Raw genomic sequence first — 122,438 nt, 5'->3', positions numbered from 1 at the left:
ACTTAAATATTGTGTATCTTCAACATAATCACATTATGTCAGTAAATGCTATATTAAAATCACTGCCAAATATCCTTCCACTGACTGTGCCTGGAAATTCACCTCTCATTATAAAGCTCGAAAGCCGATTGTACACTGATGGTCTCGCCTACCATTGACACGTTGAAGTCCCGATCCGCCATCCAAAACAAAGGGCAATCAAAGAAACTTTACACACCGTCAAAAGCAGCTGAACATTTCATTTCACATACTTGAAAATAAAATGTTACTAGTGTTTGTATGTTTGTGCACAGGGTTGTTCAAAGAATATGCCTTAAGTGACATTTCATATGGTCACTGCTCAAGTCGCTAATTTTTTTTTTTCCTTGACCAATGAGAATGAAGAAACCATTTAACTGTGAGGGGGAAAAATGTTTGTCTGAGTGAAGAAAAATGAAATAATTGGATTTTGGACTACTGTACTGTTTAAAGTTTTGTTTACATTGTTAATATATTATATAATCCCCTTAACCTCTGAGGGTTACTGATGTTTTTTAGTCTTGTCTAACTTTTGCCAGTATGTTTTGGTCATAATGTCTTTCTGCATTTTATGTTATGTAGCAAAGGCAAGAAGAATCTACCTAGATGTCTGTAGCCCTTCCTGTTCTTGTGTTGGATTTTTATTGAAAATGAAAATCAGGTCCATGAGGGATTCTTATTTATTTGACAAGCATTTTGGACCGATAATCATATTGAAGTGTAATATTTGATTGCATGCTAAGCTCGCTTAAACCAAGGGACTCTGTCCTCTTCAAAACCATCCATGAAGGCTTTGCACAAGACCCAAACGAATGATTCTTAGATCTACTGAATGTCAAGGGGGGTAGGAAATGTGAACTTGCACTATACAAGTTGCCAGCATAAAAAAATTATTTCCCATTATTAAATGAACCCCAAAATTAGTCCAAATATAAGACTGGTGATCAAAATTTTAACTTAAACTCCAATGGTCCATAGAATGTGTCTTTCAGTTTTAATAATTTAACACTTAATATGCAACTTGCTCCCACAATCTTTACTGAAATGTGTTTGATAACCATGTGCGGCCCGGTGGTAGCCTTGGTGTCTGGGTGATCTACCTCATGTTAACCATTGTGGTTGCAGGCTGTGAACATATGATATTAGAGCCATGCTATTGTTGTTGAAAATTTATGAATGTAATAAAATGACTTCTAAAATCATTCGCTTTTTTTCGTTTGTTTTCTTTTTTTTATATGCTTACATTTTGGTTTCTTTTTTTCCCCTGGAAATCTGGAAACGGAACATGTGATAGTAGCACAAATATAGTTTAACTTTGAGGACAAACAGCCCTGTCTTCAGACGGTGATTAATAATCCTCTCACTCTCCTCCACATCCACTCAGTCCCAGATCTTTTTATTCTGCTGAAGAGTAGGCCTAAATCCCAGGACACTGATCATGTCCCAGTCACCTCCTGATATTTGTCTCACCTCAACACCTCGGCACAATGCACAATGACCCTCTCATTATCAAGACCAGAAACGTGTTTTTAATGGAACGCCTATAGGATCTTCTCTAGCTTCACTGTGAGGGCACAGGGACATTGTTGGTCCAGGGACAGTACTATTTCAGCTCCCTCAACAGTAATATTAGAGCACATTTTCCATCAACCTACAACCCCTGAGTGATATAACACAGGACTATTTTCAGCCAGCTGCAGTCACGAAAGGATAGGGAAGAGAGGGCAAGAACGAGCAGCTGGCATGCTGATTCTTGCACCTCATAATTGCTCTGTAGAGAAAAGCATTAAAGTGTTGTGCACAAAGCCCAAGACAGTTTTGTCCCTAAAGATTTTAGATGTCCCAAAGTGATTCATTTGTGACAAGCTGGAGAATTCCAGTGCTGAAAAAGAAGGCAAAGGGTAATTGACTGTTTTAATTGCAACCCTACAATATGTAAAGTTTGGCTTCTCTACATCATGCTGTAATTTTACAGGTTCCTAAATCAGTTTGATGTGTTCTTTTAACTCTTATTTCAACAAGTTATTTGAAATAGAAAGAGAAAATGTCTCCTGATGATTCACTCTGACATATTTCTTTCAGTTATTCAGCCCTCTGGCAAAGCAGTGCTTAATATTAAACTACTTTCAAACACTGGCATGATTAAAAGTATGACTGTAGCATTCTACTGTGGGATATCTTTTATTTCAACTCAAGAAAAATTGCTTGATTAAAGAACTATAACTACATAATAATGTAGAGTACATTCTCAAATGACATATCAACAACATTTATAACAGAGGGATTTCTGTCACATAATGTTACATTTCATAGATTGTGAGTAACAGTCATCCCTCTTGGCAGTCTACTCTAATTACTCTCAGACTTCCATAAACCATCTAGCTAAAACCAAAGCTCATCTGTCTGTGGGCTTACTGGGGGGGTTGGGGTGAAGGTAAGTGGAGTGCCAGGGGATTACAGTTTGCCTTTGGTGGCTCACATCCACTACTGCAGCAATGCATATCCTATCAGCTTTTAAGCCTGTGAGTGTGGAGTGAGTCGATTCCAGGGACCAAAACCCAGCAGTGTGATGCAGAAGGAGAGAGAGAGTGTGACCCTGCAGAGACACACGAGCCACACAGGGGCAGGACTGTTGATTGTCTTCACTTCAGGGGACAAGTGTGGATGAAGTCCTGTGTTAGTGTCGTGGGACTGACCCAGCAGTCTGGGTCTTATCAGTATTTATCCACAGATGTAAAACCCATATGTCATAAGCAAAGAAAGAAAGAATGAATGAATTGCTGACAAAGGTGCAGTCAATTACTTACCCTGCAGTCCACAGTCAGTTGAACAATCCTATACACTCATTACACACAGAAGCACAAGTCACAGCCCACAAACTGACGTAGACTCTGTTTAATAATTTATTAAATACAGCATATTACACTCATGTTGATAATGTGCATATACTGGTACTTACTATACTATTGATATATTTTTTAAATTTAAAATCTTATTGCTGCACATGTTAAATGAATGTACTTTTTCTTTTTTATGTAGTGTACAAAATGAAATGCAGCATCCTATGAAAAAAAACAACAACAAAAAAAAACAAACAAACCTGTACTTTGTGCTACAGATTACAAGGTGATGTTAAGCTTCAGGACATGATGACGTTGATGAGACACATGCTACTCGATGGACACTTGGCAGAACAAACAGACACCAAATTTCCACAGGAACAGGAAGTCAAAATCCCTCATGCAGTGCATTACTGAGTCTGGCAGCCAGTCAGATCTGCCCGTTTCATCGATGCCAACTCATACACGGTAGCCAGCCCCTTGATCATTGTTGGCGAAACAAAAACAAACCGCGACTGACAACCAGCTTCCATTAATGATACTATGCACCTTGTAAAGCAACATTCACCACTTCAAACAGCCACTATGTACACTCTCTGTCTTCCTATGTGCATTACTTCATTCACATCACTGTATCTAGCACCCTCAGACTTACTTGCTATAAAAACCATCAACATTTTCACAAAGAAAACCTCATTGAATCCTTACACTGCTTTCCTCAGCCTTCGGGATCTACTTTCATATATCGAATGAAATGAAGTGTCTTGCATTAAGGAATTAGAGTCGTGATAGCATCAACTAAAACAGTGCAATTTCACATTCCTTGTCATTAATGAAATATTCCCCAATATTATACATTTGTAAAACTATTTGGTATGTGTAAAGCTAGAATGTGTGAAAGTAAAAGTGCATGCAAATGGTTAAGGAAGATTTGGTAAATATGCTAATTTGCTCTCTTGCCAAGAGTTAGATGACAAGATTAATACCACTCTCGCATTCAAAAATATGAAGAATCGGTTAGCTTAGCTTAGCATGAAGACTGGAGGTAGTGGGAAAAAACTGGCTTGGCTCTGTGTGAACCAAATCCCCAGTGCCAAACTATCTGTTTTCTCCTGCTTCCAGTCTTTATGCTAAGCTAAGCTAAGCTAAGCTAAGCTAACTGACTGCTGGCTGTAATTTCACATTTAATGAACTGACATGAGAGTGGTGTCAATTTTTTTTTCTCTAATCCTCCACAAGAAAGGAAATTAGCGTATTTCCCATAATACTGAACTATTACTTTAAAGAAAAGAAATATGTCAAATAGAAAATAACATACACCTTTAAAGGAGGAAAATAAATGCTAAAGGAGAACAAATTACACAGGAAGGAAAAGTTTTATGAGTAAATGAAGACAATCCCTGAGGGCTAAAATCCTACAGATATGAGTATGGAAGGACGCTTCATGAACAAAGACTGGATTTTCATGTACAGTACTTGTGTTAACTTAAAAAATAAAATAAAATAATAATTGCACAAGGTAATCGCAGAATTTCTTTTAGCTAGCTAATGCAACTAAACATGATGAGCATGGATTCAGCTTTTCAACAGTGACATGAACAGCTATGCTTGTTTTTAATAAGCATATTTTTGAGAGTATGATTACATACAATGACTCGTTAACTGTATGGAATAAATAAATGAATGTTGAATGCAACAAATGCTGCATTCAACACGATGTGCCTTTGAAATGAGAAAGAATACTGTTTTTTGCTAGTGGCAGGAAGAAGAATGGGACGGAAGGATTGAGGGTAACGATAAAAGCCATTGAAGGGAAGGATATGGGCAGAATAGGATTAGGTAGAGAAAGAAGGAATAAAGGATGGATGGAATGCAGGAGGGATGAAAGAGGAAAAAAGGTTAAAGGAATGAAAGAAGGAAGGAAGAAAAAAAACAGGGAAGAATGGAATTAGAAATGGAAGGACTAAAGTATGGAATGCAAGGAGGAAAAATGGATGGCAAAAATGAACAAAAAGATCAAAGAAGAAAGAAAGAGAGAGAGAGAGAGAAAGAGAGAGAGAAAGTAAGGAAGTAAAACTAGAGGAACACTTTGTTAAGTTCTCTTATCAGGAGAGGTCTTTGAGTCGGCTTCCTTGCTCGATGACCGCCTTAGCAAACTGCTTGAAGACTCGGTCCATGTATGTGCTCTGCCGAGGCCACAGGCCCTCGAGGAAACCAATATGGCCGCCATGACAGGTGATGAGCAGGGCCAGGTTGGGATTCTGCTTCACTGTCTCCACTGGAATGGCTGTAAGGGAAAAAAAGACACTGAGGTTTTCTTCTCTGTGGACTAGATCCTCACTCTTTGTGCCACCACATTAACAGTGCGCGTAAACCCACCATGTAAAATCAGACTGTGAGGAAAATCTGATGAGATTGCTCACCATGAGACGGGGAAAAGACGTCATCAGCCGCATTCAGACACAGCATTGGCACCTGTACAGATTTCAGCCTGTGGACAGGACTGGCATCGTGGTAATAGTCATCATTGGTAGGATAGCCAAACATTATGGAGGTGAACCTCTCGTCAAACTCTCGAATGGTCCTCGCCTTTAGGGACAGAGCAAATTGATGAAATGTCAGCTGCTTTGTTTAATTAGATTAGCGTTTATGGCAAAGTGTCATTGAGAATAATCCTGACCTTCATGACATGATCGATGTCGTAACACTTTTCGAGCACTGGTCTGTGTCTGCAGGGGAGATTGAAAATAAAAATGTCACAGACTTCGGTTGGATGAAATAATTTGCAACTGAAAATGTCCCTCAGAAATGCTGACAAAGTTGTAACAGCATAGTGAAACAACCATCAAGCTCAACTTTCAGAGCAGAAATATAAAGGAATTACTGTGGTTTTACATCATGCCCACATTAATTAATAGATTGGAACACACAGTTGGTATTACAATTTCTAAATCTTACCAAGGTTTTGTTCATCAGCTAACAAATAAAAAATACAGCAGCAGTCAAGTATTTTGCCTGAAACTGTAATAACAAAAGTTTTATTAACATTTAAAAAATTAAAGCATCGTTATTCAAGCCCCTGAAACGTTCAGCCCCTATCACTAGCAGAGCCGCCGTGTTAATCCCGCTCTGACCTGTGCACAGACGCTTGTAGGCAGCTGGTGAGGTAGGAGTTGAAGAGGAAACGGTCCAGGGGTTTTTCCAGTGAAGCAGTGCACTCAAACACATCCCAGCCCGCCGAAAAGACCACGACCCCTTTCAGACAGGTTTCCCGGCCCTTGCGTCCCAAGTAGTTGGCCAGCATCATCCTGAATTATGCAAATGGTAAAAAAAAAAAAAAGGGATTGGACCATGTTCCATTTCTGACCTTCTTCTCATGGGATTAGCGCTACGCAGGAAAGAACACCTTCTCTGACATGCTGCCCCGAGTACCTGGGACCATATTAAAGCACCAACTATAGACCAATCAGTGCTGGGAGATTTTGAGAGTTTAAAAAAAAAACTGGGAATAACAACTATATTGGCCAGCCATTTTTCACAAATATGAAACATAAACATCCATGCAGATTCTAATTCCTTTGACGTTTTTTATTTAAGAACTGTGACCAAGAAACATGATGAGTTTAGATTTTTGTTTTTTAATATAAAATCCTGTTATCAGGGATTTTCACTACTTAAAACCCATAAGAATTGTGAGAGTTGAATATTTAAAGCAGAACACAAATTGTCTGCGGCACAGAGAGAAAGTTTGACTCACAAGCAGGAAATCTTTTGCCTCTCTTTGTCATTCTGGTAAAATCTGGCATAAACCAATCAAATACCAGCAGAGTCAGTGAATGCAAGTAAGTTCTGTGTACTTTAATAATAATACGTCAGATTATGTTGTGTCAGGTTAGTATTTTACAGTTTCATGTTTACCTACCACTGAGTCACTGACAAAGGTGAGAAGCTGTCTTGTACAACTTTAAGTCACATACTCACTTAGCAGTGTAGCAATAGTGGTGAGTAGCTTCATTACCCGCCCATTGATACTCCAGCAGCCATGAGTGGAGCAGCTTCATTAGTCCTCTGGATGTGCTCAATTACAGTCTCCAGATCCTCTGTGTTGGCTGCACAGTAGGTCCTCGGGGTCTTTGTGGGACAGGAAGACAATAAAGTCACGTGTAAATTCTTTTAAACTGAAACTAAAGTGCTAAATTGTTCCTTTTGTCAAATTTTGACCAAACTCAATATTCTGTAGAGCAGTAGTGCATCTTCTCATTAACTGAAACCTACTGGGTCAATATTAAGAAAAAATGTGGGGTTTTTTTTGGCAAACACAACACAGTATCCAATGGACAGGTGTCGGACACACAAACATGGCACATTATAGTAGCCAATGCAAACGTGGACACAAAGAGCTTACAGCTCATTATGTAACAGATACAACCTTCCTGGGCTACATCAGGACCTTTGTTATTTACAGGGAGAGATAGCAGCGAAGGAGGTGCACCCATCACTGTGGGCTGCACACGTGCCTTTCTCAGCTCGTGCACATGAGCCGAGAAAGCTGAGTTGTCTGCTGAGTTGCCTGCTGCTGACATTGATGACAGCACTTAAAGGCGCTCTGACCGGAAAATCAATCAACATGATATACAAAGCAAATAGAACCACAGCACAAATGATTAGCTGATTAATCAGTGAATTTGGGTTTTAGACATTTGAAGTTGACACCCTAAGCTTTGGGGACAATGGACAACACCAGGCAGGGACTGAACTTTCACGATTTTACTTCACGCAAAGGATGCCATCCCTGTTCATAGAAAAGGAAGTTAGAAAGGATTACATTGTCAGTGTTGGTACAACTGAACGCCGCCTTGCACACTCTGGCTCTTCTGCCGCAGCCCCAGTGGCCTGAGTACTGGATCAGGCACTGGGCTCCTAGACCTAAATATGAGAGCCAAATATTGCCTGGACAAGGCAAGACGTTTGAAGGCATCATCTTGAGGGCTTTTTTCACCTTTTTGTGATATTTTATGTTAATTGGCAAAATAAATGTCACATTATTTGATAATGGAAGTCACGTTTCGTTGCAAAGTCAAACATTTAAAACTTGAGATAAGTATGTCCGAAAACAGGTATGAAACGGTCAACACAATTCAGAAGGCCACCTTTAAAAAATTAAACTTCAATTATATGTTAGCTACTGTGTAGGGAATTATAGATGTCACAGAGATAAACGCATTTTAATATCTTTATTGCATATTTATTTCTTTAATTCCTATTATGCTATCAAGTTTGATTATTCTGATTCCTGTAAATGTAACCTACTTGACTCCATCAAACTTTCCTGCTTTATAAGGCACCATAAATCTAAGAGGGGATCATAACATTTCGATAAGTCATAAACACTAGAAACAAATGTGCTTCTGAGAGAAACTATTCAGAGAATGAGCTGAGCATGTGAGAATATTACCAAAGGTTGCTAATTGGCAGCAGTCAGAAAGGTGAGGACAGACAGTGACGCAGTGAGACAGCTCTGGTTAGAGAAAGTATCAACAGAGGGACGAGATAAGACCACTCCAAGGTAAAAAAGGAATGAACAGCTTCGCTCAATGACTGTGACTACGCTGCAAGTATTTTGCACTGTCATAGGTGAGAATCATCTCTCTCAGCATTCACTGGACTGCAAAAGTGAGTCCACACTTTATAAATGTATAAGGGTGTGAACAAAAAAATGTATTTTTAACTCTCTTTGCCAGCCAATAAAGGGTGAAATGTTTCTAATGTTGCAAAGGCATGACTTCATAGCTCATCTTGAAAAATACTATGTTATTAGGGTTATTTATTCAGGTATTGCTGGCTATAATGCAGACGAATACTGAACACGGTCGGAACAGTTTGTCAAACACATCGGATTACTTAACATTATTAAACAAACCAGCTCTAACTTGAAGGAGGCTATTTAACAAGTCCAAATTCTCAGGATGCTCTTGACTCTTCAGCTCTTCAAGGCCCGTCATTAAGATTCAACTCAGGCGAAGTAAATTCCTATTTTTCTACTCTCTCATGGCTCCTCTAATCGGGCTGTGAAGTTCTGGACTTTGCAGGGAAACAGAAAAACGTACAAACTGAATTATAACCAGAAATTACCGTCAGCCACCAGTCGAATGTTGATAAAATAGGAAAGTGGCTGTTAGCTGTCACACACAAATGGATTTATAATTGAGTGGCTGGCATTTCTCTGTCAGCGACTGGACAAATGTTCACATTTTAAATAGTTAATGTGTTAACATATAAAAAGGAAAAGGAAAATGAACAGACTTGAACTCCTGAACACTGCAAAGCGACTCCACAGGAAAGTGTCATGTAATAGGCTTTGCACAAGGTTTAGAAATAGGGCACTAGCACTCATGACGGTCTTTGAGGCAGGGGGCATCTTTCGCACAGCGGGTCTTTCTAAAGCGCTGCCCTATTTAAACAATGGACGATATTCACACCAACTGGACATGGAGAAAACACTCACAGGAGCGTACAAATGCTAAATCATTTGCATTGAATATAGCACAATTCTCAACTGAAATGAGGGAGAAAAATTCCCTTCTTGCCACCAACACTTGATACGGTGCCAAGGTTACTGAGTTTAAACATTGTCTGAAGGCAGCTGAGCCAGCCAAATTCAGGATATGACCTAGAATACATGTTTAAATCAGACAGAGAGACACTTTTACACTTTCACCCCATTCTTGTTAAATTTGCAGCTGAGGCAGACTACGGCAAAAACAACACCAGGACACAAATCAACCACTGATTCATATTTACAGTCACTAAAGCAAACATTAGAACGATTGTGGGGGAAACCACTGCCTGTAATGAGACACCATTTGTGTACTCTGGATGAGATCTTTGTAGTGACTGTATGATTCGATCAGGGTGATACAGTCGTCCATAAAGAATGTGCCTCTGTTCTAAAGCAGAGATGTACAGACTGTGTGTGTGTGTGTGAGTCGGGGGGTGTAAACCACAGTGGGCACGCCAGGCGATATCAGCGCTCGGGACCATTTCATTGGCTAAATATACCCGAGTGTATGAGGACAGATTAAGCCAGGTGTCAGAACAACACGTGCTCGGCGAGGTCATATTTCTGTGGGTCGGCATTAAAATACAGTATCTGCCTGCAACTTAATCCCTGCTGTGCAACAACATTGTCTGTGCAGCGTCCACTTAGGCTCCCCGTGGACTCTTTGTGACACGTGTGGAACACACACACACGCTCTGTGCTGGCTGAACCAACGAAAAGGACAATCCTGCTGGGGAAAAGGGGAAAGACAACCGTCCCAAACAGCTTTCCTGTGTGCACGTCTGTCTTTCTGAATACACACAAGACAAATGAAGAAATGAAGTGACAGAGCATGAGAGGCTGAAACACATGAGATTCTTACCAGCAGCATTTCACCAGACACGCCTCTGTTGTTGAACACCACGCATCTGAAATAAAAGACACAGTCTTATCAGTGTTGTTTAAATGATTCTTTTAATCGCTTCTTCTATTGATTTTAGCTGAAACAAATTTAAGAAGTCATCATTTTGTTTTTTGGTGACAAGTTGCAACCCTAACCCCCCGATTGTTACCAGGCAAAATTCAAATAGAGATAACACAATTCAGTCAGTGAATCAACTGGTCAATCACAGAAAAATAATCAGCAATTACTCTGATGCCCAGTGAACTTACTCATATTCAAATAAAAATGTAGATGTTGGTCTATAAACTTGTAACCTGTATAGCTCTGGGTTTTCAACTGTTGGTCAGAAAAAACGACTGCCCTGAATATGTCACCTTGTGCTTCTTGTGATGGCTGTTTTTTTTCCTTCATTGATCATGAAAAAACTGAGAGCTTAATAAACGTTGGAAATATCTGTTAACTGCAGCCTTAAACTCAAAAGTTTGCTTTTTAAACAAAAACGTATGTACGAGTTCCTGAATTTGCATGTTCAAAAGAACGCGGTGGCCCAAATTTAAGAAGAAATTGAACTGGGAATATGATGAGGTGTGAACAGATGAACAGCTGTGTGAAGAGTTTGTGCTGTAGAGCAAAGGCATCGGTGTACCTCCTGCTCCCGCATCTCCCGTCCAGTCATCTATTATCTGGTGGAGTCAGACCTGCTGTTTCTATCGGTGTAGCCCAGCAGCAGGGCGGGGCTGGATGGGGTGTTGGGCAGGACGACGGGGAGGTGTGTGTGTGGGGGGAGGGGGTGCTTAAACACATACTGCGACATACACTCGGAAGCTGGTCTGGGATAAGCTGCAAAGCTTGTACCAGGATAAGCTGTAATTCATTAAGCTACACAGACAGGGGTGAGGGGTGGAAGATGCTGAGTTTGCCGGCTCTCTTCCCATGCCTTCCCAAATCTGGATGAAAGAATGAGTGCAGAGAACAACAGTGAAAGGGCCTATTGCAGAGAAAGAAAGGAGGGGAAAAAAAACTGCCTCCCTCTGCAACTCTTCAAGCTTGTGCCACATTTGGCTATTTACAAAAGCAGGTCTTGACAAAAAGCTTAGCTGCCCACTTTATTTGTGCACTTCACCTGAAATAACCTCAAACCTCTGTCACTCATGCAACTATTACATAAGTTAGAAAACTGCTACGGAAGTGTTTTTGTTCTTTTTTTACCTTTTAAACAATGTTGTTATGACCGCTGAGGTATTCCGGCTTTGATTGGATAAAATATCTGTATGCTGGTTGAATGGCAAATTGGCAAAGTGTCACTTGTGTGATTTAGTGCCCCGAGTGTGTGCTCAGCGCTGGACCTCAGCCAGACTCTCCGGCCAAGACCACCCACCTATAGCCCAGATCCCTGCTCTGTTGGACCATGTGCAGGATGTAGGACTCTCGGCTGGTGCCGGTCAGGCCGGGGAGAAGGAGGACTGTGGGCCTGGTGGCAGGGTCGGGATGAGAGAAGCTGTCGTCGTTGTCAAACCAATCCAAAGAGATCTGTCCTCCATCTGCTGCCTTAATAAGCTCACTGCAGAAACGAAGGGCACACGTAACTCAGTGACAAAGATATCTCTGAACATTATCCTGTATCTCTGTATATTTCATTGTCTGTCTCATTCAAACACATGCAAACTCCTAAGCGCACACACAGGACAATATTGACAAGAAAAAGTACTAAAATTAGCATTAGATTTGGTTTGAAATGAATACCTCCTTGCTGAATGGTCATTAAAACCTGCATGAATACGCCACACAATTAATAATTTCTGTTTAGTTGCAGGTAACATAATTACTTCATTGCATCCATGACGAGCTCTGCCAAAGGGGATTGGATACGTGAGTGCAACGATCACTGACAGCTGCCTCATTTCCCTTGCGATCATCTTGTCAGTGTGCTTTGCAAAACAGAGGAAGTTAAGTTAAGGGGGAGGGCATTGCAGCAGTGGGCTCTTATGATCAATCAGTTTCTGAGCTATACAACCCTAGCCTGGCAGATGAGATCATTTGGTTCCAGCACTAGTGCGTTTTAAAGCCTGCACTGCACACAGCAGACAGTGAGCCAACTTGGCCGGCTGGTGGCAAAGACATCGGCATGAAATTACAGAACCTCCATGAAATATACACCTGAGGCTAGACTAAAAAGCCAGGGAGGGCCAATGCAGAGTGACCAGCGCATGAGGTGGGAGGGAACCTGGTGCTAATCCTCCTCTTGTACAACAAGATGAGTGAAATTTCACCCAGACAACCACGGACGAATAGAACAGTTTTCGCCATGTCTGTCCTTGGGTCAACCTTGGGTAACCTCATTATTGTCAGGGGAAGTGTGTGTGTGTGTGTGTGTGTGTGTGTGTGTGTATGGGGGTGTCCTCCAGTTGTCGTCGGAGGAAATGTGATAATAACTACAGTGAATGTGACATCAATCTTACAATGTTGCATTAGCAGACAGCTGGACTAGGACGAATGCAGGCCCTGTGAATTATGGGAATATCTGTCCCCCTGACTAAGGAGACAACAAAAGCAAAGGCAGTGTGAATGTCCTTGGGACGGACAAATGATGAGACTAATAATTCAACCAAAGAATTATATATCAACCAAAGAAAATTAAATCAATAATCCAGATCAAATGTGCCAACTTTTAACCAAGTGCCTAAACTTGAGTGAAATATACTAAAACAGTTGGAATTAAGCTTTGATTTGTTTGTGAACAAAGCAAAAGCACAATTACAGCAATTGATTTTTTTTTTTTAATATATATATATTTTTCTCCCCTGGCTGACAAATGGGCCATCACCCCATCACATAACACATGTACAATTTATTCTGCAAAGACACAGCAACAGTAAGCCATGAAAATGAGGGTATGTCAGACTACAGGAAACAAATTAGATAAGAATGAATAACTGGTATGAATAAGTAAGAAATAAATACCATTAATGAAAAATAAGCCTCTCTTAATTAAGTTTTAATCCCTTTTATGTGTGCAGAGGGGCAAGGAATGCCAGCTCCTTTTGCACAGGGGGCACAGATTGGCATTCCTTGCCCCCCTGTGCAACAGGAGTGCCAATTAATCTCCAACAGAATGTACATTACCAAGAAGCCGACAGGGCAGGCTGAGCCAGCGTCGTGGCACAAAAGATCTCTTTCTCCTCTGAGCTTTTGAATCTTGGCTAAGAGCAAGACTAGAATTTGTTTCCAGTTGTGAAACTGCCTAGGAAGAAATCAAGAAACACGCAATGGCACTTTCACAGCGACAGAGCCGATTTCAAAGTTTCATAATGAAGCTTTATCACTGTGGGCATGGAAAATTCTGTCGAGTCAGTTAATTACTCTGGAAAGCTTGAACAACAAAGCTGTCATATTAACCGTTCATTTACCGTGACTGTGTTGAAGGTGAACTTTCTAGCTTGCACGCCTCGCACGCCAAGTCAAAGAGGTCACATCCAATAAGAGATAACTCCCAAAGGAGATAACTCTTACTCGGTTATAATCTCTTCGTCTGCTTGCAAGGAGAAATAAATTCTCACTTTGGGGGAAAAACAACTTGTGAGATGGATAATTAGTATGTCAGTCATGGCGAGGACTTACTTTCTGTAGACAACCCCTGGTTTGGCTGTGACAAAGGGCCTCAACAGAGTCTGGATGCGGCTCTCCCAGCACCAAAAGGTGGGGTAGTAGGTCTCTGACACTACTGGACATTGCTCCTTCAGAAACTGGTAGAACTTTTTACCCCCTGAGATGAGCTGTGGCTTCTGTAAAGTACAGGTGAATGAATTGTGGCACAGGTTTGAGTCAAAAAAAAAAAAAAGTTAATTCCCTTAGGGGTTAATTAATGTGACATTATTTAATATGATAGTAGATCATCACCACCACTGGAATAAAAAGAAAAATAAGCTTCAAAATCATTTTCTTAAATAGCATCAACTGATGTATTTTCAGATTTCAAACAATAAAATGAACTGTAGGGTTGATTTGGGAGGAAAAAAAAAAGAACAACAACATGTACGTGATACATCTGTTATTTATTTTCCTAAATCACGTTTTTTTGTGTTCACCCCAGAGAGCATCAGTCGAACTGGTGTTGGTTTATTCATTTTTTTGTTTTTTTAATGCAAATGATGCGCTTTAACCGAAAGCAATCGGTCATTACTGAGAACCTTAAAGTAACGTCTAAGTGTACGAGATGAACACATCCGCACCAGGCTGCGTTTAAGGTCCTTATTACACTTGAACATACTGCTAATAAATGTTAAGCCCTGCACAATGGAAATGATGTGCCTGCAAACACGCCGTAGCATAAGCATGGTGGTCTCTTTACATTATAATTTAGATTTGTTGCATAATTTGGTCAATTTAACCAAATCTTTTCCTATTTTAAGTCAAGAAAGAAAGTGTGGGTCTGATCAGAAATCAGCGTGTGATTCATTATTTACACAAAACCAACATTGAATTTCTTAGAATGCATTACATAAATGCTTCATACCGGCATTTCTAGCTAACATACAGTAATGTTAGCCTAGCTTAGGCGATACCGAAATCTCACGCTAACCGCTGCCTTGCTGCTATGGATTGGTTTAATTTAGTTACATAAGTGCATGGTGTAGGAAGATAATATTAATTTCAGGTAAGTATGCCGATTAAAATGTACGTCTTGCTGCCTGAAATCCACCCCACATGTACAGGCAGGCGGTGGTGGAGCCCACCGGTTGGACAGATGAAACCTAATCGAAACCCCCATCAGCAAATGCACCGGTCGACTGTCGTTACTGGCGGTGATGATGCTCCTCCATGAAAAGCACACGCACGAACGTACACGCTACAAGGCAAAAAAATAGTCCTATCATACAGCCACGACCCATAAGTTAACGGTTCTTACCTTCGCTACAGAAATCAAATAGTAGCAGGTGTACGCTGCGCTAAAGCCCAGAACCAGAGACAATCCTACACCCGAACCGAACAGCCCAACTTTCACTTGATTTTCCAGATAATGCGACAGGTCCCTTGTCAAGATGTTGAAATTGAAGTCCAGCGAGATCATTGCAAGGTCCCTTTTTTCACCCGTACTGTAAGGACACCGGCCAGCTCGGTTGAAAGTCAGCTGTGTCTGCCTGCAAGCCCACTCTGAAGGAGACAGTCAAGGGGACCTAATGTGGGGAAATATATAGTACAAGCGAGCGGTGGCGCTCTTTGACCGGCTATCAATGGAGCTGCTTACGGTCTTTCAGTCAGTCGCCCCCTGCAGTCAGCAGAGGTGATGTGCACCATGCGGAGCTGGAGTTCTATGCATGAGCCTGGAGACCTCGCTTCAGTGCCTTCAGTGTGATATAAACCAGTTGTAGGTATTTGCAAAGACTGCATGAGCATCACTGAATGCCTTCAGCTTCTGAAAAGTGATCATCACGGATAACCTGCATTGGTTGTCCACAGTAAACTGGATTACCAACCTGGTAGAGCAGGCAACTGTCCAGGGACTATAGACCCACAGGGGGCCAAAGACTACAGGCTCACAGTGTGGCAATTAGTCTGTGGTAATTTAATTAGCTGAAAATGCTGTTGTTGACACTGTATGCATTGCTAAATATGATAGGGGGCTTAGGGCGACATCATTACCCAATCTTGGGGACCTCACCTTGTAAAGAGAGGTCCAGAATTTAATTATATGTTTATAGGCCATTTTTTCTTTTAGTTCATATTTTGCTTACATGGTATATTATACTGGGTTTGCTTTATACATACACATTGAACAGAGTGTTTGAAAAACATGAGGTCAGCGGGGTCCCAAAGGACACTTTTACAGTGGATTATTCTAATCCATGCCCACCAGAGGTTTACGTGGACTGATTTTAAAAATTTGGTTTCAAAAGCACACTTTACACGTGTTTAGGTGTTACTGGGTTATTATAAAAGTATGCATTGTATCTTATGAGTTTAGTATGACTCGTATAATCCTCATCTTCTGTACTGGAGCCACTGGCTATAAACGTCCTTCTGTAATGTATGTATGAAACTTGGATTTGCCACTAATTATAATCAATTACTAAATAGTTGTTAAAGCAAATAATTCAATGTGCCAATTCATAGCTACGTTCTGTAGAAATAATTAAATTAAATCTTTAAAAGAGAGATAGATATTTAATTTAATAATACCACCTGCTGGCCTTTGACACATCCGTGCTGCTGCTGCTGTTTCTTTTCTGTTGGTAGGATCTCATTTGATTATGAGTAGTTTGTTTGAATCAGCGTCAGTTGCCATCAGCTCAGTCAGGTGTAATGATACCACTATATGTCCACTGTGTATTACACACTGCAGGCAATATATTTAGTACTGCAAATTCGTTTTTGTTGAGATTAAAATACGACAAACGATTCATCTTTCACAAAAGTAACGGTAATGTACATTAGCCTCAAATGCTGATTGTTTAATGACGCGCCATTAACTGATGAAGAGGTGGATTCATTTAAATTATTTTATTGATTCATTGGTAAAGAAAGATCTTTTGCAAGAACATTCACACATATATAATAAAATAAAAAAAATACAGAATTTTCTGTGCCTACACCATTAGAATACTTCTTCCCTCCATACACGAAGCTTTAGATGCGCACGCGCGGCGTGCGCCAGACTCGTGCTTGTTTTCCAAGACTCGAGTCTTCGGGCATTATCGTTTAGCTCCGTAGCTAGTTGTTGCTCGTCTGGGATCTGAACGATGATTGACAATAATGGCGACGCGTTTATTCTGAGTTGACTCCAGGGGACCATCTCTGGCTGATAAAGGGAGCATCTTGGATGGATTTTCAGAATCACAGACAGCAGCTATATAGTCAAACAAATCCAAACGGACTAACCCTACATTTATCCCACCGAAAAGGACTTGCTAGCATCGCTATAGCTAGCAACTCGGCTCACTAGCCTGCTAAGTTGAAGAGGTGGCATTCTTGTATGTGGAGTGGAGGAGAGAGCCAGCTTACTTAGCCCTGAAATTTGGCTAAGCTAGCAACGTGGTTCCTTAACCGGTATCCACGACAATTAATCTCTTTTTATCAGAAGCAACAGTCAGGAGGCAGTAGCTTGCAGTTAGCGTTAGCTTGTCGGGGTAGTTTTGTAAGGGGGTCTAACAGCCTCCTTAGATAGCAAACTGAGCTAGCAGCCTAGCATTGTGGATTGTTCCAGTTTCTTTCCTGTTGCGACTTGCTTGCACTCAAATTGGAAAACTGTTCACCAGCGCATCAATAGCTGGCTAGCCGGGATTGCTAGCTTGCTGAGTTACTGATTTCTGAGGCATTGCGAGATCTCTTCGTAAATGACCACCGGCAGGAATAACCGAGCCATGATGGAAGGAGTAGGAGCCAGAGTGGTCCGCGGACCTGACTGGAAGTGGGGCAAGCAGGATGGTGGAGAGGGACATGTTGGCACCGTCAGGAGTTTTGAAAGTCCAGAGGAGGTGGTGGTTGTCTGGGATAATGGGACGGCTGCTAACTACCGTTGTTCTGGAGCTTACGACGTGAGGATATTAGACAGTGCTCCAACAGGTAACTGTTCATCAATTGATTATGTTCTCCCGCACTTTGACTCATTTAAGACAAATGTCTTGCCATGTAACCGAGTTGTGCAGAGCATAAACGATTTTGTTGGTCTTATGTTTTTAGGCTTTGGTGGGTGCAGTTATTTGTTGTTGAAAAGATTAGCTTAAGATAGTAACACAAAGTCTCTGTACTTAGTTGTTAATCATTTAGGTTGTTGCAGGAACTTTAAATCTCGGAACTGTCTCTAGCTGTTGTAGCATAACTGAGTTTATTTTATATCGTTGTTGAACGAGGACAATGTCTGCTTAACTACTTGATGAGCATTTAAATACATCCTGTCTGAACAGATGTACGCCAGACTGCTCTGTGTGAAAGATATGCAAATAACCAGCTATATCTAGCACATCTTCATAACACTACCGTGCCAGCTATGATATAGAATAATAACCACATTCAGAGACAATTTCAACATAGCTTGTGACTCTTTATTGCTCATTGAGAGCAAAAGCATTATTCATGCTCATGTTATAAATGTGTATCAATGGGATCTACATTTCACTGTTAAGCTTTGCCTCTCTGTACTTGTCACAGCATTATACAACAATGTAGTTATACCTTTCAATACAGATCATGTTGACACAATTCTTTATATCTCAACCTGATTGTTTAGTTTTCTGTTATTCTTTTAGTGAAGTGTCAGCTGCATCTTGAAAAGACAGTGATGAGAGGCCTTAAACCAAAATTATTCTTACAGTTGTAGGATTACATGCAAATGAACAAGTCCCTCCTAAAAGTTATGGAAAATGCCTCATGTGAACTTTATAGTATAAAGAGTTATGTCAGACTATGTCAAACACATAGAGACCATATAGCATGTAAAACAAGACTGTTATTTTGCCTAGGTGTACATGTTATTGATGTCACAAAGTTGAAAAGTTACTCCAGCTGTTTTACAATTTACACACACAGTACAATCACACAATACAGCCCTAATTTATTGACTTTGACTTATACTGCCACCCTCAGGCATCAAGCATGATGGAACCATGTGTGACACCTGCCGTCAACAGCCCATCATTGGTATTCGCTGGAAATGTGCTGAGTGCACCAATTATGACCTCTGCACCACCTGTTACCATGGAGACAAGCATCACCTGAGACACCGGTTTTACAGAATCACCACCCCAGGCAGTGAGAGGTTAGTTAACCCAGCAACATTTACCATTCTTGTGCCTCACCCCAGACCCACCAATGATAAAATAAGACACTGGATGTCCAGGAAATCCTTACACTTTACTGTGATTGGTTGATCTACCCTTTTACTCCCTTAGTTGGGCTTTAGGTTGCTTCATGTGCATTTGACATTTGAGAAGTCTTTTGTACACCCTGCCTGGGAGGCAAACAGAATCTATCTGTGTGCTCCCAGCCCTCAGTTGCCAGGCAACACTTCAGCCTCATTTTAAGATTCAGTCAGACCAAAATTATATTAATGCAGTGTTTAACATTTATAGAATTTATTTAGGCAGATTTGTTTTGTTTTTCTGTTTATGTCCTCAGAAGGCTGAATGATCATGAATCGTTAAGTGCAGACTGATTCAATGGTCTGTTTTGTAAAAAACATTGTAATTGCATATGATCAACAGAGATAATGAAAACTTTTCACTTCATTTCTGTGCAAGACCGCTTCCTGTTGAATACAACTGACTTCGAAGTGTGTGATAACTGTCCCAGAAGTTACTATTCACATAATAATGATAATAGTAACAACACAGAGCAACACAAGACTTGTGCACACCAGTGTTTTCGTTTTGAGTTGCAACAGAGTGCTACAGCAGTCTCCTGTGCTTATTGCCTTATTTCTCACTATTTGCCTGCAGTCATTCTGTCACTCAAGTGGCATTATCACAGTGGGAGTCTCTTTGTTTTGTCTTTGCTCTTTATTTGCTGCTGGAAGCTCACATTGGAGTGGAAAACTACTATCCGTATGAACTCAACACTTCCTGTATTTACCTCTCAATAAACATATTTTAGCATCAGCAAAATTGGCTGACATCATTATCAAAAGTTGACAAACTTAAATTTTATAGATAAACTAGAATTATTTTTAGTTTTCAGTCAGGACCTTGGAGGTCAGTAGAGAAGCTTTTGCATTTTATGGCAAACTTCAGACTAGCACGTGCTTAGTTGGAATCTAATAAAGGGGAGGTATCTGTGCACAATGCCATTAATTGTGTGTGTGTGTGTGTGTGTGTGTGTTTTAAACCTATGAGACTACATGTATGTGATCTACCCTCTGGGCGAAGGGTAAAAATTATATTTTAGGTGTAATGTGTAGAAACATATTTTCTAATTATTTCACGTACAGACATGATCAAGTCAAATTGCAGAAGACAGATTTACTCTGTGCATTCAGAGATGCTCTACATGGAAATTAAGGTAGCTCGTGTTGTAGGAAAAACAAGCATTCAGATTAATCACTGATTTGATTTAAAGACTTTAAATGCATTATTTGTACCCATTAGGGAGTATGCACACTCACTCAGTTCCACAAGTTGCATTTGATTGTGTTATTCCTTGGGCTGTCTGTGCTGTGATGACACTTCATCCATTTCAGACCCATTTCTGCCAAACACCATAGTTTAGTAAATGAACACATGGCCCAACAGCTGGCAGTCTTTTCAACTGAGTACGACTTCTTTTCCCCTGAGACAGACATTGCATAATGCACCATGGGTGCTGGAGGTCTCCCATCTCACACTGCTCCAACATTGTGGTGGGGTGTTTTGTTACACCACATTAGACTCTGTCACTAACTGCCGGAGAGGGAGTGGTTAGAGGTCCATGCTGTTTGCATTGGTTAGACCTGCACTGTCCAGCTGCCGTGTCTACCATGAAGATTCACTTTATTGTGTGATGGTTAGAGCTCTGCTGGATGTTTTTACTCACTATTTCCTATTCACTGTGTATGGTTGTAGTTATGCTGGTTATGCAATTGAGACTCCAGTATAATGTCAAACTGTAAAAGACAAATTGCATATGACTATCTAACAACTTGCATTTTCCATGATTGTATGGATGGAAAAGGGAAGTCATTATCAGTAAGGTGTGAATGGCGTGCTGTTAAAAACGTCATTGTTATTTGTGATGCTACAACATGATGCCTACAAATCAGTGACATACATTGTGTACCTTGAATTTAACAGCTTAAAAATGGCATTCTTAAAGGAAGTGGAAGGTCGTAATTTCTTTTGACCTACAGAAACCTTGTGTCTATATTCCAGCCAGTGTGAAATGGTGTGTTTATGACTTCAAAGAACTGGAAAGATTATTAAACTGCACCATGTCATCAACATCAGGTTTTGCATACCGGGACAGCTACAGTGATTGTCACTGACTGCATGGTTGTCATAGCAGATTAGATGCTGTTGAGGCCCAGTGCTCACAGGAGGATTTTTCATCTGCAGCCATGTCCCATTTGCTGAAAGTAATTTCCACCAAGACTCCAGAACAGTAGGCACATGGAAAAGGGCATTTAAGGACACTTGGAAGCACAAGGCAGGCACTGGCATCTCCTCTGCAATGCATATTTGCTAGTAGCTGAAAAAACAGTGAATTAATTCATGTAAATAGAGCCCTTGTAAACACCTGCTGTTGAATACTCTGACAGTGTCATGCAAATTAATTAAGATTAAAGCTTTGCCAAAATAAAAATTATTATTTCTCTTGGTTTTTTTGTTTTGTTTTGTTTTGTTTTGTTTTGTTTTTTTTAATCTGAGCAGAGTACTTTTGGAGTCACGTCGCAAGTCAAAGAAAATCACCGCTCGAGGGATCTTCACTGGTGGCCGGGTGGTGAGAGGAGTGGACTGGCAGTGGGAAGACCAAGATGGAGGCAATGGAAGGAGAGGAAAGGTAGGATATCAGCTAGATGTTGGCTATCCGGCCCAGAAACAAATGCTGCAATGTTTTATATTACAGTGTATATATGTAATTCCTGTCACAATCCACTATCTTAACTGTGACCTTTTTTCTCAATTTTGAAATGCTCTGTCAGTGTAACTGTGGCTGGGGTGTATTTGAAGGAACACACTACCTTATTAGGTAGTGTGTTAGGCTATTTCTTACTTTATCCCTTTAATTTTACTTAATACTCTGCTTCATTTTAGCAGTTTTACTCACAAACTACTTTAATTGCACACCTTGCACCTTTCTTCGTCAGCAGTCTGTTTTATAAAGTCACCTAGAAAGCACAACTCACGTTTTGGATTTTTTTCACCTGCGTTGGTGTTTTTGTAATAGCAGGCGAGTCACATGTGGAGGAGGCCTTTTGTTGATGACGTTAGCCTATCGCCCCCAGCCAGGTGCACTTACAAGGTTTAAACAGCTGCACAAGTAGGCCTAATTTAAACTGGCCAGGTTGCTCCACAATCAGTGCATTTACAGGATGTAATACCAGACATTTTTGTCTCTGTGTTTTTCTGGAGAATGTACAATTAAAATAAAAAATAAAACTAAGAGCTGCTAAAATAAAGTCACCAGATGACAGCTGGCAATCAGCCAAGGCACTGGGCAAGGTTCTGAATGAAGGTTCTTGCTTCTCTCATGTTTTCGAAAGAAAATGACCTGTACCACTGAAGAAAAGAGGGCAAAGAAAAAGAATTCTCTACAGTAAATCTTTTTCACAAGTGTGGCTTAAGTGTTCAGATACTTTTCAGTTTTTTTCTGAAAAACATAACTAATAAATGATACAGTTCCCATGCGTTTATGTCCATTACAACCACATGCACGCCACTGAGGGGAGCACAACCACGCTCAAGGACTGTGTATAAGGGAAAATCATGGGTCCCTAAACAGTAAACAGTATTAAGGGAGGAAAAAACAAACTTACATCCCATGATAATTTGTTTGGAAATGTGCAGGATCAAAACAGGAAGGTCACTGGGTGTTTATAGCATCAACATATGGCAGGCAAAGGAGAACACAAACAGTCCAATCCTATGTTGTTGAGCTTAGTGTGCAGCACTTGAAGTCACCGCAGCAATTAAAGATAACTATGACTGCTATGCAGTCTCCTTTTTAACTTAAGGAAAATTTAGTGATGTGTTGAATCCCTTCTAAACTCTTGTTGAGAAGAGGCTGACTTAAAGATTTTCAAAAAGAAATGTGCATATTTTGTTAGAAAATTGTCAAAATCTAAGTAGTAAATTTGTACAGGAGTGATAATAGGAACTCTGAAAAGCCTTCATTCTTTGGCCTCATTCTGATTCTTGTATATCTTTACTGAGGCTATAAACAGGCTCCTTTGCTGCAGGTTATTCCAGGCTTAAATACATCATTAGAAAGTAATACAGTGTCTGATGAGATTGTGTTTGTTTAGCAGAGTCTTTTTAGATTTATGCTGTAAATGTGCTGTAAAGTGTTTGTATTTTGACTCTGGTCCAGACTCCAGAGTATTCAATTTAAGAGTCCCCCCAGGCAATTTAAGACTTCATTTTGCTGTGTTATTTAATGCCATATCTCATTACTGTTTTATGATGCTGTAAGCAATATGCTCTCCAGAAAACTGCTATTGCATGTCCTGCAGCTTAGATGTTCCATTAGTTTAGCATGAATATTACCTCTGAAGGCCCATTAATCAATTACCTCTGTTAGGGGCCTGAAAATAATTTAACGATTTGGTTTCAGTATTTACTTAAGGCATAGCTTTTAATTAAAGAATTCATTCACTCCACTACAGTTCTTCTCTTGACACGTTTTCAATGTGATGAAAGCGTTGCACTACATGTGATGGAGGGATCTCATGTGACAATCCCAGCCTTATCTACTAAATTTGAATTGATTTTTGCAGCCCCCATCCATGCCTCATTGCATATTTATGTTTGTAACAGATAATTTTTAAATTCTTTGACTGCCTTTCAAAAAAAAATTTTTGCCAAAAACTGTGGTACGATTCTCATTACAAATTGGTTGATATAGATTTGGTCATAAGGCAACTAACTAAATACTAACTGAGAAAAGTCAGTGTAAAAATGTTGTTGTCTTTTTGGTGTGCAGTTGGTGGTTTTAATAAAGTGTTTGTACTGGATCAGTGGGTGAGGTAGACAAAAGAGAGAGTGTCTGGTTCACAGACTCTTAATGTTGTTAACATGCATACAGGAGTACAATAAAGCAAAGGTGAGAACCACAGATTTATTAAAACATTAATTGTCCAGCCCAGCTTGTTATTTATTTATAAGTAAAGCTTTTGTTTTTTATCTTTGTAGCAAGAAGGTCAGTGATGTTATTAAATCACTCTGGGTTTCTGTAACAATAATGTTTTCTAAAGTATCTTCTAAAAGTGCCAAAAGTTTTTAGTTAAGAGCATTTCATACATCCATGCATCTAATTTCAGTAAGAACTGTGGGAGCTTGGTGTTGTAGCCAGAAAAATTGACAATGAAGGAAGGAAATGCTTTTGGGGCTGACCTAAGCATACTGTAAATATGGATCACGGTTTGGATCCCTGCAGTATGTCCTCATAAAGCTAATGATGGAAACATACACAGATATTGATGTTTGGGACCTACCTGTGAATTCATCAACAATTATGCAGCTAACCTTTTGCGGATACCCTAACTCAGATTTTCGTTAATTATTAGCAGAGTAACAATTGCATGTAATTCCCTTTCACTAGTGAAAAAGAGTCTTCTGAAACCTCTAGTACCATTTTTGGATTGAAGCTCTTGTGTCAAAAGTTCCTTGCTCAGATGTGTAATGTTTCCCACAGGCTCAGTCTGTGGTCTGGCTGCACTAAGCTTGCCTTTGTTTTAGGCCTTGTTTGTCTTTGCAGACAACCGCAGTAGTTCAATTAAAACATTCATTGAAATTTCACAACTATTTCCAACTGGTGAAATTAAATAAAACAATGAAAGGTTTAGTATTGACCCTAAAATTGTATTCCAGGCAGAATTAAAACAAAATCTAATTGCTATCCCAAGACCCAAAGCTGAATCAAAGCCTAATCCAATTTGTTGTTGATGAGTCCCACTCCTAATATTTCTCAGTAGTTGGCAAATTACATTTTGCTTCAAGTCAAAACACAGTGAAGGTGCGACATACAGAGTGTCTGACACTGCTGGGTATGGATTTTCTGCAGCTTTTCGACAGCTACATTGCTATCCTCTATCACGTGCACAATATATCACAATGTTGGAAAAAAATAGTGGTACATAAAACCAAAACTGTAAGCCTCGGAGTACAAATAGATACCCTATACAGCATCAAAAAATTTTGGGCCTTTAAACGAGAGGAGCCCAAGTTCAGTTTCTTCAGGGTTTATCGCTCTGTCATTCAATCTTCACTCTGACCTTCAAATAGACAAGCTAACTTTCCTACGGGGATCAATAAACTATTATGCTTTTCACTTTCAAGGTTTTTAACATTTTTAATATGAAAAACACATGCTTAAAACCTCCCAGTAAGAAAATAATCCCCCTTCTGTTCAGTATTATATTTTCATACAGTATGCCAGATTTTTATATTCATAAGTGCTTGTCAAATCCTTTTTCGCACTAAAAATTGTCATGAAATTCTGATTAGAACTCAAAGCATTCTGCTTACAGTGTGTCCTTTTCTGTCTTTCTCATCTCATTCCTCCTCCTCCACCTCCTCCACAGGTGACGGAGATTCAGGACTGGAGCGCAGCCAGCCCTCACAGCGCTGCCTACGTACTGTGGGACAATGGGGCCAAGAACCTGTACAGAGTTGGCTTTGAGGGAATGGTGAGCAAACTTCCAGCCTGACCCTCATGCACGGTCGCACACACAAATATACACACACAGACACACAGAGTCTCACAAAAGATCAGCTGTCAGGTGGCTTTTGTGTTTGACCGCAGGGCTCAGGCTCTTTCTTTTGCTGCCAGGCCTTTGTGAGAGCCACGCAGCCAGCATGAGTAAGGTGCCATTGTATTAGCAGCTGGAAGGGGAAGATATCTGCATGATAAAGGCAAGCTGTTCTTTCTGCTTTTTAGGGAGAGTGTGAACATGGAGGTCAACTTTAGAGGAGGGGGACATTCTCTTGGTGTCGTTGCAGAAGCAGCTACACACGCGTCTCTAGTGAAAAGCAGCTTCCTCATTGGTTGAGACTGCACTTTTGAAAGAGGCCAATCGGGGTTCTCAGTTTCGAAACAGCTTTGTCCTTTGTTATTCTAATAGGCTAATCGGAAGGTGGATGGCATCTGCTGCTGTCTATCATGGATTAGACCCCACCCCATTTTGACAGATTTATTTGGCGTTTAATAAGCCAGCGATCAAATCCTGCAGATGTACACAGGGCCTGAAGGTTGGAGTCTGTTTTCAAATGCAGCATTTGAGTCCAACCCTTTTTGTTGTTTTGTAATGACTGTTTTGTGCACACAGCATCATGAGATCAAAAGTGTTCTGCTGCCTGCATACAGTAGGAAAGGCTTGAGTTATTAATTTGTTGGGACTTGTACTCAGGAGTTAAGTGTTCCTTCAGTTCAGAGGAATGTTTGCTCTGCCTCACAATCATCTCTGCCCTCTAACTCTGCCTCAGTGGCTGCGCATCTGAGTCATCACAAATGATATGATGCTTTCTTTCCATTTCAATGTAGTGTTTCATCGTCCTACCTTACCCTTAGGGCTCCAACATTGTTTGGTTTCTAGGTAAACTACGCTGATGCTACAGACTGAAGTGTATAAATTCACACTGTCATTATTCATTATCATCATGCCCTTCCACTAATGGAATTACCTGGGGCAATTATCTAAACCCTTCCCTTTTTTCTCTCTTAGTCGGATTTGAAATGTGTCCAGGATGCCAAAGGAGGCTCTTTTTACAGAGACCACTGTCCAGTTTTAGGTAAGTAAGCCACTGATGTATGTACACCGTCATTATTGCACCAATTCTCTCACCTATCATTCTGGTGCAGTGAATTCAAGGGCATTAGGGTAGTTTTACAAGGAGTTTATCCTGTGTGACCACTAGATGGCAGCACCGCATAGTATCCTGGCTGCCAAACCCTTGTACAGCCTCAGGTCTTGCAGTCACAGGTTTCCAAGACTTCTTGGAATGAATTGTCTCTCTGTATTTAACACTGCAGCAGAAGTTCTTCGTTTTGTTTGATAGTGTCATTATTCATCGGCAGCAGCACTTTTGATGTGCAGTCCACATAGTGATACTTGGTATTTGGTTGCTACGTAATTGCTACCATAAAAGTACTTGAAAGGTTTTAAGTTCTGATTTTTCCACAGATTTATGAGAATTAACTTGTTGTGTTTTTTCTTATTGGTCTCTCTGTACCTTTTTTAAAATCACATGCAAATTTAACACTAATACCACTATACAATTTTAACAATACAGTTTTACTATTAATAAACCTAACTTTACCTCCCAGGTGAGCAGAATGGCAATAGGAATCCTGGCGGTCTCCAAATTGGAGACCTGGTCAACATCGACTTAGACCTAGAGATAGTTCAATCCCTCCAACATGGCCACGGCGGGTGGACCGACGGCATGTTTGAGACGCTCACCACCACCGGCACAGTTTGTGGCATCGATGAAGATCACGACATTGTCGTTCAGTACCCCAGTGGCAACAGGTGAGTCTCTAGATGAACTTGCTCAGATTTATCGTCTGCCAGTAAGTGGTGCTAATGAAACTGCATAGTCTCGTCAGCATAGTTTCCCTTCGATTGAACCTTTTAAAACTTGTTCTCTGCTCAGTTAAAACCTGGCAAACAAATCTCAGTGAGTCTTCTGTGTAAGATGAAATTATGGTTGATTTTATACACATGAAAGAAGAGATTCTCTAATAGTTTGGTCAGTTTCTAGTGAAATGCAGAATATAGTGTGGATTTTTGCTCATTTTTACTCTGCTTTTAATATTCATAAAAACATTATCTCAAAACTCTGTGTGACATTGATCATAGATTAACTTTTTAAACAATGTTTTGTTTCTTAAATGTTTTTGTAATCAGTTGTGACTTGCAAATCCTCAAATATGTCAGCTGATTGCGCAGATTAGATACTTGGTCAGGTATCGTATTTTACAAATTATGAGTGAATGGGAGTGAGTTGTATGAATGCAGTAATTTTTGTATCCACAGATGGACATTTAACCCAGCAGTGCTGACAAAGGCCAATGTTGTGCGCAGTGGTGAAGTAGCAGCTGGGGCCGAGGGAGGCAGTTCCCAGTTCCTAGTGGGAGACCTGGTCCAGATTTGCTATGACATCGACCGCATCAAGCTGCTACAAAGAGGCCATGGAGAGTGGGCTGAGGCCATGTTACCTGTAAGCGTCCAAAAGATGGTCATACTCATTAAACCACCGTTTATACCTTAGCTGCCAATTCTAAATTTATTCTAACAGATACATATGTATAAAATTCCGTAACACAATGAGTTTTGTGTGCGTGCATGTGTATGGATTGTTTTTGTTGTTGTTGTTGTTGTTGTTGTTGTTGTTGTTTGTTTTTTTGTAATTTTCTGCCGTAGCTCTTATTTTCATATTGAAATCTCAACTACAGCTCAATGGAAAGGTTTACTGAAAATCTGAGAAAATCAGTCCTGTTGACTCCAAAGACTTTTGTATTTTTTTTAAATCAGAATTTTGCATTGGACCTCTTCATAGACATGCAATTTATGTGCAAAAACCTTTTGTAAATTAGTCTCAGTTCATCTAACTGTACAGTTTTTTTAGCTGTTCCCCGTGCACCTATCAGTGTCAGTCCCTCATTTTCTTTAAAGAAATGTTGTAGCATTTCTAAAGTGCAGCGATATGATTCCTCCTCTCACATCAGCCTATGGCTGGGTTGTTGACTTTTTAAAAAAATTGGTCTTTTTTTGCTCTCAACACGACTTTATTCTTCGCTTATTATGAAGTTTATTCATTGCAGCCCAGCATGCCCTAGGTTATGTAACGCCAGTCTACTCCAATATGCCACTTGTCCCTGCCAAACTGGCCCCCCTCAGCAGCTAATGAGCCTTAAAACCCTGAGATGGGTTGTAGCTTTGATCACTAACCACGGCTGTTTGCCGCCCGCTGCTGCTTCTGCTGCAGCCGTCCCCATTATTGATGGCATCCTCCAGGACAGCCCCAGACCCGGCTTGACAGACTCAAAGTGCCTCTTTCTCATACAGCCAGGGCTGAGATGATATGATTCAAAATTGGAAAGCATTTTGCTCTGTCCTCTCTGTATTGCCTCTGTAGATGAAGAATAGCTTAACCAGTATAAGGATCTTTTTCTTTTATGTTCATATTCTTTCCCATACATGTTCTCTGAGTAATGAGAGCTGAAACTAAATTTGTAACACAGTTTTTTTTTTGCCACAAGCTTTGTTTCTGCTCCATTTAAGACAGTTGCTTTGTTGAGCCGGTATTGGTGTCCTCCTTATCCTGTCCTGTACCCTCTCAATTTTTGCTTTTTCTAGCAGTCTCTCTATCTGCATCTTTCCTCTGCCACTTACAGACTCTATTACACAGCACATATCCCAACATATACTAATGTGCTTGTCACAACATTTATCAACAGACCCTAGGCAAGGTGGGCCGTGTGCAACAGATATACTCTGACAGTGACCTGAAGGTCGAGGTTTGTGGAACTTCTTGGACATACAATCCTGCCGCTGTCACCAAGATTGCCCCGTCTGGCTCAGCTGTCAGCAACGCCTCTGGAGGTATGTATGAACATGCACTACTGGCAAAAAGAGAGTGCATTTTGGTTCTTTGTCCTGTGCTGCCTGCTGTCAGTTTCTGATGTGTTTCCTCTGTTTGGCAAGAACGTCTGTCTCAGTTGCTGAAGAAACTATTTGAGACACAAGAGTCCGGAGACATCAACGAGGAGCTGGTCAAGGCAGCAGCCAATGGAGACTTGGCCAAGGTAGAGGACATCCTGAAGAGACCAGATGTGGACGTAAGTGCTCAGCATACCTTTTTCTGTTATCCGCAGCTGCTGGATTTCTAGATGGGGTTTCAATGAACACAAAGTAATATTGACATCAAATAGGTACAAAAGATCTGAGTACATTGATAATTGGAGCTGGAATACCCCTGGCTGTGCTCTGCTCTGCTCTGAGTATATTGAGGAGGCTGACAGTCTCATAGGAAAGGGCTCAGAGTTCCTCCCACTCCTGCACCTCTCTCAATCTGAAAAGCATTAAGGCTGGGCCCAGAGGAGGCACCAAAAAGCATTGGTGTGCACTGCAGCACAGACCCGATTCACTCTTAGAATTGAGCTTAGATGTACAAACCCCATATGGCTGCGTATTGTGCTCTGACACAGGCTACAGACTGGGGAAAACACCAGTTTGCCACAGGACAGAAGTCTGTGTCCTGTATAGGTTATGAGAACTGGGTACTTCAAGTCTGCAATACTGTCTTCACTTAAAGAGAATGAATGAGTGGGCATGTGTATGTCGGTGGTAAAAGCTGGCCAGATGCCCCACTGCCTTTCAGTGGAATTATTTGCTTAAAGCTGAGCACACTGAGCTTGGCCAAGTGATCTGCCTGCCAGGACAAGAGACGTCTCGAGACTCCCAAAGGAGCCCACATTAATATTTATGCGCTGAGTTTTTGCAGTGCTGCAGTTGGTGATGAAACATGCACACCCAGTCGTTCATGCACACACAAACTCTTAAACACACTTTGACCAACGTCTCAGCCCCTCAGGTGAACAGCTAATTCATTAGATGCACATCGAACATGAAACATGACATTGACACACACCCATGTTCTCACGTTGATCCTTTATTGGTTACAGGTGAATGGACAGTGTGCTGGACACACTGCTATGCAGGCAGCCAGTCAGAACGGTCATGTGGATGTCCTGAAGCTGCTGCTTAAACACAACGTGGACCTGGAAGCTGAGGTTCGGATAATAAAATACATTTTTCCTCTCTCATCCTCATTCTTCCTCATCATAAATGCATCATGTAAGTAAAACATCCACTCACAGTCATAACACTGAGTCATTATGCGGGTGTCGTTGTACTCAGGACAAAGATGGAGACCGGGCAGTGCACCACGCAGCTTTTGGTGATGAGGGCTCTGTCATTGAGGTGCTGCAGAGGGGCGGTGCTGACTTGAATGCCAGGAACAAGAGAAGGCAGACTCCATTACACATAGCTGTCAACAAGGGCCACTTGCAGGTGGTCAAAACCCTACTGGACTTTGGCTGCCACCCCAGTCTACAGGTATCTATCACTTTGACTTATTTACTTATTGAGAAATGATTTGCGACACGTCGTGAGGTTTCAGAGAGGTATTACGGAAACAAGTAGCACTGGTTGTTGTACACTACATGGTTAGATACATATTTGTTGCAATTCAGTAGAATCACAGATTAGTAAGAGCGTATTAAGTAATGCAGGGTTTCCCTTTTAGGATTCAGAAGGGGACACGCCTCTGCATGATGCCATAAGCAAGAAGAGAGATGACATGTTGTCAGTGCTGCTGGAGTCTGGTGCTGATGTCACCATCACCAACAATAACGGGTTCAATGCCTTGCATCATGCTGCCCTGAGAGGAAATCCCAGGTATGAGACACTGGCTTGCTCCCAATAACTGTCACACCTCTTCAGTGTCTGTGAAGGATCAGGGCAAGTTTAAGTGGAATCTGTGGAAACCAAATCCTCAGGATCTCAATAAATGTCTGCCTGATGCTTTCAGTAAAGCTTTGTTTAAGATGCACACATGCACAATCCTTAAACTCACTGTAAAAGCCTTGTGTATTTCTGATGTTGACACAATGCATTGACAGATTGTAAGAATGGTGGAGGAAAATCTTGTTTTATGCATTGTTGCACAAGACTACATAATTGGAATTCAGAGGGTTTACAATTTAATCTTACAGTAACACAAAGCATAGAAATCAGAGTAGAGCTGTACTGATTATCCTGGCATCCTGAAATCAAATTCGTGCTTTTAGCCTTATGAATGAATTGACACCGGACTAGCTGTATTGGATTGTATGTCATAGCACACACATTTTCAGTGATAACACTTTGGTACTGTATGTTTACCTCAGCACAACTAAAATAGCTTCTATCAAACCATAGAAAATAAGAGCAAAAACTACCACCACTACACTGTATGTTTTGCTTTTGGCAGAGAGAGGACAGAGACCATGGCAGACTTATCTGTTACAACTAATCCGTTGCTTAATCATCCTCCATTGGAATGAAAGATTTGGGCTCATCACCTAAAGGTTTAAAATAGGAGACAATCAAGGTCCAGTCGCCGACATAAACAAATCCGGAATTTTGATTAACTTGCAGAGGATCCTGTGTTTGTTTGGACTGTTTTTGCAAAGTTTAATGAGTGGAAATATGCAAAACCAACAGATCAAAGTCACAGCTAAATCATGTTTTTTGACACTCCTGCAGTATTGTGTCATGTTTCCCCAAATAATGAAAATAAATTCACCACTTTATGTGGATATTTGAAATTCTTCCACAACTTCCACTTAAACTTTAAAGTAGTTCAGAGCCACTCAAACCAAAAGAAGTTTAATTCCACAGCTCACTGATCACATTTGATCCTTCTATAAAATTTACTCTGGTATCTCAATTTAGTTTGACATTGATTGAAGTTTAAAGCAGCCCTATAGGCTTTATCCATTTCCCCAACAGATGGTATGGTCTCAAACTGACATAAGACTACCTTTGAGGCCTTGAAAGCATCTGTCTTGCATTGCCTTTTTTGTTAGTGTAGATAACTCCCTTGGAGTTCATTTGTTGTTTTTGTTGTCTTTTTACTGTTATGCTGGTTCATCACCGTGTGTTGTGAGGAGAGACTGGCCTGAAGCGGCTGGTCCGTGCAGCAGCAGCAGTAGTTTGTCTCGTCTTTGGCCATAGCTATTTCCGGCTCTAGCACTCTTGAGCTGTTTTATTCTTGTCTCTCAATCATGAGCGTGTTAAAGATGGTTCAGTGAGAAGGCTGTCTGTATCAGGTTGATCATCCAGGGAAACGTATGGTTATGAACATTGATGTTACAGGGTCAGCGTTTTTAGACTGAAGAGATTTCTAGAGAAGTTAACAGCTTCTTCCCGTTTTGGGTGCTTTGGGTGTGTATTTGTTTGTTTTACACGAGTGTTGTTATCCCAGGCTAAATGTCATTCCCCTTCACTAGCATTTATTCCTTTGTCATGAGGGCAAATGGAATTGAGGTCATAGGTCTGTGGAACACCTGCCACCTGCCATAAGCCTGGCAAGACTCAGCTCTCCACCTCTGGCTCACTGCAGAATAGATTGTCTAAAACCAGCACCTGCTTCCTGTGTGGTACGCTGACCGGTTGATTTGCTGATTGACTTAGACATAAAGAATAAATGTATAAAAACAAAAAACATTGCTTTCCTTTGAAAGATATTGACAAATAGATTTAAGCAACATACAAATTGTGAGTCAAGGATTTATATGTATCTTTAACAAGAAAATGATCACAATGAGAGTAACAACAATAATTTCCTTTCTAAAGCAAATGAAATGGCACTTAAACAAATACAGCTCTTTACAAAAAACAAAATCAAAAAGACATTGACCAGATGGAAATGAAAGATAAAATGAACAAATAAAGACTAAGTATGAACAGGATAATAGCGAAGAAAGATGCAGAATGGAAAATAATTTCAGTAAAATTAAACTTACAATAATGTGATTTTCTTTTTTCTGTTTTTTTTCCAGAGCATACAAAATTAGCTTTCCACATCTTTTGGCAGGTTGTTCCAGATTTGATTATCCCTGAAATTCCGTAATTAGATTTATATAGCTGTGATTTATATATATGATTAAATTTGATTTTATTTATTTACGTTAAACCTGCCCATTAGATGACAGAAATGGAAATCATACAGAGAACACACACAATAGTCTGTAGGGTCAGCGGCCCCAGCCTGACTTTGTTGTCCGAGAGGGGGAAAAATATTACAAGGCTGCCGTGCTGTCTTTTATTACTCAGCTTTTAAACTGAAATGAATAATAGTAAACTTATTTAGGAGAGCTTACAGACTGGCAGAAAATCACTTGTATTATAAATATTAAAATGCAAAGCGTGTAATGTGCATATGTAAACCAGGATTGAGAATATAAAGGAGCAGAAAGCTGCGCTGCTGTAGGACTCACTGATTAAGTGGCAAAAAAAAGTGCTGGAGTACAGAATTTTCTGTATCAGAGCTGCAGTTGTGGCGTGTGTGTGCGTGTTGCTTGCTGCGGTCCACACTCTGTCCCCCCCTTCAGAGAAACGAAGATATATGTCGCCTTCTCCAGTCTTCCCATTTACTTTTATTTCACACTCGAGCTCCTGCAATATCAGGGAGACAGTCCAGAAGTCCTAAAGCCCTCGAAAATCTCTCCCTTGGTTGAAGTGAAAGTAGCTTGTTTGGTGTGTTTTTACTGGAGAGGTAGTTGTTTCGATTGAGTGCTTAGAGGATTTTTTAGCATGGAATCGTATTTCTTAAACATAGTTCCTGTGACTGTCTGAAGAATGGCTTGAAGTTGATCGGAAGCCCCCTCGATGAAGGATCATATTAAACCCCTCTTGTTAATTACTGAAGTGGTTTTTGCTACCTGATAGTGGGTCAGCTTTCCCTCCCAGTGTTTGGATTGAGCATTGCTGCAGTATCTTCTGATATGCATGGTTAGGACAAGTCTAATATATAATCTCTCATCAAAAGTGATGCAGTACAACTGGTGAAAATATGGAAAAAACACTTCTTTCCACCTTTTCTCTTTGTAAATGATGTAAGTTTTTCATCATTAAATGGTAGCTGTTGGATCCAAATGGAGAGAATGTCAGAGTCCCTGGTGTGTGTGTTTAATGTGTGCTCTAAGAGTGCTGGTGGGTCTTACAGCCGTGGAAAGAAGATTGAGGAAGACGCATAGGAAGAACCCTGTGGGTGACAGATGAATCTTTCAACCTGGAGTCCCAAATACAGAGACAAATCAACCTTACCAACAGGGTTGCAGGAGGAACTGGGGCTTTACTATATTTCACCTTGTTCATTACTCACTACAGAGTCTAAAGGCATTTCCTCATAAATTAGATGTAGTTGTTAAGTTTTACAATTGCCAGTAAATTGAAAGTGCTGTTACAACTGGTAATAACATGTTCGGGAAAGGATTTTCTCGGACATCCACGTTGTGTGTTCTCCCCCTGTGTTTACCGCAGCCCCAGCCTGCAAGGAGAGCCTGCTTCGTCTCTGTGCCTTTCCCTTGGGCTCCTAGAAGCCAGTAGCTGCTACAGTACTGTAAACAATACGATTAATAGCCCATGACTCATAAACGGGCTCCAAACAAGCCCTGCAGCGGCGGTCTGTACCCTTTTACGTGTCACCTTCTTGTAATATTTGCCCTCCTCCTTCTCTCATATAGTGTTCAGTTTTCTTTTAATATGGCAATGTACAGGAAAACCCCATATGGTAATCGCCTCACCTGAGCACACAGAAGACACTGCAGTCATACACACTGTGCTCCAAAATGCAGACAAATATGATGTCAGCACTAGTAGGCAGCACAGTGATGGTACTGTTGTAACAGGGTTCACAATTACAGCAGATAGTGATTAGCAGATAGTGTTTTGGGGGGCCCATAGAGACAAATCTGCAAAATAGGTCAGATGCTTGCATTTCTATTGGCTTGCCCCTGTATTCACACATTCTTCATGGCTGCCATTGATTGAATTAGAGTCATCGTGCCCCCCCCCCCCCCCCCCCCCTTCATTTCAGACTAGGTTGATCAAGTCAGACTACTGTGATTGAGTAAACTAAGCGCCTCTTAGATTCCCCAAATAGATTTCATGGTTATTGGCCCAATGGAAAGCACTTTAAATCCAACAGAAATGAGGGAGAATACAGTGCTATTTCTAACAAATGTAATTGATTTCTATGTGTTATACACACATTCTCAAATCAGTTTGAATGATTAGACAACTTAGATCGAGTTTGAAACAAATCTTCCAGAATTGTTTCTGTGATCGTGTTGTCTGTTTCCTGAGTTTAAGAACGGGTCAGTTTGACATCGTGTCAAGCACCAAATTAGGAATGCAAAAATAAATAGAGAGAACAGAAAAGGAGGGTGGGCTGGAGACACAGTGTGAAGGGAGTTTTGATCTGCCTGCCCATTCTGCAGCAACAGTGAGTGAATGTGTGAAACTATAACTGTTAGCAAGTGGTCCTCTCCTGTGATTTTTTTTTTGTCGTCAGCTTCTGTCCTCTAGCGCATCTGGCTCTCATCTAGCCCAGCCTGTCCAACATCATGGCAGGAGGCTTCAAGAGAGGGAGTCCAAAGAGTATGTGTTGGTGTGTATTGTATAGCCACTAAGCATCTATATTTGGCCCCTTTTTATTTCTTACTCTCTTGTTTGTATGTCTTCGTTAGATCTCATTACAATGTTAGTCTGCAATATCTCTCTTTATATTTTCTTTTGCCCATTTCTACCCATGTTTTAATTCACTGTTAGCACCCAGTGACGGTCGGTTTAGGAGGTGCTTTCACAAGACAGCCACACATTCTCACACAGACATGTGACTGCTGTGCATGTCTAGCCCCCCGCTATTTTTGAAACAACCATTGATGGTGTGGTCAGAATATCAATCCTGTTGTAGGCAGAGAGATAACACTCACTCAGGAAAGTGGACCACACCAAAGTTCTGAAGCTGGGATTGCTTTCTTTATTAGTCAAAAATGAGACATTTTGCATTAAACATGACAATCAGTGAACACTCCAGATGTTGTTGATAGAAGAAGGCCATAAGCCAGTCATCGTCAAGAAGTGGCCCGTTGCAGTGATTGTGTTGAAGGCATCACAGAAAGGAGCTCTTGTAGTCATCAAAGCATAGCTACAGCTGGTTGAAGGGGACCAAATCCATTTAAGAGGTGATTTGGTTCCATTTTACCAGCTTTAGCAAAGCATTGTGGAATCGCTGTTTCAGAGACGAACGTGGGAAGTTTTATCTAAAAAAGTACCAGAGCGTCAGTGAGCAGCGAAGGGCCAAGTTGCATTCAAACATCTTATTAAAACCTGAGACGTGGCTTATCACACCATGTCCACCCACTGGTCAAAATCAACAATGCAGTGTCTTTTTCTCTCCTGCTTTTTATCTTGCGCATTCACCTTCACCCACTCTGTGTGACACACAGGTACATCTAGCACCCTACACCCCATTTACCGCCTCACCAATAACACATAGGCACAGTTGATCAACCTTACCTAACTTTCTCCTTTGCTGCCTCGCAGGCAGCCTATTTATCCTCCTCACTATCTTTATAAGTTTTATGCTTGCCCCCTCCCAGAGAGCGAGAAAAATTGTTCCCTGAGAAAAGGATAATAATAATCTGTGGCAGTGCACTTGAGTCAAATGTCCTAGAGTCATGAAGCAATTACAGGGTCTGACAGATGGGCCCTGCTGCAAGCTCGCTGCCGCTGCGGTCACCGAGACGGCCAACAGACAAATGCAGAGGCATAACCACACACACACAAGCTCTCTCACTCATGTTCGTACAGCAGCACTCTGGGGTGTCAAGTCACAACATTAATTTAAACCAGATATTTAAGTCCTAGAGACTGATTTGTAGTGTAGAGGGTACTGTTTGAACAGTGACTGAGGGCAGATTATTTTATGTCCCTCTCAGTTCTCTACAGTAGTACAGCGCTGAAACATTTCTGACTAAAACCCACCCCTCTGCCAGTACAAAAATTATCACAGTAAAGTCCACATCAAGAAATCACAAGTCAATCATAAGATGAATAAACCTTTGCTGCTGTTAGAGTGATATCAAACAGCATTTGCAATATTTTAGCCATACACAGTTTATTTGCATGCACAGTATGTGTTTTCTTTTTAATCTCTCTCTTGCAGTATTTTTACATGTGCTGCAAAACAAGCACTTAAGTTGCCTCCCAAAGAGGTGAGTGTGGCTTGATCTTTGCATTAAGATATAGTTAATTGATGTTTATTTGGTCTTTTTTCATCCTTCATTTCTTTAGTCAGCTATTGCAATTATTGGCTTTTTCTGCTAAGGCACCAGTGAGGTTCTCAGAGTGGCCAGCGACAGCTGAGTGATATATGGCGCTGCTTGTAGACAGCATGGAGGTCAACATAGGGCCAGCTTGATATGGCACACCAGAGGCAGGTCTATTTGTAACACACACATGCACATTCATGCTTAGTCTCTCTCTCTCTGTCTCTCTCTCTCCCTCTCACACACACACACACACACACAAAGTTTCTCAGTCGCTCAGAGTCAGGTGGCCAGGCTGCTCACCTCGTCTGAGGGCCATAACAGGGCAAAAGCAAGGGGGACGACAGCCACTGAGCATTTGATAATGTCAGCATCTGCTGTGTTTGTCACTCAGACAGCAGGTCAATGCTATTGAGGGCCTGGGAGAAACATGCAGTCCAAGTCATGCAATCCTACACGCCTCTGATGCCGTGACAGAAATGAGCGCTAGAGCTTGTTACAGATCAGCAATTGCATCAATTTAACGTCATCCAACTTCTTACAAATTTAATTCAAGTCCTCCCTTCAAGTTAAGTCTGTACCTTCAAAAAGTGTGAACAGAGCTTTTGTTTTATTCTTTATACATCACATCTGACTGCATTAGGGACAGAAAATTAAACGGTACATTATAAAGTTATTTAAAGGCTAGAACCTTATTTTCTTTTTTAAAGTTTATTTGGTGTTTTTAGCCATTGTCAGTAAATGAGGTAAAAATGATGGAGATTTTTAGTGTTGGTACTTGACTTGGACTTGTGTCACTCAGGTTTAGATATTTCTTTCATTCAAAGGGAATAGAGCTAATCAGCCTTACACTTAGCATATTAATCAGTTCAGAACAAAGTGTCTTGTGTTTCATTACAATAGAGCGGTCGTGCCATGGTGGCATACATACACCTACATTTTTACCTGCCCCACTGCGGAAGAAATTTTGTGGGCATGGATACATCCCAGCCTGCCACCTTCAACAGCATTTTGATTGAGGAAAATAAATCTAATTTGTTGAAGAAGTATTTTTTATACAAGCGGGCACTGCGTGCGTTTTTAGTTTCACAATTTGTAGATCGTCACAGATCTGAAGTTGTGGTCTCATGTATATTTATATGAGGTATTGCTGAGCCACCAATTATCTGATTTATTGATTAGACCTCAAACAGTTACAGCAGGTTTGATTTGTGTTTTTTGTTCCATCTTTATGTAATATCCATTTCATGTGCTTTTTAACAGCCAAAAAGCAATCAAAAAATACCTTTAATAGAGTAGTGCATCTACATAAAAAGGGGTTTAAAGAGAGGTAGACTCGTGTTAAAGCTGGTACAGGCATTGTCTATGATCCAAGCACAGGCCAGAGAGGGGGTCGAATAGGTGAAAGTGCTAGATATGAATAGCTCACCATGCAAACGACTCCCCACCTCCCCCCCTCGCTTCATTTCCCTGTCCATATTCTGTTGCCTTTTTTTTGTTTGAAGCAGTCAACAATTGGAATCAGCTGACGGGCCATAGTTGACTCTGATCCTGCATTGTCACTTTTTGATGGTCTAATCTGACTGCCATGCAGCACGGCAAAGCATTTGGCAAGCATAGCAAACATGAACAATGAGAGCAGGAATCAGGGGAAGGGAGGGGAGCACGGGGCAGCCGGGTTGATGTGGGGTGGGGGTGCGGATAAGGGCAGCGGCATAAAGGGAGGGCAGTCATAGTTAAACACACAAGATTGTTAACACGGAAGCCATATGATACAGCTGTAAGATAGAGCCAGCTTGTGGCAGCAACACCAGCAACCACAGTGCCTGTTCATTTTGCCTCCTCAGCAACTATCTCCTGCTCTTTCAGTTGCATGTTTTTTAAAAAAAAAAAAAAAAAGCCAGCAACAATGGCAGAGTTTTGGTCCAGTTCACCTTGCTTTCTTTTCCCCTTGAGCCATGTGGGAGCACTGGAAAAGATTATGGTATTAAGGGTCAGGAGCAGCTCCAGCATACCACTCACTGCCTGCTGAAATTGGTGCTAAGTTGCAGCTGGCTGAATTTCAAGTGCCGTAATGCAGTAAAATCACCCAATAATGAAAGGAGGCCCTGTTCATATGGCAATGTCACAAGACTACTGTTTGCCTGTCATTGGTGTAGGTGTCTTTAGTAGTGCGCTAAACTTACACTGCTGACAGGGCAGGCTCAAAACATGATAGCTATCATTTTATGCTAACTTACATAATTGTCTAATGAATTGTTGGCATGTCTTGGATGAGAGATTTTTATTGGCCAAGTCAGTCAGTTTGAAAAAGCAGTAAGTTCCCTACAGCGATCATTGCTGCAGTGAGACTGCCCAGAGACAGTATAGCTAATGTATGAGCCTTACCACTCACATTCATCCTCTTTTCCTCTCTCGCTCACTCCTTCTCCCCCCTTTCTGTCTTTCTCTGTACTTTGCCTGCTATTTTCCCTCACAGCAAGATCACAGTCATATTAACAATCTGCAAAGCACAAACACATCCTCACACACTGCTATCCAATATAATTTTCCCAGAACGAGGACTCGCACCTCACCAAGAATACATACTTCTTTACATTCCATAGCTATCATATGTTCATATGGGTACATAAAGAAGTATGTACACTAAGGAGGTAATCTTAGGTATGAAGTGTTCTCACCTTTTGCCAAGGTCAGGAAGTTAAGAGCAGAATATTTTTCCTCACCGTTCTCTCTCCCAAGTATGGTAGTCTGCACTGTAAGGTGACTTTGAGTGTAAATTCAGTTCAACACTCAAGGCTTTCGTTCGGTTGCCATGTAAGGCTGAACAGCTAGTCCCCCCGCCCCTGAACATAACAGAAGTTTCGCAGTCCATACCATAGTCGACTGTCCCAGTGACCCCCGCTGTCCTCCAAACAACTGGGAGAAACCAGGGTGATAAGGGGGAAGTTATTCAGCTCCCTTTTTTAAATGGCAGCTATACGGTGGTCTTTTTCTCTTTCCAAAAAAAAAATGTTGAGGAGGTAGATTAAGGGGCTGGATAAAACCGGCAGCGAAGAAAGGAAGAGTTTTCTCCTTGATACAGAGTCCGTAGTATAAGGTGCCTCTGTGTGCACCTTGTCTTGTATGATGATCATGTGTTGTGTCCTGGGAGCAGGGGTGCACCTATAAGCGGAATTGCCCTGCTGACATACTACACATTTTCACTTCTCTCCTCCCACTTCTCTTTCAGCCTATCTCCTTCGCCACCATCTCGTTCTCGTATTTCACCCCCACTTTCTATATCCTTTCTCCTCTCCTACCTCTCACTTGCAGCAGTCTGTACCCCTCTCTTGCCTGTCCCTCGTCTCTCTTGTGTCAGCAACGTCCCCAGTGGCTAGCTGGGTCGCTTGCTGATGTTTGAAAACGAGGGTGATCCAAGTGGAACAGGAAGCTATTGTGAGCAGGATTTGGGCTTTAGGCACAGAGGCAGGCCATAGGTCACATGAAGGCGCTAATGCCCACTCAGCACTTGTGGATTGGTCCTGGCTACACCCCCCACCCATCACCACTCCCTCCTCTCTCTCTGTACCTTGTTCTCTCTCTTCCCACACACTGTTTTTATGGCCATCTTTCCCCACTTCCTTTTTCCTCTGATCAAACCTCACCTGTCTACAGTGAAACCAGCTGTTCTGTTGCAGAGTGGGAGGAACCGATCAATAACCATTTGCGTGATGGCGAGAATTGTCCAGCAAGTGTCTAATGAATCTTTGCCCTAGACCAACAAATTCCACAAGTCAGCACTGTCTCCAGCTTTGCTAAGCTAAGTTTGGGACCAATGGGTGAAAAACGAAACGCGGATTAGGGGAGACCAGCTAAGGTTTGATTTTTTTTTTTTTTTTTTTTTTTTTTTTTTTTTTTTTAGGCTTGGAGACTTGGGGGCAGAGAACAGAATAAATGTTTGGCAGTGCAAATGTTTGGAATAATAATGAGGGGAGGTTGAACTGGATGAGCCTGGTACTAAAGGTGTGACGTCCCGTTTAGGAAATGTCACAGCCACCCGAGAGGGTGAGCAAATAGGAGGCCGGGGGTGAAATTCCTTCCTACATGGAGGTTGGGGAACGTGAACCAGCAAATTAGCCTGGTGGTTGTTGAGTCTGTTGTGGTTTGTGCGATAGCACTGCGGTACTATGTGCCCCGCATGCCCTGTCTAGCCTATAGCAATCCGTTACAGAGGGAGAGTGAGAAGAAACTGGGTTACTACCCTAAGTGCTGTGGGTTCAGCTGGTGACACACATCTACTCAGCCAACCATTGCTGCCTAATATCCCCTCCCGCCCATCCTCACCTCCACCCCCCACATCTGTGTTAATACACTTCTCACAGCTGTGTGCCGTCAATCCGCTTTTCCCCCTGTTCAGAACTCCCGACCTGCACACTGTTCATTATTCTGATGCTTCGTCATCCCTCTGGTCACCACATTTCATCCTTCCGCCCCAATCAACCACCCTTGGGCTTTAAAATGTGACGTGTTCTCAAACTTACCTCCCATCAATTAAGAATGGCAGTGACCTCCCCTGCCCCTCAGTTAAATTGAAAAGTGGTCCAGTAAGACCACCGAGAAACAACCGAAAAGATAAAAAAAAAAAAAGACAAAAATAACATGGTAAAAGTCCCAGTAGTTAGAGTATCCTTAGTCATGGTGACAAAAATGTCTTGGAAGGTGTCGGACGCAGAGGGCGAGATGTGCATAAGGGAATGTCTCTCCACACCAGTGCAGGTCTGAGTTAACGAGTCCATCATTAGATAGCGGCAGGGCTGCAGCCATGAAGCCTAATGAGCCAAAGAGCTCTGCTGCTGCAGCATGTCCGGCCAGTGCCAGGAACACGGGAGAGAGAGAGAGAGAGAGAGAGAGAGCGCAAGACGAGGGAGGGAGGGAGAAAGAACAAGATGAGAAAGATAGAGTGGAGAGTGCAAAAAAACAGGGCTAAAATCCATGTGGGCCATAGCAACTCCCCAGCCTCCCTTTACCCTGTTCCACCTCCTCCTGCATCCTCTTCCTCTCCTTACTTTATTCTTTTATAAAGCCTTTATTTGTTCCCTTCTTTTCAGACAAGAGGAACAAGAGAAGGAAAAGCCCAAAGGTGTTCTCTGGTTAAGTTCTGTCCCAGTGCTCCTGCTGTTGCTGCTGCTGCTGCTGCTGCTGCTGCTGCTGCAGAACAGTACATTCCACTCCCCCTTTCGAGTACGCGACTCACAGGCAAACCAAGCGGTTAATAACAGATCGCATCCGAAGAAGAGAGAGGGAAGAGACAGGACAGGAGACATCAAGGCCCATCAGGGTTAAGCTCCGTCCGAGAGCGAAGGAAGAGCATATATTACCTGTCAGATCAGTTTCTTATCTGAGCTGCTCCTCCTCTCTTCCCCTCCTCTCCTCTTCCCGTAGTGAGGAGAGCCATAATGACCTAGAGAGCGCTCCAGCTGCTGCAGCCATCGTGTGTGCCGGGTGCACGCCTGACTCGCTGAATCAGCTTCTATGATTGGGGGGGAGGAGGGGTGGTGGTGGTGGGCGGGTTGAGTGCCAGAGTCAGTCAGGAGGAGGAGGAGGAGGAGGAGGAGGAGGGGGAAGAGGGGGGGAAAGGCGAGAAAACGGGCGCGCACACGCACGGACACACGAACATATGGACACACATTCCCATACAAACACAAGTCATACCTTTAGAAAGGGAAGACATAGAGCTAATGTAAAGAGCTGCTGCTCTCCTCTCCATCATGTGCGTTCTGAGGGAGAGAGCTGGGAGGATGCCCTGGTTGAGAGGAGGCAGAAAGTGTACCAACCGTCCTCCCACCCAGCCTTTCTCTTATTCCATCACCACACATGCAGCCCGAGCTTTATCCTGCTCCTGAAATGCGCTTTTATTATTCAGTGGAACTTTTTATACAGCAGCTTAGAAAAGGAAGTTTACTGAATGTTTGAGAGCAGAATTGTGATGGAGATATTTAAAAAAAAAAAAAGAGGTGGCTGTGCCTCTGCGGTAGACGACAGCTGCACTTTTAATAGTCCGTTGTGATCCGTACAAATTTGATTACCATTATCAGAGACTTGAGATGGAGGATATTGCAATGTCTTTTTGGTATTTAGATTTTTCTGTTCACATTTGTCATATTAAATACACAGTTTATGCATTTTTGACAGTGCATCGCAACGGCCACATTTTGACTAGGAAAAGATCAAGTAGAGATGCAGCTGCAGTTTGGAGGACAGAGAAGCAGAAGAACACACAGGCAGCAAATTAGGAACTAGAGGTCAAGCAGCCAGCAGCTTCCTACCCCACAGTGTGGAGAGTTAAGGTAAACGGTTAGCACATTGTGGGAAGCCAAGCATTTGAAACATGCCTCAGCCCCTGTTGCCGGGCTGCTCATGTGTCTTGTCTCACCACCTCCCTGACCATATTTAGTCAAGCAGTGCAAAAAATAGTTCCAGCTCCGCTCCACTCCACTCGGCTCCTCTCTTTGCACCCCCCCACCACCTCCACCCCAGCCCAGCCCCGGCAACTGTTGGCTACAGGCTCCGGGAAGCCTCCCCTACAGCTCCCTGCCTATCGATTGCACTGGCCTGGAAGGAGAGACGAGCGTTAGGCCAGCTAGCCCCTGCTACCATTTGCCGCTCTATTTTTAGTAGCTCCAAATAAAGTGGTCTCTCGTGCTTCCACTTGTATATTCTTGAATCCTACCCCCACCCCCACTTTACATCCTTCACCACCAACTCCTCTGATACCACCCCCTCACTCTGTGTGTCCTTTCCCCCTTCCAAGTCTCTGTCATTCTTCTTTTTAAATAGAGCTGCAGCACACTGGTTATGGTACAGCTTCCGTCTGCTGCTCACCTCTATACTTAAAATAACTGCATATTTGAGAAATGGAGGAGAGCGTAAGGGTGAATGTGTAGTGCAGAGAAGCGTGGAGGGTGTTAGACAGCAAGAAATATTATTGTGTTTTCCTATTTATTTATTTATTTATTTATACTGCTTTTGGCAATGCAGGGAGACAAGTGGCAGCCTCACCTCTAAGGCACTGAAAAGTTTGGTCCGCTTTCCTCTCCTTTTTGAGCTCTCATTAATTTTCAAGTGTCTTTTTCAAGCTTTCCCGAGGCGCGGCCGCTGAAGAATCTGTTTAATTAGTTGGTCTCATCACGGGGCACATCTATACTGTACAGAAGAAATGTCCTCTGTGCCCTCCTCTCTTTTTCACTCTTTCCACTTCTCTCCTCTTATATCTCATTGGTTACACACAAGTCGTTGTACTTACCTCACCTGCATTTTAACTGCAGAATGCCCCAGGATGTGTAAGGCAATATATTTGCTCTTTAGTGGCGATCATATTGAAACCATAGTGAGGCATTTTAGTTGTGATGAATGAAACTGTGAAAACGCACAATACAGCACGGAAATTTGTCAAAGTGTATTTTCGTGAGCCAGAAAAATGTCATGCAATTCTCTGGCCATTGATTTGATAAGCCTTTTAACAAGCTCCCAGTCATTCTGCCCTCACTCTCAGTTATATCTCAGGCCTTTTTCACGGTGGAGATAATTCTGCATAGATTTAAGTGTGCAATTTAATTAATGTATTGTCACTGCAATTTATAGCTTTTCGATTACATTATCTTTACGGCTGTTACAAGAATTGACCATTTGCTAGGTAAAATGGATTCCAAGCTAATGTGTCTGCTCAGAACTTGACCTTACATGGCCAATCAAAGTGCAGAATTGCAGCTACATAAATGGCAACAGTGAATGTCCACCTGTTATTGCCCTGCAGTCTCTACGTTTGTTCACCACTTAAAATTGAACCAGCAGTAATTCCCCAGCCAGCCGTAATTCCCTCATCAACTTTTCATGTACTATGTGTAAATTTGCACACATTACTTGCACTTGTTGTATGTGTGTATTTTAACAAGACGGCGTGCATTATTTCTCCACTGAGTTGGTTCAGGTTTTTGTGGTCTATAGTTACCTCCAGTGATGATGCCCTTGTGCGTTTTGTGAATCCCCTCAGTGGGTCTCCACCCTGCCTGTTCCAACCACCCAACCCACCAGTTTAATCTCAATTACATCCCGACATCCCATCTGCCCCTGAAACTCAGCAGCATGGCTTACATCTTGTCTCCATGATGAATAGCGCAGGGCCCAATGTTTAGCTGAGCAGTTAATCGATCAATAAGAAAAGGGTCGACTAATGGATGTGCTTCCCTTCGTTGGATGAAGGGGCGGGACGGGTTTGTCTGCCTACGAGTGCTGCTTGAAACACATCTACATTCAAATAAAAACAAAAAATAGATCTAGATATCAGATATGATGTAATACATATTTGCTTCATAATGTTAAGAAGATACATCGTGGGCAGAACATTAATGAGTTGATTACAAGTTTCCCATAGAAGTTTTAATTTTCAAATCTATTTGTTTCCTGTTGTATGTAAGAATTAAGAATGCATGTCATTCGGATTTTTGACATTGAAGTAACGCAAAGGGGGCAAACAAAATAAATCTTTACAAATTGAACCAAGATTAGTACAGATGTAAATTAGATAATTCTTAATTGCAGGAATATTCACCCACCACATAGCACTAACTTTTAATCAACATTTGACAGATGATCTTAAGTTAACCATAAGTCTACCCCTGGGTATTCACCAAGTGGATGCCATATTTGGTGAAAATCAGATACTGTACACTGGAGGAAACACCGTGTGGCCCCACCATGAAGTGTGGTGGCACCATCACACTGTGAAGATGATTCTCTGCTGCAGTCCCTGGAAGCTTTGTGTTCAACAACAAATTTGTGGCACTTTGAAATGGCTTGTCTCTCATGGATCTCATGCAACATCACATATCTTGGCAGTTTAGCCAAGAAAAGAGAGGGTAAGAAAGCACACAAGCCTTTTCACAGAGAGTTAAGGTTCCAGTTGTTGACAGATGTGCTTCTCGTATGACTTGAGGGGCGAATACAGTGAGGTTTTTTTTTTGTTTGTTTGTTTTTGTTTGTACTTTATTAAGATAAATAGTAGATTTTTTTTCACTGTGACATTCAATAGTCCTTTTGATCAGTTTCAGTAAACTTATTTTCTTCCGCTGTGATTTAGAGTTATAAACCTGTAAAAGATGCAGGGGTGGGCGTGACTGTCCTTTAAAAAGGATTCTACAGTTTGAAGTTTGGTACAGGGAATTCTGGTTAGCTTCACACGGTGATGAATCATCCTCAAGCTTCAATCTTGTTGGTCAAGTCTTGGTTGGTCTTTCGGCTCATCTTAATTCCTCCTTTCTGTGAGCCTGCCCACCAGTCGACATCATAGAGGGATTAGAGCTTTTTTCTAATGAGTCCAGTTTGTGCTTTTTGCGTAAATCTTCATGCTCCTCTTCCATCAGCCTGGCTCTTCCTCGTGCTTACTTTATCTTTCTCGTCAGTTCCTCTCCTATGCCTCCCCCCTCCTCTGTCCTCCATCCTACTCCTCCCTCCTCATCCCTTTACACAGTGCATCATTTGAAGAGGTGAGGCTGTTGAGCGCTTGAAGGAATAAAAGTGATTTATGAATGGGCCAGCCTACCTGGGTGCTGGAGGGGGAAGCCAGTGGCAGTCAGGCTCTCTGATCCAGCAGCCCATTGTTCCCTCCAGCCTCACTGCAGGGGAAGCTCCTCTGCCTCTCTTGCCTCTGATCTTTTACCGTGCCTTACTGGTGCCGCATGTTTCTGTTAAGTGACTCACAAACTGCACAAATACCTGTGCACTGCAGGAGTGCGTATGTGTGCCAGACCATTTTCTCAGAGGCACACACACATACACACCCACAGTAACACTGTTTGTGATCTATATTTATTTACGTGTCCTCTCAAGTAAATGCATGCATGCATGTGCTCAGGTTGCATTGCTTTGCATAACCTAACTTAGGCTTTCGTGATTGTAACTGTGCATTCTTTTGCATTTTAAAAGTTGATACAGGTGAGGACTGCCAGATGCACCAGCCAACAACTCTATCAATAAAATAAAGGGAGGTCACAGGAAAGGTGTTGTAGCTGCTGAGGACAGTCTATGAGTTCCTTCCTTGTCGTCATATGCTCATAAGCTCATTCACTTCATTCAGGATGGTCGAATATTAGCGTTTTGCATGTTAAAATTGAGGACGGAGGTCAGTTTGGCATAGTGATGTGGCTGTTTGTGTTAGTGATTTTATCTGCTGTGTGTGTAAGCTTGTAATGTTTACAGAGTAATATATGATAATTCCTGATTGCAGGATGGTGGAGGCAATAAACTTGGTCAGGGGAATGGGTAGACGCAGTGCCCAGCTCTAATTCACTAAAAGATAACTGATCAGAGATATGCCAAAGTAACCTTTGGAAATCAAGTGAACTACACTTACTGAGTTCTCCGAACACACAAGGGGAGGTAATATCTTTATGGTGAACAATTATCATAACAAGCTCCTTGGAGCCTAAAGAGACTGATCCTGCTGATTTATTATTTGTAATTACAAATGTCTCCCTGGTATAATCTGTTATTATTTTCAGTTTTTCAATTAGACTCCACATTTTGTTGTTGCAGATTACTCTAGTAAAATTACTAGCCAAAGAACGTAACTTTAAATGCTGTAGCGCAGTGACTGGTCCAGTCAGTGAGCCTGCGTACCAGTTTGCTGCAGCCTGCAGTCTGACTTAATTGAAAAGTCACGCAATCCTAGAAGCCCCCCCAGTGTCCATCTCTGTATGAGCTGGGACCAGTCCAACAGATCAGCCAGAGGACAAGCTGATACAAGCCCCAATCCCCTTGTGACCAATCAGAACGCCTGCACTTCCTCTTAGGGCAGGGCCAACATTGGCTCTGAGCCAATAGATAAGCTCAGCCACGCTGTAATTCTCTGTCTGTCCTGTGGCATGCTGAAACATTGAGTTCTGGCTGCTATGTTGCTATAGCACATGTTGGGAAAGGGAGGGGTGGGGGTAGCAGGGAGAGGGAAGGATGGATGAGAGGAAAGAGAAAAACGAGGGATCAAGGGATGGATAGTGAGGGAGAGAGAGGGAGGGCTGCATCCCATACTGAAGGGACTCAAGGACATAAAGAGCTTTTGGGAAAGTGACTATAGCATGCAAAGAGAAAAGCTTGAATTGTAAAGCCACTATAAGCACTGATGGTATGTTTTTTTTCCCTACTTGCCAAACCTCGAAAGAGCAGGATTTATTTGTGGCACTTTAAATGGCTCAGCAATGCAGGTAATAAATATGACAGAGCAAGGTGATATACTTCTGCAGCACAGCTGTCAGGCATCTTTAATATTTTCTCCCTCCATTTAAAAACAAATGTACTTTATCTGTTTACTTGATTTATTTGAATAAGTAATAGAATTTATTTTTGTGTTTGATGGTTCTTTAACCTCAGTGATATCACTCCGGTTTGAGTTTTTATTGAAACACTGAGCAATGTCTTAGCTGAATGAACACATGTAAAACATCAATATAAATCTCTCAGTGCAGTAAATATGGTTTCACACAACACAAAACTCAAGAAAACATATCATCGAGTACATTTCAACTAGCTGGTCACACAGCACGATCGAATAGCGTGATTGAATATTGATATTTATTTTTATTTATTCCCATTTTGTTCTAGAGATAGACTTTTGAATAAAATTATTGCTAGCACCCTGGATTTTAAGATTTGGGTGGACCAGTTGCTCATGTCTTTTGATGTTGAGTATTGATACAGAGCCTAATATTTTTATTTTTTTTTTCTTTCTTATTTTTAAGGGTCTGAAATAGATCAGGCTATGAAATTTTTTGGTTTTATGTAAAAACAAATACAGTTTTTGTCAACACCGTGGGTATTGGTAACCCTAATGTACTTTGAGGGACACATTTAGGACAGTGTTCACATCTAAACCAAGCTTAGCTGTTGAATAATGCAGACAATGTTACCTTGGTAACCCGTACGGACACTGAAGTCGGTGGCTCCCATGTAAATGCAGTCTGACAGGTCAAGGGGATAAGGATTTGTGTTTGTTTGTGTTGTTTGCTGTGCTTTTGTGTGTGATTGTGTGTGTGTGTGTGTGAATTCTTGCATACGTTCATGCAAAGAATACTGAGGAAAATTGACAACGGCGCAGCACTTTCTTTGCAAAAAAGAATGACATGATTGAGATTATGAAGAACAGCTTACCTAGAGAGAAAACCCATTGAATTGTCGATCTGCGTGGAATATGTTTAAGTATCTGTGGAGCCGTATTGCTGTAATGTATAGTACATTCGAATAAGCTTCATTTCCCAGCCATGAACAAGTTTGCGGTTAGACATTTTGTGTGCTGCTCTGGGGCATATGGCCTGTTGTCTCAGTGCTTAGGGGAGGCAGTAGCTGATACAAGGCCCTTTGATCCCTGTTATTTCCCACTGCAAACAATAGGTATTAATTATCAAGCTGCTCTTTCAGCCATAATTTCTTCCTGTGCATGTGTGCTCAGAAGTGCTGAAAAAGTGAGTATGGCAGCTTGCTTGTGTCATACTGGATCTGTTCTGCCAGTTACTGTGGAAGTGAACTTGATGGCACCTTATTTCCGTTTTTCCGTTGTTTTGTGTAAGGGGCTTGCTATTTGTTAATGGACCTTCACAGGTTACAGCGTACAGAGATGAGCATTTTAGGGCAGCGTGAGGTTGAGTGTAATGTGTTTGTTGGGGCATGCCAGGGAGTGAGGGGTGATTTAAAGTGGTAGATTTGCAGTGAGACTGTAGATCATGGAGTCCTCTCAGACTGTCTGCACATGTGGTGACAGTGTGGCACGCTGCTGAGTGCCCGTCGATCGAAGGACCTTCAGCACGCCTGATTTCTCCACCGCTCTGTAAAACCTGGAGTCAATCCCATGCTTCTATTTACCGCTTTGTACCTCAGTGTGGAAGCACTTGCAGTTAATTTCACCAGACAGGAGTAAGTCTGATTTTGTTGCATAGAAGCTGAAATGAACTTTCTAATCACAAAATGCTCATTATCTCCTTCACAATGAAAGAGTCATTGTTGGTCAAAAATGAAGAATTGGCTTCACAGATAAGAGGTAATTCAGATGCTCCTTGGTATGTGAGCTTATGCCTAAAAACTGATAATGATGGCATGGTGGCTCAAAACAAAGACAGCTGATGACCTAGCAAGTTAGAACGGTGAAATTAAGGGTGCTTAACCTACAGACCAAGATGATGCCTTACAAAGTGGACAATGGGGCAGCTAAGGTTTGCTTAAGTTAGGTTTTGTCAAAATTTGACAGCTTGTAGCTCTGGTCAGAATCTAGTCAATAAGCCAAGCTGTGTATCAGTTCTCTATGGTGTGAGGCTTTAGCTGTGAAATAGCTGCACAGTTAATAATGATAATAATCATAATATGTTTCCACCTTGAACTTAAAAAAATAAACATTTTGGGTACATGAAGCCCTGGTTTGGGTTTTGGGTTCTCCCCCCATCAGCGTAACAGATACAAGGACCATTTGCTTTTAGTATAGTGTATTAATGAGCTCTGTTTATCAAACGGACGCACTGATGTGTCAAAATGTGTAGGTGTACATATTGGCGGGCAGATTTTGTTGTCATGAATTTAATTTTTGTGTTACAGTCAGAGAAAATCTGTTTTTGCAGCAGTTGTGTGAGTGGGCAGTGCTCTGTAGCATGATCCAGCAGGCAGCTTGTAGAAAAAGCGAGTGAGCCAGGTGAAGGGGTCAGAGATGATTTTCTTTGCTCTGTTAGCACCTTGTTTGAGGTGCAGTGACTGTAATGATAAGAAAGAAAGGCCAGCGTGTGTCAATGGTCTGGTGACAGCATGCTCAAGTCTGTTTGTATTGTGATTTGAGTTCAGTGATTTGAGCCTCATTTTTTTTTTCTGGCTCATTTTGTATGCTTAAGGTTTTTTGTTTGTTTGTTTGGATTTTTTTTTTTTGCAAATTGTAAATGCGTGTTCATTCCCTTTTGTCAGTCATAGGTAAATTAATTAATTGACTTAATGTTTATAAAGCACATTCATTTCAGTTCAATTTTACTACCATTTATTCAGCTGTCCTTCAGACTAAAATAAATGCACACCCTATTGCATTATGATCCGGGCCTATCCAAATCTGTGCGAAAGGTCATGTTCAATAATACCATGGTTGTTTTATAAGCTATGATGCTACTGCATTTGTCCTATATAGTACGCATGATTTAGGTGTGGCTTTATTCTAACTTAAGCTGCATCTCCTTGATTTATTTTTATGTCGTTCTTTTTTGGGTAAAAGGATGTGTATTATGACTGTTATGGCCAGTGCAGAAATGAGAATGAGGTACTAAGGAGAATAAAGTGCAAAGGAAGAGTAGCACGGGAAAATAATTGGGTCATCCCGAACCAATGGGACATTAACCCGCCATTGGGCTTCTCTGACTGTCTTGCTGCCTCCTTCTTCATAAATTGCTATGAATCAGGACACCCCATAATACCGGGTGATTTAAGGCTAATTAAGGCTAAGCCTTTATAGGCCCCCCATCCTCTTCCCAAATGGACAGACAGCTGTACCTGAGATGTTTGAAAATACACCTAGCGTCTCCTAAACAACCTTCAAGGCACTGGCAATAGCTATGGTGATAACCAAAACATCATAGATATTCACCCCTTTCCTGTCTTCCCCCTTCCCAGTTTATGCAAATAGTCCTTAATAAAAGCATGCTCACTCAGGGGCCTCAGGTACAGCCAGGCAGGGGAAGGTCACATTGTAGGGGAAATTATTCTCTTCACGGCATGGTAATGAAAGCCTTTTTTTATCGAGCGGAGCCAGTTAGGTTCTTGTCCTCAGCTTTCTGCTGCTCTGCTGACTTGGACGCTGCCTGTGTTTATTTACTCTGTCCACAGCAGGATGGCTGGTAGCTGTGGGACGGCCCTGACAAAGTGAACTGGTAACTAATTGCATCTAGGCGTGGAGCAGTGGCCATGATGAACTTTGAGGACTGCAGAGTTCAACCAGTTATATTTGGATGAGCGCTTCTAGGCTACCTAAATTATTTGTCACGCACAATATCTGTAGTTTCTTTGTTTTAAGGGGCTGCAGTCGAATTGATTGTTAAGTTTAGCCATTTTCATGTTTAAATAATGCCTGTTTCAGTCTTACAAACCATTTTTTAAAAAAAGCAAAAGGTAAAGTGACATTCTCATTGTTTTAAAGAAACAGTCCTATGACTCCAACCCCAGTAGTTGCCACTGTACCTCCCTGCACAGAGTGGAGGGGGGCCTCCATTTGGAGGTGCAGTGTGTTGCGTTTGTGAAAGATTTGTTGGTAACCGCATTCACTATTTCAGAGGACTTGAAAGTATTGATCCAGTCCTCGATAAGCTGACACGTCGTGTATCGTCTGAAGTCGTCTCATCTCGAAAGGCTATTCCATTTAGGACTCTTCCTCAGGGGAGAAAAAGTCCTTCCGGTACTGGAGAGGGAATGTACAGACAAACCTCATGTGACCAGTTCCATGAATTAGTAGTATGGTTAGGCAACAAAAAAGATCATTTCAAATAACGTCGCACCAACCTGGTGCACTTGCAAGCTCAATATAAGTAGGCCTCAATTAAATGTAGGCTAGACAGGAGGGGTAAAGCGAGGTTAGATTGTCCAGTAATTGATCCTAATTGGCGTTCTCTTTTACAGATAAAACAAAATAAATCTTTTAAAAAAAACAACAAAAAACGTGTTAAAATGGTCTACCCAAGTATACAAATATTATTAGAGGAAATGCATGAGGTGTGAGGGAGAGGGGAGATTTTAAAAACATTTTGATTAAGGTACAGGGGTATATATGATGTATTTGTATCTGCTGCTATATCTGTTCTCTCTGTTTGACCACATTAATACTTTCACAGTTCCAATACTGATCATTTTTAATATCGGTTTTATGAAGCAATTTATTTTCCTAAGGCATGTGGCACCTTTTGATGACAAGCTTCCAGTGCAGAATCTGGTTCTCCTTTCTTCAGCTTGAAGCCTTAGTTAATGGATGTGATGGTATGCCAAACACGTCTCCTGCATCAGAGTAACCATATGTTTGTGCGCAGCCATTAATCTCAGGCTGGATGTTGACTGTTCCCGTTTTGCCCTGTCCTACCCAAGTTATTGTCCTCCGACTCTCACTTCCTGTTGTAATAACGGCTACTGACCACCACGCAGATGGCTGTCAGCCAGGCGAGGGCAGCAGAAGGGCCCTGTCGACCCCTACACTCAAACACTCTCTCGCGAATACACACACACACAGGCAATTCCACTGTCTTACACGTAATGACAGACGCCAACACAAACAGGGCTGAGGGCATCAGAGAGCTTCCTGGTCAATGACGAATTGCAGCCCAAGACAACAGGGTCCTTGTGTGGTTCTCCTGAGGGACTCTTGAGAGCTCTCACAGGGTGACCCAGTTCCATCACATCTCCCCTTCTACATCTCTCCTCAGCTGCACATCCCTCTGCATTCACACAGACCATAGCAATGTTTTTAAAGTTCGGTTGCCATAAGGAAATCCGCCCTTCACTCTAAATGTCGGTCTCCTCCTGAGTTAGCTAAATGTTAACTCCCAGGTCAAGTCATTGTCTTCTGCTCAGTAGAGGGTCTGCAGCCAGAGCTGGGTAGACTCTCTTCTTCTGTCTCTCCCTCGACCATCAAGGGTCAACACACACTTTCTCTTATTCTTTCCTCAGTCATTGCTAACATCACTTACCCAAGAGATTAAAAAAAAATAGAATTTATTTCTTGGTTCACTCTCTTTTTTTCCCGCCTTTACAGCAAATGTCTTAACTGCAATGCAGCAGTGCCAGTATGGGGCATTAATATTAATGTCCGCCCATTTTGCCCAGCGTGGCAGGGAGCCTGTCAATCTAGGCTTCTAGTGGAGGCTCCCTATACCAGCAAACACCTGCCCAGCACTCATGTGATTGGTTCTGACAGTAGACGGTGCCATTCTGCCCCTATAGTGTAGCAGGCATGCTTTTACTGACCAGCTGATCTACACATAGTATATATTTGTAGGCAATCTAGATCACACAGATGTTCTGTATTGCACCAACAGGAGGAAGAAATAGGCACAAAAGAACAAAGGCTTTGTGTGGGACAGTTGCCCTTGATTCTAGCGGAAACTGATGTAGTTGAGGGGGAAAAAAACTGCATTCCTGTATTGTCTTACTTGAAAGTGCTATGTTTAACCACTGGGAATAAGTTTTACGTTATAGCTTCAGGCAAGAATCTGATGTGGCAAGGTTTTTTCTTGAATAATTTGCTTGTTTAAGTCTCAGCTCCTACCCAGTGGGAGCACCATGGATGAAATTACTCAAAAGTCCCCCTTGAGATGGTAAATCTACAGTATGCAAGCAAATAATTCTTTGTAACAAAGGCGACACATTGTGAATGTGAGATTAGTCAGAATGGGTGCGGTTGCTATCACATTTAAGCAGTGCTCTCTGCATTAAGTGGTTGAAGATAGCTGCAAGCAATGCAGGTGTGTGTGTGTGTGTGTGTAAGGCTCTGTGCAATGAGAGGTGGAGAGAGAGAGAGCGAGGGAGCCTGGGATCAGTGTGCTGCGCTGTTCATCACTGCAGCAGTACACCAGCTCCGGATCTCTGTCCGCACAGAGGTGCTGACTGCCTAACCCCCCCCCATCTCTGCCCCTCTTTCCCTGCTTCCTCGAGAGGGTGTGCTGATGATGCTCTCTTTCATAACTCCAGAAGGATGGAGACAAGCTTTAGGTTTAGCAAAAACCCACAGGGAACCAGCCATCCTGATTGCTTTCAGTGTGCAAGGCTGTCAGCATGTTGGCTTGCATTTCTTTCTTTTCTCTGTCTTAATAGTTAACAGTTTTCATTGATTGTGAGGGCTATGGCCTTCCTGTTCTGTGCTAGAGCCCATTTCCTCCCTGTACTGCTTCCAACCCTATTTACCTTACTGTAAACAGTGCTCTGTTCAGCCATATCAAAGTCAGAGTAAAATCAGCTGCCTGCTTTTGTCGCAGTTCAAAGATATTCATGATTATTCAGGGTTAATCAAGGTCAGAAGTGTTCCTTCCAGCGTTCCTGCTTTAGTGCTTATTGAAGGTACGTTGTGTACCTTACTACAGACAAGATAGAAGGACAATCCAGGGATATGGCTTTTAAATGTCTTACGTTATATTCCATAGTATTTGCACAAATTGAAAAGTTGTGTTTGAAGCCTTTGTTTCTTATCACATTTAACTGATTCACTGGTCATACGTTAAATTAGGGATGAGTCTCATTTCAGTAGTCTCATATACCGTATGCCTGGATGTATGCCCAGGGGCTAAAGCAAAAAGAGCAGGAAGAGAGGTGGGGGCATAGTGTTCAAACGCTAAACTAAAGCTGTATTGCTATGAAACTTAGCTAACAGTAGGAAGAAGGGTGTTTAAACCCATGTATTTGTGATTGCACCTATATTACCTATATTAAATTGCTCTCTCATGGAGCTTTTTGTGTATTTCGGATTTGATTTGGAATGGAAACGTGTGTGTGGCTTTTCTTTCTTAAAACTAAAATAGACTAGTCTATTTTTTTTTCTGTTATGCTGTAGGAAGTCACAGTCAGTCTCCTAGTTTAGCCCCAGTGTGACACTGTGACTTCTTCTCAGCCTTCCTCTTGTACAGTCGTCTTTGCAGCCACATCTCTTTATGGCACACATCCTCTAAATGACCTTCAGTGGCACAGAAATGACTGGCTCTTTTCACCACATCGAGCCACCTCTGTTTAACAGCACTGTTTAAACAATGGAATTTCTTCCCCCCGTTCTCACCCTGTCTGTCTCTTCCCCAGGAGGAGACCTGAGTGAATGCAGTTAAATCTTGTGTAATTACCATTTTGCCTCCCAATGATAGGCACTTTTGCACATCATCAAGGGAAAAGTGGCTTCCCTATTTAACAGCAGAGATGGTAGAGGGACGGGCACTCTAAAATAAGACCCGGCACTTATATCGCTCAAAGCTTGATGTAAATAACACTCTGCTTTGGAAAGCAACTCCTCCGTAAGTTGATTTAGCATTCTTGTCCCCATGTGTGAAAATGGGATATGCTCTGCTGTTTAAAAAAAAACGTTTAGGAATATACTGTGTATCAGCAGTGCAGGCGCTCTGATGTGTTTGCTTACAACAGCTTGTGTTTGGCCGTAAGCTGTCATACAGTGTATGAGACATTCCGCCAGAGATTGATTAATTTTAATAGTTTACAGAACAAACCATCAAATTAACTGTACTGTGTGTACCTTCTCTGGCTTTTTCAGTGATCCTTCCCAGATCAGTCCATTTAAGCACTCACCTTTCCCTTCTCTCTCCCTTTCTTCTCTCTGTGCAGTGCCATGCGTGTGCTGCTATCCAAACTGCCGAGGCCTTGGATTGTAGACGAGAAGAAGGATGACGGTTACACCGCACTGCACCTGGCTGCCCTCAACAACCATGTGGAGGTGGCTGAGCTGCTGGTTCACCAGGTAGCAACACACCAGCACTCACACACATGCTGTATAAATAGCTCATTTTAATGCAGGCTTAATCACTTAAACTGACAACAGATGCAATTACTCATACTGTATAAGAGATACAAAGCTGCCCAAAGCATAGCTGCATCAGCTCAGCCTTCACTTTTGCCTTTCCCTGACTATAGACCATTAAGAGCTGCTTCCACTGCACTCCCTGCAGCCAGCAAGCTGTAGACCACTTGAAGCTGCTATAACTCCCGTTTTTTTATTGAATCCATACGGTTCCCAGGGCCTCCAGGGGTATTCTTTAGTGCTGTTGGGCCCTCATATCCTCCTCCTCCTGCAATCATAGCTTCATACTCTTTTCCCTTCTGAGATTGCAGGTTTAACTCCCTGAAGTCTAAAACATACAGGAGTTTATAGCAAATGGCACCTGAACAAGTAGGAACTGGGTTAATTAGGATATGGTGAAAGGCAGCAATGTTGCTGCAACATTCCAACGCATGAATGCTCTCGGTGCAAGCTACATTTCAGCAAGGATGGCCTTTTTCCCAAGTCCCTGCAATGGGCTGGTTTGCAGTGATGGCTCAGCTTTCTATTCAGAAATTGCACCACACAACAAGGTGCACTGCAGATTCCCTGCCAGCCAGCCAGCCAGCCAGCTAGTCAGTCTGTCTTATTACTCGGAGTTTCACACACTGCCTGATCACAATGCTTATCTTCCTTTCACATCTTCTCAGCTGAGGTACTCGCAATTGGAAATGACAATCACATGCAGCATTATTGTCGGATGCGTTTCCCCCCCCCCCCAACACCCTAGGTGATACTTTGTTGGTTGGCGGGGTTGAAAGGAGGAAGGTTCAGTCGTGGCACATAAAGCCAGAATAGTTGTCACTATCTTTTATGTGGTAAACAGTTTACTTTTCAGCTGATTTTTTTTTCCTCATTTATCTGTCATGTCTATGTGCACATATGTATGTCTGATGCTTATATGTTTATTGTATGTGTTTGCTCCTCTCCCTTTCCCTCCTCTCAGGGCAATGCCAGCTTAGACATCCAGAATGTCAACCAGCAGACAGCATTACATCTGGCAGTGGAGCGTCAACACACCCAGATAGTCCGGGTTAGTGGGCTCTTTCTTTTCTTATCCTCCTTTCACATGCCTTCTATCATTTTTTTCTCCTCCTTGCCTCTTTCACTTCCACTGCAAACTAAAGACCATGTCTCTAGTTATCTCTCTGTCAGTCCCTCATTCTGTACTGTACCCAAAAGGGAGTAGAACAACATCAGTGCAGCCTCACATTTAATTTACACTAGTGGATGTCCTGCAGTCGAATGAGGTCCTGCTTCAGATTGATGCTGTGTAGGGAAAAATGCTCTCCGAGGCAGTGTCTTGGTTATAGTCATTTGGCGTAGTGTTGCATTGAGATAGCCACGTTGCCACCTTGTGGACTCAAGAAAAACTGCACTCCTTAATTGGCGAGCACAGCACCGACAAGCAGCAGCCTTGTAGATCAGCACCGTGGCATTTACAGTGTAGCATAAAATTAAAGTTGTTTTATGGTTGTTGCCGTTTGAGTTTCTGCCTGTTTGTGTGACTGTTTATGTGTTTTACTTCACAGCTGCTTGTGCGGGCTGAGGCCAAGCTTGATGTCCAGGACAAGGACGGGGACACACCGCTTCACGAGGCACTGCGTCACCACACACTGTCCCAATTGCGACAACTCCAAGATATGCAGGATGTCAGCAAAGTGGAGCCCTGGGAACCTTCCAAGAACACAGTACATATACCTCTATTTTTAACATCACTGTTCCTCCTAGATTACAGTAATTTAAGTCATGGTTCCTTAAGGTATCTTAAGACATCACAGCATTTATCAACAAGATAAGAGGTTAATATTAGAAATCAGGAAATCTGTTTGGCTGGAAAAGACACACAATGACTACTGCGTGTTGTAAAAACTTTAAACTACCTGGTGTTGCTCTGCTGTCACTCATGGTTCTTTAAAATGCTCAGTTCAAAGTTTAAAGCCTCGTTTTATTCATATTCTGTACCTGCTTCTTCCTGCTGACAAACTCTTGGGTCTTCCCCTGCATAAGTTGGACAAGTCCCCAGTGCATTGCAGGACTACAAAAATATTCACACCTAGGGACAGTTCATGCCACTTTTGCACACCAGCTTTGTGTGCGAAACAGAATAATGCACCCACTGCAACTTGCTTCAACTTTTACCCTGGACATTTTGTAATTTATCTGAGGTTGAAGAAAATTATTGATGCTTGAGAGTGCAGGAAGTCATTAACAACCTATAATAACTCAAATAAGTAATAACCAATTAGCAATAAGAGCCCATGGTCATATTTTCATACCAAAGCTGAACAGTTTCCGATCTGTACTGACCTACCCGGATTAACAGCAAACTGGGGTTATTATTATCAGGTCACTGAACAGATATGTCTAATCAGACTTATTAGATATCTTGGCATCATTCTGCAGTACCTGTATACACTCCTGTGTAAAATCAGCATGTGAACCACTTGCCGGTTGCGTGAAAAATGACTGCAGATCACATTCAGACTAGAAGCTGCTTCAAGCTTCACTTGACAGCGCAGTCTGCACCAACCCATCATTCAGACCGCAACCAGACAGTAGCACAGAGCAGTCAACCAGCTCACTGCCGCCTCTTGACCAGCCTGAATGAGCTTGTTCCTCTGTAGAGGCCAAGAGGGGCATGTCAGACCCCCCAACCCTCTTCATGTTAACACTACATCACTAATCCCTACAGGGGATGAGTTTCAGGCTACAGTGCCTAGACTTACCTTACCTGTCACCTTCTGTCTCACGCCTACTTCTTTTTCATCTCCTACTCCTCTTCCTCTCCTCTATCCCCATTGATACCCTCTCTGGTTCCTCAGAAGAGGAGCGGAACAGACAGACAGCAGACCTAATTGAGATATGTGCAGTTGGGTCACTCTCCCGTCACCCACCCCCCTTCACGATGAGAATTGAATTAGCCGGCCCGATGGCTCCATCAGCAGAGATGTAAAAGCTAGTGGTTGAAGACACTCAGACATGGAAGGCCCAAATTGCTAGTGTGTGAGAGAGAGGGGCTTTGGATTGGGGTAGACTGAGTGAGGTGATGAGCTGGAGGAGGGAGCAAGAGGCAGGGCAGGTAATGGGATTCTGGGTGGTGTGTGTTTATGTGTGTGTGTTTGTGTGTTTGCTTTGATTGACTAATTAGTTGCAGGTGGACAGTACTTTGACAGTACTTTGGTTCATATGAATCAACATGTTAAATTCAGCACTCCTTACTCTTAAACTGTGCATTAATGATTTGAGTACCCGCTGGATTCAGTCTCTTGTGCCAAAAGTCGGAAGCTTGATGTGTCTCTGATTTTTCTCTGTTTTTGCGTGTCTGTCTGTGTGTCTGCAGTTAATCATGGGCTTGGGCACCCAGGGGGCGGAAAAGAAGAGCGCAGCATCCATCGCCTGCTTCCTGGCAGCTAACGGAGCAGACTTGACCATTCGTAACAAAAAGGGCCAGTCCCCTCTAGACCTGTGTCCTGACCCCAGCCTCTGCAAAGCTCTGGCCAAATGCCACAAAGAGAAGAGCAGGTAAACATCCATTAAAGGAACAGTTTGACATTTTACAAAATGTATCTATTGGCTTTCTTGCCAAGAGTCAAATAGGAAAGTCAATACCACTCTCATGTCTGTCTGTTAAATATGAAGCTGGAGCCAGGTGATGGATAGCTTATATTAAAGTGAAGACTGGAAACGGGGAAACAACTAGTGTACTCTTTTGTTCCAAGTCACTTTGGACAAAAATGAACGTAATGTAATGCCTGGAACCATCCACAATAACAGCAAATTGTCCTTTTTACTACATCTTTGTCATGCTATGTCTGCTCATGTCAAAACAGTCAAGCACACCCAGACATTTCATCTATTTAGTCTACTTTTCACATTTATGTGGCCAAGAAGCACTTAACCGTTCATCAAACTGACATTACGATGCTTCTGAAAAGTCTTTCATCAAGCCAAAAGCTCTTGCTTACTCAAAGGAATAATAGGGATGAACTTTTAATGTGTTTGGTACTTTGGTGTTCAAGCACCCATAGTGGTTGTAATAACACCTGAAAGAGGAAAAAGGAAGAAAACACCATCTCAGGAAAATCAGTGATTTTCTGTCTTTGCTAAAAATGTTTCATGAGAGGAAACATGTTTCTTGGCTCTTCTTCCTCATTTTCCTTTTTTTTTTTTTTTTTTTAAATCTCTCCTTCTCTCATTTTTTGTTCTCTGTCAGCTTCTCTTTCTTGTAATCTTCTGCTCTCTCTCACACACACACTGTGGTTTTATTCCAGTGGCCAGGTGGGCACTCGCAGCCCATCTCTGAACAGCAACATTGAGTCACTGGAGGAGTGTATGGTGTGTTCAGACATGAAGAGAGACACTCTGTTCGGGCCCTGTGGACACATCGCCACCTGCTCCCTTTGCTCGCCTCGTGTCAAGAAGTGTCTCATTTGCAAAGATCAGGTCCAGTCAAGAACCAAGGTATCAGAAGCACTTCTGCCATCTGTCCCGCCCAGAAACAGACACATACAACAAGAGGGTGGATAAACACTTTGGTTCCCCCTTTCCGTTATTCACTTTGTCTCTCCACAGATTGAGGAGTGCGTCGTCTGCTCTGACAAAAAGGCAGCCGTGTTGTTCCAGCCCTGTGGTCACATGTGCGCTTGTGAGAGTAAGTTACACATACACAACATCATAACATTCACTTTTGCACCCACTGTTCAATTTTGGCTTTGTCTTTTTGACCAGTTATTGATTTGAAGAAGAAGAAGAAAAATAAAAAAAACAATGTACACAAAACAAACATGTGCATCCAGGTCTGAACAGGATGTGTTCTGTTGTCACCAGACTGTGCCAGCCTCATGAAGAAGTGCGTACAGTGCCGGGCTGTGGTGGAACGCCGCACCCCCTTTGTTCTGTGCTGTGGAGGGAAAGGTATGGAGGATGATGCCGATGATGATGATGATGGTGATGATGATGATGATGATGATGATGATGATGACCTTAGTGAGTGAATCTTCCACACATTCCCTTTTAATCCCCCTCTCTTTTTCCTTCGTACTTCTTCTTTTTTAGTTTCCACTTGCCCTTTCTGTCTTTTCCTTTGTTACTGCCTTGTTTATGTCTTTTATTCCTTTGTTTGCATTGTTGTTGTTTTTTTTTCATCATAGCAATTTACAAATTAAGTCACACATTTGAATCAATTCATTTTAGTTTCCAAACTTTTTTCTTTTTTCTTCTTTTTTTTAGATCTGTATGTTTTAATCACTGCATCCATTTTGATCATGTCATGTGACCCGGCTTGTTTAGAGATTGGCTGAAATGAAAAGTGGCTTCACAATTGCTTGGCTGCCTTTTTCTGAAATTTGTGACACAGATCTTCCAAAGGAGCATGATTTTGTCTTTCAAATCATAACTTTTTGTAAGTAGGATCCCTGTGCCATTTCTAGATTGAGTTTGACCTCGTTGACCTGCTCTGAATAATACAATATAGTCAGAGCTTATAGCTAACCTGGTTACTTTGGCCTCTAATAGTCTGACTAATCACATTCGCATAAAATAGATGGACTTATTTGTAAGCATATGGTAAACATCCTGTAATCAAAATGATATATGCATATATATATCAAAATGATATATGCGCAGTACATCTTCTTGTGTCTCCAAGTTGAACACCGTGTTTTGTTGCACCCACCCTTGTTTGGGTGGTGTATCCCAGCAGTGGTTATTCCCTATCGTGTTTTCCACATTTCATTTGGACTTAAAAGGGAAACGATTGTACATTCACCAACCTCATGTTTACCCATGTTAATGATTTAATTTTCCTCCATGTATCGGCTTGTTGGCATGCAGATCTTACTTGCTGTTGTTATCAGACAGACCAAAGTTGATGCAGACCCAAACACACATACACTCATGCAAGGGGCAGCATTGATTGTTTACCTCCTTTCCCTTCATCCTGGTGAACATCGACTGTTGATGTCTGTTACCAAAGCAAATCTAGTGCACGAAAATTCATCAGTCACTTTGATTGTTTTGGCTCCCTCTTTCTCTAGTTTAGTGCTTGGTTTTCCTAGTGTACTTGTAACAGAGTGAGCACAGGCCTTAGAGCATTGAATGACAGACAAAATGAGAAAGAGTCACGTGCCGATTTCACATAGAAGCGACTCTATCTCCCTTTCTTTCCCTGATCACTGTTTCCAACTTGCTAGTTGCTACTTTCTCTTCAAATTCTTTCTCTGAACCTCCCTCAGAGGCTGTAGTGAGTAGTTTTGGTTCTCTGGCCAACTGTTGAGCTGGTGAGGACGGCTCCTGCTATAACAATGTGACTGGTTATTCCCAGCAGGGAGCTCTAACACTATGGCAGGAGGATCGCAGGATCTTCTCCAGCCCAACAATCTGGCACTAAGTTGGTGTAAGTATACCTCTATAATCCCCTCCCTTATCAGACCCTTTTTTCAAGGCTCCCCACAGTGCTGCCCTGGCCCCTATCCCCTCCCCTGAAACCACCTCCCTCTCTCTTCCAGCGATAAACACACACACACACACACACACAAAATACACACTTCACAGGATATGCTGATGCCGTATATGTGTGATGCACCCACCAAGAACCTCACTGGTGCTCACTGTTTGTGGCCCCCAACAGGGCCCCGATGTAGACAAACCTTGTTGAGCGCTCAGATAATGTATTCATGCAGTTCCTCTCGGGTATCATCACACACATGCATCAGGTGGCTTTCTTACAATGACCATAGCCCTGTGTGAAGCCAGTTTCACATATTTCACATAATTGCAAAGTATTTATGTGTGAATTCACATCATTTAAAGGTGAATGCATTGCCAACACAGACTGCTAGAGTTTTGAGCTTCCATGCATAATAAAAATCAGATTGCATGTGTTTCTTATCCATGCTTGTTTCACAGCAGCAATGTCGGTGTGGCTATATTTCTGTTTAATTGGCTATATAGTTCATCTTTATGAGGAGGTGAGGTTTGATGTGACCGCCTGTGCAAACTGATTTTTTTTTTTAATTCTCTAAGCTGGTAACTGAATTCCCTTTATTCCTCAATATGCCTTTGTGTCGTTGTGTCCAAGCAGCCAGCGGAAACATCCCAGCCTTGCAGAGAGACAAGGACAACACCAACGTCAACGCTGACGTACAGAAGCTACAGCAGCAGCTGCAGGACATCAAGGAACAGGTAACCCCAAACTCTGTTCCACAGAAGATGGTTTGTTATAGATGACTTTTCCAAGTGCTGTATTCATAAGTATTGTTTCTGCTTGGCAGCAGGTCATGGCAGGATGGAAAAAAAAGTTATTTAAAAGAAGTTACATGCTAAATATCAGAGGCAGTGGCACCAGGCATTCTGCAATTTTGATTTTGACATTAGCCGGACGTTAGGTAATAAGGTTGCAAACCCTCTAGGAATATTCCTAAACAATTTTTCATTTCGTCAGGTAAAATTTTTTTTCCATTAGGCCGATGTGACGTGTATCTAATAATATGAATGGAAATGCTGAACAGAAACTTGGGGTAATTTGTACATTGTAACATACCAGGTTTTTTTTTTCTACACGCATCACAACATGTGTTAGTAAACGTAAACTGAGAACTTTGAATTTAATTGAGAAATTGAACGACTTAATTTTTCCAACATGAACAAATTTTTTTAATCTGCAAAATCTGCCATATTTTTCACAATTTCCCAGTTTTGATATTCAAGAATATTTCACCTTAAAAATGATGTAATTATTATAGAAAAGTGAGAAAATCTACAGATTCTTTACATTTGAGAGCCAGCAAGTCTGCAGAATATTTTCTTAATAAATAACTTGGTTAATTATGAAAATTAGTTAGCTAATCATTTCAGCTCTACTGACAATTATTTTTAAGATTACAGACTCAGAACCAAACCCGACACTGTAGTAGCAACTGCACCACCTCTTGTGTTGAAAATTATGTTTCATCATAATGTGGGTCAGTTGGACACACCCTGTTTTTAACATTGACACAAACCAAGAGTGACTCGTAAACTACTGAGTAGGAACACAATGGAACGGGATGAATGGTGCTGTAAAACGTTGGGTCATCAAACGGATGTCTGCGTCATAAAAGTTTTTGTAAAGGGCTTGGCTCAGTTAGTGATTTCTCTCTGTGTATTTTACGTATTTATTTGAGATTAAAACATGAACTGTGATTACTTCTCCTCGTCTGCCTGCAGACCATGTGTCCGGTGTGTCTGGACCGGCTGAAGAACATGATCTTCATGTGCGGCCATGGCACCTGCCAGCTGTGTGGAGACAGGATGAGCGAGTGCCCCATCTGCCGCAAGGCCATCGAACGTCGCATCCTCCTCTACTAGATGTCCCCCCCCCCCCCACAGACTCTCTTTCTTCTCTCTTCTCTTTAAGCCCACACTGACCACGCCTGCAAAGCCACAATCAAACCAGCTGCTGCTGCCGCTGCTGCTGCCGCTGCTGGTCGGCCATCCTCACAGCACTCGAGTCATCAGGTCAAGGGCGTTTTCAAATGTCTTACTCGACACTACAAATGCTCTCTTAATGGTTTGTTTGTGTTCAGATGAAATTTCTGTTACAAAACCATGAGATAATATGAACTGACTTTTATGAATTTTGTTGTTCTGTCATCATGTGTCCCAACTGCAGCCAGAAAGACTTTTTCTCATTTGTTGTTCACCAAGTTTTTCCCGTCTTATTCTCCTTTCTGTGTCTTCTTCTCTGTTTTTACATGACAAGTGAGACTTCTTTTCTCCGAGTCTGTGGTGACTCCTTTAGACCCTTGGTCTGGATATATACTTTAGGGGCAAGTCCCATTTCTGGATTTAATCCTAGAACAGCTCTGAGTATCAGAGCAAATTCAGAAGTGCGGTGAAGACGTTTGCCTGTTACCTTTTGATGTAATGTTCATGTGGATCTGTTGCAGTTCAGTGCAGGCTGCAGTCATGTTTTATTGTATTTGTAAATCTAATCTTCATGCACGTTTATTGGTATCGGAAGCTCCAGAAGTACTTTGTTTTTTCACAACACTATGGTAAGTTTGTGACACACAACTGTTTGCACCACTTGAAAGTTCAGTGAGTGTTTTCGCCTCATGTCTGTTCAGTTTGGCTGTTGTGACTTGCTGTGTGCCGACTGTACTTGCAGTTGAAGACCAAACGTTGGCAGTTTTGCGGTAGAAAAGCCGAGTCAGGGTAGAGCTCTTTTCTTGGAGGTCCACTTAAGCTCGGTGATTAAAAATGCAGAGTTGTGGGGACTGTCAGGTAGCACACCACACGCGTACTTTGTTCACCAAGCTGTACTGAGACAGATGGCGGATGTCGCAAACACCCCTTTGGCTGCCAGAGCCGTCATGGAGGGATTTGAGAATTCAAGACAAACACCCAGACTCACTCAGATTCAGCTTCTGTCCAGTGAAGAACCCCTGTTGTGCCTGTTTGTTGTACTCACAAACCCACAGGATGCAAATATATCTTGTCACAACTTGATGTGTAACTGTAGAGACTTGGTGGTATTTGTCTGACAAAAATCCGTACAATTCACTGAGCGTTGCTGATTTACCATTGACGAGTGTGCCATTTGCTTCCAAAAATCTACTTGTTAAATAACTTGTATGGGGACAAGGTGCTCTTTATCTTGTATTACTTTTTTATTTAAGTGTATTTCCTTTTCTCAAAATCAACATTTATTGAGCTAGAGAGTACAATCTATTAGAACACAAAGATGAAAGTGTAGAATAAATTATTTTGTATTGCTGCCCAAAAAAAAATAGGATTTATAGGTATTACTGCCTCCCTGATATGTAGCCTCAAAATCTCTCAGACATCCTGCTTTGATATTAATGTTGAGTTACGTTTGTGATATTTTTCTGTTTGCTTTTCGTTGGCAATGGCTTTCTAGCAGTCATCAGTAGAAGCGTTTTTTCTCTTGAATAGTTCTCTGTAAGTCTAACACTTGTTCATTTGTGAAACAACAAGAAGAAAAAAAAAAGACATTTTGTTGTCAAAAGTGTCGTGTGTCTTCTCACCAGTGTTTTATTTGGGAGGGAAGGTAATGGTTTTTAAAGACAGAACTTGCCTTACCTCTTTTAAAAGGCAGTTGCCCATGTGGAGACTCAGTGGTGGCGAGCTCGCTCCGCTACGTGGGGGAATAATTTTCAACCGCATACAAGCATTTTTTATTTTATTTTTTTTTCTTTTAGGACTGAAAGCAACTTTTTTGAGTACACTTTTTATTCTTTTCATTGATCATGATAACACTTTAAGCTAGAAGCACTAATACGCTTTATGGTAGTGTTGTCTTGTTAATGGTTGTTATGAAAAAAAGCCTATTTTGTACTTTATTTTCAATACCTGTAACTGTCCTGTTGGAAATGTATTGGTAGTGTTTTCTTTGGCATGAATGTTTGACCTACGCAGTACGACATGTATCATGGAAAGTGTTCAGTCTGTATTGCTAATAAGTGCTTTTAAAACAACCATATAGCTGAAATAAAGTTCTAAATGAACCATGGGACATTAGAAGTTTGTTTCTCTAACTTCTTCTGCTGAATGGTTCATTAGCTTTTCTTTTTTTTCTTTTTGTTTTTGTTGTTTTTTCAAGTGGAGCTCAGATGTAGTCGGCTTCTTATAAGCAGAAAATTAGCATTTTGTTGCTTTTCTCCTGCTGTGCAGCGTCTGCCTCGCAGAGGAGACAGGGTGGCAGAGATGGGAGGTGTGAGGTAATTGAAAGTGCTAACACCTAATAATGACTCGGCACCAGCGTGTGATAGGTCAGCTATGCTAATCAGAGAGAAAGGAGAGAAAAAGGAGTAAAGAAAACCACTCAGGAGTTGCAAGAGAGACCCAAATAGAGTGATGTATCTTCTCCAGTGAGCGGTGTGACAGGAGGACATCTCACAAGGCATCTCCATAACGCTAAGAAATTATGACCAAAGGCCATTTATGTTCTAGCTCATTGACTAGTCCATTCATAACCTGGACATCTTTGGGCTCGACTCACACGCAGCAGCAGTATGCAGCTCCTCATAACAAGACATTCATCATGCTGTCGCCTTCTCACTCTGTCACTGCAAGCCGACTGTAGGGGAGACTCTGACACCTCCTCATACCCTCTCAGATCTCTGACTTGGCACGAGGCCTAGACAGTTGGTGTATAGACTGTTGTCATGTCTTTGTCGTTTTACTCAAGTACCTGTCTTTAAAACAATGGGCCCTCGAATGGTTTACCTGCTGCGGTGTTAGTCAGCGAGTAAACGGCAGCTGCTGTTGGCCACATTTTCTGCGCGGAGAACATATACGGCCATTAGTACATGGATATGATTCTGCAGCTGTTTTTAATTGTCTGGGCCCCTTAGTTCCACTTAAGGGAAATCATAATGCTACAGCATGCAATGATATTGTAAGATGAGATTTATTTTCACAGATTACCTAATTTTACAAACGTTTATGAGGGTGATTGACATAATTTAACCAATGGAAATTGTGTATTCACTGATCCAAACGACCATGTTTTTGCAAAGACGGGGGACTGCGTAATGCTTTGCACATTGCCTGTGGTGTTAGTAATTGTTTGGTTTGGCAGAGTGATTTGTCATGACACGGTGAAATGATGTCTAACATTTACTAACATCAGAGTTCCACTTGTGGACAGTGGAGGTTACCTTGCAGAAACTGCCCCTGTGCTTTTACGTATCCATGAAAATAAAGCTGCAGCCAAGGATTATTTTCCTTATCCATTTATTTATTATAATGTTCTTGATTAACCATCTGTATTGTGAAATGCCACAAAATAGTGAAAAATGCCCCTCATAACTTCCCCAGATCCTTTATTTTAGTTGACCAACAGTTCAAAACCTAAAGAAATTTAACTTACAACAATATAAAACAGAAACCCCCACAGATTCAATCACATTCAACCAAGGTGGATGCAGAGATCACAGACTCTTTCACTTAATAACACATAAATTAATCGCTTTGACGATTCATTTTCCAGCAGTAGTTTTCTAGATTATGTGGTATCATCAGTCTTGTGGAAAACCTGATGAATGGAGGCTGATTGGCAGCATATAAAACCCAGGTTTTCAATCAGAATCAGTTTTATCGATGATTTCATTCCTCTCTGGTCTCATATTTGGCAATGACAAATTCCACAATCACAAATGAGTGTGATATTTGCAATGTAAACTTACATTTGGCTGTGTATCCTTGTGTGTGTCAGAATCATGAAAGTAGACTGTTAAAATAGCCTGCAAGTTGACATTCAGAGGTGAATGTCAGGACCAGGCCGCTTGTCCATCATTCTGACTGACTGCAGACCAACCCTGCCATGCTGACTGAGTGTCAGGGTGCTGGAGACGCCACTATCTCTTCTGCTCCTGGGGAGGATCCCTGACTGCCACGCATGCCGGTTTCATCTGCTCCAAGACTGCAGTGTTTGCTGACTGGACTGCAGGGGTTGTTACTCCCACACCAGGGGGGTCAGCTAATCCACTGGCTGCCCCGCACATTGTGAGTGATTGTGGCCCAGCACTGCAGGCATGACTGAGCAGCAGATAGAGATGAATTGAACCCCTGGAGAGGAGAAAAGGTAACCACGATCAGGAAAATGACTGTGACCCTGCTGTAAGTCTGCGCTGTGATCGCTGAGAAGGGTCGGTGACATCCATCTGCCACTGGAGTCGGCATGCCACAGGGGAGGAAAAGTCTGTCTGACAGCCTCCCTCCGGGCTTTGCCCTTGGCGCTCCTTCTGAAATTATGACCTGACAGGAATGAATAGACCGTATTCGCTCCACATTTTCTGTGAGGTGAAGTTCTGACAACAGGATTTTGACATGCAGGTTTCAGAGCACATCACAAGGTGGCAGTGCATCCAATGACTAAATACTGTAGGCCTCTCCTGTCATAGATACACTTACTTTTGTGCTGCAGAGTACAAATCAACAAACTATGCAGTACAACACCAAGAAACGGACAGCAACATTCATCTTGAGGTCGTTCTTCATCTGTGTCAGAGCTCCCTTTGAAAAAGAGCTGTTAATTCTGACCTTGGCTGTCAGTTAGAAATACAACAGCTGAAATTTACTACCACATCTCGATGCAGTATTTAAACTTCAAGTGTTTAATTTGTTTTCCTATATATTTATTTATTCCAATCCCCTTCAGTCTCTACCAAGGCAGCAACTACTCTTTCTGTTGCATAGTGAAAAAACAATTATATAATTCCAAATTGAAGGCAAAAATAAAAAGGGAAGCAACAACAAAATTTCCAATGTCAAAGTATGATTTATCTAAAAAGTTCAAGCCAATAAGAAAATTAAATGAAATGCAAATGGCAAAAAAGAAATGACCAAAAAAAGTCCCTAATTCCTGATTTCTTAGTCAGATACTGCACACACGTCCTAACTGGAGAGGAGCTGGTGTTCTGTTATAAATTTCTTTAAAACTGTTTACTTGTTAAATGTGTAATGTCTGATGGTGAACCATTTCACATGTTCACAACATCACCTTGTATTAACTGTTGAAATAGAAAGAGGAAAACAACATCTCCATGAGTACGACTAGTATTAAAGTTTAGGGCCATTACCTGAACATTGATGGTCCAGGACATTCAGGACTTATGACAATGAAGTACCTCTCATAAAACAGAGTAGAGAAATAATCATCCTGTCTCTCACCAGCGGCCAAGGTTAAATGTATTCTGATGATGTTAGCTCTTCTGTTACAGCAAGTCGTGCTGCTCTATCCTGGACTAACTGTAGTTTATTAAGGTCTTTATGTGATGCGCTTGACCACACCACTGGACATTAATCCAAAAAGAGCTAATGCAAGAAAGGCACTGTTGTGTTGTGCTTTGACCACATCAATCTGCTCTCTAATATTACTCCAAAGGGTTTAGTTTCCTCTCCCTGTCCCTCAGGCACTCCTTGTACAGACAAGTCTAAAATTTGATCCCAATACAAATTTGTTTTTGATAGACTAAGAACTAACTTGGTACTCCATGGCCTTACTACAGCTGATAGTACTTCCTTATCCAAAGCACTAGACACATCCCCAGTTGATAATTCCTGTAAAAGTGGTGTTCATCTGCATACATAACTGCCCTTACTTGATTAAGAACAAGCATATACAACAGACAAATAATTGTTAAACCAGCATACAGTGTGAGGTGTGATTTTAGTTTTTAACAGTTAGTTATCAAACAAGTTATGGTCCAACACTTCAAAAAGCTGAATTAAAATGTTATCGCCAGTATGTTTAAGTAAAGTATGAAGGATATCTCATTAAATTGTCTGAGCAAAACTGAAATCCTGAGAAATAACCATCATTTAGGGTCTCAGCATTTAGCTGTAAAAAACAAAAGATTTACATTAAACACATTTTTCTGATTTCTAATGTCTTAATAATTAATTCTGTCATATTTTAACAGAAAGGAGGACAAAGTTAGAGTATTAGACCTTGAATCATTTCCATTTACACATTTCTTATTACACAACATTATTTGACAAATTCTGACTAGAAATTCTTATTGTCAGTGTGCTTTTTCAAACAAAACCTGCAGCTGCAGCAATCAATTCCTCCTTGGATTCAGTCAGAGCACACAGATAAAGAAAAGGGGAGAAATTTCATCTGCTTTGGCCACTTGGGTTTTCCTTCCATGTTGGAGGAATTGATTGCTGACTGTCTGAAGGTCCTCTCCCTCTCTTTCTCTCTCATGTCATTCAGTTCAGAGGTCCGATTGAATTTATTGTTTCAGTTTATGGCCGGGGCTGAGCAAAGTGCAAACTGGCTGTCTGGGCAGACTCTTCGAGGCCCAGAGAAGAAGGGAAGGGCCTGATGTGGGTCCTGCATGTGTTGCATTTGGGGACCAATTTTTGGACTTTAAGCCGGTTAACTGTCAGTTGTCAAATAGTGGGGATAAAACTCTTTGGTTTTAAATGCTGGTACTTTCAGCAGAAGCCAAACTGTCTTAAATTTATTTCATTTGTAGCTATGGTAAAATGTAGCATGTACCAGTTGTGGTTATGGTAAACCTTTCCCTAATGTCCCCCAATGTGATAAAACTATACACGTGTTTGTGTGTTTGTATGGGTGTGTTGATGTACCTGAAAGCAGCAGTCCCACCTCCACAGTAAACCCATAAACTCAGTTATCCTCTACCACAGATCCCTCCTCAAAACATGTAGGCCCCTGACATGCCGATTGCTTTATTGATATTGATCAGGGCAAAGTGTCAAAGCACTCATTCATCTCTCTCTCAGCGGGTGATTATTTATGCGTGTAGAGGGAGGAGGTTGACAGAAAACAGCACTCAGTAAAGTCCATCATATATGCGATTAGAAAAATACAAGCGAGTAACTCCCATGTATTTTCAGTAGTTCCTTTTCTCATATGTCACCAAATTTTTGCAGTTTAATTCATTTTTTTTCTGTTGAAGTTAAATTGTACATTTTTTTTTAAATTGTTTTTTTTTAATTGCATTTTGTTATCATGCAAACCTAAAATCATGTGCATGTTGTATCAGAACAGCTTAACTCTGGGTCACATTTCCTTACACAATACTAATTACTTTGAGTTCAGTGTTTAAGGACAAATTGCACTGATTGCAAATACTTTGCCAGGTATTGCTTATTATTGCTAAATTATCTTCTCATTTTAGAGAACCACAGGAGTTCATTTATGTTCAGTTAAGGATTTTGACAAAGTAAAACTTGGCTTTCAACATCCCCAAACTAAATATTAAGTGGCTTTTGACCTGTTGGTTTCAGACCCACTCTTGCTTGTCCTTATCATCCCAACACGATTGGAGGCTGGAGCCTGCATGCCACATTTACAGTGCAAATGTTATCGTTCCAATGACACTTTAAACAGTCTTTATCAATATATAGTCATTCAAGGTTTATGAGCTTTGATAAAATGCCACTAGCCACGCAGGGTCATTACAATCTATGGCAACAAGGTGTATTTTATTAGATTATGATTATTATTTCCTAAGGCTCATCTTGAAATCTTAAACATCAACAGGTAAAATAAGCACTCAGCGTGTCAAGAGGACGAAGTGGCCTAAGTGCAAAACATATTGATTTTCTCCTCAGGAAGAACAGCGTAGGGCAAACTACAGTGTGAGTTTGGCAGAACCTTATCATCCTATTATCTTTAAAACAGTGGGTTATCATAATTGCTTACTTAATAATTCTATAAAAGTGTGGAAGTGCAACCTTTGGCTGGGCAGTAAACTGTCAAGTGCTTTTGATGCTGAGATTGAAAAGATTCCTGACAGGGTTAGAAATTCAGCAACCTATTAATTTTATTGAGTAGATTACAAACACTAACAGAGGAGCAATTACCAATCATGTAAAAATGGTTAAAATTATACACCACCTCTGATTAAATCAATTAACTAACACAGAAACCATAACTTGTAAAGAGCTAGTATTCATAGTTAGATTTATTTCTATTAAGAAATCACACTGATAACCACCAGGATCACCATGTTGCATCAGAGCAATAGGTAAGTTCTTCAAATAATTAACCAAATGAAACTAGTGCTCTCTTTAGACGGGATCAATTTCACACCTCTACAAGTATGTAGAACAATGGGGTAGACATACTTAATCAACAAGTGCAAACCTCATCACATTCAACCCTCAACTAAGCAAACAAGATGGTGTTGATGACACTGTCATCCTGCATGGGGCCACGTGATGCCTTCTAAACAAGGTTGGCTTTTGGATAAGTATTTAAACCCCAGGCACATAGAGAGTTCAACATTTTGTTATCCTTGTGAGTTTTGATAAAGACAACTTGGAAACTTCCCAAGCCAGAGTTTACTGAATTCCCCTGAGTATTTTGTTTTTGTCTTACAATTTCTTTCCATTAGTGGAATAAAGGAGGCTCTATGAATGCAGCAAATGCTACAAAGACACGTTGTATAACAAAACAAGCGTACATCTGACAGGTGCTCGCCTCCACTGAGCAGGCAGTAACCTTGGAGGGAGTAGACAGGAATGTAACAGTCCTATCTGAGCTCAGGGAAATACTGACTGCAAAGGCCTTTTTTTGTTCGCAAAGAAAAATCAATATTCCAGAGTCCATCACAAGAGCGAGCGTTTTGGTGTTTTTTTTTTTTTTTTTCCATGTGGGTTCCAGCTATGTGAAACAGGCTCGGAGTGACCCCTGGAAAAACTAGTTAATGCCTAACTTCCTTATCTTTGTTTTACAGCCAAGGGTTGTACCTCCAAATCAATACACGATACACAAATATCCCAGGGCTCCATGTTCTAGACATAGAGTGGTGACGAGAGCTTGAGAGTTAACCAGCTTCACACCACCTGGCAGTGAAAAAGGTCTTTTTTTAAATGCCAGAAGCTTCTGTTAGAAAAAGTGAAGCTAGACTGTAGTTATATACCAGCTCTTCTATAGAAAACAAAAAAAAAGTTTATTTTTGGCAATTTGAAGGCCTGAGAAATATATTTGCTTTCTTGTCAAGAGTTAGATCAGAGGATTGATGCCACTCTATACTGAATATGAAGTTATGCTCAGCAAATGGTTAGCGTAGCACTGGCCCAAAGACAGGAGATTGTAGGGCTGCCGAGAAATATTCTGGAACACGCAATTAAGATTAAAAACAAAAAAGATATAAAGTGTTAATTGCTGAACTTTGAAGGTGATGGTAGGAGGAGGACTTAAGCCATGTTAGGACAGAGTTAGACTAGCTGTCTCCAATCTTTGTGGTAAGCTAAGCTAACAGTCTGTTATAGTTTGCATACAGAGCCTCTAAAAGACTATTGAAAAGTAAAAAATAAAAATAAAAAACAAAACAAAAAAACCAAATAAAACCAAACAAACCCACAAACACTTTCCTTGCTAAGAGTTAGATGGTAATTCAAAGCTACAGCTAGTAAGTAGTGAGCTTAGCTTTGTACAAATCATAGACACGGGGGGAAAGAGCTTGCCTGGCTCTGTCCAGTGCTAATAAATTTGCCCACCAGCAAGTATCGCTCACTAATTAGCTTGTCTTCTTGGCTGTCTAAGCCATACAGAGTCAGACTAATTGTTTTCCCAGCCTCCAGACTATCAATATTCAGTATTATCATATAACTCTTTGCAAGAAGGTGAATATGTTTTTCTCAAATTTCAAACTACTCTTAATAATTTCACAATCAGGTTTATTATTATTTTTTTTTTAGAATTTGCTACTCATCACTTTTCAATTAATACTGACTTTCATGGAATATTTTCTACCTGCATTTTCACAAACCCCACACCCTGTTAATATTTTGGTTGAAGGTCTCAGCGTGCAGCCTGGGAATGCAGCATCTGGACCTTGATAGCAGACTGGCAATTTTCCGTGCTGTTATTACAAACCCCATGGGTGGACAGTTGAAGCTCACTAGGTGTTTACAGCAAAGACCAACAAGCTTGAAGTTTTCTCTCCTTGCTGTCTACCCTGGCCAAGATAGTTGATATCTGTCACTGTCTGGTACTCCGTCCCTGCAGACCTTGTAGCAAATCAACAGAAAAGCCCAGACAGATAAAAATGCCACATCAGAGTTTCAGAGGCCTAAAGCAGGTTCCAGTTCCCAACCAGTGTTATGGTGAGAGAAAGGAGCATCCACTTAGGACAGACAACCCCCCCTTCCTCTGATAGTAGCTGGTAATCTCTGAGGTCGACCTGTCAGTCAGGTCCTGGAGACAGATGACGTGAGGCCCCTGATAGGCTGTCTCCAACCGAGGAGACACTAGTCAGCCGCATGGGCTGCTGGGACAGAGAGCAGGATCCAAGGCGACGGACGGATGGCCGAGGATGACGGGGGAGGGCAGGAGAGATCAAGACAAGGTGGGTCAGGGAGGTGGTGTGGCAGAGGAATGCCAAGGCAGAGTGGTGGGGGTCATGGAGAAGGTCTCCTGATGAGCAGAAAGACAATTATCTGCTGGAGATCGTTGCATGGCTGACAAAGTTTACTTAACACCAACCCCTGGGAGCATGGGTCACTGGGGGGAGGAGACCCCGTTTGCCTCCAGTTCAGAGATTGGTGTAACAGAACGAGATTCAGGGAACAGTGAAGAGACAGAATGATTAAGGGCCTCTGTGGTATTGACAGAAGGAATTGCAGGTCTATTTCAGAAGTTTTAGACTGATCTTCTACAATCCAAGCAGACACTGTCTAACATTCAAGTCAATTCAAAATGCAAAACCACTGTCATGGTTGCATTAGCCTTCAGTCACTTATTTTGTTGCATTTATTAGTTTGCAAGCAAGGACACCTATGACAATCTCTCTCTGTTCGTGAATTTATTCTGCTTTTTAAAACTAATGCGGGTAATACACTAAACTACAAAACTCATAATATAATTTACACAACATCCAAGTTAACATATTATTTTCATCCTGTTTGATTTCCTGAAAAAATATCTCATTAATGTAACTCTTTTCTTTAATTCAACCAGAGCTGACCACACAAATTCTAGTCTTAAAGGAAGAAAGTAACCTTTTGTCAAATACATTTTTCCTACCATTAAGGCAACAGCAGTCCTCTCCTCTTACAGCCGGGGTGCAAGGTTAGCCACCTTTTAAATGCTTTCTATTTAGACCTCACTAATTACCAGGCCAAACACCCAGACAGTTTACCTGAATTGTCTGGTCAGATTAAATTTCTTGCAGTGTGTTGATTATCTGCTAAAAGGTGTCCTTGACTATATCAAAGACATTGGACTATCATTCTTACCACATTTTTACTACTGTAGGCTATCAAATCAACCTGCAACCAAAATAGGCTATCAAATCAAAGTGTCAATACAAAACAATTATCTGTAATTATTTCAGTATGTACAATATGTTGTATTAATATGGACATTTTAACTTAAAGAAAGAAACTGCTAAAAATTACATTTATTAATTATATTATGCACAAACACCCCATGTGGAGATATAACCAAATGACATCTGACATTTTCATCCATAAAGAGGTCACCATCTTGGCCTCACATCAGGTACACAGAATGTGATACATGGACCAAATGTTTCTGCTTTGTTTCATTTCGTGGCTCCATGCAATGTAACAGAGATACACTGTCACCAGGCAACTGACAAAGACTATCAGTATTACTTTAATATGTCAACAAATCCAAAGTAATCCTGAAGGAGTAGCGATAGTCATTTGTTTAATGTAAAGATGTTATCATTTTTTACAAGCTGGCGTTGTTGGCTAACTTCTCTCTGGTCTTTAATCAGAGTGAGTCTTCACTTCAGCCCAGTGCAGCAGACAGTATTCCCTCAATGGTAGCTACTGCCCATGACTCCTATTAGATTACGGGGGAGATTTATCGAACTGGCTTCCGGTTTTCAGATAGGACAGTGACAACACTTATCTCCAGATATTCCCTTATCAAAAAACAATTTAGTGAGAGAAACAGACATTAGCCCAGATTTTTTTACACTGTTGAGTGCTCCAGCTTAGCCTCCTCGGTACAAGGGTCTGTTTGCACTGTGCACACACACCTCCATCTGCCCGGATAGAGAAGCATTAACATTGCCTTAGTGCACTTTTGATGTCACTGCCATTACGTTCGCATCAAGCTCTTGGACTTTGAGACTTGATCAATGCCGCTTGGACGTGGAATACTGAAAAATGAAATTGCAAACCAACTTGTATAGAGGGGACAAGGGACCTGACTGAAGTACTAATGTGCATGTTCATTTATGCACAAGTGTTTTGTGTGTGTGTGTGGTTGACCTGATAGCAGGGATGGGGCCAACAGGCCAGACTTAGCAGCTGGAGAGAGGGGTCGCTACATGAGAAAGAGCCAGGGGGTCACCACTGAGAGGTTATCCTGACCTGAGCTTGATTTTCTGCTCCTGCTATTTATCTAGAATCTAGGGAGGAGAAACTAAGTGTTTGTGTAAGTTTTCTGGGGTTTTTTGTACAGATATGTGTGTGTCTTTGTGTAGACAGAGCGAGACGATGGAGAGTAACGGCTGATTTCGAAGCAGCTACTAATATTTTGACAGAGGTGTTTGTCAAATATTCATTTGTGTGTGTGAAGCCAGAAGGCTGTGTGAGGGAGTCGAGCAGACAGATAGCACTCACTCCTGTTAATATGACCCTGGAAGGAATAGCTTGAAGAGAAGAGAAGAGAAAAAAAAAACTGGGCAATAAAGTTGTGCAGAACACGGCAAGGCTTTATGGGGTTAATAACAAAGTTTGATCTCCAATAAACGATCTGGTTCTAACCAATGATCTTGCTTTTTTAGGAGTGTTTTCTGCCAAACACCTGTAGGCATGTCAGAGGAGTTGGTTCATATAAAGCTGATGTGCCCAACAAGCATTCAGACTATTTGTTCTTTCCATGAATGATGCCTGTAAATGGGCTGCAGATGCTTGGGCCAGGGGCACAGTGTCTAGGGGCCATGTTAACGATTAACACAACCATATAACACTGTTACTGATTAGTGCCTGTCGCTCTCGAGACTCCCACTGACCTGAGTCACAGGTAGGATTCCCGCTAGGTGTGTATTTGTGTGCGCATGCAGGCTTCCACAGCGTGGCCAGCCTTCACCCTGCGTGGTGTCGGAAAGCAGCCTCCCTCCTAGTCGTAACTCTTTCTTCCTCTTCCTCTCCCTCCCTCTATTCAGCTTCATTATCTCCCACAAAAACTCGCCCATGCAGCTCAGTCCTCTCCCTTGGTAGATCTTTTAAACGACCTTCATCATGACCTTTATCTTTATCTTTTTCTTCCATTAAATGCCAAGACGTAAAGATGTCTTCTCTGAGGTTAAGAGGAAGCAAGTTTTACACGTACTGCTGCAGGTACTTTACTCTGGGGTAAAAGTCTAAGGTGTACAACCACTGTGCAGACTGTGTAGAATGACTCACCTCATGGTCTGCAGCTGTGAGATGAGGAAATATTAGTGTTGTACTGCAATGTAAATAAGTTTTGTGATAAAAAGAATATTGCTTGTGCTACATTACATTGTCATTTTTCTAACACAGCGCTGAAAAAGAATAAGACTGTAATGAGATATTTTGATTTTCAAACTGTACCTTAGGGGTCAGTCACTGTCAATAACTGCTACATCCTTCCACACAAACCCAAATCAGACCCAAGCATTTCTGGAGCTTGGGCCCTGGAGGTGATTAGCCCTGGCTTAGCTTAAAGGTCACAAGCAGGTGGAAACTACTAGCCTAGCTATTGCCATAGTTCAGAAATGTGTCTACGAGAACCTATAAGGCCCTAAAGTTGATTTCTATTTATCTGTGATTACAGCATGTAACTCCCTGTAAAAACACAAATTGTCATTTCAACCAGAGCTGCTTCCTCCATTTCCAGTTTTCATGCTATCAACAGAGAAAACTGGAATTTTCCCCCAAATTTTCAACTATTCTTCACTAATGTATCCAGATTAACAAGGACACTGTCTCTGGAAAGAAATGTATTTGTATTTGTAAATTTATTCAGGTTTGTTGTTTGTTCATTTTTTAAAATTGGCATTTTTCAGTGCTGTGAGCTCCACATGCAAAATGCTATTCAAATGGTGGTCTGGCAGAAAGGTTAAAAATGGAGATAATAAACTCTGGGCAGCAGGGTTTTCATCTTGCAGCAGAAGAATCATGATCATAAATAGTAAAGAAAAAAAATAGAAAATTGGTTTTCATCTTTTCCATTGTTCTATTCACATTGTCATAGAGTGGCACCAAAGATACCAGCTGTGACACCCACTTTATCCCTCACTAGCGTTATCTCGTTATGTTCATTGTGTTTCATGGATAATATCAGCCAGTCCAGACCTCAGACCTCAGTGCGGCATCTTGAGGTTGTAAGACTGTGTTCCAACAGATCTGTAAACACTGGGCTTAGTGGAGCCTAAACACCTAAGCTGCTGACCGGTGTCCATCAAAACAAACCACACACACAGGCCATGTCTGAGGTCAAGCTAGAGGGCATCTCCTTTTGAAGTTCAAAATCGGATTTACTTTTGTCTTGATTTGGAAACAGAATCAAATTCTTTTTTAAGACGGCTTACATGCATCTAAAATTTTCTGCCGACATTCTTTTAGCTGCAGGTGTACATACAGTCTCTATATATTTATATTATGGTTATACAACTTTGGTTGTGATAACAGCGTTCTTGTGAAATAACTGGCAATGTGGACGTGACTTTGCCACTGTACGGAAGTAAGGCCAATTGCGAACTGAGCCAATGGTGAGTCAGATCAGCCATGTCTTTCTTAGCCTCTTTTGTTAAGGCGTACAGTGCAAGTCACAATAAGGGATTTAAATGTACGTGCTGCAGATCACCCTGATATGCACCTCCCCCCCTCCCCCTTTTTTTTTAAAAAAAAACAGGAGACCAAGCGGTGGCGGTCAGGGCAGAAACTGGACGTATCAGTTAGATTCTGGAGGAGGGCTTCACGGCTCGTGTTTAATTTTGCTGTAATATTCACACAAGGAAGTTCTGCATTCGAAACCAATCTGTTACTGTGCAGCAGAAGGGATGGTGACACATTGTTTTTCGACTAAGCCGCGTGTTTTCTTCCAGCAGGGACACAAACCACTCTGAGATATTATACTCCCACCATGGGCAAACATGCAAACACTGCGAGCCACTGCTCCGTGTGGTACAGTACACACCGTTAGAGAGGGCACAAAGGAAGGTGCATGATTGGTGTGTTTGACAGCGATCTGATAAAAACATAATTGGGGCATGTAGAATGCATATGTTTCTCAGTCAAACAAAAGCCCTGGTCACGCCATAGAAACTACATCTCAATGTTTTCATTGTCTGGCAACTGACTGAAGTGAAAGAGAGGGCGACGGAAAACCTCCAAGTCACTCTCAGTATGTGTTTAATGTGTGCAGAAGGGGAGCCGTGTGAGTGTGTGTTTGTCTGCATGTGTGTCAAGTGTGAGAGGCTGAGACGAGGCGAGGCGAGGCTGTACGGTCATGGAAGGACAAGTGCCCGACAAAGTCGGCCATGTCTGGTGGAGCTCCAGACCTCTTTGAGTGAAGCTCAAATCTTATCAGATCTCAGAGGCCTTATTTGTTCTCCTGACTGAAAAGCTAAAGACACATTTGAACACATTTTCCCCTGGAAAGAAAGTTTAACTGTATTTACAGAAGGTCAAGGCCAAACTTCTGCACTTTCTGCTTGGAGAGAGAGTTTCTTTGAAACATTGTTGAGCATCTTGATGCTATTTCTGCCTACAAAGGTAGGTTCACTCAAATGACAAAAACACACATTTTCCCACTTAGTGCAGATTGATCGGGTTGTATCTGCTCAGGTGTGCAGATTTCTGCACCATTACTGCAGATAGTTTTATAGAAGCTACTTTGTTGCAAATTAACCACATTAAAGCTAGATTTATGCTGTATATACATACAGCACTACTGCAACACGATCAGGTTATGTTGTGCTTTAATTTAGTTACTCCGCTGTGATGCTTTCATTCCCTTGGTGGTACAGAGTTACTACCAGATTGTTTACCTCATCTCATTTATGAATAAAAAAAAACAATTCTTTTGCATAACTTTGACATTCTTTAATTCCTTCTGCTTGCAGCTGCGAGCAGCTTTGATGAAAAGCAGGAGACCACAGAGCACATTTTAAACTTCGCTGATGCTGTCTCCTGACAATAGCATCAGAAACTTGTGAGAGAAAACACAGGCAACCCAAGCTAACCAATCGTAGTTCTCGTTGTGTCCACGTGGTATCTGTGTGATACATTTCTGAAGATACAGACATGGGCTACACAGCTTGCCATTAATCTATTTCTGCTTATGTTTTCTAACAAGAGATTTGTATGAGGGATTTTAGTATTTTTTGGATTACTTTGTTCAGTTATTTATGAGCGAAAAATCATTGGAGAAATGACAGAAAAGAGAGAAGGGAGCAATTTACATTTATTCAAGTAGCTTTTGTCCAAAGCAACATGAAAATCCAAGTCACAATAGATCAAGTTATGCGCCTCTGGAAAGATAGCCTCAGGTCATTTTTAAGAATGTAATTTCAGTGATACTGCACACACACACACACACACACACACACATAAATCCTTTAACCTTCACTGTGTTATGGTTATGCCATAGATTGATATTCTTCTTAATGAGCAAATAAAACCAAAACAATATGCTTGAATGAATGACCACTAGAGTCAAGTGAGAAAATATGTTTTATAACAATTTCGAACGAAATGCCTTCTCAGCAAGAACATGAAAAAATGAAGCTGAAAATGAGGTCTGGACTCAATCAAACAGCACACATTTTGACTTGGCATGGTCAGACAAGTGTTACTAATAACATCAGCAATGTCTCCTTTCTGTTTAACAATCTCAGTAAGTCATGGCAGTGTGACAGTGAAACTGAAGCAGCTACACGGAACTCAACCATCATTAATTTTATTATTCTTTGTCTTCCATGAAAAACATAAATTCCTGATCAGCATTTAAAACTGGCACCTATATTTCTCCACCTGTCCCCCAGTTTAGATTTGAACAATTGCTGGTTGTTTCACTTAACTCCAAACACTCCTCTCTTATCTTTCTACCAAGCAGCTGAGCCTCCAAAGACCTTGAAAGCATGAGTGGGCCTGCGATTTCTGCCAGCTGTTCTATCTATACTCCACTACAATGCCAAGCCCAAGTATTCAACCCTCCAGACCACCATCCCCGCCACCATCGCCCACTCACCTCCAAACTGTCTCCTGTTTTGGTGTAAGTGACGTCACCTTTAGCCCAAGGTTGTTCTCTCTTGGACTGGGGCTCCAAACCGCTGATTCAGGGAATGTCACAAAGTGTACTGGAGACCTGACCTTCTCTCCTGAGACAAAACACATAGAGAGGGACTGGCTCCACAGGATGGAGACATTAGCGTGGAAACAATAACATGGCCTCAGAATCTACACAAGAGATGAGGCTCGGTTTTCCAGAGACAGAAAGTCAGGCGTCTTTGAGTAGATGAAACTCAGCGTCCACACTCAGTGCCTTTTTTGATCTGAAATCATTTCTTTTGTGGAGTGCAGTCAGCGGTCCAATCAAAAGAGTGACAACTATTTAAAATTTACAAGAAACAAAAAGAAAAGCCAAAAAAAAAAAAACATGAACAGATTTTGTTTTCTGTTCTTTTGAAGGAATAGTTTAACATTTTTTCTAAGGCACTTTCATGCTAAAAGTTTGATGCTAAAGCTAGCTTTTGCAGCCAATGGCTAAACTTTGCACAAATGGGGGAAAACAGCTCGGTTGTCTCTGTTCAGAGAGAAGAAAACCTGCTTGCCAACACTTCTAAATCTCACTGATTAGCATGTTAAATCAGTGATTTGTACAGAGCCATGCTAACTTCACCCCTCTCCCGTGATAAGCTAAGCTAACTCCCTGCTAGCTGCAGCTTCATATTCAGTGTACAGACATGAAAGTGGTATCAGTTTTCTCATCTCATTCTAGACAAGCAAGTGATTAAGTGCATTTCCCTGTCAGATTTAACAGGGGACCTGCTTTGAAAACTATGGAATTCAGCTGCTGTTTGAACTTTTCCTGTAAGATTCACTGAATCTAAAGCACCAAAGAATGTGAAGAGCTAAAAAAAAACAAAGGGACTTAGATACATAAATAAACTGTGTGCCACATTTTACATTTTATACTTTTTAAATTTTGCAGTAAAACAGATCAACATCCTTCCTAAAATAAACTCTGATTTTCATTTGTTTTGACTCGGTGTGAATTATATCTTCTTCGGACATATCACTCTTAAGGTAATTTATTTCCCCTTTAACACATAGAACAGTTCCATTGTACAGTGATCACATTGTAAATGCAATTAGTGGCCAAGTGTATTGAACTGTACACTTCTGTCTTATCTTGTTTTGATAGCTTTTTAAACACTTAACTTTTATAGGTGAAGGACTGGGGGATTATCTGACCACTGACTCTTTCCTTTGACGTGGAACCAAAAGTAAGAAGCAGAAAGTGATTCCTGCTATGAGTTGAGTGTTTAATCGCTAAACAAAGAGATTATATGAGTCAGCTTCCCAAGGCTCCTCATGGAAATTAAAATGAACTGAGGTGTTGTCTGTGCTTTCATTCAGAAATACAGAAAATTCATTTAGGCCTCGACTTTTCCATAACCAAAAACAAAAGCATGGAGCTCTCTGTCCATCCATCCACACATCTATAAATAGTAAATAAACTTTGGCCTGTCACTGACAATTTGCTGCTGACTGAAGGGCCCCCTTCAAAAGGGAAGTACAAGCTTGAAAAGTGTACAAACTAACAGTATGTGGCAAGAGACTATTTCCTTTATCCATTTAATCCCACATCTAATATGACAGAGCACAACCTAATAAATATGCAGATTAATACAAGTATTATATCAAGATTATATAAGATTATGTATTATATCATGTATCAAGACTTTGCTCTACTAATCCAGTTAATCCCTCGTATCACAGAGCAACGTGCTTATATCCCCAGCCTGTCCTGCGAAGGCTCTGTGGGACAAGAATAACAAAATTAGCCCAGAGACATTTAGGAAATCTCAAAGTTAAAAAAAGAAGAAGAAGAAGGAACATTTTATTTTGTTTAACTGGAGGATTCCCACTGATATCTGGAGAGATGGGCTGCACATATGATACAAAGAGTCCATAAAACAGCAGTAGATGCAATAGTTGAAAGATTAGAGCCAAAGTCAAGAGATTAGGTCAAACGAACCCTGAAGCTGGTGTCAGGCTGATGTGACATGGTGACAATGATAAACTGGAGCTGCAAAAAACAACCCATAACAACAGATAAATGTGCCTCCATCTTTCTCAAGTCACAGACACGCCTGCTTCTCTTCTTCAGGAGTGTGTACCACCCGTATTGGCATTTCATATTCTTGTTCTTAACACAAAGCGACACAGAGACAGCTATTGTCCAGACAGACTTTCAAATGAGCAGGAGTGATGGTGCAGGATTGTAACAAGCCTCCAATCAGTCCCAATTTGAAAATCCACTCCCAATACTGATTTACACCCTCAAACACACAGACGCACACACACACACACACAAGCATTCAAACACGCACACTCAGTATAAACAGGCAGGTGAGCAGGGCGTTCCGTTGTGGGCGAGCCGAGGAAGCAAGGACGGTACATGTCCAAAATGACAAAGGTTGCTTTTACACCTGTCACGGCCTGTTTAATCATCTACCACTTCAAACAGGAGAGTCTGACGCTCACGGCCTTCCAGCAGCCTTTGCTCCAGCAGCTCTGGACAAGCTGCCATTCAGTAGAAGACAGGGAGAAAACAGACCTGTGCAGGTATAAAACTTAACTGCGTCTTCCATAAAATAAGGACAAATACGTCAATGTTTTAAAGGCTCAGACAGCAAGGTAGTGAGGTAATAAATACAGGAAGTAGCTTTCACAGGTGCAGCGACTAGTAGAGCTTTAATTCAGAGACTTCTTTCAGAAATGTAACTGATGCATCATGCATTTTCACATTTACAACAAAGGAGAGAAATGGATGTCGGACTGTTGCTTTATTCATTTTTCCCTTTTTTTCTTTTTTTTTTTAAAAAAAATCTTTAATAAATGATCTAAATTTTATTATTTGCGCTGTACAAACAACATGCAGTTAATTTTTTTTTTTTTTTTACAGTGGTGGCTCAGAGCAACTACTCAGGATATATTCTATATCATCATACATAATGATATAATATGATGAATGATGTAATAATTATGAAATTATGTTTTTTTGTGTATTGTGTATTTATTTTATTTTATTTTTAAAATCAATTCTGAGCTTTTAAAAGTGTTGGGTTTTTTTGTTAAGAAGAATACCAATTAGAAGAGGATTTATGTATTTATTCAAAATGGGCATTTTATTTTGAATATCTCATTGACTTTATTTCTCACAATAATCTCTGTGGAATATACTGAATTAGCAGTGTATAAGAACATGAGATACCACTATAACCTCAGAATTATATATTATATATTTTTAAGACTTTAATTTCAGAATGAGACAATTTTTTTTAATGATGAAACAAAAACTGTAGCTGCTGTGTTTATGCTGCACTATGTGTCTGTCAGCACATGAAAAAATGCATTTCATTTTCTGAAAATGTGTGAGCATTTGTGCCAATTAAACTGAAACAAGATGTGTGATGAGGGAAAGAATTGTCTTTTTACAGGTGTAGTATTATCAGCAGAGTAAACGTGAGTGACAGTTTATCAGAGGAAAGGAAACTTTTATTTTGACTTCCTCCACACAAACTGAAAATATATCAAATCAAATTAAACTTAATGTCCCGTTACAATGAAGTGCCTGTTACAGCGCGTATATGGCTCTACACACAACGTGGAGATATAAAAGAAAACGCGCCACAACAGTTGAGTGGTGATTAAAATGATGAATTGAGTCTCTTTCCGGCGTGTTTTACATGCAGCTGTAGTCGCTTCTCATTAATCATAATCGAGACATCAGGGACATTCTTGCATAGGGCGTGTAAACGTTCAGAAATCAAAGCTGCACTTCGGTGGCTTAGTCGCACAGTAACGATGGAGCCATCAGAAATAAAGAGGCGACACCTCACACTCTCACACTGGCTGGTAATGCTGTTTCAGTGGAGAATTTCTCCACTCAGCGTTATTCCTGCTCCTCGTTATCACCGTAACATCATGCAGTATTGCAGCAGTATTGGCTAATGGGCAGCAGGTTATAACAAGTGCTGGAGTGTTGGAGATAATCATTATCAAGTCGGTACATAAGGCACTGACACCTGAAGAGGGTCGGCCATTAGCCTGCGCCTCCTGAAAGAAACAAACATGATTCAGATAAAAGGAGAAAAATGTAAAAATAATATATAATAGGAAATAGAAAATAGAAAGATTGAATTTTTAACTTAATATTAACGTCGAATTAACCTATTTTATTATTGTTGTAGTTGTTGCTTTTGTTTGTTTTTGTCAAAACAAAATTATGACTGTTACACCCTAATGTATAGCCTTGCCATATTTTGTTCCGAGTGATAGATTTAATTTAAAACCGTCTTTAAATACAATCTAATGTATAGTAACAATTATTATTATTATTATTATTATTATTATTATTATTATTATTAGTTGTTGTCATATTGGGCCTATCAGCGTGCAATTGCAAGACATAAATTTCAAAAGGCATTTTCCAGTTAATGTAAGATAAAGATAATTAGATTATGGGCCTGCGTGTCTGACATGCAGGCCCACGGCACTGTTTGACCGTCTGTGGATAAATGTGGAGACAGGGCGGCGTCCTGCCACTTCTCCTCACAGACTCCGTGTGTCCGAGCTGCACACTTTGACATCACTGCGAAAACACCTCATTCATCAAACTCGAGGCTCCGCAGCCAGAGAGAGAGAGAGAGGGAGAGAGAGAGAGAGAGAGAGAGAGAGAGAGAGAGAGAGAGGGAGAGAGAGAAGGGGGGAAAACAACAACAGGATTTTGTATTCTCGCACCTCCCTGACAACTGCTGGCTGAGACGATGGAGATGGGAGACAGTAGCGCAACGGTTTGGTTACTCCCTCTGATAAAATCACAATCACACTCCGGTTACCATGGCTGTCAGATGCTGGGTCGGCTTTGACCCGCGTTACGTCGGTGGAGCAGAAAATTAAGACGTCTCCAAAAATGAATTATGACGTGCCTGCGTTATTTTAGCTCCGTGTTTGTGGGAGCTTGGAACTGCAGCCGACAGTCAAATGCAGGGACTTTACCCCCCCACACCACCCACCAACACACACACACACACACACACACACAAACAGTGTGTGATAACAAAAACATTACAACTACCCGTATGTAACCTACATGTATATTTAGCGGTCGTAGAATTAATTCTGTGTTTTCTTTATCCAACATAGCCTCAAACATGGTGGACGTGGACTCGGAGTTAAACATGTGCCAAGAAGAAAATGACAGCAGCCTGTAGTGAGCAGCACTTATAGTACCGGTTCTGCTAAATGCAACAGTAAATGAAGTAATAATAGTTGTGCTAGTTGAATAATAAGTAATAATAAGAGAAGCAGTCATAACATTAGTGGGATTATAAAAAAGGGAGTTGTTGTGCAAGTAGAAATTGTGGCCCTGTGATCAGCTGTGGTATTAGCTGTAATAATGTTAATAGCAGGTCTTGTTTTGATTAAAAACAAACAAACAAACAAACAAACAAAAAAAAACAGTGGCAGTGGGAGTATAAAAACGAGGAATGCGAAATATTAGTGTTAAATTGTCTTCTTCTTCTGCGGTTTCCAGTACTGCACAGTGAAGCAGTAATAACAGAAGAAGATAAAGTAAATCTCCACAGGCCCTTCTCTGCGCTGTCGCAGTCTAGCTGTCGTTTTAGTCACACATATTAGTAATAAATTACAGTTTTCAGTACAGACTGTAGTGCTGATATTAGGCCTTTAATAGCAGCAAGTAGCAGGTTAATAATAATAACAGTAGACGGTGGAGCTCAGTCCGTGGCTGTAACGCCCCGTTTGTAGTAATAAACGTCTCCTTGCAGCCTCCAGTTCGGCCCGCTGTGAGGTTCTAGTAGTATTAGTATTAATATTAGTAGTAGTAGTAGTAGTAGTAGTCGTAATGGTGGCTGAGTCTTTAGTGCTCGGTTATCTCCCATCCAGACCGAATGTAAACAGACACAAATAGGCGCTGAATGGCTGTGAGTGTGACCAGCCGAGGGGACTGTTTGCCGGCCTGCAGTGAACACGCACGATGAGACCTGCGAATGAGTGGATGATTCAATTGACACCTCGACACTTTTTGATCACTTCATTCACTCTCAATGTATATTGTGGCTGAGCGAATCATGGCGCTTCAAAGCGAAGCTCCTGCGCGTCTCATGAGACGTGCTGAGAGTTTGTGTTCGCGCACAGCCGAAGCCATTTAATCCTGACCGAAAGCGTCTGACTTAAATAAACTAATTAGGGGAGATTTATTGATCACCGCGCTCAATATAAAGAATAAACAAAGAGAGGGTTAAATCAAGAGAGGGAATAAAGAGTGGAATGGGAGCAAAACATTTGTAGAAAATAAAATAAAATAAAACAAAACAAAAAAAAAGCCATATGACTTAAGTTAATTTTTCACATTAGCCCCTCAGAAAATATATTTGTTTTTGTCGAGTAATATTCTTAAAGGGCTTAATTCATATCCATAACACTAGAAAAGATGTTGGTAATAGTGAGATTTAATCAGAGGTAATCAGTCAAATTCAGTGTAATGAATTCATCAAATCGTCTGTAATACCCGCTGGAAGACCTTTAACATTGTGTTGAATATTATCAGAAAATGTACTTAAAGTATCAGACGTGATGCAATAATAAAAATAATAATGACAAGAAGAAGAAGAAGAACGCTATACTTAGGCAGCAATAACTTATTGATTAGGGATTAACTGGTGCAGCTCCCTTTGTGTCATAACAACACTCTGAAATATGATTACGTTTGGAAAATTATTATTAAAAGAGTTTCAGATACGCTTAAGCTCACTTTTTTCCTCTCTCTCTCCCTCTCTCTCGCTCTCTTTCTCTCTTTCCTTTTCTCTGTGTGATTGATTGGAGGAGTTCATAGGCTGGCACCCCCATCGTGTTCCCAGCCGCCCGCTCTCCACATGATGATTGGTCCGCCTCCTGCAGCCGCAGCCACCAGAAGCGCCTCCTCTCATAAACCTCGTCAGACCGCACTATCGTTTCCCATTACTTCCAGGAGAAGCAGCGGCTCACTATTAGGAACTTTGCGTGCGACCTATGGCACACAACTAGCAGGTACGTTGTTAGAAAGCGCCTCATGTTGTCCTCTTTTCCCTTCTTGCTGTCTTTTCTCCTTTCTCAACCGCTGGTTTAAACATCTGGCGATGTGGTGGTCGGTGAGCGCAGCAGGACCGAAATCATCATTTCTGTTTTTTTTTTTTATCCTTCCAGCCTGCCTCTCGGCCCTTATCTGTATTGAGTCTTATCAAACGGTTATCTCTTTTGCTGTGAAGACATATTGCGTTTTGTTTCCTATCTGTTATGTGTGTGTGTGTGTGTGTGTGTGTGTGTGTGTGGGAGGACAGAGATTTGACACGGACGTATCCAGTGCTTCCTTAGAGCGCTTGATGGGAGTATGGCAGTGACTGTGGGTTGGATTGGATGCGTTTTATTGGCCTTGTAGATGACTGGGAATCGGTGAACATGCCGTGAAATGAAATGTCACATTCTTGGTTTATTGTGGAAATACAAAGTGATCTTTTAAATATAAGAACGCGGTGTTTGCCGGACGTGGATGTGCGTTTTTCTTCCAGAGAACGACCTTCTTTCTAGATGTTTATGGAACATGTTTGAACTCTTAACTTTGCGCCACACGCGTAAGACTCATTTCCTTCCTGCTCTCTTTACTGTGACAGGGTAGACTACTCCCTGACGACTTTTATTAACCCCCACGGTGTATGGAAATTGCTCCTGGATGGACCTGGGCGAAAACAGCTGGTCCATGGTCAAGCGAGAAGTATCCAGCAGCCCAGGGTCACCGGCTGAGCAGACGTATCTGCACGGTGACAGCAGGAGGGACGGCCCCACCTCCGATGAGCTGAGGACTCCTCCGAGCGACCTTGACGCACTGGGGCACCGCCGCTCCGACGGCAGATCACTACACTCCTACGTTCACTTCGGACACCATAACAACACCCTGACCACTGCCGAGGACATCCCGCTCTTTACGGATTTAGACCAGGGCAGCAAACTCGTCCTCTCCAGCGGGGCGCACAAGGCGAGCTTGCTGGTGGACCCGACCGACATGTACCAAACACTGGCCATCGCCGCCGCCCAGAGCCAGACTGGATATGATTCCTCGTCTGGTGGTTATATGCACTCCAACCCCAACTCCCCCGTGTATGTCCCCAGTTCCCGGGTGGGGCCCATGATACCCAGCCTCTCTTATTTGCCGGCCAGCGCCTCTGCGCAGCCCAGCCACGCCGTCTCCAGCCACTCAGTCTGGTCACAGTCCGCCCCGGAGAGCCCCTCGTACAGCACCGGGAGCCCGCACACCACCAGTCGGTTCCACTACCCTCCGAGCCCGCCCATGAATAACGGGACGCCCAGGGACACCGGCTACAGTAACACGCTGAATGTGAGCAGCAGAGACCAGTACGGCCTCTCTCGGTCCCTCAGTGGGACCTACCCGAGTCCATACTCTCCTTATGTTGCACCGCAGCTGTCCCAGCTGCCCTCGCCTTGGACCGGGGGGCCTTTTGATAACACGATGCTGCACACCTTGCAGAGCAGGGGTGCGCCCTTGATCCGAGGACCAAACGGAGGTAAGAAAAAAATATAGTGGAGTGTATTCTGACACAATAACTTTTATGCTCGCCGTCTGGGATGAAAACATGTTGATGTAGTTCTTTTAATGGGGCATACAACCGCCGAAGTGTCTCCACTAAAAGTAAGGCACTAAAGCTCCAGTGCGCTTTGCTAACGTAACCTGGTCTCCCTGCAGGTCACAGCTCAAAAAAAAAAATATAAAAGATCCTACCCAGACTAGATTTCATAAAGTATTACAAAAATGTTCTTATTTTTATAATTGGGCAGGATTTGCTCTGAAAGGGAATTTGCGTCAGTCCTGGAGATCAGTTAGGCCTCTTGGTGAGCACAGGCCTTATTAACTGATCAGACTTTGTATAATCATACAACGTAAAACTCTCCTGAAAATGTGCTATCTTTGTTTTAGTTTCAGATATTCTCGACGACATGGGGGAGAGCAGAGAGTGCGTCAACTGCGGCTCCATCTCTACGCCGCTCTGGAGGCGCGACGGCACGGGCCACTTTCTCTGCAACGCCTGCGGCCTCTACAGCAAAATGAATGGGCTGAGCCGGCCATTAATTAAACCACAGAAACGGACGGTAAGCAGCAGGGGACCCCTTCACCGCTCAGTTTCCTGCCTGATTGTCCCAGACAATGGCTGGAGGTTATTACAAGCTTTAGTTCAGAATATATATATATATTAGAGATAGATTCAGCACATATGTGTGACTGATCCCAAAAAATGGGCAGAAATCTAGTTGTAAAACACATCAAAACATACTGTACATTTAACATGCTTAGCTTAGGAGGGTTTCTGCTTCTTGTGTAAACTGACACTGCCCAGTAATGTTAATTTATTAGTCCACAATCACAGAAAACAGGCTGATGCGGGATTGAAAGATTTGGCCTCGAAGAATTTTTGTGGTAAATTCCCAAATATTCTGGTTTTAACTGAAGTGAAGATTAAAACCACCCATACATAAAGATATTTGTTCAAGTAATTAATCAGGCACTTAATCTGTCACCTTATTCAGTGCCTCTGTTTTGTAATTTAATCTTAATGGCTAACAATATGAGCAAATCTTTTCCTGGTGCCATTAGGCGCATTACGCAAAGTTTTTACAAGGAAATCTGATATCAAGTATGGACTCCCTGAAAATTAACATCCCACACGACAAGAAGCGGTGCGTAAATGCACATCATAATAGGACCTGTATTATTGTTAGGAAACGGGGTGTGAAAGGTCCAATTGTAACCGAACCGTAAGCCAGGGTGGCTTTGGCTTAAGTAAAATTTCCTTTAGGTGACAGACAAAGACTCCAAGATGTGTTTTTATCACCAAACCACTCTGAAATACACTATGACTGTAATCATTAATTAAGTGTTGCCTTTCGGTCACCAGTCGACGTCCAGAAGAATCGGCCTGTCGTGCGCTAACTGTCAAACCAGCACGACCACCCTGTGGCGCAGAAACGCGGAGGGAGAGCCAGTTTGTAACGCGTGTGGGCTCTACACAAAATTACACGGGGTGAGTCAAAGGTTCTTTTATTTTCCTTTTTTTCTGCGTTTTCTCTCAGTTTTAATTGCCACTTTGATTAACCATCTCCAAAAATCTGATCCGAAACCTGCAGGTGCCTCGGCCTCTCGCCATGAAGAAAGAGGGAATCCAGACGCGAAAAAGAAAACCGAAAACCTTAAATAAAGCAAAGGGATCATCTGGTGAGTCACTGATAATTATTGTTCACACGCCTGTGAATCATTTTCATCAGTGTTGTTTATTTTTTTTTACAATGTCATCTCAACAATATTTTCTATATATATATTTTTTAGGAAGTAACAACTCGGTTTCTATGACTCCCACATCCACATCTTCATCCAATTCCGAAGACTGCTCGAAAACCAGCTCTCCCTCTGGACAGGTGTCAGGGGTAAGGCTTCCAATAAATAAATTAAATTAAATAAATAAAAATAAAACCCCTTCTGCCTTCAGTAGAATTCAAAGAATCCAAATATGGTTGATGAGACACTAAAAATGTAAAATTTATGGACATTCAGAATTTAAAAGTACCATCCTTAAAGTGATTTTAAATGTCAGACTTTGTCCTCGATGGATCCTCAGGCGGCAATATTTCGTAATGAAAGAATGAACACAAGTGAGAACAGGTGTTTAGCTCAAAATGATCACATCACAATGACTGAAGTTCTGTGGTGATGGCTGCCGCGAGCAAATGTGTCACCCTGTTCCAGTAAGAGGAGCTTTTTCATTGCTCAGGATCTGATGGTGTGATCCATTTGACTTCTCACTTTAAAAAAGCCAAACATGAATCACACTCTAAATAGAGGCAAATTCTCATTATATACCAGAAAAGTCTGATTTGGAAATGCAATCTGCCTAAAGATTAAAAAAAAAAATTGCTCTGGTGTTGTAGGTCAGTTCATCTGTGCTGTCCAGCTCAGGGGAGGGATCCGGCTCCGGCTCAGCGGTGAAGTACCCGGGACAGGACGGCCTGTACAGCAGCGTGGGACTGTCCCAGCCATCAGATGTAGCTTCAGTGAGGGGTGAACCCTGGTGCCCCATGGCCTTAGCTTGAACAGCTAAATCTTTGGGAGGACAGCAACCCCACCCCCCCCAACCCCACCCCACCCCACCCCCGGCACCTCTGTCTGGATGCTATGTAGTGTGGAAGTATTCGGGGTCAGTGTTTGCTTCCTTCTTCGCTGCCGATTCAAGAAGAGTCGAACAGGGTGGAGAGGAGGCTGAGACAACCTTCAGTGCGAGTTTGAACCGGGCGTGGAATAGCCGGTTTCCAGATTGGTGTGGGGATCTCGTTGCCTTACGAAAACAAAGGGAATCTCCAGGCCAGACAATCAATCAGGTGGCCTGCTTTGGATGGTTTCTGGACCTGCCATGCTCGACATCCCATCCCATCCCGTGGCACAGAACCAGATCTTGTTTCTTAAAATAAAGCCATCATGTACATAACGGATTCCCCTCTGTGAAGAAAAAAAGCTGTTGATTGGATACCACTGCTTCATTAAGCGCTGTATTCTTTAAGGACATTTAGATTTTTTTTTTTTCCTTTCCACAACTGGAATCATGCCACAAGTGCCAAGACAACTTATATGAATCAAAAGAAAAAAAAAAGATATTTATAAATCTTCCATTGTTGAAAACATGGCTATGATTGTTAATAAAGATATCGATATAGAGTAGAAGTTAAACCATCCTGATGTCTTTTTTCTAATTTTTTTTTTCCTTTATAAGCGGTTGTTTTTGTAGTACAGTAGTGTTGAATCTGCACATGTTTTCCACTGAAAGCTCTTACTGTATTTGACTGAAACTCGCTTGGTTTAAACAGGGTATAAAAGAATATTTCATCTAGTGGTTTTGTTTAATTATTTTCTGATTTTTTTTAAATTTTATTTTATTTTGTTTTGTTTTTGTTTTTTTTTGCAAATAATCAACTCATTCAGATTAATTTTGGATGTGGATATATTAATGTTGTCAGCTGTTGGATAGCATTAAGGTACTATTCTAAAAGCAGAGCTCCAAAAACTCTTCTACATGTAAAGCAGTTGGATGGCTTGTTTGAACAAAGCACACCCAGACTAACTGAGGGCCCAGTGACCTTTATGTTACAAGACATAAACTGCAGAGGACTGTTGGCTGTACTACCTGACCCGCTATAAACTGTGTACCTTTCACAATGCAAGCATGTACTGTTGCATCATTTTATACCAAAATTAGTCCAAAGTGGAAAGTGAGGTCACCTCTGAACAAACTGATGTTACTTTGATGACTTTGACTAATCCCTGCGTGACTAACGGTGGTGAAGTGGCCCAGTAGTTTTAAGATGACGATGTGTTAAAGTGGACAGTTGAGGAGGCAAATAAACGAAGCAAACGATTTTTATCACGCTGAAGTATTTTCACCGAGAAGCAACGCTCTCGTGTGGGAACAACTGCTGCATGGGTGGAATGCAAAATCAGATTTCGACAGGTTGTGTTTGATTTTTCAAAGTGTTTGTCTCCATGTCCTTCAGCAGTGGCATGTGTGGGAGTCTTAAAAAGCCATTTCTGGCCACAAAACAATCAGAAGGTGTTTTAAACCCGAAGGCAGTCTGACAAGTTACATGTGAAACTTGGCGAAGAAAGGGTTATTTCGTATTTTTATTTTAATTTTTTTTTTTCTTTCACATCTTGCTTCATCCAAAAAGGTTATGTCATTCATTCTGCTGGACTTATTTATTTTTGAAATATCATGTTTATTATAGCATCATTTTTTTTTTGTTGTTGTTTTATTTTTTAAGAAATTATTTTATTTAAATTCAGTCCAATAAATTGTTCTGGTGATGAATTTACAGCTACCTGTGTTTTCCAGAGAATCAGTACTTTGAGGGGATGGAAAGAACCACGCTGTTGCATAGTAACATTATGTGTTATGTGCATACTTTAGTATGAGGCAATTGCAGCTATGCTTTAACTCCCCATTTCTCCCTCGCGCAACTAAAACTGAATCTCAGATGTTTTCATGATTGGGAGGGAAGCACATGAAGGAACAAAAAAAAAAACCAAAAATCAAAACAAGACCAGCCAATACCAGGCTAGCATTTCCTAAGAAGAACAGAAAAATTGCTCTTTATTTAGAGAAATTCAGATATGATGATCCAGATGCTTCCACACTCTGCTTATGTTTCATTAAAGTAAGCCTTTATTCTTCCTGACAGCTTTTTTTACTTAAGAGTTTTTCTTTTCTTTTCTTCTGGTCCCTGAAGGCTCAAAGCACAGTCCACTTTCTTGTGTCCTCTTGAACCAGCAGCTCAAAGTACCTGTCACAATGTTTACTGTACTTAAGCGAATATAGCCTGTGAGTAATACCACATGAAAAGATTTTAGAGATGGTTAAGATTTATGTCTGGGCTTAGTGTTATCTGTCTGCTCTTTGACATATTGATTTACTGAGTTTATTGAGTGAGGAGGAATGTGTTACACTGCACAATGACCACATCCACAGGACTTATTTGTCTTTCTTTTGCAACAGATCTAAATTTTTTGACACTTTATTAGAATTGTGCATCACAAAGTTGAATTTTTTCTCAGTGTAGGCTTTGCCAGTGTTCAGTTTGACTGTAAATGGCGATTGGTAGGAACGTCTGTCATGTGTTCATTTGCTGCTGAGTGTTACACAAAACACAATTTGTAGGAAAAGACCACCAGGCATTAAGTACCAGAGCTTCCACGTAGATAAATTACAAAAGCACCTTTAGATATGTAAATGAAAACTGGTGTTGAACTTAAAACACGAGCAAATATTTATAGGTTTCTGAATTTATGAGGTGGCCCTACCTTGGCACTGTCTGACTGGTATCCATGGTGCTGCGAGGGAGGACATATAAACATAACAGCGCAGAAATCCTCCCTGCGCTCTCATCTGGATAGATGTTCACCGAGCTGAGGGTCACATCAACAACCATATTCACACAAAGTGACACAAACGACATGCTTATAGTTATCATCTATAAAGTGAGCGGAAGTAATTGTGAATTGTTCGAGTGAATGCTGTCCAAACGAGTGCCCGAAAGCTGGAAAGAAGGGAAAAGAGAGAGCATGCCTGAGATAGACGTAAACACGGAGGGAGAATGCACTGATCTTGATGGCTGCACAGGGTTGAAAGTCCTCCCAAAGTAAACAGTGCAGGCTAACTCAGCAGCAGCAGCAGCAGCAGCAGCAGCAGCAGCAGCAGACTACAGGCCCCAGGGCTGTTTGGCCATGGGGCAACAGCACAGTCTGGCCCAGTGGCTCCCTCAGGAGATGCCCGTTGATCTTTCCATGCTGCCTTTCAAAGGAGAGCACTGCTGGTACTGCCTCCGGAAGAGATGGGATCTCTGACTCAGCCCTTTTGGGTTTCCTCGACAGACACGGCGGCACATTCTGACAGAAAAAAAACAAAAAACAAATCCACACACTTGAAAACATGATAGCTGTCCTGTTTGTGGAGTCTTTGAGGTTTGGAGCACCATCAAAAGATGTCTAATGGAAAGAGAGTTTGTGTATATAAACCATTTATTGTTCTGGAGGATTGTTCTGTGATTTATTCGCCTTGTCAGATTCATAGAAAGCCAAACTGTGCTTTCAAACCTGTGACCACACAGCATTTTGCCTTCTCAGCTAGCAAACACATCCACAACTGTACAGGGAAACATAAAGACACCTCTTTGTCAAAAACTCTCACAGTCTTATTCACAGGGAGTTAGTCACACAAAAGGGGAAAGTTTAGAAGAAAAGAACAAGTAATGAGGAGAAACTTCTCTCAAACTCCTTTCACTAATAATGAAACATTAAGTAAGGACACCATCGTTAAAAACTAAATGACAGTGGAACAGAGATTACGTCATATCACCATGTATGGACGGTGTTACTTATTACAGACAAACAGTGGGAGTGTGTTCAGGGAAGGCTGGGTGTTGGAATGAATGACACTCCTGGTGGAGATGGGTGGGACACGGTGAGTGCGTGTTGTAAGAAGTGCCAGGTCGTTATCAGGAATAGGACGTTATGGAATGAGAGCTGACTGAAGGCAAAAGGAAAGACTTTTGTTCAGAGGCAAAAGGAAAAGTTCCTGAACAGCCGCCAAAACTTTAACCTGAAAGTGAATTACACCAGTTAGGTGAGCGGCAAGTCAAACTGAAAAGCTATCATAACTGTCAGGATATGATGTTTGTTTAACTCTGTTATCAAAAGAAAGAAAAGCTTTGAGATGAAAATGTATTATTCAAATAACTGCTGACTTCTGACAATTTGCATGAGATCCAGCTCTTTATATTTTCTAACTGCTGATACATACTGCCAGTCTGATGCCAGCACACTCCCAAACTGAAAAACTGCATATCTCACTGTCAACAACTCACATGTAAGTAAATATGAAACCATGGATTGCTGTTATACTAAATATTGACTTGTAAGCCACCATGATGGAATAATAATGTATTGAATTTAATGTGGATCTGCCATGTAATAGTCTGTGTACTTAAGGTCAGTAGTGGTGATGTATTGGATCAGCACATGCCTATAGCAGTTGTTCCTCATTTGAGCTTGTGAACAGGCAGTATTAGATTTTTATATTTTAGGATTTTCACATCAGTCAGTTCATTTTTACAGGAATTTAATTGCCTGAACTGGCTACGCGCAGACATTCCTGTGTGTTTATTTGCATGACGCCATGACATTTTAAGAGTTATTGCCATATTGCCACGCAAAATTGTATCATGTAATAGAGAACTTTATCCTCATCTCCTACTTTTCAGTGCCTGTTGTCTCCTCTAATGTATAACTATATTAAGGAACAATAACATAACATGGGGCCACAAAATGATACACCTGGTTGGGATTTTATAAGAAAGACAGTTGTTTACAATGTTTTTCCATGGTGCCACAAAGTATTCCTCGCCATTTTTTTCACATGATGTAGAGTGTACATGAGTCAAGGTGCAGAATTTTGCTGTGATTGTCATCCAGGCTGCTGGATGTACTCAGGCAAAGCTGATTTGAGACCCACAAGGCATTTTTTTTTTGTTAAAATATCTGACTTTTGGTTATTGAAATCCTGTGGCCCATATGTCCTCCATTCCTCTTCCATCCCTCCATATTTAATGCTGCTGAGGAGTAATGCGTGTGCGCTGGGAGAAAAACATTTCTCTACTTGAACATTTTAGAGTCTGATACTGCAGGCACAGTAAATAAAGCTGTGCTCCAATATGCAAACATTCATGACAAATGAAATGGTGTTGGGCTTAAATGCCTGGCCTGCCTGTGAAAAAGGTGGTCACGTTTTGTGTTTGTTCAGTCTGTTGTTCCTCTTAAAGGTGGGTGCAGGCTGTTGGGAACTTTTCTGCAATGAATGGTGCGCCAGACTTGCACACACGAATGCAAGGTCATTGTACAGTAGAGCAGGAGAGAATTTGTTTTTGAATGATGGCAAAGAATGGAATACAGAGCTCTCTGACATACCAGTGCAGTGGCCTGTTCTATTCTTTTAAAAGAAAATCAGAAGCACTTACATTTGTGATTATTTCCACAAAACATTCTTTTGATTCCAGGTTTGTATTATTTCAACAGTCTTATTTGGGTGCATTTTTGGGTATGTGATAGAATCTAGAATAAGACTGAACATGTTGCCTTATACACTGATGTTCAACATCACACTAAAAATGGTGCTGATACTGTGGCCACGGAGAGCTGTCGCTTCTTCTCCTCTGTTACTGGTCAACTCTTCAGTAAACTCCCTCTCAGCGGTAGAAACGTTTCTTTTCATGCTGTGTGTATTTGAGGGAACAAAGCAAAATATGTAAAGTATGTGACAAGCCCTGCAAAATTTGACTATCAAATCTATTCCTATTTCTAAACAATACAAAGCCAGTTTTGTCACGTAACTGTTACTCTCTAATGGAAAAGTTATCTCATTACCAAGCCCTCTGCCTAAAGCGGTCTGGACTTTGAAACTCAGCCACTAAATCAGTATTTTCTGCTGCCACGATCCAAGGAGTATGTTGAGATTCTTTGGAGTTCAGTGCAAGGTTACAGCTATCTCTCCTCTCCTACTAGCCCAACAGTCAGCCTTGTGTCCAAGGCGTTTTGAATTAAGTTCAGCGCTCTTGTGTATGGGAACCAGAGCTCACCGCCAAATGCAATACTTCCCGGAGTATTTCTGTCAGAACCCTGGCCTTTGAAAACAAAACACAGTGAAATCACAGCAAGCCTGTTTTAATCAATTAAACATATGTCAACAAGCAGAATGCTAATCACCGTCCCGATGGGGAGTGCAAATTCTCTCCTGGTGATGTATTATCAGAAGTCTGTCATGATTGTGAAAAGATGAACAGGAGATTTAAAAAAGTAAGTTCAGTTTCAGTTTTTAGATAAATGAGAAATATACCATGTTGATTAAATTTTGTGAGAATGGTTGGAATGAATCTCTCTTATTATGCCAGGATTCTGGTGTAAAACAGGCGTGAATCATAGACAGGTGGTTCCCGTGCACCATTCATGTCATTTGTGTTTTGTGTGTCTGTGCTTGACTTGGACGAAGACATAGGGGGAAACAACTCCTTCCTGAGTTGTGTCAGTTGTTTAGCTCAAAATCTCCGGCCTTCTAGAGAATCTGTGTGGAGTCACAGCTTTAGTCATTTGAGTCAACAGAGGGCTATGGAGTTTGGTGGGATTTTACCAGCCCCTCCTACCCAGAATGCAACCCAGTGTCTCAGACTTTAGGACTTCAGAGTTAGGTATGCTTGTGTAAACTCCATTTGGCTCGCTGAAGTCTTGAAATGTAATAAATTTAAATCTAGAGCTCAAGATAGCAGCACAGCCACACAGTGAAGACGGGGGAAAAATTGCAGGATGCTGCATGACAGATGAGACCAGTGAGGCTCCTCTCTTGCCTACTGATTGGGTGACTCTCTACCGAGACCTCTTATGAAAACTTCTGATAACCAAATGAGCATCTAAAATAAATAACAGGCTGACACATGGCAGGCTTCCAAACAGAGGAGCCAGCATTAAAATCATCATTAAAATCTCACCAGCCATTGCAGACGGATTTTTGACATTTTTTAACCATGTTTTTTCAAAAAGACATGGTTAAAAAATACACAAAAAAAATACAAAAAAATTACAAAAATACATATTCTTTTTTTGAAGGAACATACAAAGCTAGAATCTTACAAGCTATCACAACTTGGGTTATGTGGCTTTAACTGCCTCTGATAACGCAAAATGTATTCACGGTTACTGAGGTCTTTTTTAGGTCCTTGGGCATTCGCCTTGTAGGTTGTAGTAGTCCATTGAGAGCCTCCCCAGAGGTTATAGCCAGACTTCCTTGTTCAGCTTTGATCTGCCACACTCGCCACACTTATGTACGCTCACGCTTTTCCTGCGCAATGAGATATGATTAGCGACCTTATAGGCATGCTCACTTTTTCCAGTTTACCAGTTTTACCTCCGAAAAAGTGGCAGCTGCCGTGGCAAAACTATAAGCTTGTTTACGTGCTTTATGTCTTACCTACTATAACAGTGTTTAACGTTGCATTTCAAGATTTGTGTAGTGTAGTTTTCCTTTTGAAAACATGGCAGTGGCACAGACTGTATTAAGTCTTACATGAAACCACTGACTGAGCACAACAACAGAGCTGCTTCCTTATGCTTCCTTGACCAGGCAGACCCTTTGGCTGCACCGACCAATTAATTATAGACGTGACTTTAAAACTTCCTGTTTTTCCCCCCTTAATTAAGCCAATCTTCCCTGCTGCTCTAAAGAGAGGAAATACCTCAAAGTAGTTCCCAATTTCAGCACATTCAATTATTTTGTGCCCAGCACAGATTGCATCGGTCCTGTTAATGTACGAACCAACAATGTTTGATCACAGGGAAATTATGTCTGTCATTTCTTCCTGCTTCGCCCCCAAATAATGTGGGAACTGTGAGGAGAGTTGATACTCGTCACGGGCACAGCCTGCGCAAGGTTTAGCAACTACGTGCCCTCAGTCAGGCCCATCCAGCATCAATCTCTGCCTGAGATGTTTATTATTACACTCATGTGGTCACTTATTCTAAGGAGTGAGAGAGAGAAAAAAAAATCCCTGATTTATGCTTCCACTGTTACCCTTTCCTGTCCTCATTTATGAAAACAAAATTCCAGCGAATTCCTGCAGTATTAACACTAAGCAGTTATGAGGTCAAACTTTCACTTACACTGCACAATTTAACTGGCCAGCCACAGTCCATGCACAGTTATTGCGCTTTTTGCTGGAACTACACTGGCTTTGCTGAGGACAAACTTACTAAACTGACCTTGACAGCAGACACACTTCATATCTCTCCGCCGCCGTTTTTTTTTTCACTAAATTTGCAGTCAGTGACCAAGAGCACCAAGTCAACTCCACTGTTATCATAAATGCACCAAACTTGTTGAACACCTGCCAGTGTTTTTCAGTGGAGTCCTTTTCAACTTTGAACCGAAACTCACCTCCATGCCTCACCCTCTGTATTTTTCACTGGGAAACAGGAAAAAGGAGGAGAAAGTGTAGACGTATGTGGACTCAAAAACCAGGGCTGGAACATTTTTAAAAGGGGAATTTATGTGTAGTGCGTCTTCAAAAATTGTTTGGCCTAATTTAAGAATAGCGCACAGTGGGGAAATTCTTTCCTGAGCCATATCAGGAATGCCATCTATTGTTCTTTGCTGTGGTATCTTTGAGTCAGATCAGTGAGGTTGTAGGTGATTCTACTGTGAGTGTGTGTGTGTGTGCTTTTTTATAATTATTATTCTTTTTGCTATGATATCATATCTGGAAGTAAGATATTTGTCGAGGATAAACACCTTTTCCTTTTACCTTTTCCCTACAATTTTAACTGAGGAAATAACAAAATGAGGTTGAGTGACAGAAAAGGTGAATTTCATTCATGGAGGTTTTTCTCTCTACACCATTAAAATGTGCCAAACTGCCCATAGCTGCCATCTGTCATTTGTGAAGCTGGGTAGAACATTGATACAATCTGATTATGATTATGATTAAGGTTTATTTATTTATTTTGGTGTGATGGCGGATAGTATGTATCCTCCTCCTGAACATTACACAATAAGCATTTGCTGACTATAAACATGCCCGGTCTCTCATGTGTCTTGTTTTGTCTCAAATAATCAAATAATTTGGACCTTGAAGTTCTGCTTGTACGAACTGAAGCATTTGATTTTAATTACTTCTTTTTTTTCCCACATGGGTGGTCTTATCACAGACATGGCCATACTAACTAATATAACTGCAGGTTACCAGGACATCGTACTCTTTAGCGCCTTTGTATATTATAGATTGTGAACTGAATGTTAAACTCATCCAATCCAGTGTGACCACAGTAAATACAAACCTTAGACATTGAGTCTCATTACAGGCATCAAAGGATGTGTGGATGTATAAACACTGGGGTCCCATTAAAGTTATATTACTCTAACAAGTCACTACAATTAACTGCAATTACAATGCAGAACTCCTTCCCAGTTCAACGGATTGACCCAGATGGTCCACCTGTATCACCATGTACCATGTTCATGCACAGTGCTGGTTTGTTTACAGTGAAAACGATCTGACTTCCACCATTGAGAGTTCCTGCAAATGGTCTAAATTCAATTTAAATTTTGTTTGTTCAGGACCCAGCAGAGCTGCATTTCCGGTGGTCTGTATTTTACATGCTAAATTATAGGATTAAACACCTTTCACACTGGACTAAAACCCCCACAAACAACGACTAACATCTGGCTCTTGTCATTGGGGGGAAAGGGTAGACTCAGCATTCATTCCCAGGACAAATGACTCTGCAGTAGGCCACATGAGTATTTATTGGCTCCAGCTCCAGTGGGCATTGATGGAAACACAACACCCCAGTGAGCACCCTAATTTTCACCCCTTTTGCAATGTTATGAAGTTCAAGTTGAAGTTCCGAACATTGGTAAATACTTTTCCTTCATCTCCATTCAAGCTGCAATTGAACACCATTAATTCAATGCTGCGTTTCACTGTAACCACAGTAAGGCTGTCATTGGCCTCCATGCTTCTCTCCACTTTTGTCCAACACGGTTTCTTACGTTGAATCTGACACACCAGAAATCAAAAGGACAATTTTCTGCTACCAGCGTCTATCATTTTTAGCTGTTTTACCAACTTTAAAAAACACGTATACACACTAATTTTGATGTAAACAAAGGCTTTAATGACTACAACAGCTTCCGGAAAGACAGTTAAACAAGCTCAATCCAAATACTGCCGATTAACACCAAGAATGAAAAGTTCACTAAGCCTGTTTTTTTGGAGTAAGCCCCAGCTGGTGGAGTTCTCGTTTCGTTTTTTTTTTTTTGTTACTGCCATTTGCTTATTTCAGTGAGTTCAGAGGTGCCACATTGTTCCTCAAGAGACTGAATTCCTGCCATTCTTCAATGTCAGAAGAAAAAGAAAAAAAACATGCTTGTAATCTCTTAATTCAAACACAGAGAAAACAGGCTTGCTGGCTTATTACTTTTTTTTTTCTTTTTCTTTTTTTTTGGCATGAATAAGACGATCCCAGCCTATTGCATTCAGCTGATTCTACATCAGTTCTCAAAGCTGGACACTTCACATGTCTCAGCTGACACTTACACTGAGGAGTTTTTGAATTTCATGTATTATCACTGATGCAATGCCACACAAGTAAAAACCTTTAAATTATGTCCCTTCAGTGGGGACTTTTACACTGTCACCTTGTAAAAAAACAAACAAGCTTGATTCTTTCGAATACTGAAGTAACGTGTAAGAGAAGAAAAGAAGGGATGCCTGATTTGGTGGACTGGCAGTATGACCTCATCAGAGAGGAAATCCAATCCAACTAGCTGTCCTGCTGGAGGCCCCTCAATAAACAGGCTGGTTATCACATCACTAACATTTATTTAACCCTTCTGCAGAAGGTGTTCTATAGAGCTTGTGCAGGGGAGGGAGCTGTTCCCAAATTTCTCTGGCTGACCTGCTACCAACCTCAACAGATATGCTAAACATTCAGCCCGTGCAGATTCATATATTCGTGTTGTGAACAGACACACAGTTACTGCCTTCTTTCTCCTGTGAAGTGTTTGAAGTTGCTCTCAAGACACCACACTACTCCCCGTCTCCCACTTCATCCTGTCTTTCCAAGTTTGGCTTGTCTCTCTGGGATGGAGGACTGAAAACATGACTTCACCCGAGAAAGAGAGAGAGAGAGAGAGGTTGCAGGGTCAAGAAATGAAAGAATGAGAGGGTGAAAGGAAGAGAGGGAATGCTCCTATCCTTGGATACACTGCGCCCACCTCCATTCCTTTCTGGTTTTCAGTGAGACCGTGCATGCGGCTTTCTCCCACACATCTCCACGTCCCAGCGCCAGGCCCTGTGTTTTCTTAATTCATTACTTAAAGGAAAGAAATGTAGCTCATACCAAAATAAATATGGCTTCTTGGAGCAGACCATGTGTCATAGTGCGATAGCTGCAAGGAAAGGACTGTTGTTTTAACCGGAGGAGGATGGAACTCTTTGGCTCTGCAGAGCGTCTGTCACTCTGCTCTCTGTCTCCGTCACACAGCACAGACCCGCAGCATGCACCCTTATCGCATGATTTAGACCTAAGTACATTATTTTAAAGTGGGCAACACTGAGCCGTGAAACCAGATTCACTGGGTGTCACTCTGAAGTTAATGACCTGAGACTGAGCTTTTGGTTTAAGCAGTCATTTTTACAGTCTGTGCATTCTTTAGTCCAGCTAGCTACATGGTACTGTCTGTCTCCCTGTCAGTTGATTGGTCAGTTCACCACTTTGTTCCAGACTGAAATATGTGAAAAACTGTAGGATGGATGGCCATGAAATTTCTCACACTTCATGATCCCCAAAGGCTGGATCATACTGGCTTTGGCCACCCCCTGCCTATCGCGACCCTGAGGCTGATATATGTGGTTATAAGTGAAATGCCTGAAGCTATTTGATAGATTACCATGAAATCTGGCATACTTTCATGATCCTCGAATAGCTTATGTTCAAAAGATCAACCCAGTCTCATTCTCATCCCTCTGCATCTCATACAGACACCAACGCTTACCATTATAATAACAGTCAGAACAACTGTTACACCCAACATGGTATACAGAGCGACAAAGCCTCAGAAGGGGTGGAGGTTGGGATTGAGGGATGATCACACAGACCACATCCACCAAACCCAGCAAAGGATACCTTGTGCAAATGTAAGAGACACCAAGCGGTGTGACAAAGATGTGTCGGTATTTAATGACCTTGAATGAAAACGTGCTGCAAGATCTTTATTTCACCAGTATTTTGATTTATATTTAAATACCAGGAAAACATTCCCATGTTATCATGCTAACATGCTTAACTAAGATAGAGAACATGGTAAACATCAGCCTGTACCTAAACATCAGCATGTCATTCCGAATATGTTAGCATGCCAGCATTAGCATTTAGCTCAAAGCAACACTACTGTGTCCAAGCACAGTCTCACTGAGCTGCTAGCATACCTGTAGACTCTTAACCTTTTTATAACGCAAATATCCACATGATGCACCATCTTGGTTAGTTATGGATATGGATGCAATTTCAAGCTTCAGTTTCAATATTAATATTTGGTATAGTTGCATACTTAGAGTTGACCCTAGAATTTGAGTTTATGCAATGTTTATTTATTCCAATATTATTTCATGTGGAAATTTGTGTGTTTTCTTAGTTTCTTGGTGAAGAGGACACAAGCTTGCACTCCAGTGACCTTAGTCTTGTGTGCATTAAAACAATTTGCTTTGAGTTCACTGAACACTGAAAAAATGTATCAAGAGGACAATTCAGATAATTATTTTTTTCCTATTTACAGTTTCTTTCTATTTGTTTCAGAGGAACCCAAGCACTTGTCATTAGGAGTCTGCGGTCTTCATGACGAGTTCACTTCGGGTGAGGTCTGTTAAACGGCCAATTGAATGCTCTGTCAAGCAGAACCCTTCTGTGACCTTAACACAAACACACACACACACACACACACACACACACACATGCACATGCACATAAGTGCTTGCACTGGCACGATCTAGCACAATCCTTTGCTAGAGCATCAATAGTTTGTTTATAATTAGCCCTGGCACCTCTTGACTACTTAGAGAGAGTGATTGTTTTTGAAAATGGCCCCTGGGGTCCTGTTGACTGATTGGCCTGAGGTGGTTGGGGCGGGGGCAGCGGTGGATAAGAAGGGGGGGAGAAGTGAGGGCCTGTAGTTGCAGTAGAGGGTCTGTTGCTGGACCACAGTTGTAAGCTGCATTCCTCTCAAGCTGCTCTGGACCCTTGTCTGACAGCCACTCCGATAATATCCCGGTCAGATAGAGTCGCTGGGGCGGCGTGTCTGAGCCCTGTTCTGAATCACTCAATTAGTGCAGCAGCAGGAGGAGGAGGAGGAGGAGGAGGAGGAGGACTTGGTTGGTTCTTTGTTCTCCAAACCCAGAGTAGCACACAAACAGTGGGTGTTCAATTAATAGCAGCAGTGTTTATGCAAAGCAATGCAAGGTGTAAATACAGTTTGTGTGGTCTGGTGGCAAATTCTCTGTTGGTGGGAAGAGGTGTGAGTGTGTTTGTGCTCTGTTTATGGAGAGTAACATCACTGCACAATCTGACCCCTCATGGTTGCCAACACCTGCTAAACAGATACATCATCCCAGTATGAAATCAAATTTCTTTTTCAGAGTTTTCATGCCTCAAGGATAATTCTTTGCTGTTTTATTCATTATTTCCATGAGCTCTTCAGTCACTAAAAATTCTGAAATTTGGGAACAACGACAGCACAACAACAAACTGTAAGGGCGATAAAGGCAGGCTATAAACCAGATAACAGTTTAGCCAGATTATCTAAAGCACTTCACTGGGCCAGTAAGTCTGTCAGTAAGTGTACAGAAAAACTGTGTGTATTCAGCTAAACACTACTACACTGACAGTTTTAAATAATTTTACTGTTCACCTTTGTTCTCTGTTTCAATATAAGTCTGAGGCTTTGTTCAAAATCTTTATGATTTCCTTTAACTTGTCGTCTCCTTATCTTCAGCTTGGATCCTTATCAACAGGAAGGATCATCAAAACTATGAAGCTATTTGCTGGTGAGCACTTTTATTATATTACTATATTATTGACTTTTTCCATGGGAACTTGTATTGTTCTGTATTGTGTTGTGTTCTCTGCAGCACATTTCTTGTGTGTGTGTGTGTGTGCATGCGTGTTCCTTTTACTTGCTCGAGTTTCATCTCTTAGCAGATGTTATCTTAAGCTGCAGAGCATTGACCTCTCTTCTACACCATAAAAATAAGACAGAAGTTGTAATAAACTGTAATTGATCTTTAAGATCTTCGTCTTGTAAACTGGAATTTTTTATTTATTTATTTATTTTTTTAAATTCTCCGGTGACAATTTAAAAATTCATACACATTAGCCTAAAATGAGGAACAAAACGAAAAGAAAACAGGCCGTTTGAGAAGAAGCAAAACCATTTGTGGAACATTACAGGAACAAAAGTCACGTTAGTCTGTGCGTTTTCAGTATCACGAGCAATTTATATTGATACTGGATATGGTTTACATACTTTATGCACAACGTGTACATAGATTATACTGTAAGGGAGACTCTTTTTTTTCCCTCCTGAAAGAGACAAATAAGTCACAAGAACAGCATCTAAACATCAGTGCGTGTTTCAGAGCAACAGATTGCTCAGCCAGTCCTTTGATGAATACGTCTTGTCTGCTTTATCGCATAATGAGCAGCAGCAATGTTTGTTGGGTCATTTTTCATCAGGCACATTGGGACTATTTGGTTTTAAAGGGCAACGGTTTAATTTCAGCTGAGATGGAGGAGTCAGGATTCAATGAGACAAAAAAAAAAAAGAAAAGGAAAAAAAAAACTTCTGGTCCTCCACTCAGCCAGCCAGCTCCTTTCTTTGATTGTTTTCTCCATCCCTGCCAGCCTGTGACTGACCCCTCACCTCCCGCCGACCTGTCACCTGCAGACACCCTCTGAGGCGGCCTTTGATGTGATGTTTGCTCTTATGTACAGTAGGGGTTAATCACACACCTTGAGAGAGTGACGTGGAATTCCATACAATGGGTCCGCTGGCCTGTGTTGTCTGAGGGCTCAGAGAGGGATTAGAGATTAAAGGGCAGCCAGTGTGTGAGGCAAACAGCAGAGAACAATATTTTACCTACTCCACGTTTAGTCAGCGGATGTTGATGTCAGTCCACGTTCTCGACATGTAGTTTTAAGGCTGGCGGCTGTGTGTGTGCTCTGTGTTGCTTTCATATTTGACCTGAGATTTCTTACGTTTGGATATAAAATAAGTGGTAAGATAAAGCATATTTTAGACGCAGACATTGCTTCATATAAGTGCATGTTAGCAGGGTTTAATCAAATTAAGTTTTGACTTTGATTATGAATCAGCTCATTTAGTATTTTATGTTTCTGGTTTTAGCAGTTATGCTGGTTTTCGGCGTAATTTATTTTCTTAACTCGTTATTCCTTTTATACTTGTGTGCCATAAATTCTAAATGGCCAACTTATACTTTCCCATTATGGGATTCATGGTCACACCTCACCTCAACTAACATACTCTTAGTCATCACAAACTCGCAGCGTCATGAGGTGGAGTTTGCACTGAAGCTGCAATGTTCAGGTCCCTTGTAGTTTTACATGTTTCAAGATTATCAGCCAGTTATGGTTATAGTTTCTCCTTGTATTAAATAAAGACTTAATTCAGTGAAACGAAGGATAACTCAATCATAACCACTGCAAATGTGCCACACCTGTCAAACTAATGTTTCTCTCTCTGAGGAACCAAGGGAGAAAAAAAAAAAAAACTATTTCAAAATCACTGATCTTCTAATCTGGGAAATAACCCAACATTTTTGTAACATTCGTTCAATCATTAGCTTGGTTGCAAAAACTTGCTCGTGCTGAAAGACGAGCTCCCAAGAACAGGACTCATATTCCCTCGGTCGCTGAGCACCGTAATCAGGAATGGCACTGTTTAAATGTTAATTGTAACAAGACACTCCCTCAAGAACATGGTCATTCACATGCTAACTGAAACCGAAGTACATGAGTTATGGTGTAACGATTTGTCATGAAAAGCATCATTAATTTATATAACAGCAGAAAACAAATCAAACTAAAGACTACTGTAGATATCATTTCACGGGAAAATGTCTGCAGCACACAATGACAGTGGATGAGTATTCCCTTAAGAGACTGATTAAAGAAGATTAATAGCTAATCAGTGCTCTTCTTGATAAAGACCACCAGCAGCAATGGAAAAAGTAGATTTTTTTACTTCAGCAATGCATCACCAGCATGTGAAAATACCACATTCAAATGAAAGTTTGGCACTAAAATTGCACATTTTGTCTTGAAACGGGTTGAGGTGGAGCTAATTCAGATTAATCGTAGTTCATAAGATAATCATAGATTCTGCAAGTAAAATCTCAGTCTGTAGAATATCTAGTAACTATAGCGGTCAGATAAATGAAGAAGAAGCAGCAAAGAAAAATTAACATGAAGTTGAAAGACTCAAGTAAAGTGCATACTTTTATCATGTGGATTATGACTGTGTTTGGTCCTGATCCTGATGTCAGACTTTAAAATGCATTTATTACACTCCCACAAAGGCATTAACAAACCCCATTAAAAACACACAAATAAAATTATTTTTGCAGCATTTATGTGACAGCCACACACTAAATGATTATTTGTTTTAGTCACAGCTCCACCAGTGCACTTAAGAATCTGAGGGTGAATCATGTTATGACAATATTTACCCTGGATCACAGCCTCTTACATGTTGTGCAATGCAACCGGAAACTCATAAGAAGACAGCAGGGAGTGTGGACATACGCAACATAATACCTTATATTACAATGTTCCTTTGGACCACAACACACGATGAGCGACACTTTGTCAGTCCCACGTGATCCTCCTGAGCCGGTGATCTAACTTCTTTTCACTGTGTGTGTGTGGGGGTGTGTGTGTGTGTGTGCATGATGGCTGCCTTGCGTATCCTGCTCACTGGCTCACTGTAGGTTGTGAGGCAGAAATTTGAAAATTGTGGTGTTTTTTATCATCAATTTCTCTGGCGGAATGATAGAAACATAGATGTGGTTGATGTTCTCTGTGATTTTAGGCTGCGATTTTCAGAAGCTGTGGAGGAAAGGTGAGTGTATGGGTGTGCAGCATATGAGTGCACAGAGGGTCAGTTTAGTCCGTTTCTATTTCTTTTGTTGTTTGCTATAACAAACAAAATAAGATGTTGCACTTTGAAACAGGTATTGACCTTAGAGCAAGTTAATTTGTTCTGAAAAGTAGAGGGCCTTAGGTGAAGACAGATGACGCTTTAAAGTTGCCACCCAATCAATTTTCTTTGGAAAACTAAACAACATGAGCAGTATGAGTGCTGAAAGAGGTGAAGCCTCTGGTTTCAAAGGGAATTGCTGATGAGATTTCCTAGAAGAGGTGTCAGTAGGAGTCAGATGCTGTCTGTGAAGAGGCCTGGTTGCTCTTTGCACAACATCTTCGTTCCTCCCTCCCACTGGAATCTGATGACAAACTAGGTTTAACCTCCCAGCTATGAGTAGCTGGGTTCAGCTTCTTATTGCTCTGTGTGGAGGAGTCGCTTGTCTGGTGAGAAATGAATTCTAGTGCTAGGTTATGATTCAGGGCAGAAGGAGGTATGGATTTACGTTCCTGCAGCCTACTGCGATTTGAGTCACAAGTACCTTTGGTCATTGGAACAGACATGGACAGATGAATGACTCGATCGGGATACAAGAATGGTGTATTTTCTGCATTATGACCAGAACCCAACAGTTTCACACTTTAAACATAAAGCCTGCATCTCCATTCAGGAACATCTTGCGCCTTTTCACACATGCCACAGCAATGCCAGAATACATTGGGTGAGGGACATTCCATTAGATGGCGGTAATGCAACCTTTATCGATTCCAGCTGCCATGAAAGAAGAAGAAGAAGGATCTCGGGGCGGGGTGTACATGTACACAGCAGAAGACATCTTTTATTGTTTTCAGAAACAATAAATATTCAACCAGTTTACGTGTCAAGTAATGTTTTTGGCAGCGCAACTGTAAACAAATTGCAGATTCAAATACATCATCAGTCACGATTGGTTTGCTTGCTCCATGTGAAAGTATCTATTGTCAGAAGGATGCAACCCTTTAGATCTTGTCCCCGAAATGTTACTGCTGTCATTTTCACCAAATGTTACTAGACCTTGAGGTGGGAAATTGTTGATACACATTTCTCTGAATATCAATGCCTGGCCCACACATGACCCCATGAAGGAATGTTCCTGAACACAACCTGCCTGCATGCGTGAAATGGGTTTAAGTAAAAGATTCACTCTCCATTTAGTTTTGGGTAGACTTCTGAGCAAAATATTTGTGTCAGAAGTCGTTAACTGTGCATGTCTTCTGCTTGGTGATGGGCAGATAATGTACAGGGATTTTATCAAAGCTTTTTCACCAATAAGCACACTGCTGCAGGTGTAAAAGATGCTAATGAGAGTGAGAGCTAACAAAGATAGCGTCGTTGTGGGTCATAATTCAAAACTATGAGGTGAAAAATGCTGAAACACCCCACGGAGCTAAAGAAAACAAAGTCGCGTGATTATCTGTTTCACATTACATCACATCACTTGCCTTGCTAATAGAACAGCACTATTGTTGGAGTCAACATATTCATGCTAGCAGCTCTTTGAAACTTGAACATACCTTGTGATTGACAAATAAGGTTTTTTCTACATGGTACAGCAAAGAAGAAAAAATCAATAAATATTCTGTAATGGTAGAAAAGGTAGATTAAATTTAAGAGTGTAATTAGTTGTAATGTCAATTAAAAGTGTGTATACATGATTTGTGTTTGCAGAGATCTGACCACTGGTTGGCTGGTAAGATCTAAATGACACAAGCCAGTGCATGCTGGTTTAAATATATCTCAGGGGGAGATAAAAACTAGTGAAAGCACTATCATCTGTACTTCAAAGCAGCCAAATTGTCAATACTTCCCTCTGGCATTTCAAGTTGTGCCAGATCTTTCATCTCTGCCCATGGTCCTTTAGGGCCAAGCACTTATATGGAGTCAGGAAGTCATTGGTACTGCTTGGCATTCTGGGATGTGTGAGGCAAAGTGCTGGCTAGTAAACAGAAACAATCATCCTTGTTGGAACATTTATTTAGAGAGACCTTATTTCTGTATTTAATGAGGTAATGCTGTCTTTTCGTCAGATTTAACTATTCGCTCAACTCAGACTCTCTCAATTCATTAAGACACGAGGAAATAATTCTATCTCTGCAGGGGAAAGTCCCTCGATATACAAAAAGCAGCTTTCTCTTACATTCACCACTGCGACAGCTGTGCTTTCACATGACAAATCATTCACATTTCCAGTCTAGGTGTTTCCTCCAAAACCGTTTCACAGACAAAAGAAACCAAAAAGTGCTGATGTAGCATGAAGGATGGTGTTTTCATAAGTGGTTCGGCATCTTTGTCACAAAGCCTGCCACACAAACTATCCATTATCTCTCCGTGGGACAAGGGAAGTTATCTTGGGGACCTATTGTGTGCTTGGTGGAGTTTTGACTGTGTGTATAACTGTGTTTGTGGCACCTCTTCTGTGCATACAGGAGGTGTCGGGGAGACAGAGGGAGGAGTCTGGGATCCCAGAGGAAAGTCTTGGCTCCAGGGGGCCTGTCCTCCCCTCTGGCTCTTGCTGGGCTGCTGGGGAAGCCAGGCATGGAGAAAGTAGGATGGGGAGGGAGGAGGGAAGGGGGTAGCATAGAAGCAAATGAGCAGAAGAGGTGCTAGGCCGGCTCTTGCCCTCTTACTGACAGGATCTGGTCAATGTCCTGCCGCCAAGGGTCGCGGCCCAGCTTACGCACACAAACTTATCTCCAGTGCATCTGCTGGGCCGCCTGCGCAGTCAGGCTGTCTCCATTGCGGGCCACGAGCGTTTTCCTGCTGGGGGTGAGAGGAGGATGGTGGGAGGATAGAGGGAGGAAGGGAGAAGGGTGGGGGGGATGCAGGGGAGAGAGGAGCTTGAGGCAGGGAGGGACAGGAGGGGGCTCAATGTGAAACTGCCCCTGTAGAGGCCTGCCAAGTCGCTGAGCTATATGGAAAACACGAGCTGCCTCCAGGGTAACAGGACCACTTCTGAATTTCTACAAACAAAAATAGCCCTGATGTCTGGCTACGACCTCTCTGTTCTCTGGCCCTCGTCGCTCTCTGAGTGTCTGTCACATTCGAATTCCCACACAAAGACGAAGCTCATGTTCGAACCTAAACAGCCCTCAAGAACAACTTCATTTACTGTGGAGCTGAAGAAAAAAACAGAACGCAGAAATTTAATAATTGTGTGGAGCCGAGTGTATTTATCATTCTTTCTCTTCTCTTGGATGCAGATGACCTCCTTGTGACCAATTGTGTGGACCTCAACCGAGGTCCCTTTGGTGAGCCATTTCATCATTTAAACAGCACAAGCTCCAATTCTCATGACCTAATGCGTTGTAGAATGCTTGAAATCTGCTGCTTGTGTTTTCTCTTCTCTCCCTCAACCCCTTCTCATCAACAGCAACTGGGATCCATAACAGGAAGAAGTGGTTGACAATTCTGAGTTGCTGGGACAAGTTGGTGAGCTTGCAGTCGAGACAGGATTGAAATGTGTGAACTCTGGAACACATCAATTGCCTTCATCAAATCATTATTTTGGCATTTACCTTCATTCAAAACTTGATAGCATAAATGCAGACCGGAAACACAGGGAGGGGTATGACATGTAACAAAGGTTGCAAGACACAATCAAACAAGGACGTAGTATATGGTAAACACGCTGAATATCTTAGCAAATTAATTCTGCCCTTCATTTCTATTGGTATTGACACCACAACAATACACCACCACTACAACAATAAAAAAAACACGAGGCAACACCATCCGACAGGTAGTACACATCTCAATATTGCAGTGAGATCATCTAAACTGCTCTGTATTGAGGTGAAACTGAAAGTGACACATAGTATAGGTAATCTGCTGATATACGGAAAATCATGTGATTGCAAAACTACAAGTGTGGGTCAAAGCTGAACAAGGAAGTTGGTCTGTGAACTGTGATTTACAAAGCAGAATTGGACCGTTCACCTTTGTTTTCTCCTCTAAAGCAGTTTGTCTGACCAAGAGTTTTTGATCAAGAGTTGCGTTCACTGATCATGTTTTAAAAATTCTTGATTTTTCTATTACACCACATAGAGAAAAGTATTCAGACATACCTCTTTATTATTGAATTTTAGGGACTGAGTTTGGCTCCTTACTTCCAGTGAAGGGAAATCTTAATTCTGCCCCGGTGCACAAAACAAAGTCTATAAAGACATGGTTGGATGAGTACAGTGCCCCCCCCACATCCAACACCAGGAGGAGGAGAAAGATTGGTTACCGTATAGGATGCAAACTCAGGTCTTGTGCTGCATGCACATCATTCTGACCTGCACAGACTTTTCAATGCAACACTTTCTAAACATATATAAATAGTGAGCTGCAGAACTGCCAAAAGACCCAACCAGTAACAAAAGAGAGCTATGCTTTAATGCATTAATTAAAAAAATGAGTAGATTACATAAATAAACATCTCAGATTGTGTTTATGTATTTTACAGTTCCAATCATCAAGCGCCCGATCAAAATGAAGCCTCAAAACTTTGTTTATCTCTGATTCTTCTGTGTATCAGTTACCTTTAAGGGTTGTGTTTCACATGTTGGCTGTAAAATAGAGCACTGTTCCCCCTCATGCTACATTCTGAAGTCCCAGAACCTGCAATAGATCCTCCCAAGTCCTACATGACAGCACACCCGACCCTGACACATGCACACCTATAAACCTTACGCACACAACTCCCCTCATCTGCTATTCATTGGGTGCATTGTTAAAGCAGGACATTTAACACAAAGATAAAACCGTGCAAAGGGTGCTTACAAGGAAAGTTAGGCCATGTGACCTCCAATGCTAAAGCAGTCTGACAGTGACTGAAGGAGGAAGGGAGCAGTAAGGTGAAGCCTTGATTACGGCGTATTGCTCTTCAACCTTTAAACACTCCTGATGTTAAGAAACAAACATGACAGTAAAACGGAGCCAGTGCTGCTTTTGTTCAAGTTGTTGCCACTTTCGCTGATACAACTGCAAAGTAAACAGGAAGTAACTTAAATGAGGAAGAGCTGACTTTACCTTTAAATTTGCACCTCAGTTCAGCAATTTTAGGGAACTTTTTTAAGCCTCGTGATGTAGTATGGATGGAGGCTAAAGGGAGAGAAGTAAGTGAAGGAGAGGGGAGGAGAGACGACCTCCTTAATGTACATTCTGTTCTGCTTTGGCTGTGATTACCAAGGTTGCTTGTCTTGTGTGTGTGTGTGTGTGTGTGTGTGTGTGTGTGTGATGGTGCCAGGCACAGCGTCTCTTCTGGCTCACACAGTGTTGACCCTGCCCTGTGCTCTCCTCCCACTATGGGCGAGGCTTGTGGTGCAGCACGTAGCAACACTGTGCTAATACTGATATGCGAAATACAGATAGGTCAACAGACAGACATACACAAACACACCTACACACACACACTCAATGAATAGAGACCGTGATATTAGTTCATTGCACAAATACATTCAAAGTTCAGAATCCGGCTTTCTAACGTCTGTTTCTCCATCATTACTGTAGTAAAAGTGCAGCTCAACCACAGGTTTTCATCATGTTCACTGTTGTATATGTACTAGACAATGGTTAACGGGCTGTCAGTCAAAACAGCTGAAAGTAAAAGTAGCTTTAGTAATGATGTGGAGTAAAAAAGTCAGCACGGGTCACATTTCTCCTCTATTTTATATTTATTATGGACGGGCTACTCTAGAGGAGCAGAAGAATTCAAATAAGTCTTTCTTCCCTTCATCTCACTCCTCCATTAACATCACCCAACACTCTCAAGCAGAGATTTTATAAGTGAGACAAATATTTCCGTTTGAAATGAATTGCAAGGTACGTGAAGGTACATTCCTACGGAGGTTTTACAATGATTTAAGGCTTTTTTTTTTTTGCCCAGGTACAGGTCTTAGCTGGCTTCAAACCACCACATTTATGTGTATGAGAGCCCATGTTGTCCCAGTTACAGCCCCCGATTGTATCTTGCCACCAGTCCACTTTATGTCTCTCACCCACTCAATTCCAAATGAATACAAATGAGTGTTTTCACTGTGAGACACAACGAAAACAGCAAAGTATGTTCCCAAAAACACTGGCTAATACTCTTAAAAGGAGCAAAGTCGTCTAAAAGAAAAACAAAAGTAGGAAATTCTTACAGAAAAAAAAAAAAAAAAAACAGGCTGTGACCAAATTGTTTTTCATGTCTGCATTTGGCTAATGTGCAAACTGCAGGAGAACAAAAGAAAGATGAGGAAGACCTTTTACAGTCAAATGAAGCACATGGTTAATAATTAATGTTCTCATTGTGATCCACATGAAACTCTGTACTTTTGGTTTTGACATTTAGCAGTTAAACCAAAAGCATCTTACAATACGTGCTACTACTAAACAGGCCTACATTCCTGAACGAAAAACATTGCAAAGTGACTAATTGCTAGAAGTGCAAAGATCAAAGCAACAGGAACCAGTCACTGGATGTGATATGAATTTGTGTAAAAGTGGTTCAGATATTCTCGTGCAAGACTAACTATAGATCCCATTTCACCATTTAAAAGGAAATATGAAAAAATAACTGACCTAATGTTCCCAAAAAGTGATTTCGTCATTACTGTGGAATCTTGAAAGATGCCAGGAACATGTCAGAAATATAAAGGAGGTTTTGAATAACTTTAACTCTGCCTGCCTCACAGTCTGACAGAAAGTATGTGCTAATGTGTTTATGGCGTTATATGATAGCCTACTGCTGAGCATTTCCAACAGTGCTTACATGTGGAGATATAAACAATTAAATCATATTTTTGAATAATTTATCAATCATGGTGGGCAATTGTGATATAACTGTCAGCTAGCTAAAGGCTAACTGAATTTACAAGCTGTCAGATTTAAGACAAGATGTCACAGAGCCTGAAATGTCTTCTTCAGGGTCTTACGACGGTCTGAAGATTGTCCCAATGTAAATCTCTCGGTTCAGGACCTAGGCTGACCCCGAGAGTTAGCCTTTGTTTGGCAGACGCCTTGGCCCCCTTTAATCTTGTGAAGAGATAAATCCTTTGATGGACCTGGCCTGACTCAGTTGAAAGTGCTGCCTAGCCATCTCCATAGATCAACGTAATACGGCATGTTTGATGTTGGGGGGCTGTGGCACACGGGTGGGCTCTTTCTCCACGACCTATAACACAGTCATCAATCCCAGGCCGTGACCACAGACCCCACCACCTCTCCACGCCTCCTGTCTGCTCTTGCCTCCTCCTCCTCCTCTTATAACCATGGACTACAACCAGCCCTGCCCTCTTGACCACAGAGCATTAACACTCAACCAGGATAAGCATATCTATCTGTGTCAGGCAGAAACAGGCAGACTTTTGACGTGCAGACGCATTCCTTATTCATTGCCTCTTTTAAAAAAATAGTTCGACCTTTTGGGAAATATGATTTTTCATTTTCTTGCTGAGAGAAAGCGTGGTTGCCTGTCAACCTCGCTGAGAACAACACTGTAAGAAGTCACTGCTCCCAGGCAAGGCAAAGTCCGCCATGCTGTTTTGACTCTTTCGCTTTTAACAAACGAGTTACAAGATATAAGATATATTGTGCAAGTTAGGGAGATTTACAGGTGCTGGTAGATGTATTTTCCTACTTTTGGGCAGGGCCACACTAACACTTTCTCCCTGTTCCCGATTTTTGTTTAAAGCTAAGCTAACCTGCTGCTGGCTTCAGCTACACAGGCCTATTTACTCCACAGCTACGAGATCAGTATGAATTTTTTCATTTAGGTAAAGAAAGCAATTAGGTGTTTTTTTCCCAAAGATTGGTGCTCATTATTTCCTCATAATCTTCCTCAGAGACTTGACAAATTGTTGGCAACTTGTTATAAAAGTAACACGTTATAGTAATTTCTTACTTTCAGTGGTATCAAAGTAATGTTACACATTACTGTATACCCCTGACCCTGTCATCTGGTGTCAACAGTGTGATATATGACATGAAAGTATGTCATTTACGAAATAGTAAAAATCTCAGGAAAGCTGCATGTTAGTCACTTAATTTTTTTTAAATTTACTTTTTGGATATCATTGTGTCAGCGAGGGCTCTGATGTGATCATATCAATTTTAAAACAGTTATTGTTGTTGTTAGCCTGATTGTTAGCTATCCACTGGCAATCCCATCATGTCTTGCGGTGAGTCTGTGGACCAATCAGAAGCTGTGTTTATGCCAGAGAGATCACGTTAGGCTTTACAATATCGCCCACTACTGGTGTTGCAAATAACTGCAATAAACTTAAAAGAAGTTTTAGTTTTGTTTTTTTTTTTCTTAAATAGTTTTTTCTCCTTTGTTTGATTTTTTAATTTGGTTACCTACAATGAAATACCATTATCTTCCATTTTGAAATTACTAGTTGCACACAGAGAGTAATTTAGTAAAGTAACCTATTACTTCAAAATGAAAGTAACTATTAATATGTAATTACTTTGTGAATGTAACTCACCTGGATATAATTAAAACATATATTTTTCTTCATATGTTCATCATTGAACCTATTACCCATGTTTTTCACCCCTGTGAAAGTGAAAGATCCTTTCCACTGAGTACATCACTGGGCCATATAATTGTCAGCTGAAAGCCTGTGATTAAATTGAGGTGAACTTCAGGGAGCTCTTTTGATTGCTCTGATAAGAGCCCGGTCCCATTAAGACAAGCCTTCCCTGTGCGAGAGCTCAGCGCTGGCCTCACACACTCGCTCTTATCTAAATCCTTCATCAACACACACCTAATCTTAGCACAGCTGCTAATGTTGATAGATTTGATTCTCCACTGGGGAATATGGGAAAATTCACTGTTGAAATGAAACAATAATAATCCATTTCATTAGCCCAACGTAGAGAGCATTAGATACTATGGATTTGCTAAATTAGAAGCATTTTCTATCATACAGAATATTAGTATGGTCTAATTTTCTTGCATGAGTGCATTTGGAGCTAAGGCACTCTGTAGGTGTGTGTGTGTGTGTGTTAGTGTGTGACATGCATGTAAAGAGAGTATCCCAACAAGACCAACTAAGGCAAGCAGCGACATTAGCACCCCTGAAATAGCTTGGCAGGAATTTTAATTGCTTTCCCCTGCAATGGCTCAAAATGTTATTGGTATAAAAAAAACAAAAGGGTGAAACCCTTCCCAGGCACAGGAGTACCAGAAACACTAATGATACATCACAGGCAGGGAGATGCTCCCAATGAGAGCTACATTCCATCATTTTAATGAAACAATAGTTGGATGACAAAATTTTATTTCCCCATTGTTGTCTCTGATCCTTGCCCTTTTCCTTCCACATTCTGTCCTCTCACCTTTCCCTTTCAGTTCTCTCCTTTCATTATTAAGGCCATAAATACTACACTGTTGTACAATGCTTTATCCATTAAGAGACTACAGTATTGTATCTCCACCTCTTAGGGGCGTGAGGGAAAATTTATGATGCATGTTGGCATGTTTGTCTTTAATCATTGTGAAGTAATAGCAGAGTCATGTACATGAAGCCTCACAATGAGGTGCTGAAGTACTTCATGAGTAGGAAACATCACACAAACGCAGGAAGCTCAGTGTTTCTCAGCAAGGGCAGGAGTCTGTGCTGCGGCGCTGCAGGGACTGATGGGCCGCTCAGATTAACTGGGGCCAAAGAACCTGCAGTTCCTACACGTTATTGTTGCCCAGGCTGTCTGCAGAAAGGCATCAGAGCGTAGATCTGCAGGGTATGCTGTTGGCATCCAAAGCTAAATGTTAAATGTAGATATACCATATGCAGCACTATGCTTTTGAATGTCGATGATTCTTTCGCTGTACAAAAAAGTTCTCAGTTGGAAGAATCAAAACTTCTCGTGCTGAGTGGTGCTGTGCCCGTACATCTCTGCACCTTAAGGCATAATATGCAGGAAATTCTCAAAGGTACTACGTATAGACTCTTACAAAAACCATCACTTATCATCCTCTAAGTGTGTGGCAGTGCCCTCAGCCTGCAACTTCTTACCTTCTCATTGTTTTTGCTGTGTTCCATCAGCGAATCTGAAGAAGGATGACTGATTGTTTAGTTTCATTCCAAGGTCGTCAATTACTTACTTTTTGATTTGGTGGCAATTTGATGACCTGCCAGGGAAACCTAACAATCAGCTATCTTTCTCCAGCTCAGTGGTGCATCTACTAACACCAGCTGACAACTGCTGCATATTATGCCTGTAACCTTAGGGAATGGTTGATTAAAATCATTTAAAAGTCTATATAATACATCGTCACTGCCTCTAACCTCTGTCAGTTACATTATTTCAGAAATAAACACACTGCCAGTGGTTTCAAGGTATGCGCACACTTGGTAGTACTGATTTTAAGCTGTGCATCCACCCAAGGACTTTAACATCACTACGTGCTGTTTAGTGCACTGCAGAATGCAGGAACCGTGCAGCATGGTGCACATATGAGGTCTAACAGAGACCTCTAGTGGTAAAAGAAAATCCGTACTGTTGGCAGTCTACAGAGCATGTTAATAAGCCAACAATGTCTCTTTTTCAAATATTTGATGTAATTTAGACCAATTTAACATGTTTATCTGTATTATAAGGCCTCTCCTGTAGATGAGGGCAGAACTATGTTGCTATAGAATGGCCTCTTTTACAGTCTGTTTCTTTTCATTATTTCTGTATGACATTGGCAAGATTTAGATTTGGCTGTAAGTTTACTGTTATACAGGGACTAGAAAAGCAAATTTACCAGAGATTAGATAAAGTTTTTACATACAGCTTATTAGTGCTATTGAGCTGCCGCTCTGCAGGTTTTCATTTCATTCAGATCCTCTGCTGATGTTACTGCATAGTTTCCTGTTCTCTGGCTGAAGGCTGAGTTAAATGTCTCCTCTGGGAGTAGCTGTGAACATAATGTCCCTTGCTCAAAGTCAGGAGTGTGATTGTGATTGTTAATCACAAGACAATTGGT

General features: G+C 41.4%; 3 protein-coding genes and 1 long non-coding RNA gene across 9 annotated transcripts; 2 read left to right on the top strand and 2 right to left on the bottom strand.

The window, feature by feature from the left end:
• Positions 1–2,358: 2,358 nt before the first annotated feature.
• Positions 2,359–15,631, bottom strand: abhd3 (abhydrolase domain containing 3, phospholipase). Its single transcript, XM_046409378.1, has 9 exons — positions 15,207–15,631; positions 13,919–14,082; positions 11,679–11,861; positions 10,280–10,325; positions 6,877–6,989; positions 5,993–6,166; positions 5,539–5,587; positions 5,282–5,447; positions 2,359–5,145 (listed from the first exon to the last, which is right to left on the bottom strand). Exons 1-9 carry the CDS (start codon positions 15,366–15,368, stop codon positions 4,964–4,966), a joined length of 1,239 nt encoding a protein of 412 aa, XP_046265334.1. The 5' UTR covers positions 15,369–15,631; the 3' UTR covers positions 2,359–4,963.
• A 1,339-nt stretch (positions 15,632–16,970) lies between these two features.
• On the top strand, positions 16,971–67,942 carry mib1 (MIB E3 ubiquitin protein ligase 1). 6 transcript variants are annotated; one of them, XM_046407871.1, is made up of 22 exons: positions 16,971–17,860; positions 18,881–19,052; positions 21,634–21,763; positions 25,506–25,610; positions 26,646–26,712; positions 27,248–27,452; positions 27,960–28,143; positions 29,384–29,528; positions 29,631–29,764; positions 30,611–30,718; positions 30,846–31,043; positions 31,234–31,385; positions 57,155–57,287; positions 58,312–58,398; positions 58,898–59,056; positions 60,709–60,890; positions 61,640–61,829; positions 61,941–62,019; positions 62,196–62,282; positions 63,694–63,762; positions 64,450–64,550; positions 65,574–67,942. In XM_046407871.1, the coding sequence occupies exons 1-22, from the start codon at positions 17,632–17,634 to the stop codon at positions 65,712–65,714; spliced, it is 3,057 nt and encodes a 1,018-aa protein (XP_046263827.1). In that variant the 5' UTR covers positions 16,971–17,631; the 3' UTR covers positions 65,715–67,942. The 6 variants fall into 6 exon arrangements, with proteins under 6 accessions (XP_046263827.1, XP_046263825.1, XP_046263824.1 ...); XM_046407869.1 differs by having other exon boundaries at positions 63,691–63,762; XM_046407868.1 differs by having other exon boundaries at positions 62,196–62,354.
• On the bottom strand, positions 36,497–41,325 carry LOC124069104. The gene is made up of 2 exons (XR_006845024.1): positions 40,489–41,325; positions 36,497–36,799 (listed from the first exon to the last, which is right to left on the bottom strand). It is a non-coding gene; the product is annotated as an uncharacterized LOC124069104 (long non-coding RNA).
• Positions 67,943–90,008: 22,066 nt separating the features above from the next.
• Positions 90,009–96,383, top strand: gata6 (GATA binding protein 6). Its single transcript, XM_046409147.1, has 7 exons — positions 90,009–90,146; positions 90,767–91,675; positions 92,086–92,258; positions 93,062–93,187; positions 93,291–93,378; positions 93,490–93,587; positions 94,089–96,383. The coding sequence occupies exons 2-7, from the start codon at positions 90,826–90,828 to the stop codon at positions 94,248–94,250; spliced, it is 1,497 nt and encodes a 498-aa protein (XP_046265103.1). The 5' UTR covers positions 90,009–90,146; positions 90,767–90,825; the 3' UTR covers positions 94,251–96,383.
• Positions 96,384–122,438: the final 26,055 nt, after the last annotated feature.

The sequence above is a fragment of the Scatophagus argus genome, chromosome 13 (genome assembly GCF_020382885.2).
Source record: "Scatophagus argus isolate fScaArg1 chromosome 13, fScaArg1.pri, whole genome shotgun sequence".
NCBI lineage: Eukaryota > Metazoa > Chordata > Actinopteri > Scatophagidae > Scatophagus > Scatophagus argus.
The sequence above is the reverse complement of the archived record's forward strand: the minus strand, read 5'-3'. Positions and strand labels throughout refer to the sequence as shown.

Excerpts from the sequence above, each read along its gene's own strand:
- abhd3 (XM_046409378.1), bottom strand. The coding sequence starts at position 15,368 with ATGATCTCGCTGGACTTCAATTTCAACATCTTGACAAGGGACCTGTCG. Across the intron at positions 14,083-15,206 it reads ATTTGATTTCTGTAGCGAAG|AAGCCACAGCTCATCTCAGG; the intron begins GTAAGAACCGTT and ends TGTACTTTACAG. Across the intron at positions 5,146-5,281 it reads CGTCTTTTCCCCGTCTCATG|CCATTCCAGTGGAGACAGTG; the intron begins GTGAGCAATCTC and ends TTTCCCTTACAG.
- mib1 (XM_046407867.1), top strand. The coding sequence starts at position 17,632 with ATGACCACCGGCAGGAATAACCGAGCCATGATGGAAGGAGTAGGAGCC. Across the intron at positions 60,891-61,639 it reads TGCCACAAAGAGAAGAGCAG|TGGCCAGGTGGGCACTCGCA; the intron begins GTAAACATCCAT and ends GTTTTATTCCAG. Across the intron at positions 63,763-64,449 it reads CAATCTGGCACTAAGTTGGT|CCAGCGGAAACATCCCAGCC; the intron begins GTAAGTATACCT and ends GTGTCCAAGCAG.
- gata6 (XM_046409147.1), top strand. The coding sequence starts at position 90,826 with ATGGACCTGGGCGAAAACAGCTGGTCCATGGTCAAGCGAGAAGTATCC. Across the intron at positions 92,259-93,061 it reads TTAAACCACAGAAACGGACG|TCGACGTCCAGAAGAATCGG; the intron begins GTAAGCAGCAGG and ends TTCGGTCACCAG. Across the intron at positions 93,588-94,088 it reads CCTCTGGACAGGTGTCAGGG|GTCAGTTCATCTGTGCTGTC; the intron begins GTAAGGCTTCCA and ends CTGGTGTTGTAG.